This window comes from Adiantum capillus-veneris, chromosome 18 (genome assembly GCF_014529385.1).
Source record: "Adiantum capillus-veneris isolate H3 chromosome 18, ASM1452938v2, whole genome shotgun sequence".
NCBI lineage: Eukaryota > Viridiplantae > Streptophyta > Polypodiopsida > Polypodiales > Pteridaceae > Adiantum > Adiantum capillus-veneris.
The window spans coordinates 75,198,277-75,342,455 of record NC_140948.1 but is presented as its reverse complement, the minus strand read 5'-3'; the positions used below and the strand labels follow the sequence as shown (position 1 = coordinate 75,342,455).

The following is a 144,179-nucleotide window of genomic DNA, read 5'->3' as shown; positions in this document are numbered from 1 at the left end:
GGTCTTCTATAACACCTAACTCTAAGTTGCAACAAGAAAATATTGAGCGATCAAAAGTAGGGCATGAGCAAGGGCCAGAAACTCCTCAATCAGGATTGTAGTATGTGAAGAAGAACAAGTACTGTAGTTTGGAGTCCCTTAAAGAATTGGATAGAATGCATGAAGCAATTCAAGCTTGACTTGCTATTGCGCTATTGGAATGTAGAAAAGCTGGAAGTAATGTAGATTTGCACAAGTCACAAATGCATCAAAAAGGAAGGTGCGTAGCTCTTGGGTGTGGATAGTCTGAGATGGCAATTACAAGATGCAGAGGCTGAGGTACAAGAGGCAAAAAAAGGTCCGATGCACAAGATGTAGGGAAAATGAAGGTACTAAGGAGTAGAGTTGTTAGATTGACTCTCATCATCCATAGAAACACCAATAGAAGCTACACCAGTAGTAGCCATTCCACCATAGATCAAGGAAGCTAAATTCAGATGAGATAGGATGAAGATCTAGACTATCATGTAGCACAATTTGAAGCTACATGGGAAACAAATGGGGTATGATGCTCTTTATGGAGACATAATCAAGATGATGCAATTTGATATTTCTTTAATGAAATAGTATGTTTCTATTGAACCTTATGAAGATGTAGAACTTGATCATTAAATTGAAGGTTTTGCATATGAAGGCCACCATGATGCTTTGAGTGATGTCCTCCATGTCGTTGGAAATTTTGTTGTCATAGCTCCTCATGACAATGAGGACCTTGGTGGTTTCTTTTTCTTGACATGCACAACTGGGATTTAAGTTACAAAACCCTCATCATGACAATGAGGACCTTGGTGGTTTCTTTGTCTTGACATGCACAACTAGGATTTAAGTTACGAAACCCTTGTAAGAGATATATGGGGAACTGTTTGCCATGCCAGTTCATTTATTGTCAAGGGTATTTGGTATGAACAAGAACGAGTTCAAGCTATTGCAAAGTAACATGAAGCTAACTTGCAATCCCACCTTGTAAGAGCCATTAAGGTTCAATGGAAAATGTTCGACCTAGGAGAAGATTCTCAATTTCTTGAAAGGCATATGAGGCTATTTTTACTAGCACTCCTTATGATGTAAAACATTGATATATTTAATTTGAGCTGCTCTTTTATCTTTGTATGCAAATTTCCCTAACTTCATGTAGTGGTTCTCTTTGGCTTTTCTACATGCTTTGTTGTTTATAGTAGAACCAAAAGTGATCTCTCTTGAAGTTTCTTAGTGAAGTACGAGTGTCTATTAGTAAATATGTACTATGCAAAGTACTCGATACCATTTGATACAATAGTAAAAGGAATTAGGTACACATTGTAGCTCTAGTTTTATAGGGGCCTACCTGTCTACTAGGTAACAACCAAGACATGGGATATTCAACCACTTCTATAACAAACATTCTATGTCAAAACTAAAAAGAGCCATCTAAACAAGGATGAGACACAAACATGCAAGGACACAATCCATAATACTCTAGTCGCACATCATGGGTGGGACACCAACTATAATGGTAAGTGCATCTCATAGCTATCAAACTACTATAGGTATTTCTTCTAGCACTCTAGAAAATACAAAGTAGAGACCTAGTAGCAATAAACGGGAGGTAATTTGGTAGTACCCTAGTAGTCACCTACCGGCCACCACATTGCTACCTCACACACCCCACGCAAAAACTGAGTAGAAGCATCTACCATATATTGGTATCACGTAGGTACTAACATGGTAGTATATACATGGATGCTACCAAACCTGATTTTGGAGACTCCCAAGTACAAAAATTACACATGCACCTGCTACCAAAAAGAGTGTCCAAAAATTTGATTATGGTCTTTGCTTTCCACAAGAAAGCTCATTCCATTGCTATCAATAAACTGAGATTGGCATGAACTTAAAAACATATGGTAATTGTCAAAGAAAATCCAAACATAAACACAGAGAATAGTAGAATACTGAAACCTGATTGAATGTGAGCACGTAACACAAGTAAAATCTTTAATGTACAATTGTACAAGAGTGCAAAAATGGATCGTTCCTCCCATTTCGTTACAAAATTTGTACACTATAAGGGGGTACAGAAGTATGTCCTATCACAAAAAAACTCATTATATTATAGATTGGGTGTGTAGGTCACAAATAGTTAAATATTAACAAAGTTGTCTCAATTCCATATGGCTTGAAGCATGGCTAATCTCAGTACTTGACTTGCCATTTTCTCATAATTTCTCTACTTTCATAATGAACTCTTTTGGGAGATGACTTCAATATAGAAAATTGTTTTCCATTAGGAGAAACAAGCCATGATTCTAGCCAAGTTTGTGTCGCAAATTTCATATATGATCTCCTCTTGAGGGGATTCTGCATTCCATTTTCTTCAAGATACACGACATGCCAGGAGGATAGAATAGCAACTTTTACTTTGAGTCATCTACCACAGCTATGTTTTGAGCATTGAGCCACTTTCTGTCATTCCAATACATATGCAACTTCTTGTAGAGCACAAGGCTTTTCCCTAATCTTTTAAGTCAGTCTCTAGTGTGCAAGAGTCATGTGCAAGGATAACTTTGAACTACTTGTTGAGTCCCGATATCGAAAGCAGTTATTCAACAATTTTCTAGCCTTTGGAAAATGACAGCAAGTCCTACATACAGATAAACTTGACCAAGGCACCATTCCAAGGATGCTGGCATGTCCCATTTGTGGCTTGCAAAAAGCTTTTTGGTCACCTCCATAGCTTTCAGCTGGTTTTATTAAAAAGGCATTGGTTGATGAAACTTTGTATCTATAGATGTTACTAGTGCACCATTTATGTCCAGAATGAGTGTTGAAAGGGACTCAGAAGGGGAGTTCTTTGGGTTTTCCCATGGGTGTAGTTGATGTTTCTCGCTTAGAGGTGTCTCAACATCAACAACTACTTCGCTAGCCACCATGTCTTTGCCATCATCGGGGTCAGCGTCAGCTTCTATAATCTTGAGTTGGTCAGAATTTTCCTTGAACTCATAATTGTCTACATTATCCTCCAAACTCTTAGGGCTATCACTATCGGCATTACTAGGAAGGTATTCTAGATCCTCATCATTTGCACTATTGTTCTTACAATGATGGAAGCCTATGAAGTAGATGGAGGCTTCTTATTATCACTACCATTCTTGCTTGCATTTTTGTTTCCTTGGTCATCATCACCATTGTCCCTCTCCTCGTCTTATTTCCCACTTCCTTTTGCATCATTCTTATTGTCACTATCACAACTATCTGTATCATTATTTTCCTTGTCACCACCATTGTCCCTATCATCATCTTCTTTTCTAGTTTCTTCTGTTGGATTTTTCTTATCTACATCATACCCCAATACCACTAGTAACTTAATCTTCATTAATAGGCTACTTGCAATGAGTACATCAAAAGCAAATCCTGCCTTACCTGTTGCCTGTTGTATACTTGCCAACCCTCGCCTCTTCAAAACATACTAGCTACCAAGGATGACATATGAGTGAATCGTAGTCTTAGAATTGGATCCTAATCTTGGGTCAGTTGAATGTCAACTTTTACATCCACCACATCATCAACTCCCCACTTTCCTACCATCTCAATTGCTTGATCCAAATTAGGAATCTCGGTAGTAGGTTCTAAACATGCATACATAACAACAAGATAAACAATAATGAGAGTGCTAGTGCTACTACTACCATTTGTGGTATTTGGCACTATCACATGAGCTACAAGGGGGGCAACCATAGGTGTCATTGTGGAACTAACACAAGTATTTCTGGTGGAATGATAAGTGCAATTGCAATAGGTTCTACTATTGCAAGTCTTGGGGGTGGTGAAGATGTTGGTGGTGGAGAAGATGACATTGTAATGGGGCTATGAGGGGGTGTTATATTTGGTGAATAGATTGTTGTTGTGACCGGTGGTGGTGCACGATAGTGAAATGGCTAACTAAATTCTTGCACCATTGAAGATGTACCAATTAGATCATGGTGTACCTACGAGAGATCTTGGTTAAAAAACACTTTAGATTCCTCCTCTGGATTCATTTTCCTTGGTTCGTTTGTCCTACAAGCTAATCTCCTCCATTTATTAAAAGGACTCTAAATAAGGAGGGTTGAATGATTTTGTAGGATGACAAGCCCTACTCCTAGAAGATATACATGGTTGGATTGTCTAGATGGTGTTTTCTTTGGCATGCATTATATGGAAGCAATTGGTATACCTATGCCTACCAAAATACATGGCCTCAAGGTTGTTGAACTCACAAAATTGATAATATGTATCTAGTGAACATATCTAGACTAAATACTTGTTAAAAACCTTATTCCTATTGCCATGAGTTCAATGTAGAAAAACTAATAGCATGAAGTCGATGAATAAATAACATAATTGAGAGAGAGTGTGTGTGTGCGCGCACGCATGCGCGCTTATATAGAGTCTCTGAGTCTAAAGTTTGCTACAGATAGTAACCATCCAAAATAGAGGCTAAAATGCAATGTTAGGCATAAATGTGGCAATTCAATAAAAGACATCTAATGTGCATTGTGTGCCACACCAATTGGTGATGACACAATCTCCAACACTTCTATATGGTGTGAAGACTTGGTTGAAAGGATTTTCTTGGAAGGCATAAAACCTATTGATTTTGCAAATATTGACACTTTTTCTCTCAAAGATGTTGTTGTAACAAGTCACAATGACTTTCTCTACATTGAGAAACATTATTATGAGGAATTTAGTATTCATCTTGGTGGTTATTGCTATATTAACAACCCACTTACACTTCTATATTGTTGGACTAAGTGTAGGACCTTTTAGGAAAGTTGTTTGTAGATAAATTACTATTTCACAAACACACATCCGTGGAAATTACTATATGAATTAGTAGTCTGTCAATGCAAATAGTTAGAACAAGTTTTCTTTTTTCCTTCTAAAATACTACTAGATAATTTGCTATTCCATGACATCCATCAACAAAAGTTGCTAGTTGAATTTTTACTTGTTTGTTTGCGATTTGATAGATGAATTACTAATTTGTGGTTGCAAACTGCAAGATGAACTACTACTTTATATGCTTAGATGTATGAATTTTGCTATATGAATTTCTAGGTCATCAATGAAAATTGCTAAATGAGTTACTAGTACCTAGACACCTATATGTGCAATGAAACTACAAACTAAATGCAAACTTCTCTTGATACAACTAGTGGTGTCTTTATTATATCAAAGATTTTCATGACCAATTGGAAATTCGGTTCTCCATATGGTGACACTATTGCTCTATGAACCATGTATGAGTATTCTCATAGGTACTATTTCGAAGTCTTACTAGATGTGTGTATTTGAACTAATAAAGCTTTAGCAATTTTATACTTTGTCCTAGATGGCAAGATGTTGAAAGTTCCTTGTGGCGTATGGGACATTTTGTTCACTCTCTGCAAAGTTCATAACTATTGTGGTTATCAATAGCTGCTCATCCACAACCATAAGAGTGTAAGAAATCTTAGTAAGGGCTCCAAGTGTTTAACAATCACTCTGACTTGTTAGAAAATGCTTAAGTCTTGGAAGTATTGCTCATGTTAGGGATTATTATTGTACTAAGCCATATGCACTCATCACAACTTGCACTAGCTTGTGTCCTTGGCATTGATCACCTTCAAGGAAGTGTCACCTCTCAGACTCATAGATTGAACCCGTGTTCTTCACCCATTTTAATAAAAGAACTTACACCAATTCTTAGCTCTTGATTCTAAGAGCTCATAGTAATTGTGAAACTATAGAAGAACACACCGCTTTATACATTGCACTACCATTGTAACCAAATTATACGTACATTGGCCATCGATAGCAAAGTGCAATTTTAATATTTCCTTGTTGAAAGTAGAAAAGAACAATAAATTGAGAGATTACAATGGCCTTGACCATGCATCCCAAGACTAACTCGGCTCAACTATCTTTAAGTTTGTGCCAAACTGGTCATGCCACTCACAAGAAGATTTACACATTTTCTCATGTAGGAAAATGGTGTTTGTTTCATTGTTATTTCTACACTGCATAACATTGTGAGCTTTTTCTCAAGAGGCAGTGCATACCTAACTAGGTGCGGTTGGGGATAGGGGACCCTCGGTTTTCCCACCATGCCGACGGGGTGATACCCTGTTCTCAACCGCACATAGCCACTAGGTATGTCACAATAACTAATATCTAATTCTCCTAAATGATTTTCTCGTGTTAAACTGATCATTTAATATGGGGAAGTGACAGGGGAGAAAAAGCTAGAATATTCGTTAAGCTGGCAGACCAGCCACAGTAGGGATCCAAAGGAGGGAAAATAGGGATCCAAAGGGGGGCCATCTGCAAAAGATCAATGTGTAACAATGGGCTTTAAAGACCCTGAGGTTCAGCCCATTAAGACTTCCAAAATGCTAAGGTTCCAAATTCAAAGGTTGTGTCTAATGGTCAAAGCTTAGTTAAATTGGATGCTTAGTGTGTGTACCAAAAATGTCTTCACAATTCCTACAAAGGAGGGGGCGATCCTTGCAAGTAGGGGATGAGAGAGAAACTGCACACACTCAGAAGCCTCCTTTACACAAAGGGAATGAGGGACACATGCCAACTCCCTAGCCCAGATGCCCACAAGGTGTACTCAAATCCTATTGGATGGCCATGGAGGTGGACCAATGAGAATTAGGCTAGAGTAAATCTAGTTTAACTAATTTAAAAACACTTAATAAAATAACCAATAATAATTAAGTTCTTTAGAAGACTATTGGACAGTCTCCCAAGGGGTCCAATGAGCATTCAGCAGCCCAATGGCTTGCTTGATTCCTATTGGCCAGGAGACAGAAGGGTCCAATGAGAGTTTAGTTGCATTAATTAATTACCTAAAGCTCTCACAAAAGGGGAAATGAGGACACATGTCAGAAGGCTATCACTTATGCTCCTGAAATCCTATTGGCTAAGCTTGGAGAGGTCCAATGGGGTGTCAGCAAGAGGAAATAGCATGAGGGGTCGACCAAGAGAGAGAGAGAGAGGGGGCTGATTTTCTCAAGTGATTATTCCACACACAAGCTCATGTACAAAACAAGAAGACTCTCTCTCTCCTTCTCAAGATTTAATGGAAAGCTTATCACCTACTCCAAGCTTATGAGAAGGGAGGCCTACACCAACAACTCTTGGCTTTGTGATGCAAATCCAACCAAGATCCAAGCTTCAATGCATGCTCATCTCCTCTACCATGCTAATTACTAAGCTATGCTATACTAATATGAGTGATTATGTGAGGAGATGTACATCTTTCTCATAAGACTACTCCTTCTTCCTCTCAATCTACTCTCATACCCTGCTAGCTCTCACCATCTTCGAAGGTGTGTGAGGTCTTGGGTCTGAGACTGCGAGGGAATTGATGTTGTGTTTTATAAGTTTTTTTCTTAGTGCTTGAATCTTCCATATTCATTGCACTAGCTAGTATTGAAGGAACACAAAGAATTGTATTGTAAAATGTCTCTCTTGATGGGAGAAACCTATAATACAAAGCCTTTTAGAGGGGGGACCGGCTCCATGTAAATCCGGTCCTGAACTGTTGTCAATAGCTTAATTTCTCTCTCTTTTGAAGTATGGTTCATGCTATCTAACTAGGTGTTATGATTTTTGTTGCTCTCTCCACCCAAGCACTCTTGTTATGCTCATTAGGAACCTATTCTAATAAAATGCTCAGTTACTTCTACTACACACAAGTTACTAGGCCATTAAATGTTACATTGGTATCAAAGCACAAGTTTTCTCTTTTCTTGCTCAAGAAGGGAGGTCCACAAGCTAGCTATAAATAGTTGTTATTATTAATTGCAAATGAGTAAGTAGAATAGGGATTTTTCAGCCTCGCAACGAGCCTACCTTCGTGCAGATAACGCAGCATCACCGTCGAGAGCTATGGTCTTAATAGTGGAGTCCTATGGGGCTTGCCTACATCTTAACCACTATTGAGCTATTAGAATCTTGACAGGAGCTGGTGTTGTTTTGGTGTTGAACACCCCTCTCTTCTATTCCTTGCAATTAATGGTATTCGAGCCACAAGTACAGTAGCTTGAGTGCTTTTTCTAAAGGGGTAAAGAGGAGTAGAAACTAGGGCTTGAAGTGTCAAAGTACACCTAAAATTTGTTAGAATGGCTGACAATAGTAAAGAGAGTGAAATTAATGTTGATAACTTCTATTCTGCTAATGAGCAGGCTACTAATGATGCCCCTATGCCTGTTAACTACCTTGTTTCTAGGCTTCAACAAGCCTTGGGCAATCCATCCCTCCAAAGTGAATTGCAATGGTAGCTTCGTGCTCATGGGATTCTCCAAGCTCCCCACCATGATGAGAGTACCTAGGAAGCCTCCTAGTGAGACTCCCAAAAGAGGCATCTCTCCGATTCGGGAAGAAGAAGAGGATCCATACGAAGGGCTCAAAAATTTGCTTCTTGATGACGCATCTCCTTCTCAAAGGAGAACTCAAGATCCCTCACTGAAGGAAGAAGAAAGAATTGAGTCTCCTGCCACCTCGACGGAGATGGCTCCACGAAGACGGCGGGCTAAACACTCTCCATCACCTCCAAAACGGAGAAGAACATCGCACACTTCTCCACACCATAATTCAAAGACGAATGACAAAAAGCAAGAGAAGAAAAAGGCAAGAAAGAGGACACCCTCTTCTCCATCTTCTTCATACTCTTCCTCTTATGAAAGTGATGGTGTAGACAAGGAAGATCAAGGCAAGAAAGAGGTCACCCTCTTCTCAAATTCTTCATCTTCTGAAGAAAGCGATGGTGCAACTTAAGGCTCCAGAGGAGTACTATCATGAGGAACATCGGCCAGCTCAGCAAACAGATAGATGGGTTTAGGGTTTGGGCCACAACCAGAAACCCAGATGGGTTCCTCAACATCAATTCAGAATCAGGCGGTGGATTTTTTCAAAAAAAATTGGAGTCGTACCAAAATTCAAGAAAGGAGGGAAGGATGTAGAAGGCGAGTACAGTCTCAGCAGACAAGAATTGTCCCTTAGAAGGACGAAACAGTGGGTCAGTAACACCAGCAGTAATTACCACGGACAGTTACTGCAGTAATTGTCGGGAGCTATAAGTAGGACCCATTACATTGTGGTCGGGCTTCTTGCTTCTTAGATGCGGCATTTGGAGATGAGGGCCTCACGGAGTTCTATAAGTTGCCCCATGTAGCTATGCACTTTCAAAAGTCCGTCAGGAAATGGTGGTCTAGCATACGAGCCAACAATGTAGCTCCACAAACATGGAAAGCTTCAAGAAGCTTCCATTATGAAGTAGTTTTTGGCCACCAATGCCAAGGACAAAGTACTCACCGAATGGCGAAGCTTGAAGCTCTCTCCCTACAAATCCATTCACAAATATGTAGAAAAGTTTTGGGACCTACATCTCAAAGACACTGTCTTTAAAAAGATGGATTTTGGAGAGCAAAAGCAACAATTTTGTGCGGGCTTAACTAAAGAAATGGCACAGTATGTCAACTCCCAAAGGCCACGCACCATATACGCGGTTATACACCATACCATGGTGGCTTCTCGAAATAATTTCCAAACATGGGCTAAAAGAAATCTAGGCTTACAAAAAACAAGGGTTCGAATAAGCCTAAGGGGAAGGACAATGTCCAAAAGTCTCCTGAGGGAAATTCCAACAAAGCTAAGGAGAAGGGAGTTTACAAAGGGAAAAAAAACTCTCTCATGAAGAGCTTGAGTGTTATCGCAAGGATAACCATTGTTTCAAGTGTGGTGAGCAAGGGAATGCGTATCGTGCTTGTCCCCAAAAGAACACCCGTCACGCGCCTCCTAGAGCTACCTTGGTCGAAATCCAAGAGGAGGAAACTCACCACAAAGGATGTCCTGCTTTTATTCTCTTTGAACCTTGTTCTACTCACAATTTTATATCCATAGAGTTGGCCACCAAGCTAGGCATCCAAGCCTATGAGATGGGAGATGTCCTACCTGAAGATGGTGCTTTCAAGGGGCAAGAAGCTTCAGTCACTCCCTTAATCGGGAAATTGAGGCTCCATGTCCAAAGCTACGTAGACAAAGAGGACTTCTTTATCTCTCCTCTCAAGCACGAGGATGTAATCCTAGGGGCACCATGGTTTGATTGCATGGCTGCCAATGTTAAATTCCCTAAAAGGAGAATCTACTTTAGGTTCAGGGAAAAAGATATGTACATAGATGCTAAGGAAATGGGTCACACCATACCCATTGTATACACACAAGCTTTCAATAAGTCAATAAAGAGCTCTATTTCCGTGTACATGATTTTTGTTAAAGATTCTCAAAATGAACCTAATGCTTTAGAAAAAGAAAATATAAACAACCACAAGGAATTAGAGTTATCCAATTTTCTCAAAGGGTTTCAAGATGTCTGTATTAACGACATCCCTTGTGAACTACCTCCTAAACGAAGCAATGATGACCATGCAATTGAACTTCTTCCAGGAAGTTCACCGCCTAATGATTTTCTCAAGCTCAACAAGAGGAGATTATGTGGCAAGTTCATGAGTTATTTGAGAAGGGCATGGTTAGGCCTAGCTCATCTCAAGTTTTGCTCGCATGTGCTATTAGTGCAAAACAAAGACAGCACATGTTGTATGTGTGTCAACTATAGAGCACTAAATAGGATCATTATCAAGAATAGGTTTCCCATTCCACGGGTAGAAGACCTATTTGATAAGCTACAAGGGTCCACCTACTTCAGTAGGATTTACCTAAAAAGTGGCTATCATCAAATAAGGATAGTTGATCAAGACATTGTAAAGACCGCATTTTGCACTACGTTTGGTCTTTACGAATATATTGTCATGCCTTTTGGCTTGACCAATGCACGAGCCACATCCAACCGCTTGACGTAGAAGCTATTTAGCCCTCACCAAACCTTTACTGGAGTGTTCTTTGATGATATAATCATCTATTTTAATTCACTAGATGAACACAAGCAACACCTCCAGGTAATATTTCAAGTTCTAAGAGAGAATAAACTTTATGTTAATCAAAAGAAAAGTGAATTTTTCTTGCAAGAGATTCAATATTTAGGTCACATTATCTCTCAAGATGGCATCCAAATGGATCCATCAAAGTTAGAGGTAATAAAAGGATGGCCTAAACCAAGGAATCTTCATGAACTAAGAATCTTTATAGGTATGTGTGCATAGTATAGACGCTTCATAGAAAAGTTATCACAAATTGCAGGACCATTACATGACCTAACAAAGTAAAACGTTAGGTATACATGGTCTACCAAGGAGAACAATGCTTTCAAAAAGCTTAAAGAAAAGCTTATCTCTCAACCTGTGTTTACAGTACGGGATCTCTCAAAGCCATTTGAAGTCCAATGTGATGCTTGTGGTGATTGCCTTGGAGCTATTTTGCTCACTTCAAAGGGAAATACCTTCTTTGGTTGTTATAATACATTGTAGTTGGTACTAGTGCTTGGTTTTTAGATGTTTTGATCATCGTTATGTATCTCATGTCTATAGGCATTCTAGCACCAGACAGTGGAAGTTGTTGTCCAAACTCCTACTAGACCTGGCACATTCTTTGTAACGTATGTGGGTGGAGTAGGTGCTACTGAAATAGGTTGTACATATCTCTCCCTAGCATGTTCCATGCTATAGTAACACTCTTCCCTTGTATGGTTTGCCATTTTCTCTCAGTATGGTTTGTCCATTTTCTCTCAATTTTGCCCCACTTAGGCTCCTCAAATCAGACTTTACAAGAGGAATAACCCCTTGACCATTTCGTCAATACACTTTTCTTGATTCTAAGGTACCATTGGTTTTGCAATGGACTCAGTCATCTGTGAATCACTGTGCTGAGAGGATGTATCGTCCTCTTGACTCTTATAATATTTTTCTTTATATTCCTCACAGTTATCCACCAAATAAAGATCTTCTTTGATCAATTCGTTTAGTGTCAGACTCCTTATCATATGCAGATACTTCTAAAGACCCGCATGTCTCATTCCTTGGATAAAGATCATCATAAATCATGCTTGTGTAGGTAGTTCCACTCTTGGACAAAACTTGACATATCTCTTGAGTTGCAATGCTGCCTTGCGCACTGATTCACCCTCTTTCTGCTTGAACCTATGAATCTGTGAGACTGTATTGTGAGCTATTCCTTCCTACGGGAATTCTTCAATGAATTCTTCAAACACCTCGTCTAGAGTCTCAAAATTGCATCTTTCTATTAAGTCGAGCCATGTAGCCACGTCATCTTCCAAAATCATTCCAAATCCTGCAAACTATGTCACAAAATCCAAAACTTCCTATGCTCTAATTACTCTTCTTAACGTCGCTACGTGATCTCTCATATCTTAATTTTTGGAGTATTTCTTGTTTACCCATTTTTGGTTCTGGGATGGTCTAATCTGCCAATTGTCTACAAGGTTAACCATAGACTCTCCCAATCCTTCTCTCACTTCATTCCTTCTATTATGCTTAGGTTCTTCTTTGATTTCATCTTCTAGTCCACATCCTCGTGAGTGTCTCACAACTGGTGGGTCTTCATGGAACTCTCTCTCGATTCTTACTCTTTCTGCATAAGGTAACCCTGTTGTAGTTCGTCTAACGGTTGGTCCTTGAACTTCACTCAAATACAAATATGATGGGAATATTGGTGGTGCGCTTGGTCCTGGGTTGATTGGATAACCACCTCCATCATGATATATAGTCTTGGTATGACATCTTGATGTAGCCCTGACTGCAATGAATGCGGTGTATTTGGTCCCACATTGTTCATTGGTGGATAGATCGGCATTTCCACTCTCCTTGTCTGGTTTGGTTGATACTTGATTGTATGTTGGTCTTCTTCGAAGGGATTGGTCGTTCTATTGAAGAGTGGTCTATTAAGGAAATTTACTTAAAGAGGCATGTCTTCCATATCTACAGTCATTTCATCTCTCGCTCTAGGAGGAATCTTGGTGGCTCCCTCTTTGGAATTCTTGTAGGAATCCTCATATTTGGTGGAGGTTTTTGTGGTCCAAATATCCACCTATTTCTCATGTAGTATGTGGATTTGTACCTTTTACAACTTTGTATTCTCGTCCATACTTGTCAACACTATAGATTTCCATTGACAATCGACTCTGTATGTATAGAAATATAAGAGCTTGTAATTCATCAACTCTTCTAGGTATGGCTCTGAGCACCTATACAGGTTGACCTCACTGTCATCAATGTATCTATACATTCCTTCACTCTCATGTCATCCAAACTCTCTCAATAAAATTGGTCTTTATCAAACTGCAAGTTTGCAAGATCCATTATGGGTGGATTCTCCTCTATCGTTGGGATCTCGAAGCTTGTGTAAGCTGAGTTTGAATCTAAATTAGACATGATTTATGTGCTTACCAGCTCTAGCTTGATGTAAGAAGACTTATTCCAATGTGTTCAAGTGCTTTGGCTAGGAAAAAGTCAAAAATATGTCCAAAACCGTGATTGTTTCCTCACAATTCTCTCAAATTGTCACTTTTAGACATCCCTAACTTTTGGATGCATTTTGAGACCTTAAACTTACTTTTTTTTGAATGTTGACTAACAATGAATGACCCAAAGGTTCTTTGATTGTTGTTCAAGGGTCGCACTAAACCTTGTAGAGCTACTCTGGAGCTTTGTTTTGATTTTAAAAAAAATTTGAATCCGATACTGGGAGCTCAAGTTATGGCCAAAACAGTCTTCTATCACATCCAATCTTCCTGTAGGTCAATTTTGGTGATTTCAGAGTGTCATCATTGGACACGTTCTTTGGTCCACTTACAGGTGTCCAAATTTGGTTTTGGAATGATATTTGGGATTCTAGGGTCAAAAGGAAGTCCTTTGACTAGTCAAAGTTCCTGTCTAGCCTCAGTCTGTGCCTGGAGTCTTCATACGCGTATGATGTGTCCTGACTCAGAATTGCTCCAAACTTTAAACATAGACTCTCCTTGATGGTCTCTAACCACCCCAACTCTCAATTTGTGATTCTAACATTTTCAGACAGGTCTATCACTCCTTTTTCTGCTTGGTTGCTTGCAACTTCCCTAGGAGGTTAACTTAGCCAAAAGTGATCCAAATTGAATGAAACTTGGTCTCTAAGCCTATTTTGTGATGGCGAACACTTATATAAGCTCAGATGTAATTTTTGACCTCTAATTTGGCACTTGAGACATCATACGTGTATGATGTCGTTTGTGGAAAAATGAAGTCTTTTATCCCAAAGACTCTTTATCACTCAAGCAACTCCCAGCAACTTTCCAAATTTAATTTCAATAATTTTTGTGCAAGTTATGGTCAATACAAGCATGAATCTTACCCAGATTCTATCTTTTGGCACTTTTTAGCCCAATTATGCTCCAAATGCAATGAAATTTTGGCTAGGGACTTCTTTTATGCCTTAGGACACTAGGGTATACTCATATGTCTAATTTGACCTAGATTTGGCATAAAAGTGTTTATATGTGTATGATGTCTATGTGCTCATAATTAGCCCAAACTTGGTCTCTAAGCTTGTTTTGTGGTGCTACACACCACAGTATGCTCTGATGAAAGTTTTGGTCCCTAAAAGTTTCCTTTAGACATCATACGCGTATGATGTCTAACTGGTCAAATTGAAGTGAAACTCACTCCAAAGGTCTCCCATCTCACAAGAAACTCACAACAGCTTTCAAAATTTGATTCCAACACTTTTTGTGCTAGATATGATCAATACAAGCATTCACTTTGCCTAGATCCGTCTTTTGGCCTTTACAAGCCCAATGGAATTTTTCCTATTTTCTCTTAACTGCTCTAGATCACAAAGGTGCACTCAGATGTATCTTTTGACCTCAAATCTAGCCTCTAGGACATCATACACATATGATGTCTAGGTGGTCAGAATATGAAGTTTTGTTTCGACCCCAAGAGCTTCTTGATAGAGTATAGCAAGCACATGTGCCCACATCAAATTTTGGAAATAAAAATTGCACAAAATCACCTCTTTTTGCCAAGGAAATCCCTCGAAAGAGTAAAATCTCCTCAATTCTCAATCTATATGCCCAAATGAAATGAAATTTGGTGTATGTGCTCAACAAAACTTGCAGAAGATGGGTATAATGTCAAAAGTTTACTTTTACTGCTAGAATTACCCTTCAAACATCATATGCGTATGATGTCTGAATTACCCTTCAGACATTGAGGGCCGCTTTTCAAATTTTGGACCACCTCTCTCTTGGTATGTACTTGATGGCAAGGCTTCAAGGCATAGTGAAGAGCAGGAGAGACCTGATGCATGAAAATCACAAAAAACATATGTATTTATTTTGTACTTAGCTATGGTTTTGACACATTTGGATCTCAAAAATAAGGAGAGGTAGGAACAAACCCTGTGAAAATTAAAAAAAAAATCACTGGATGCTCATTCTACCTGACAGTCACTACCTAATGGTCACTACAGGTAAGAGTCAATAATGAAAGGGAGGAGAATCTTATACATTATGGAGTTGGAGTCAACAAAGTATTATCAAATTCAGGCATAATTCACTTTTGCACACAAGGCTTGCACATGGATTCAAGAGGGGACCACCTGGAAGACTTTTGGGGGGAAAAACAAGTGGGATACATATTTTTGTGGGATTTTTCTCCATTTTTTCCATTCCAAATTTTAAAAAGTTTTCAACAAAAAAATTATAGGCGTTGAGCTCTTTTGTGCTTATTTTATTTATAATTTTTTGAACAATCGTTTGGGAGATATGGCCAAAATGGTGGAGCCTATCTGTCCATGTGGGGAAGAAGTCATGATTATCCAACTCCACACACACAATTTCTTATAGGTTTCTCTCCATTATTGCTGGATTTTCTCTTATTTTATCAAGATTCTCTCAAATATTATAAGCAAGCTCTTGGATTCAAGCTATGGAAGGTGGCATGGAGACAAAGCTTGCCATGATGAAGGCGATTAGGAGGAAATTGGTCAATAAGAAGGGCACACGGAGCTCTCTCATTGGGGGAATGTCTCTAATTGAGGTTACTTTGTAACAACTCATCTTGCTCTTTTCTAATCACTCTCTAGGCCTATAAAAGGAGGCCTTCTCTTTTGTAAACACAGAGACCATCAAGCTCTAGCACTCACGCTCTCATATGTACATCCTTGTGTATGCACCTTTATTCACACATAGTTCTACCCCGGGGCGGTCACTTATCAAAACATTCCTATATCACGTGCGTTCAAGAGGTTATTAATAATACCTCAATATACATACTATATTTACACTACGTGCCTATTTAAAAAACCCCCACTCCCCTCTGTATGTATACATTTTGATCTTTTAATGATCCTCTCCGGTTAACTCACGTGATAGCATACACATTCTGAAAAGTGACCGCCCCGGGAGTTCTACTATGGAATAGTATTGGCTATGGTTATTCATTTTGGTTTCTTAATGGCCAAGAGGTTTGAATTACCATGCACACATCAGTTTGTGAGATGTTGATTATGTGCAATTCCCCTCGTGAATATTTGTATAGTATTTATGAAGCCTATATTAATGAATCTCTAATGATCTCTTCCTCTTCCTCTCCCTCTCTCTCCTTCTCTCACATCTTCCTTGTGTTATGGTGTTTATGAAGCCTATACTAATAATCTCTTCCTCTCCCACTCTCTCTCCTTCTCTCACATATTCCTTGTGTTATGTGTTGACCCCCTTACCATGCGTCCTAGCCAAATTCCAAGCTAGGTGCTGCCCCTATTGTGTATGTCCCATGATGGGGCCATCGTGCATAGTCTTGGTGTAGAGGCCATTGGGTCTGTTTTGCGCCTCCACCTCTCATTTTCTGCCCCCCACTGAGCAGGGCTTTTAAAATACCTTTAGTCAACAAAGAGTAGTGATGCATGCCATCAATCATGGACGAGTGGCTACAAGAGTTTTCAAATTGGAGACTGTAGAAGCACTCAAGGCCTTCATCGATGTGCTACTGCCAGGTTGTAGCATCATCGATATCCAAGAGGCAAGCTCCCCATCTTGCATTGCATGTGCTAATCGCAAATCAAGAGCATTAAGAGGGAGGGCTACAAAATGTCATCATTGCTCTCAACCAAATCATTCTGTCAATGAGTGCCGACAGAGGAGGTAAAGAAAGAACGGTGAGTTTTTCTTTTGAGAACCACATCAGCACTCTCACATCAGCCAGATTTTGTGTAGCACCAAGTGTTTTCTCTCCAACGGTCAGATAAGAGTCATCAACTAACTACCTCAACCACAAATTCCAAGCCACAAAGCCTAAAGCATTTTGTGGAAGCAGTGGGCCTACGCTCTCTCTAAGCCTAGAGAGTTCAAGTGAAGTAGGACCACACAAGCGTCGTTGCCACATGCAAATTAAGAAGCCAATTGAGGTAGACTCTTCTCGCCCAGTCAATTTTGAACTCATTATGGAGAATGATGTGGGCTTCAACAAGAGGTAGCTGCCTGTGATGAAGGTGTCACCTCGTCAATACTTAAGGTATGCAACTCTAGTCTTTGAAGCCTTGCCCTACACCCAAGATGGATAATAACAACAAGCCAAAAGTCTTTCCTTTCCATTTCTTGCGACACATGCATGTAAACATGTACATTGATAGGAAGATATTCTACCAACAAAAGATTGTTTTTCTATTCAGAGCAGAGATACTTGATGAAATCCTTAGATCCCCATGTCCCATCATCTTGCCCATTCTTGATTACTACCACTCTTTTGATGTAAGAATCTTTATTATATTTTAGCCTTGCGCTCTTCTAAGCTCGTGCTCAAGTTTTCCACCCATGTATAAACCTCACTAAGTCATTCCAAAAAAAAAAGTTTGTAATTGTCTGTTCATTGACTTACTACCTTGGCAAGTGTCTCTTTTCCCACAGTCAGTGGCAAGAAGAGAAAAGACATCACCACTAATTTTTTGGATAACTTTGACATTGCTTGTGTGGTTTCCAACAAGGATGACGACGCCTCACGGCTACAAATCCTTCCTCTACTGATGAAAGGAGAGGCCAAGCCTTGGTACAATGCTTTGCCCCAAGCTACCAAGGATGCATGGGAATTACTATGTGTTGCATTTGTAAAGAGGTTTGGTGGAGGCACAACCTCAGAAAAGTTATGGAAACTGCTGATAGAGTTAAAGTAGGGAGGTCTGCTAGAGTATGTCACTTTACGAATCCAAGTTTGTGGATTTGTGAGAGTGATGGGTTGCCTCACCGGAGGAAGGTGAAGGAGCATCTAATTTTTTGAAGAAGGACCATTTCATTGATGGCCTATGGTCGCCGCTTAAGGAGAAGGTGAAGGGGACATTCCCTGCAACGTATGAGTTGGTAGTGGAAGTAGTCCACCTTAAAGACAAGAAGTTGCACATGCAAGAAAAGAGTCAACAAGTCAGAGGAATCAAGCTCAGTACGACTAACCCGAGTAATTACAATAGTCACTCAGAGAACCCAAACACAAGAGGCATCAAAAGAGCAGCAAGACCTGTTGAGTCGCATCACTACTCAAATGGAGAATCTATCAATGCATTTGCAACAACAAGGGCATGCACACGACCGCAATATTACTGTCCACACCCAAGGAGGCATAATTTCAACAGAGGAGCTAGACAAAACCAGATTTCACCACCGAGAGCAAGACCACCACCACCACCGAGGGCACCACAACAAGCACCACTTGTAGAAATCCTACAACCACCCATTCAACCACATCCACCACCACCACCACAACCTCTCATTCCACCCTTACCCCTACCACCATTCGGAAACCAAGCAGTAAGTGTCGTTAGTTTTGAAGGTAAGGGAAAGGAGAAATTGGAGGAGGATAGTAAGGGAGTGGAGAAAGGTAAAACCAAGGTTAAAGGAGTAGATTCCATGGGGGTAAAGCACGCTAGGCATGGTGAATCTTTCCAAAAGAAAGAAAAGATGAAAGCTAAAGGAGAATCTAGCAAAAGGCCATCCAAGTCACGACATTAAATTGACATTCTAGATTTCTCTTTGGGTGAATGTTCTAAACCATATCATTTGGTTCAAGATGTTTCTGTGCAGGGCCCAAAAATCACATGGCCCCTAGCTTCAAGAGGAGGGCTAATGAGGACCGCTTTTCAAATTTTGGACCACCTCTCTCTTGGTATGTACTTGATGGCCAGGCTTCAAGGAATAGTGAAGAGGAGGAAGGACTTGATGCATGAAAATCACAAAAAAATCTATGTATTTATTTTGTACATAGCTATGGTTTTGACACATTTGGATCTCAAAAATAAGGAGAGGTAGGAACAAACCCTATGAGAATTAAAAAAATTCATGGATGTTGATTCTACCTAAAAGTCACTACTTGACGGTCACTACAGGTAAGAGTCAATAGTGAAAGGTAGGAGAATCTTATGCATTATGGAGTTAGAGTCAGCAAAATATCATCAAATTCAAGCATAATTCACTTTTGGACGCAAGGCTTGCACATGGAGTCAAGAGGGGAGCACCTGCAAGACTTTTGGAGGAAAAAAAGACAGACACATATTTTTGTGGGATTTTTCTCCATTTTTTCCATTCCAAATTTTAAAAGGTTTACAACAAAAAGGTTGTACGCATTGAGTTGATCTTTGTGCCCTTATTTTGTTTATAATTTTTTGAGCTACAATTTGGGAGAAATGGCCAAAATGTTGGAGCTGATCTGTCCACATGGGGAAAAAGTCATGATTATCCAACTCCACACACACAAGTTCTTATAGGTTTCTCTCCATTTTGCTAGATTTTTTCTTATTATATCAAGATTCTCTCAAATATTATAAGGAATATCTTGGAGTCAATCTATGGAAGGTGACATGGAGACAAAGCTCGCCATGATGAAGGCAATTAGGAGGAATTTCGTGAGTAAGCAGGGTAAACGGAGCCCTCTCATTAGGGGAATGTATCTAATTGAGGTTACTTTATAATAACTCCTCTTTCTCATAATATCTTTCTTAATCACTCACTTGGCCTATAAAAGGAGGCCTTCTCTTTTGTAAACAGAGAGACAATCAAGCTCTAGCACTCACACTCTCTTATGTACATCCTTGTATATGCACCTTTAAGCACACATAATTCTACTATGGTATAGTATTGGCTATGGTTATTTGTTTTGGTTTTGTAATGGCCAAGAGGTTTGGATGACCATGCACACATGAGTTTGTGAGATGTCAATTATGTGCAATTCCCCTCGTGAATGTTTGTATAGTATTTATGAAGCCTATATTAAGGAAACTCTAATGATCTCTTCCTCTCCCTCTCTCTCCTTCTAGCACATCTTCCCTGTCTTATGGTGTTTATGAAGCCTATACTAATGAAGCTCTATTATCTCTTCCTCTCCCTCTCTTTCCCCTTCTCTCAAATATCCTTGTGTTATGTGCCAACCCCCTTACCATGCGTCCTAGTGGCATTCCAAGCTAGGTGCGTGGTGTGCCTATTGTGTACCTCCCATGACGAAGCCATCGCGCATAGTCTTGGTGTAGAGGCCACTGGGTCTATTTTGTGCTTCCGCCTCTCAACATCATACACGTATGATGTCTTCTCATGAATTTTTGTCCAAAATTCATTCACAAGCATCCCCAAGTCTCCGACATTGGTTTTCAAGAACTTTTACCAATTTTCATGCAAAAATATGCTCAGAATCACAAGTTTTTCTTCTTTTTGTTTCTGACACTCCGTCTTTTGTCTTTTGGGTACCACGGGTGGGTCAAAACCCTAGTCTCAAGGTGAACTTAGGGAAAAACACCCCTTCTAAACACTCTAGTGTAGTCAAATTTATCAATTTTGGTCTCCACGTGCCTCTTGAGACATCATACACGTATGATGTCCAAGTTTGCAAAATTTCATTTTTTCTACACATAACTCTTGTATATACCTCTTATATGCACAACATCAATCAGTCATGAAAAATTCTCAACAGAAACTTGTTTATTTCATTTTAAACCCTCAAAAGCAACTCTTCAAGGATCTTGAATGCAAACAAGCACTTCAACAAATAAATCAGTGATGTGATGAATAGCTCTAGATAAGAATCAACATGTCCTACCTAAAACTACTCCTACACATATATGGGGTATTGCATTTATGAGTAGAAAAATGCTTCACTGCCACACACGGACTAGAAAATACTTCTATCACCTCACAAATCGCTTGGCCACCAACAATTGCTCTAATCTACAACTAATACTACAATCCTAACTAAATCTATCTAGTCACAGACCCTCGGCAAGACACATGCTTCCTGGCTATCCACACTTGATCTCGAAATATCCTCTTCCAGATTCACTAAAGAAAAATTTTCTCTTTAGTCAAAACTAAAGCAAGCAACCATCACACGATTGTTAGTATGATTACCTACTCAAGTCCTTGTGTCCCCGATAGCGGCGCCAATGTTGCGGGAGAAAATCACACTACCTATAAAGTGCATGCAACACTACCTAGATCAACATAATGTCAATTGAGGACACATATGACATGATAGGTGCACAGGGGAAATTTCTATAACTTGTCAAGCTGAGACCATCCCACACATACAACACTCTGGAAGGCCAACTAAACCAAAATGAGGAATCTCACTACTCTCAACTTCAGCACCCAACCCACATACACACAAACGAATGGAAACTCACCAAACCATACCAGAATCGTATGAAACTTGAGGAACACCATCCTCTCACTAGGATACACCTATCCCAAAGCCTCTGTAGTAAAAGAGAATGACTAGGTGAGAGGTATCTATGTGATTTTTTCTCGGAGTGGGTTCAACCAAGATTTACAGAGGCTTGCATGAAAATATTTGTTTATATAATAAAGAGTATGTATAGTGGTAAGAGAATTACGGTAACGATGAGTCAATGTACATAACATATTTAGATAAATAACAACCACCTAGATAAAACTACTTAAATAAATACCAAAATAAATCAAAAAAATCCCTAATTTAGGTCCTATATACAATGTAATATTTACACTGAAATGGACCATAATATATTTTTGTTTTTTCGTTTTTCTTTATTTTTTTGGCTCGACTGGCTTAATGGCTAGCTAGCTGAAGATTTTTAAAAGATATTGGGAAAGTCCCCTAACTCACACAAGCCTATGTACAGTGAAAGGGTGAGAATAGACACAGTGTTTGAGGGATTTTGATAGGGTGAGATAGCTCACTATGGAAATTTTGGATGGCCAAAAAATGGCTATCAATAAGTTGGGACCAAGATGGCAATAATGGAATCTTGCAAGAAACGTGGGGCCATGGGGGAAAGCCTTGTCGAAAGAAGGAAGGAGAGAGAAGAACTCCCCAATCCACTAGAGTTCTCCTTCAAACTCGACACAATCCACAATCAAACCATCATTTGCACACACCAAAGGCACGCGCTTGTTGGGACACCACAAACACACCCAATCATCCCACACTACTACACGATCTACTGCCTTCACCACACACACAACCTCTCTTTATCTCTCTTTGCACAACTAACCTCGGGGGGGCACACCTGCCAACACATGCCCAGCAACACATGCACACAAGCAGAGAAAAGAAGGGGGAAGGGGGAACAGACACAAATAGACACGGCAATGATGGATTCACTTCTCAACAAATGGCACCATATACAAGATGCTCAACAACGCACGCACACAAGCAGAGAAAAGAAGGGGGAACGAGAAACCAACAAAAATAAACACAGCAATGATGAATTCACTTCTCAAACAGATGACACCATATACAAGATGCTCAGCAACGCACGCACACAAGCAGAGAAAAGAAGGGGGAAGGAGGAATCTACACAAATAGACACGACAATGATGGCTTCACTTCTCAACAAATGAGAACATATACAAGATGCTCCAAGCTCGGACACGCCTTGACGAGCTCAACACAAAATTTGGAAGCTCTCTTAGCTCCACAACAACTCCATGCGGCTAAACAACCTCCAATATGCAAGAGCACTGTGGCCCCAATGGCCACCTCAGCAAAACACGATGGCTCCCCAAAATGGCAAAAGCAATGGTCCTCCAGCACAATCACAGGGCTCTTTACAAATTGAGGGAATAACCTCTTATAGAAGATGCCTAACCCAAAAAACAAAAAATTGGGCCTTATCTGGCTTGTGCAACTCAAGGGAGCCTCATGTAGCATCTTTCATACATTCCCTCCAAGTGGCACACTTAATTTAGGACCTTTTGCATGCCCGAGATAGCTCGTCGACTTTCTAATTTCACCTCTCTCTCTCTCTCTCTCTCTCTCTCTCTCTCTCTCTCTCTCTCTCTCTCTCTCTCTCTCTCTCTCTCTCTCTCTCTCTCTCTCTCTCTCTCTCTCTCTCTCTCTCTCTCTCTCTCTCTCTCTCTCTCTCTCTCTCTCTCTCTCTCTCTCTCTCTCTCTCTCTCTCTCTCTCTCTCTCTCTCTCTCCCCCCCCCCCCTACATGTGAAGGACCCTTATACTGGAGCACCCTGAGGGGAAACAACGGTGCCTTCATTGCTCGATCACTTTATCTTCAAAAAGCTTGGCCCCTCATGGGCATGGAAACCCGCCCTGCAGATCTGCCACATTATCCCATGTGCCAATTGTCATCGATAGCAATGGGCCACCAATGCCATCATGTCATCACCACCATTGACCGGCAAGACCGCCCAAGAGCGTCCATGCAGCGCTGGGTGCAAGCAACGGTGATGCACTGCCATAGCCAACAAAGGAGTAAGCTCTGTCTCTCCCTTCTTGGGCCTTATGGAGGGTAAGCGTTCCAAGCTATATACCATGGGCTTGTTGCCCCTCTCTTTGCATGTGGTACTACTCCACTGCCACATGGCAGTCCGTGATACACTAGCCTTCGAGGGCTCCCATAAGCCACCCAAAAACTTCCAAAAATTTATGAAAAATTTGTTTTTTTCTTCCTCCTAATCCAGTCGACTTCCACTTGATGCCTAGTGATCCAACCACCAAACCGGAAAATCCTCCTCAAAGCCTGCCTTCCAGATCAACTCTTGCAAACCTTGCTACCTTTATACTTTTCCAAGCACTCTAACCGTTGGTCCAACTACTGCAACCAATCATCTGGCATTACATCGTCGTAGACTCACACCCAACTTCAACATGCCATATCTCTGTGACCAAAATCTCGATGTACGAGCCATCACTTCCTGCCAACTCCATATGCTATCCTTTACTTCTGAAAACCTTTTCAAGCTTCAAAAAACACCCAATAACATGTTTCCCAATGTAGTCAAACCGACTTAGAATCGGCCCCTGATAAAACTTCAAACCCCTGTAACTTGGCATCTGGGACTCCAATTGATGAGCTATTTAGAGTAGTTCGCTCAGCCCTTCAAGCTCCACATTTACAAGCAAAAAAATATCCATGTGAACATCCTTACCTGCCATCTCATTTAGACCATTATGAAGCCCTTTTGGTCTGAAAAACCTCATCACACATACACGACTACTACCACCTGCCTACCCAGGATCTTTGTACTTTCTTTAGCCCTTTAGCTTGCACTTGCTAGCCCATCCATACCTGCTTGTGCCATCTCCTATGTTCGACACACATTGGTTGTACCAACACGTACGGCCACAAGCATTCAAGGTGCAAGCATACATGGTAGAATCTAGAGATTGGACTTCCCTAAGCATCCTCTGAAAATAGCACAGAGCTTCTTTGTCATACCCATGTTGGCCAAGTCCCGTAAACAAATTTTTCCAAGAGACAACATTTTTGACAAAAATCTCATCAAGAGTTTTTGTGCTTCTATAGGGGATCTACATTTTCCATACGTATTGACCAAAGTATTGCCAAACAAACATATTTCTCCAACAACCCTCGACAAGAAATCTCATCTCCAATAACGTTGACTAGAAATCTCATCATGATTGTAATGAAAAGCACAAGATCTTAAACTAAGAGCTCCTGGCAAGCAATCTCATCGTGAATTCTATTATCCATGTGAAGGTCTTGTGTAAGCCCACAAGTCATATAAGTGCAAACATAGGTGATTTCATGTAGACAAAGGGTATCCTTTGCACATCTGGTGAAAAATGTGCTTTTGTGATGGCACCACATTTGGCATACGGATTGACCAAAGCATTGCTAATCGTAGCATGTTTCTCCAACAGCCTTTGACTGGCAATCTCATCATGGATTCTCACCCTTGTGAAGGTCTTCTGTGAGGCCACATGATTTCAAGAAGCCAAACAAATTTGATGATGATCCATTTATGGAATCATCATTTAGATTACTTGTATGAGATAATGCATTATTCTTCCCTCATGCCATCAAAAGGCACTTGGGTCTTATCTAGCAAGCCTGAGTGCCTACATGCATTGAGCACACTATGAAAAGTGATTATTGTTGGGGAAGTTCTCGGGTGTGTCATCCAACAAGTATAGGGCTACATTGGCAAAGCCCTTACTGGGTATATCCTCCTATAAGGGCACTCCAAGTGATGTTTGTATGGTAAGAAACCCTCAGTTTGCAACTAGTTGAAACAATGTTGAGCTTCCTTGCAACAAGTGTGTCATCCAACAAAAATAGTATAGGGCTACATTGGCAAAGCCCTTACTGGGTATATCCTCCTATAAGGGCACTCCAAGTAATTTTTTTATTGTAAGAAACCCTCAGTTTGCAACTAGTTGAAACAATGTTGAGCTTCCTTGCAACAACGATGGCGGGCATATCTTGCAATTAACGCATTCCAAGAGATGCCATTTTTCATAGAGTGGTAATTAAGAATTTTTTTTGCTTTTGTAAGGGCACCACATTTGGCATACATATAAAGAAAATACATTCCAAGAATGACATCGTTTTCAACAAGCCTTAACTTCACTTTCATTATGAATTATCTCACCCATGTCAACATCTTAGGAAGGGTGAGGCTTTCAAGGTGCTTGCATGTATAGAGAGTTCTTTGATTTGCATCTACTTAAAAAGAACCCAAAGCTTCCTTTTCCACAACCATGTTGGGCATATCATGCAATCAACGCACTCCAGGAGACATCTCAGAAAGGATGCCCATCAAGAACTTACATGATTTTGTGAGAGCACCACATTCGATATACATATCAAGCATATATACTCTCATCCATGTCATTGTCATATGGAAGGGAATAGGCCTTCAAGGTGCAAGCTACATCTAGAGAGTTGCCTTCACATCCCTTGAACTACTAAAAAAATTGCTACTATGTGGACTCAGAACCAGTGATCCTTACATGATATTCCATCCATCACAAAGTCCAAGGAGCTACTTTTTGTACCCGAGAGTTGTTGACATTTTTGTAGTTGTCGACGAGGACGAGAGAGTTTCTACCCTTGATTTGCAGCAATGTGTTATGCATAAATCCACATGCATTCAAGGTACAAGCCTAGGTGAATGCATGTGGAGAAAGGACTTTCCTTTACATCTAGTAAAATCAGCCTAGGGCATCGTTGCCATAGCCATGTTGGGTATATTCCACACTGAACATATTCCAATTGATGGCATTCCAGAGAGGATGTCCATCCAAGAAATTTTTGTGCTTCCATGACTACACTACGCATTGACCAAAGCACTGCCAAGCATGACATCTTCCCGTAGAGGATGCCCACGAAGAAATTTTCATGCATTTGGTATACATACCAACCCAAGCGCTGGAAAGAACAAATATTTATTGGAGCCCAGCATTGATTGCGGGTGAAGAGAGAGGCCATCGCTTCACATTTAGGGCATATCATCCAACAGGTTCCTTAGCACATCCATGAGGGGCACATCCTGCAATCAACGCACTCCAAGAGATGAAACCTAAGAGAGGATGAAGGTGTAGCATCCAGCAAACCTTAGTGATTTAGCACACTAACAAAAGTGATTGCATTTAAAGAGGAGGTGCTTTTGTGTTGTATGCAACAAAAACAGGTCACAGCTTGTTGGGAATATCCTCCTCTTGTGAGAACCCCCCATTTTACATCTAGTTAAGCGCTTCCTTGCCACAACCATGGTGGGAATATCTAACAACCAACACGTTACAAGGGATCACATTTTGCACAAAAACCTCATCAGCAACTTTTTGTGATTTTGTAAGGGCACCACATTTTGCATACATACCAACAAAGCATAGCCAAGCACCTTCATGGTACAAGCATAGATGACTGCATCTAAGAGATACATTCCCTTCCCACTCGGGACATATTAGTGCTTCCTTGCACACCGCCATGTGGGCCATATCCGATAATCAACGCACTCCAAGAGACGACATCAGAGAGAATGCCGATAAAGTACTTTTTGTGCTTTTGTGAGGGCACCACATTTGGCATACATATTAACTAAAGCACAATGACATCTTTATCTAGTAGCACTCTCTTCGTGGATTTTTTACTCATGTCAACAGCTTGCATAATTCCATAGGATTTCAAGGTGCAAGCATAGGTGGTAGCATCTCGAATAGTGTGACATAAGAACATGTTTTGTAGCTCCAAAACCCCAAAAGATTGAAACATGCAAAACATCTTGGGGACGTGAAACTTGTTTCAAGTCACAGATTTTGTAGCTCTAGAAACATAGAATCCCAAAAAAATTCAAAGAAAGAGCCAAAATAGCTAAGACGTTGAGGTTTAAATTGTTGGGGTAAAGGCGGTGTGCCTCTTACCCCGATCGGACATGCCCGATGTGTCCGACTACCGATCACTTGTACACACCTTATTCTTTACTATATAGAAGAATAAAGGGCTCTCTTACACATTGTGGTGAGTTTCTCCACATGCATCCTCTCTCTCTCTCTCTCTCTCTCTCTCTCTCTCTCTCTCTCTCTCTCTCTCTCTCTCTCTCTCTCTCTCTCTCTCTCTCTCTCCCCCTCCCACACACACACGCCCAGCGCATTTACGCACTCTCAATTAGTATCAGAGTTGCAACTTGGTGATCATTGGGAGCACGTCAATGTCAAGAGCTTCGAGGTGGTAGCTTGCTCGCTCTAGATGGTGGAGAGATCAAGAAAGCTTAAAAGATTTGTGAGAACACAATGGAAGCTTGTGAGCTCAGCTGAGAGTGGTGTATGCTCTTGTGGAATCTTAGAAGACAATGTGGAAGATAGTGTGTAGGTGAAGGTGTTGCCCTAAAAACTGTGTGCGCAACAGCACTATTTTGCAGTAGAACTTTGAATGAGTAAAAGGTTGATTTTCAGCTTGATTCTTACAATCCTTACCGAAATTTGTCGTGGTCTATAGGTTTTTAGTTGAAACTTGTGCCAAAGTTTGCACTGATTTTGTTGTACGTTCGGCAGACAGCCTGCTGCAGATCGAGGGTGAGTGCATTTTTGTAACGAGCTTTGATTTTCGTGCTTTTTAAACAATGTGCAATTTTTCGAGCTTTTTAGAGTCGTTTTCTAGAGCAAATATACATGTTCTAAACAATGTCCAAAACCACCCGATAAGTTTATACACAAAAGAAAAAATGGATTATCAACACAATAAGTGTCACAAACCAAAAATAGGGTTTCCTCGCTATGTGACACTTAGATAAACTGCTGCATCATCAAACATAAAAATCATTACCATGCCAACATTGTGTGATCAAAAACCTGAGAGCGTACTCCTTCACTAAATAGAGGGAGGGGCAAAATGGGGTTGCTTATTTTTTATGTAGAAAGTAAAGGGTTGATAGAACAGGGATTGCAATACGGCATTGACTAAGTATGAAGGCAACATCCATCACGATCAGTGTAGGTTGTTGTATTACCATGTGCTCCTTAGGTTGCAGAACCAAGACATGCACATACACATAATACATGTGCTTACAAGCAATGAATGACTTTTGAGGTATCATCATTTTTTGGAAATTTGGACATGTACAGCTTGGCTCTTCTTTGATATGAACATCATAGCAGCTTTCAGTAAGTATACGAGACACAACATGGTTCTTTTGAATCATAGAGACTTCCTCTAAGAAGGTTCCCAGCCATCACTGCAGCTGCTTCTGTGCTTCTTTTGAAATACCGTGCCTCCACTTTCGTCGCCGACTACTTGAACCTCCTTCTCCACATAGAGAGGAAACCCTATTTTCCTTGCAGTTTGGTGTGCTAATACCAGCCACTTTAAAACCTGCCATTGTCAGACTAGCGAGATCTTCTCTTGAGACTTTTGTCCCCCTTGCAATGGTCCAGACCATAGGGGCTATTGGTACCTCCTTCACCTAATTTTTAATTGTCTTTGGGTGCTCCACATCATGATTACAAACCACCATGACTATTAAGAGTGTTACCACAATTTTTCTTACCCAGAACACCAAAACGCTTCCTGTTACAATGAATGGGCATTCTACGCAAGGCCCATTGTTCACATGGAACATCATGTTCCTCTACATAGATTGACTGCTCTGTGTTGCATGTCAAAGGTTCATTTTTAGGCATGTAGTCTTTTTCAATCTCTTCTTCTTCTTCACTATTTCTTGACTCCATGGTTTCAAATCTGATATGTCATGGACAACCACGAACTTTGCGTTGTTTTGACTCCAATACATATTCTGGACAATGAGAACTAATAGCTTTTCTTGTCTCTCTCTTCTTTCGTTGCACGGTTTCCTTGTCACCATGCAGTGTGGGCTCTTCATACATTGGGGTGCCTACGACAACTCCTTGCACCACCCTTGCAATGAGAGCTGGACTTGGAGTGTGATGTCTCTCGACTCTTGAGAGCATAGATCCAAGTGTGGGACCCGTACCTATATAACGACCTGTCAAGAATCCCAAACGCTTTGCACATTGTATATACGAGTTTAAGACATCGTTAACACATGCATCATATAATGAAATATTTCTTCTTCCCCCTTCAGCAGCCAACCAGCTAGTACATTTTTCTCTTCCATTGCCTTGTCCTGGGAATCTACTACCATGGAAAAAGGGAAACGTACAATGTTGTTACAGTTGCAAATATCCATATTAATGCGAATGACATAACATACCAAAAAAAAACATAAGACACATGAATCCATGCATACACGTTGTTTTGCACTAGCGGTATCATCTCCTCCAAAAAACCAAGTAAATCTCGATCAGTTGTGACTTCCTCACCTTCTCTCGTTAAAGACTCAAACAACATTTGTTGAGCTACCAACGTGTGTATTTTTTGTGGTCCACCTTTCTCCATTTTAAGAACTGTGCTAACCAAGTTCTGCACTTTTGCTATATTGGCCCTTGAGGTGCCTGGTTGAACACTATGCTCATGATTTACAATATGAAGTACCAGTTGAGTCATACTCTCATTCAAAGAGAAAACATAATAAATCATATCTTTACATACATCAATGCATGTCACGGTTTTTGGAAATAGTGACAATAAATTTTTTATTTACCTTCATCGGTAGGATATCCCTTGTTTATCTGCCTATCCAAATGACCATGAAAACAACTATCATTGAACTTCTTCTCATTCATGTGAAATGGACAAGAGAGACGATGACAGTGTAGATTCCCAAGGCAATAGCTTAGCCTCACTATACAAGCTATTGTCATGTTTGTTTGGGATGGTCGTGTCCAGAGATGACTATCGAGTTTTTGCTCCATCCCTTCCAATCTCTTCATTTTTCGAAAAGTTGCAGGAAACTCGAAACACAAACAGCCATTGTAGGTGGGGGGAAGTTCAGTCACCTGTAGAGGATTGCAGCACATCTTTAGCAGCTTCTTAAGTCGAGGTGCCCCTTCTATTTTGTATCCATTGAGCAATTGACATAGATGGCCTATCTTTTATTTATTCAGATTCACCATCAAGCTCCAATACTTCCACACAGGCTTCTCCATCTGCAGGTCTCATATCATCTAACTTTGTTGTTGTTTCCTTGTCGCAATTTATCTCCAAGCTCTCACTGTCAGATACATAAACACACTATGTGGTGTGCAACAATAGATATTTGGTTGACAAAGAACCATCAATCAGGTAGTGTTCGTTGCCTTCATGGTCACAATGCGGAGTCATAGAAAGCTCAAACGAACGTTCTTCTTCTTGAATAATTGCATGTAGTCCTTGAAAAACAAATGAAGGAGGTAACAAACTTTGAAGATAGTGAGAGCTAAGCAATACCTTACCATTGTGAAATGGAATATCAAGTTCGATAGTGTCACCAGCAATGTGCCAAGCGAGCAACACAGAGCTTGGAGCACTCATGAGAGCTAAGTAATACATTGTGGCTATGGAGCAGCAAACAGTTATTGAGCAACACAGAGCTATGGAGCAAAAGAGGAACAAAAATGAATGTTAGTCACATAATACCTTACTGTGGGAAGATCTCATAGAATAAAATGAGTAATCATGTTACAGGACTAAAAAGTAATGGACATTAATTGTGTAGCCGTCAACACAGAGAGAAAATGATTCACTAAATGTATTTCTCTTTTTTATTTGAGATTTTTTTGGAGCATATAATTTTTCATTAATTTTTAATTATTTAAGAGTGTGTACTTTCAAACACACACACAAACACGAAAAAAAATTCACGACAGCCGGATCACCTTTTAGATTTTGGTGTGAAACCCTATAAATTTCCACTAAAAAAAGGAGATTTCGGATGCTCTACTTTTTTATTGGTTTTTTAAAAGTTTTTCTTTTAATCTAGGAATAGATTTTTTGTTTTGAGATTAGTTGTAAAAAAGATTTTATTTTAACTTGGGCTTCTTATTATGGGGAAATTTTAAAAAACCCCTATAATTTGTGATAATTCCCAAAATACCCTTGTATCTATTTTTATTGGATATTTCAAGATTTGATAAGTTTTATTCCTTTTACACAATTGACAACCATTCTTGCGTTAATAAATAAGCAATTATGTCTGAAATTAATAAATCAATGCATCAAAATATACTCAAAATATGTTTGTAATGATAGACAATCCATCTTGGAAATTTATGAAGGGCATTTTGAGAATTTATGACAAAATATGAAGAGTACTTTAGAAATGTGAGGGTTTTTTGCTAGAGCATATTCACACATGGGTTTCACAAGTAGCTTCTAATTGTGCTAACTATGCAAGTAGCTTGCCCTTGATTTGCGCTACACATTCCCATGTCCAACATTGCAGGGTTGTTTACCAGATGTATAAGTTTCACTAAGGCCTATGTCACACTGGGGTGTCGGCCATCACTGATATGGCCTTACTTGGGCCCCGGGGGATTCACTCTATATACAAAACGGGACGCCACCTGCGAGCGGACAAATTTGATAAAACCCCTATATACGACTCATTTTAGGGAATATGACCCCCCTTTCTACGGTTATATAACAATCAATGAAGAAAACTATCATACCCCTATCGTACATATAAAATTTAGGTCTCACATTATCTAATTGAGTAAAACTAGTCAAAGAGTGTGTAGCATAGTGACTAGAAACGTACTAAGGAACAACTTTTGTTGATAACTAGATGTACCCTCAATGTGTTTTAGTTTGAATTTCAAACTATGTGCCCAATCAATCTGCACTCTGGCTACTCGTCCAATTCTAACCCATGCAAAGCTGGTGTAAATCAACCCTTGAACTGCTCCAAATCAGCCCTTATCTATGACCGGATTGATGCAAAATTTGATGTGTGTCCTGATAAAAACACTTTCCCAAAATTTATCCGAGTTCTATTTTACACCGGTGACCAATTATTACAAGTTATCAACTTGGGTCGGTTCCCCCCGCCCCCCCCCCCCCCCCCCCCCCCCCCCCCCCATAAATATGATACCCCCTCCCTTATTTTTAAGCTTGGGAGATAAATTATTTGGGGCCTTTCCCTAACTTATACGCTTATGCAACTTGTAAACAAACCCCTCCCCTACACTTACGTGGTGCGGTAATTTTTCCATGGTGAATCCCCCGGGACTTGGGCGGGCGCCTTAGAGGGTTGTCATGTCCCTGTCCTATGGACTCAGACAGTAGGCGTGAATAAATACTTGAGTATTATGAAAAATAATGGACCTAAATCTCAATAGCTTCTAAATTGTTTCAATTAAGAGATGGAAAAATTAACATGTCAAACACACAATAAATAATCATATTGAAAAATGTCATAGCGTAAAGGGCCAAATGTCAAGAGGCCCAACGCTATTAGTTTTGGGCGAGGCTTGGATGAGGGGAAGGGGTTTGGGCGTCTGACACGGGCCTAACTTTTGTTCTAAGTTTCACTAACAAAAGTTTCCAAGCTAAACTTTCGCATGTGTAACGTTTTCTTCCCAAGCTAAACTTTTACATGTGTAACAGTATCGAGCTTGCTACTCGTTTTCGCGCGCGCGGACAAGCTGCAAGCTCATGGGTGTTTCATAAGCATCTGTTTCATCAGATCCGTAGCTCAGTTCAGCATTTCAGACAACACCTCTCAGCGTTTCATCACAGCAAAGCACAGCTCAGCGCAGCGTTTCATCAGCTCAGCGAAGCGTTTCATCAACAGGTCCGCCATCCTTTTAAATAATCAGTTGGACGTGGTTGTTCGGTGATGCTCGGCATGATTGCTAGGTGATGTTGTGCTTTGTTTGTTTTGAAAGTTAGTCACAAAGTTACAAGCCACAACCTAGACATAGAAATGTTCAGATAATTAGACATAGGCTAATGTGTGTAAAGACAGACATCTCTCATTGAATCATATGCTCCATGAGTGGGAGAGTGAGCATTATATGTCTTAAAATGTTTACCTATTTCTCGAGCTTTATAGATTAAGGTGTTGCCGAGCATCGTACTTTGAGCTCTCACTTCATATACACTTTTGCATGCTTTCAATCCGTCGCTTCATTTTTGTCTTTGTATCCATGATTTTATGCATTGCCTCCAACACCTGATGGTTGGTTTCTACATTGTTAGGAAATAAGACGTAGCTAAATAGATAATTGAGTAGATTACTTAATGGAGAGAGACAGATTTACATACACGAGATTATAGAGTAGAGAGAGAGAGAGAGAGAGAGTACACACGATATACGTGGTTCACCCAATGTGGGCTACATCTACGGGAAAGCAACCACTCAATGGCTTTAGTACTTCAAAACAAGAAGTAGTTTACAAAGGGATTATACCCTTAATGGAGCTCCCGCCTTGCTTCACTCTCACCACCTCACACTCACCTTGTTGCATCAACTTCACACTATACAATGTGTGTAGAAATGGCCTCCTTTTATGGGCCAAAAGGGTTGCCCTCTCTTATGAGAGACAGCCATGTGTAGCCGCCCTTGTGCAAATAAGTCAAAATCGGACCCTCCCATCCGCCCATGTGTGGCCGCCCTTGAGAAGACAAGTCCGCTTTTGAATTCGGCCACCGGCTACCGGCCATTGACTTCCGACCACCGGCCACCGGCCATTGACTTCCGACCACCGGCCATCGGCCATTGACTACCGGCCACCGTCCAACCGACCGGTTGTTTTCCGACCACTTTCCGGTCGCCGTCCGGCCATAATATTCCGGCGAAAAGGAATATTCCGGCGAAAATTTTGTCCGTGAGTGATTTTGGATTCTTGTCCGTGAAAATTTTGGATTCCCGTGAGTGATTTTCCTTCACGCACGATGGCTTCTCCTCATAATGGGGGCCTTACAAATGTGCGCTTTTACCACAGAAAATTACAAGGGTAAATCAAGGCTCCATACTTAACAATCTCCCACTTGGAAACTGATCTCCAAACCAAACCTGTGACTGCTTTCCATTCTGGATTCTTATCATTGAATGCCGATTGAAGATGAGCAAAAGCTCAACTTCTTCTTGTTGACCACCTTTGTAAACATGTCTGCAGGATTTTCACTTGTATGCACCTTTCCTAGCTTTAAGTGTCCCTCTACCAAAAGAGTGCGTATGAAGTGATATCTCACCTCAATGTGCTTTGTCCTTGAATGAAAGGCTGAGTTCTTTGCAAGATGGATAGCGCTTTGGCTATCACTGTATAAGACACAATTGTTTTGTTTGAATCCAAGCTCTTCTAAGAATCTGTGAAGCCACAGAATTTCTTTGCTTGCCTCCGTCATTGCTACATATTCTGCTTCCGTGGTAGAAAGTGAAACCACTTTCTGCAGCTTTGAAGCCCAGCTTACTGTTGTGCCTCCAACCGTGAACACATAGCCAGTAGTGCTCCTTCGAGTATCTTTGTCACCTGCCATATCTGCATCAGCATAACCTTCTAGAAAAATATCAGTTCCTCCAAAATACAAAGCATTTGTTGTTGTCCCTTTTAGATACCTAAGTATCCACTTCACAGCTTGCCAATGCTCTTTACCTGGGTTGTCCATGAACCTACTCACAACTCCCACTGCATGTGCAATGTCTGGCCTTGTCCAGAGCATAGCATACATTAGAGAACCTACCGCTGCAGTATATGGAACTTTAGACATATAGGCTATCTCCTCTTGTGTCTTTGGACACATATCCTTCGTTAGTTTAAAATGACACGCCAAAGGTGTAGAAACTGGTTTTGCATTTTGCATTGCAAACCTTTCTAGTACCTTCTTGATGTAATCTTCTTGAGATAGATTTATTGTCTTCTTCGTCCTGTCCCTTGATATTTTCATACCAAGTATCCTCTTTGCAGCACCTAAATCTTTCATTGAAAAAGATTTGGACAGCTCCTCTTTTAGGTCTTTGATGTCCTGCATGTTAGCACTTGCAATCAACATGTCATCAACATACAACATTAGGATGATGAATTTCCCATCTCCCAAATTCTTCGTGTAGACGCAGTGATCCGAGTTGCATCTTGTGAATCCATGATCCAGCATCCATCGATCAAACTTCAAGTACCATTGTCTTGATGCTTGCTTTAAACCATACAAGCTCTTCTTTAATCTGCAAACCATTTTCTCCTTACCTTTTACTTCATACCCCTTTGGTTGAAGCATGTAGATTTCCTCCTCTAAGTCACCGTGAGGGAATGCCGTATTTACATCCATTTGCTTGAGATTTAGATCATGAGAAGCCACAAGGCTTAAGACAAGCCTAATTGAGTTCATTTTTACAACAGGAGAAAATATTTCATTGAAGTCAATACCTTTCTTTTGAGAAAAACCTTTTACCACAAGCCTAGACTTGTACCTTTTCTTCCCACCTTCTTCTTCCTTTAGCTTGTACACCCATTTGTTTTGAAGTGCCCGCTTACCTTTAGGCAACTCAACCAACTCCCATGTTTGGTTGTGATGTAGTGCGTCCATCTCCACTTGCATGCTCTTCGTCCATTCTTCTTTGGATTCATGTTGCATAGCTTCTTCATATGATTCCGGCTCTCCAGAATCTGAGAACAAGAGATGGTTGAAGGAAGGAACAAACCTTTCTGGATGTCTACTTGCTCTTGTAGATCTTCGGGGAATAGGTTGAGGCTCCTCATTTGGTTGACGTTGTTGCACATTGTCACCGTTTGCAGTCCTTGAGTCTTCACCGTCCTCAAGCTCCATGTACTCATCACCTGTTTCTTTTGTTTGTTTTCTTTCCAAGTAATCTTTGTACATATTTTGTTCGTTAAAAATTACATCCCTACTCCTTAAGATTTTACCATCTTCAGGATTCCATAGGCGATACCCAAAGTCTCCTTCTCCATAGCCAATGAAGAAACACTTTTTGGACTTTGCATCTAACTTTGATCTTAGGATTCTATCTATGTGCATGAAAGCCTCACACCCAAACACTTTGAGAAATGCATAATTCAACAGTTTACCTGTCCATGCCTCTTCTGGAACTCCCCCATCCAATTCTGTTGAGGGTGACCGATTGATTAAGTACACAGACGTACTTACAGCTTCTGCCCAAAGCTCAAGCGGTAGGCCTGCATGTAGCCGCATGCTTCGTGCTCGTTCCATGATTGTCCTGTTCATCCTTTCCGACATCCCATTTTGTTGAGGTGGCCTTGGGGTTGTCCTTTGCCTCCGAATGCCATTGCTAGCACAAAAGCTTTCAAAAGCTTGGCTGCAATATTCGCCTCCATTGTCAGATCTGAGGCATTTAACTTTGGTACCTGTTTCATTCTCCACAAAGGCTTTCCACCTTTGAAATATGAAAAATACATCGGATTTATTCTTCATGACATAAACCCATGTTTTTCTAGTCGCATCGTCTATGAATGTTACATAGTACAATGAGCCACCAAGTGATGGTGTACTTGCAGGACCCCAAACATCAGAATGAACCAACTCAAGTTTTTTTTTTTTTCTTTCATTTCCTGATTTTTGAAATTTTACCCTCTTTTGTTTACCATAAACACAATCTTCACAGAACTCTAAGTCCACTTCTTTCAAACCTGGTAGAAGCTTCTTTGTTTGAAGGATTTTTATTCCTTTGGCACTCATATGCCCAAGTCGGTAGTGCCACACCACACTATCAACTTCTGTAGTTGCTCCACAAGCTGAAGGTTGCATGCTAACAGTACACCAGTAAAGTGTACCGACTTTTTCACCCTTGGCAACCACCAAAGATCCCTTTGAGATCTTCCACCGTTTGTTTCCGAATGCAATGTTGTGACCTTCATCGTCCAATTGTCCTGTAGAGATCAAATTTTTGCGAAGAGAAGGAACATGCTTAACATCTTTAAGCTTCCATTCATTTCCGTTAGCAGTTTTGACAGAAACTGTACCTTTGCCGACAATCTCACAAGCTTCATCATCTCCCAAGTATACATACCCAAAATTACCTTTGGTGTAGTCTTGGAAATGTTGCTTGTGTGGTGTCGCATGGAATGAAGCCCCGGAATCTACTATCCAGGAATTAGACACATTGTCTAATGAGAGAATTAGAGCATCTTGCTCTACTTTACCTGCCACATTGGCCTCCGATGTTGGCTTGTTGTCTTGAGACTCTGTCTCCTTCTTCTTCTTGGACCAGCAATCCTTCTTGACGTGGCCCTTCTTGCCGCAGTTCCAACATTCAAGAATTGACTTTGTGCGTGACTTGCTCCGCCTTGAGCGATCACGACCCTTTTGGTTTTTGAACCTCTCCTTAGGCCTTCCTCTTGTTTCCACTGATAGTGCAGCACTTGATGAATCTCCTGTGCTTCTCGTTCGCATTTCCTCGCTTAAGAGAACCAGTTGTTAGGAAATAAGACGTAGCTAAATAGATAATTGAGTAGATTACTTAATGGAGAGAGACAGATTTACATACACGAGATTATAGAGTAGAGAGAGAGAGAGAGTACACACGATATACGTGGTTCACCCAATGTGGGCTACGTCCACGGGAAAGCAGTCACTCAATGGCTTTAGTACTTCAAAACAAGAAGTAGTTTACAAAGGGATTATACCCTTAATGGAGCTCCCTCCTTGCTTCACTCTCACCACCTCACACTCACCTTGTTGCATCAACTTCACACTATACAATGTGTGTAGAAATGGCCTCCTTTTATAGGCCAAAAGGGCTGCCCTCTCTTATGAGAGACAGCCATGTGTAGCCGCCCTTGTGCGAATAAGTCCAAATCGGACCGTCCAATCCACTCATGTGTGGCCGCCCTTGAGAAGACAAGTCCGCTTTTGAATTCAGCCACCGGCCATTGACTTCCGACCGCCGGCCATCGGCCATTGACTACCGGCCACCGGCCAACCGACCAGTTGTTTTCCGACCACTTTCCGGCCGCCGTCCGGCCATAATATTCCGGCAAAAAGGAATATTCTAGCGAAGAAACGTCTCGGGGGCCTCCGCCCCCGAGGCTTCTAAAGTTGCCCCTGATTCTTGTCCGTGAAAATTTTGGTTTCCGGTGAGTGATTTTCCTTCACGCACGATGGCTTCTCCTCATAATGGGGGCCTTACAAATGTGCGCTTTTACCACAGAAAATTACAAGGGTAAATCAAGGCTCCATACTTAACATACATGAGAAGTAAAAGGCATATCCATTTTCTCTTAATGTACTTTTATTGGCTTTGCAGCTTGGAATTCAATTTTGGTTGGTGGCTAGTTAAAAAACATGTGGATTTATCCACTCCTGGATAGGAACCAAAGAAGGCATATTGGGTTGCATAGCACACAAAGTCTTACATATACAAGTAATTTGCAATATGGTGATTTTTTAAGAGGTAAAGAGCATTAAATTATTAAGTGGGTAAGGTTAATTGTTTTACGCTACTTAACATTAGAACACTGGAGGGCATTTATTTTCCCAAACACAATGCTTTGGATGTGTTATTTATGTGTCTATATTGCAGATTCCCAGCCTGCATCTTTGTCCTTAATGTCATGCAAACTCATTTTTGCAAATATTGCAAATTTTTGTTGTCATCCACTTGATGCTTGTGAATCCTTGATGAGTAGGTCTTTCATATAGATCTAGTCATCTTTTACCTGTAGCTCATTTATAAGCTGCACATCCTTTGCATTTCCTACCTGATCTTGTAGATGCTTCAGTGTTTGCTCATGTTGATTGCTAGTCACCATGGTACCACTAACATGTATAGGTATTTGTAATTTCTCTTCCTCTTTCTTTAGTCTTGTTATTTCCTCTTCTTGTGTTGCACTTAAGGGAGCCAAAGTAGATGCCTATGATGCTAGATTTAGTAAAAAGAGTCTGTAGCATACTAGGGCCTTGGATGTCAGAGTTATTGAGAGAAAAATAACGGAGTTCTGCCTCAGAAACTTCTAACCCTGCATTTCAAAAATTCATGCAAAGAGCCTCAATCCGCGGGGGGGTGTGTGGATAGAGAGAGAGAGAGAGAGAGAGAGAGAGAGAGAGAGAGAGAGAGAAAGAGATGCACACAAAGAGATTCAATGGGGAGCTGCAAACGCTTTCGCTTGATGCGAACGATCCCCTTCACTATCGAGGACTGTTGCAAGCATGTGTGATGATGAACGGCTTGGCACAGTTTCCACCATACTCAAAGTCTGGAACAATGAACCAAATAATACTTTATATAATATAAAATTTTCATTGTGTTTTGATATAAAATTATTATCTGTAGAGTTTGAAAATTTTCTTTTTTGTGCATGTTGTACATGGTTGCTAGGTGATGCTCTGCTTTGATTGTTTTGAAGGTTGTAGGACTCCATGCATGATAGCATGTGCCACCTACATTGCGTGGCTAGTGATCTCGTGGTCTACCTCGAGGCCTCAACATGAGGTGGTGGACGTGTCCCCCTACCAAGAGTGATATGTGGTAGACACTCTCCCACTCTCTCTCCCATTATACTATGGCAGACACAAATCCAAAGAATAGCTTAACGTCCAAGTTTGCCAGCGGCCAAATGCATCATCTGAACATGGTGGAAATATCCACCTCAATAATGATACAATGGCATTCCACAGTGATGGCCGGTGGCCTCATGTTGATGTATATTGATATCGTGTTTTCATTGATGTTACAGTCCAAGATTATTCATGTTTCATGTTTTTTCTATCGTAGAGTGAGGTAGAGAGGGAGTGTTTTTACTAAGGTTGAACTTCATAATTATTATACAGGGAGGTAAAGAGGGAGTTTTTTTACTAAGGTTGAACTTCATAATTATTATAAGTTTTCTAAGTGGGTCCCAAGAAGGACATTAAGTTTTCCTCTTTTGATTTAGATATTGTATGAAATGTTGTACCCAATGTCACATGTCTATGCATTGATATTGTGTTTTAGGCTAAAGCTCAAGAGTTTACAAGGTTAAAAGAGGACATCAGGTTAAATTAACTCTCTTGATATCACACGGTCTTTGCAAGTAGTCGATTAGCTTTTTGCGCGTTTCCATCACCCAGTAGAAGGAAGGTATGTCTTCTAATTTTCCTGACTTTACTTTTAGGTCCTCTTGGATTTTGAGCTCTTCGATCATCCGCTTGCAAGCGGATGATCAAAGAGCTTTTATATCTACATTGAATTATATTTTTTATTTTGATAAAGATCTGAGTCTCGAATATTTTTAAAATACAATTTTTATATTGTATTTATTTGCACATTCAAAAATAGATTAGTTTTGTTGATAATTTTTAGTTATTGAGTCAAAATTACAAAAAAACATAGGGCTTGTTAAGCTCTCCAATCATCCGCTTGCAAGCGGATGATTAGAGAGCTCAAACACCTACTACGGTTTAAGTAGTAATAGGAAATTGTGATTTAAAGCGTACTATTATCTTGAGAAAGAGGTTATTTTTAATGGCTATTTTAAAATATTGCACCAAAATTACAAAAAATATAGGAGGGTTGAGCTCTCTGATCATCCTCTTGCAAGCGGATGATTACAGAGCTCAAACACCTACTACGGTTTAACTACTTATAGGAAATAGTGTCTTGAAATTGTGATTTGAAGTCTATTGTTATCTTGAGAAAGAGTTTAGTTTTGGTATAATTTTGTCCTTAATCTCCCATGGAGGCCTTTATAATAAAGGTGGATAAGTTTATTTTTAAAATTTTATGAAAAAACAAAGGAGACTGTCAATTTTTTTTTGTTTTTTATACTTAGAATAATTTTTTTCTTTTGATAAATATTTAAAGTTTTGAATATTTTATTACTTTGAGTGTAGTTATTGAGTCAAAATTATGAAACACATAGGGCTTGTTAAGCTCTCCAATCATCCGCTTGCAAGCGGATGATTAGAGTGCTCAAAAACCTACTACGGTTTAAGTAGTAATAGGAAATTGTGATTTAAACCGTAATGTTATCTTGAGAAAGAGGTTAGTTTTGATAACTATTTTAAAATATTGCATCAAAATTACAAAAAATATAGGATTTGTTGAGCTCTCTGATATCCACTTGCAAGCGGATGATTAGAGAGCTCAAACACCTACTACGGTTTAACTACTTATAGGAAATAGTGTCTTGAAATCATGATTTGAAGTCTAATTGCAATCTTTGACAATTTTCATATCTATCTGAAGTGCAAACATGAAGTTCTCACACTCCACGGTAGATCTTTGAAAAGGACTATGCCTCCTCCTATTCCTCTATGTAGGTTGGTGGCTCATGAAGCAGTTAGATTTGCCATCGATGATGCACAATGGTTGATACCTTCTTTTGACTCATCTGCTTATCTTGGAACTATGGGTCATTTTCTTGTTTCCATGGAGGGTGCTAGAGGAGAGATAATGCTAGTGACAATAAGCAACCTTGAAGAGTGGGGACATGTATGGTGTCAGAAGAATGATCAGTTTGAGAGAGCTCTTGGAAAAGAGTGGAATGACCTAAGGGGTAAGAAATTTATGGTTTGGGATGGTAACCACAGATTGAAGACATGGTGGAGACGTATCAAAGAAAGTATGTCATTTTCTTACATTTTCTAATTACTTTGTTGTGAATGATGCTTCTATATGAATCTTATAGTTGTTGTTTTAATATACAAAGTACTTCGATAATGCGAAATACCATGTGAGTGTGAGGTGTCAATTTATACAAGTACCAAAGGCAAAGGAGACAGAGCTTCTACTCGCCCTAGACACAACCAATGCGTAAGTGACTTAACATAGCTTTACTCCATGAGAAGGAAACGTTATGCCTAACTATTCACTTCACATAATTTATTATTGTAAATAGGATTTCTAGAGCTCATGTGACTCCAAACATTGCTCATGAGGTGTACATGTTTCAAAAGTTTGGTGTTGCCAACAAAGAATCTATTCTAGATAGATTGACACCCGAAATGAGGAAGTGGGCAGAAGTTGAGATGAGTGTAGAGGCCCGATATTATCATGGTGTTCCTCCTTGGTATAACTCTCCTTGTGAATTGATTTCACAACTTGTTTGGAAGGTGACTACTCTCTTTTTCTTCCTTCCATTTATAGTTTTGTGTTTTGCTTGGTGGTTACATAATTAATTTATGATGTAAGGACGAATTTCAAGCATTCCTCTCTAAAGAAAAGGCAAAGATTGAAGCATTTGGTTTAGATGAGGCGGAGAGGAAGAAACGTTTAGATAAAGCTACTAGAGTGGAGGAGGAGCGGCTCAAAGATAGACGCTACAAGTATCTATGCATTGCAAATCCCCATAATGGAGAGGATTTCTTCAAATTGTTGATTGGCATAAAGTGGGAGGATACAAGCATGTGTAAAATTACAAGAGACAAGTTGTACTGCCTTACAAGTTCTAAAGTCTCTCTTGAAAGGTATTTTGGATGCATTTATTTGTCTATATTTGATTTTGTTCAATGTTTTCTTTAAGTTTAAGTTTGTATGTATTGTAGGAAATAAATATTGTTGCAACTCATGAGTCTGATAAAGTCCAAAGACCCCTTATGTCCTCAATTTCAAGATTATAAGGCATTTCGGACTTACATGAAGAAAGAAACATATTGGGCTATGCACTCTGAGGCCTCTCTTTTATAATTCAAAAGATACAAGTTGAAGGGCCACAATTACCGGATTCATTTGATGAATTCTTCAAGATAAGCTTGATGAATCATGTTGTGCAGGTAAACATAAAGTGAAATATAAGATAGAACTTATGAATATGTTTACATGTAGAGTAATTGTGAGGTAATTACATGCAGGCTTTCGCATATTATGGATGGGGTGAAGTCTTCGGATGTTGCAAAGAAGATGCCTGAGCTTGTGTTTTCAACGAAACGGCTAGTGTATAGGTTTGACTCTAAGATTACTTCTCTATTGATGGTGATTATTGCATTGTGATATGCATGCATAAGAAGTACTTCATTCTATACCTTAAACTCCTCATAGAAGGATGGTTTGTATATTTTGTGTCATGGAATTACCAAAATAAAGTAGAATATAAAAAAAATGGTGGCTTGATTTTCTTTAATATTGCTTTTCCTTAAATGCTAAAAAATTTGTGGTTACTTAATTCTTTTCTTCTCTCGATACTTCTAGTTTCCTTTGTTCTTTGATAATTGTTGCAGGTGGATTTTGCATTGTGTTGAAGGGATGATTGGGTGAGATTTCAGAATTGACAAGAGAGTGGGTTGATGTCAATGATGAGAGCACTATGTATTCTCCCTCCTTGCTTAAGAAAAATATGACACCATGGAAAGCACGATTATGTCCTTGGTGGCTAGATTATCCGATTGGTGTAATCCCAAAGCAAGAGAAGGATCTTCATGAAAGTAAGTTCTTAAAACCATGTGAAAGATTAATTTATGAATGTATGTGTGTACTTTAAAGCCATGCATATGATGATAGAAACAATGATGCTTGTAGGATCTAAGCAAGAGGCCCATAGTAATAAAGAATTGAACGCACTTACTACACCCTCTTCTATGGAGCATCAAGTAAGCAAAGGAAGTGACGAGATTGAAGCTAGTAAGAATCCCACAAAAGCTGCCCAAGGTACACAATCCAATGTGAAGACTACTCAAACAACCACAAGAGCTACTTCTTCTCCTTTTGTTGGCATTTTGGACAAGAAAGGTAAAGGGCTTATGGAACCTCCTAGCACCTTGGTCCTATCCCTTGGGGTAAGTAAAATTTTATTATTTTAAAGGGTAACAACAAAGTAACTTGTCTTATTAACATTTTGATTTTTTAGAGGGCATGACTATTCCCAAGTGGAATACTTTCTCGTCGGGTTTGGTAAGGGGTTGCATGGATCTTGCTTGCGAGTATTTGGTCGACGAGGGCTTCTTGGTCACCATGTGCTTAGGTGAGCACATAGGGGAGTTCCTTGTGGATGCATCAAGAGTGGGGCTTGTGCTTCATCGTACTTGGACGCTTGTGTGTGATTCCAAGGCATATCGACATCCTGTCACTAGAGAGGCGGTAAGATCATTGATGTTTTAGTATATCTTGTTTTTATTTATTTTGTGGTAAGCTTCTTAATTTGATGATATTAATGTGTCTTTGGCATCATGTTGGTCAAGTGCCGAGCTACGACGACAGAGAGATTGGGGAGAAGATTTCGGAGAGGTTGTTTCCAGCATACCGTAGCTATGTATTAGATGATTGTGTTTTTCCCACAAAAGTTGATGGTGAAATTTTTAGAGGTGGTGCGGAGAGAAGTAGCGTATTTTTTTGGTAAGTCACTTATCATTTATGATGTTGATTTGAATGGTCCTTGTATTAATTAAGTTTGACACATTGTTTCCACCACTTGCAAGAGTAATGGTGTTTATTTCTATGTTGATGACATGGTCAGGTGGTTGCTGGCAACATTCACAGAGCATTGCGACTATGTCTTGGATGTGTTTGCAGGGTGTGGTGGTTTGGGGAAGGTGAGTGCAGAAGACCTAAGACATTGCATGTGTTTAGAGCTAGATGATGTACTCTATGAGCAGTGTCTTTCTCCCATAGTGTGTGGACCTGTGCCAAGCTAAGAGGGAGGAGATTGTTGTGAGAAGATCCATACATTTGATTTTGTTACTACTATGATTTACACATTATGTACTTCGTTTACATTTTTTGGGGTGGTAACAATGTGTGACTACATGATTGATGTCGCTATGTTTGGAATGTCTCTATGTTTGGCATGTCTCTATGTTGGTTTGAGAAAGATTTAAGATCACCTTGTGAGACTACCTGTCATACTTTCAATTCCTTTTTAAAGAGCATACTTTTTCTCTAGGTGGTAACAATGTGTGACTACATGATTGATGTCGCTATGTTTGGAATGTCTCTATGTTTGGCATGTCTCTATGTTGGTTTGAGAAAGATTTAAGATCACCTTGTGAGACTACCTGTCATACTTTCAATTCCTTTTTAAAGAGCATACTTTTTCTCTAGGTGGTAGCTAACAAAGGTTCTATTTGAAGGATTTTTTGTTAGTCTTTTCATTGTTTTGAACGTCCTTAATCTCTTGTAGAGGCCTTTTTTATAAAGGTGGAGAGATACTTTTTGGAATTCTTAGGCTAAAATAAAGGAAACTCTTGCAAAAAAAAATTCTTCTACTTGAAAAAATTGGTTTGGGATTCATATTATTTACTTTTGGCCTATAGTTTGTGTGCAAGTTTTGTCTTCGACAAGCTCATTTAGGCCATGTTGCACTGCAAAAGAACGTTCTATGTATGTATGTTTGCTCATACATGCATGCACACTCCTAATATGTGTGTGCTTATGGAAACAGATGTGAGTGCACTGTGTACATGTGCACATAAATATGCACATTGCACACACACACACACATATATATACATACATACATACATACATATATTATATATATATATATATATATTTAATTTATATTTATATTTATTATATGTATATTTATTTTTATGAAACCTATTTTGCTTTTTTCTTGCCCAAAAACAAAAAAAAAAAATCAGAACCTCGAAAGCATCACGAAATTTCTTTGCCATACCCATGTTGGTCATATCACGTAATCAACTCCTTCCAAGAGATGATATTTTAGACAAAAATATCATCAAGAGTTTTTTGTGCTTTTGTAAGGGCTCCACATTTGGCATACATATCGACCAAAGCATTGCCATGTTTCTCCAACAAAAGGCTGACAAGCAATCTCATTGTGAGTTCTCTCACCCATGTGAAGGTCTCGCATAAGGTCACAGACCACATGTCTTCAAGATGCAAACATAGGTGATTGCATTTGGAGAAAGGTCTTCGCTTCGCATCTGGTCAAAATAGCCCTTAACTTCCTTGCCACAACCATGTTGGGCATATCCTACAATCCACACAATCCAAGAGACAATCTTGGAAAGGATGCCCATCAAGAACTTTTTGTGCTTTCGGGAGAGTCCCACATTTGACATACATATTTGATCAAAGCAATGCCGAGCACAATATAGGTCAGTCCCGGACTAGCAATCCCATCATGAATTCTCTGTACATTGTTGTTGCCCTACTACTAGGTTGAGAGGTGCCTCAATTGAAGAAGTTGCTCTCTGCAACAGGTTGAGAGAGAGCTGATTAGCAGCATTGTGAGTATGAGGACCATCGTGAATCGTGAGCAGTTAGCAGTTGTGTGTGTGCTTTCATGTTGTCTTTCTCATGTAGTTCACCATCATGATGAGGAAAGGTGATGCAGACTGAGGCTAGACAAGGCGGAGGGAGATTACACAGGGTGGAGGTAGCCGCAGGATAATAGAGCTGGAGGATGATGGCATAGAACCATTGAAAAGCGTATGAGCTATATTAAATGATGATAAATAAAACAAGTGATCCTGCCATTTGAAAAACTTCGCCACGTGGAGTAATGAGAAGGGAGAATTTTGAATGAGAACAAAGAGCTACCGAAATAAAAAGTCTTGACTTTAAGACTCATTGGAGGTCTTTTAGGATGGGTCCTACGAAGTTAGAAAAATCTCCTCTTCTTCTTTCCAAGATGCCTCACGAATTTTAAGAAACGATGCCTCTAGACGGCGTGGGAAAATTCCCTAGAGTAGGCGTGTCAAATTGAGAACACGCGTGACGGCGTGACGGAACCAAAGAGGGCCTGATGGAAAACGTGCTTTAAAAGAGAAATCACGCACCACCCATCTTATCAACGGAGATTTCAAAGTTCTCACGCGCAAATTCAACCTTCTGCTTCTGCTTCTGCTTCTGCTTCTGCTTCTCTTCTGCGCATTCCAATTTCCGGATGTAATTGTAGGAGCACAGAGCACAATCAATGCATGTCAACAACATTAACTGCAGCTTTATTATTGCTCAATGCTGCTCCGGTCGCACGCAGCCTCATTTGGGCTCTTCATAACGCCTTCTAATCCATTTCCAGCTCTGATATGTATAGAAGTTGAGATCAAAGACAACCCCATGTACGTACTTTGTTCAAAAGCAAGCATAAGTGCATTGTGTATTTTTTACTGTAATTATGTGGAATCCTGTTGGTGATCTTTCCCCTTGAGAATCCTGTTGATGATGCTCCCTCTCGATATGATATGCTCCTTTAGGATCCTTATGTTTTTGAGCATCAGCTATACGTACGAGTGTCAAGTGTGGGGACACGAATTCTGTGCATGGGAGGCATCGGGCAATCCTTAGGGGGCTAGCAGTTCAAGGGGTATTTGTGGACCACAAGGGGGAGGGACGTCTCAAGCGGCACAGCTTTGAGAATGCGCATACGCACTGCTCATTTGCAAAGACCCTAATTACACTTTTTGTTTCAGACCAAGAGAATGCCATGACCTCATGCCCGTGACGTGCTTTCGTGCTATGACCGTACATACGTGACACACACTCACATACACTTGACATGCTACACACATACATACACACAATGTGCAATATATATGAACTTGACGTGCTACTCACATACTTGCATGCATACGTACTTGACATGCTGCACACATCCATACACGTACTTGACGTGCTACACACTTACATGCTTGCATGCATACTTGACATGCTACATGCATACATGCATGCTCATATGTGCTTTAGAATATGGGGCCTTACTTGCTTATGATTTACAGGTGCACTTATCACTGTGTCTCACAGCAATAAACTTCATCAACACCAAAAAGCTTTAGAGCCAATTTTTGTGAAGGGATTATACATCCATTGATGTTTTCCACAATGACTACACCACCACACACTCCCAACATCAAGAACTTATGGGATGATGACCAAGCTTTTCTAGAGGCTTTCATGGCGGGCTCAGAGAAGGACAATTTCTTGCGGTTGGATACAAACCAATATGGCTCTAGTGCAGCCAGCCACCTCAAAGACGTTAATGAAGAAAATGGTGGCCTGCAACAAAGGCTTCAATCCGTAGCAGAATCCGGCAGTCCGTCCACATCTTGGACATACGCCATTTTTTGGCAGCTTGCATACTCAGAAAATGGTAGTCAAGTGCTTGTCTGGGGGGACGGATATTACAACCAGAGCTTGGATGCAAGTAGCCCGACAAGGCAATCTGGTCCAGTGAGTGAAGCTGACCAACAACTGAGAAGGAGGATTCTTAAAGAGCTGCACTCTCTAGTGGGAGGTGAAGACATGGGTATGTGCGGGGGGCTTGAGGGCAGTCCCTTTGATGTAGATGTAACAGATACCGAATGGTTTTACCTAGTATCTATGATGAATTCATTCCCCATCGGAGTCGGAACACCGGGGGTTGCATACGGAATCTCTCAATATGTATGGCTTACAGGGCCAAAGCCTATGCAGCATGGTTCTTGCCCGAGAGCTGAGCTTGCGCAGAGGTTCGGTATACACACACTACTCTGCATTCCTACACCGAATGGTGTTCTAGAGCTGGGATCTACGCGGATGGTTCAGGAAAACCTCTCTTCCTTGCATCAAGCAAAGAGGGTGTTCCAAGAATGCTTGTGGGATGGTACCTTACTGTCACGCTCTGATGCCATGTTTGATGGGTTTCCTTCTTCAAAAGTGCTTGCAAGCCTGTCTGCTTCGCCGGCTGAACTCATGTTTCCAAGCAAATCAATGTCGTGTCCAATAGATTACCACAACTTTCCATCCACTTTTCCTCCACAAAGCAGTGCTCTTGGAAAGAAATATAATGAGGGGTATTCTTCCACTTTGACCCTGCAAACAGGGTTACTCTCTAGTATTGAGAGCTCTAACTGTACTGGACTACCAAAGGGATTAAGTGAGGCCCACCACAGCCACAATACTTCACCGGTTTACTCATTGATGCAGTCCATTGAACCACAGTTTCATTATGGCAAGGAAAATGCTCAAGTTCAATACTCTTCGATGGGCGGTCGACATGATCATGTTTCTCACCCATCTACAAGGTTTTCTGAAACAAGCAATGTCACTCGAGAGGATGTTTCAAATGCAAATTCATGGTCTACAAAGGGCAATGCATGCAATAGTGTAAAAATTGAGAACTGTTGTGCTGCAGAGATTTGTGGTGAAGACATAGCTGAGCATAGTGAGATTGCTGAGGAGATAAGACCAAGGAAGAGAGGAAGGAAGCCTGCAAATGGCAGACTGGAGCCTTTGAATCATGTAGAGGCGGAGCGTATGAGGCGAGAGAGGCTGAACCAGCGGTATTATGCACTAAGGGCTGTGGTACCAAATGTGTCGAAGATGGACAAAGCATCCTTGCTAGCAGATGCTGCCACTTACATTGAGGATTTGAAGAGCAAGGTGAGGGACCTTGAGCTGGAGAGAGAAGGCCTACTTGCTCAAATAGAAGCAAGTAAGAGCAATATTAATGGCACTGACCATGGGCAGACAAATTCATATGCAAAGTTCTCTTCTTCTAATTGGCAAACAGCTAGAGCAGGAGATGACGTTAAGCTCTCTTGGAAAAATGAGCTTGAACAGCAAGTAATTGGCGGTAAGGCAAGCAGAGGTGATTGTCCCACATGCCAATTGGTAGTGAAGGTGAAGTTCTTGCCTAACAAGGAGGGTCTCATAGATGTATATGGTTCCTTAGCATGCCATCCTGTTGCTAAGGTCATGATGAAGCTACAACAACTTCAACTTCATATTCATCATGCAAATATCTCCACCATCGGGGGCGTAGTTCATCAAGCCATACTTGTACGCAACTTGAGCAATAAAACTTTCTCTCAGGACCAACTTGAAAGTTCCATCTCTAGAGTACAAGCTGGTTGCATATGCTCTTATAGTTCTCTATAACCTCGGGGACATCACCTACGTGCATAAAAGGTCCCTTTGTAACCCCCATATACGGGGCCATTCTTCATGTAATGCACCTTACCTCCCTTGTATAAACCTCCGGGCCCCTACCTTACATTCACATGCTACCATACAGGAACCCTTGGTGAATTCCTTTGCTCATGACTCATGTCTAATTGATTGCCATGGAACCACATTACCTCACTTTTGTCTTTTAATTTTCTTTAAACCCAAACTTCTTGGGATCTCCTTTCCTGAATGATTATTGTATGGTGTTTGTGGTGTTCTCACCATCTAGTCAATACCAATGTGATGAAATTCACTCTATATTGACATCACAATGCTTGGCATATCAAAAATCAAGGCTATGTGATGCCTTTGAATAATGGACAAAACCAAGCAATTCTTCGTCCCGTAGGATTCAGCTTGAATTCAAGACCATTGCTTGAATTCAAGGGAAATAGACTATTTGTCCATTTCCCTTGTTCCATTAATTCAAACAAGGGAAATGGACAAATAGTCTATGTGTAGTTAATTTTGTGCATCAATAGCGCTTCTGATCAGATGACAAACAAGAATGATATTGCTTCCTGGAAAATATAATCAGCCTCAGCAAACCTGATGAATGATATTGCTTCCTGGAAAATACAATCGGCCTCAGCAAACCCGATGAATGAAGAATTTTGTAGTTTGTGTAAGATGGAGACATTACTCTCCTTTTTACAAGCATCCTTCAGTTCCTCTTTCACAAATTACTCTAAATGGTTATGAGTCGTCGTAAATTCTTACACCGTCTTACGTCTCTAGATATCAGGATGGGTGCTGTGTTTACACTTGGCCAAACATGGCTGGGGTGCCAATTCTGATGTCATGGCATCCATTCTGATATCGGCAGACGATGGCCGATGGCCCTATACCTTTCTGTCATCTCCATGGTATTATTGCTTGACCTGGTCATAAAATCAGAAGTCACTTGAGCAAAAAAAAAAGGATAACTAGAGATAGCATGACATGGAGAAATTCTAATATACTACTAAAATGCACGGCCAATGAGAATCTGACAGAAGTTGCTTTAGCATCCTAGGGCAGCATGCTGGCCTTACCGAAACATGTCAAAGGAGAACCTTTGTCAAGGCAGTGAGGTGGAGGAAGTCCTCCAGGCCCTATAAGTCACCGGCTCAAACTATCATGGGGGTACCAAGAAAGAGAAGCCTTCTTTGGGGGGGCCTCCTGATCCCTCAAAGAGAAAACGCGATGATTCCTCTTGTTGTTTATGAGTCTCCATTGGAGGCAACCATTCTTTGAACGTCTTCTTGGGCCAAGGAGGAGCCAAAGAAGAATTAGGTTTCTTGGACATTGGTTTAGTAGCTTCACCTTTAGGGGTAGGGTTTTTAGTGGGACACTACATGGCCTTGTATTGCATATTGTAAGCAAGCATTAGAGCGAGGTCACCCAAGATGAGTGGAGGGAGTGGGAAGAAGCAATAATCTAATTGAGGAAACTCCAAAAAATGTGGCTGGAATGTAGTAGCCCTGCTGCTACAGTTCTAATAGTACCTTCAAAAGTTCTAATAGTACCTTCAAAAGAGAGGGTATTAAGCTATTTTCTTGAAAACGGTTCCCTCTCCTTGCTTGTAAGACATTTCTCTCCAATGAGACAACTTGATGCCTACGAAATACTCTCCATGGTAATTTCATCCCCATGACTCTCTATAGAGTGCGACCTACATGCCTCGTTCCCCCCATTCCCCCTACTCCCACTGGGTGCGACCCAGCTCTTAGGCAAGTGGTTGTAGCTGTTGGAATGTAATGATCGATTAGAATCACCTAGATTTAGATCTAGTTAGATTAAGCTACCTTAGTCACCTACCCTAAATCGGCGAGATCTACTTCCAGATCATAGTCACCTAAGAGTAGTACCAAATCACACTTCATCTCGCATGTTGTATATAAACACATTGTACTCTGTCATTTTCATTCAGGAGTGAATTTAGTCTTGGCCCTGTTCTATTCCAGTATTTGTTTCAATCTTTATCATTTCTGCCTTAACTCTTTTAGTTATCTTTTTGTTAGTGTTAAAGTTATGTAGATTAGTTTCCACATGATATCAGAGCTCCACTAATCTTCATTAGCCTTCACTCTAGAGGTGCGTTGCATATATTTGATCGAATAATTTTAAAAATCATCTATTTTTTAAAAAAATTGTTTTCTCGAATTATACGTGAATAAATGAATAAAGCATTATTAATCAGTTGATAAGTTGCATATATAACGCAGCAAAATAAAGCCGATTAATTACTTATTGATTGATATTTTCTCTCAGCCACTTACAAACTCTCTCAATAGCCATTATAGAAATACTCTCTCTCTCTCTCTCTCTCTCTCTCTCTCTCTCTCTCTCTCTCTCTCTCTCTCTCTCTCTCTCTCTCTCTCTCTCTCTCTCTCTCTCGCTTGCAGTCACATATCCTCTCTCTAGTTACACGTAGGTGATTAATTACACTTTTAAATTGTAAAAATATATTTTTTAAAATGTTTTCAAGCTATGTGTACTTGTATGCCTCTTTGCTGCCTCTAGTGTATCCTACTTGCATATGGGGAGTGTAGAGTAGACAGACACTACTTGCAAGGCTTGATTTACCATCTAGTGTATCCTACTCCAGAGGTAGTTTTAGCGGTTGGGTTGTTTTGATTTGATATAGTCTCTTACTCCCACAATAAATTAGAAAAAAATTAGATGTCATACCTTCTCTTTGACTCACTAATCCTACTTTAGGCCGTGTTGTTTTAAGAGATCATAGATAGCATGTACGTTGTTTGATTCACCCACAATGTTTTCTACTTTGTGTTTTTTAAGGTTAACATAGATCCAACATACTGTGAGCTATCAAATTACATGCTTCTCTCTGTGTTTTGATCCTTGATATAGCTTTGTTTTTTACAAAGAGAGAAGCGGCGTTGCTACTTGTGGTGACTTGCTTTCAATGTAATCTTTCATGGTCTTCGGATCCACGTTTACTCCATTGCTCTTACAATGGGGCTAAAACCCACTGCGCTCAATCTTGGTAGTGATTAAGGTACTTACAACGGGAAAGATTACATGCAATGACATTGTTTTATTACTTATGTTGCTTGGTTCAAGGTAGTAGTGACTTGCTTTCAATGTAATTTTTCCTAGCATTTAGATCCATGGACATTACTCCCTTACTCTTAGAATGGGGCTAAAAACCTCTGTGTTCAATCTTGGTAGAGACTTAGGTACTTACGACGAGTAAGATTACATCCGCTATCATTGTTTTATTGTTTTTGTTTAGGGTAACTGCTTGACCATGTTATATTTGCTTGATCACATTTTAATTTGCTTGATTCCATTGTTGTATGGTCAGAGTGTCTCACATTAGCAAGTAAATTGTAAGTTGTTATCATGTTAATGAGAAATATTTTGTAGTCATCTATCACTGACTTTTTCTTAGATTTTTGACTTTGTGAATGACACACATTTGATGTAGGTACTCCATAATCATGGCTAGAAAGGTCACAAAATCAAAGCATCGATTTATAAAGGATTTCATATGCATGAAGCTTCATTCTCCTTGAGAGGATAATCTCCATTGCTCACGTGAAGCTTTCAAGGGATTCAAGCCCTTTCTTGATGCTTTATGTCAAGATACATACAATGCTTTGGTTCAGAGACATGGAAAAGTATGTGTGGCCATGTGGATTTTGGGACAAGTAGTGACGGTTGTTGAAGCTCTTAATCTAGTGGTGAGGACTTGATTAGGACTTATGGATTGTATAAAGCTGGTTGAAACTCTTTACAGCAACAAGAAGAAGAAGGACACACATCCACACACTGATGATGAGCTTTGTGCTAGTGGAGAGACGCAAGCACTAGTGATGTGAGCATCCGCTACTCTTATCGCCTCAAGATACAAATAGCAGTGTGCCTCATGTGCTCCATATTTTGCGACATGCTTTCGTCGAGTTCTTGGCAACTACGACAATGCTAGCAAGGGTAGATCTAGCATCATGATGAAAGTCAAAATACTTAAAGGCGGATTTAAAGATGGCACCTATGTAGCAAAGACGTTCAAAGGACAAGCTACTGATGTTGTTGAACTTATGGCCTTTTGTGAAGCAATATTGTGTTTGTTACACAGATAGACATCATTTCACCAGTAGAGAGTGTCCCTCACCCTTCACGCCCACCGGTTTTGGTATTTTGTTTTTGAATGGAGGCACTCTGGACCGATGGCTAGAGAGATTGAGCAAGGAAGGAAAGAACCTCTAGTACAACAAGGGCATTATAGATGTCGAGGGCAGTAGTGATGAAATCCAAGCGAACATATGGAGCATTGTCCATGGATCACTTACTTGTTTTTCAGCAAGGCTTTCATGGCAGTGTTCACAGAAAATCTATAAAACTATTATAATGCACATGTTATGTTTTGGTGTTTACCTATTAAAATTTTCTTTTCAGTTTAGAAAAATTGCAAATGTTTTCATAATCTAATTATATTTTTTAAAAAATGCAAAGTTTTGGGAAAAAACCTGGAAGTCCAATAATCTATTTTTTTCTGTTTGTTTAGAAAAATGTTCTTTGTGAACACTATTTCATGGGTCTATGGTCACGGGTGAAAGTGGTCATGCGTTGCCTTTGCTGCAATTGATAATGGAGCATCAATCAAACACACTTTGCAAAAGACATACACGATACGTTTGGCACGTTGAAGGTTAAAATGATTTCTATGCTTGAAGGCAATGATATCATAGGCAAACCAATTACGTTCACAACTACCACTAGAGACAACAACCGATAACACTCGAGTGGCTACATGATGGAGTTTCACTTTTTCTCGCCCATGTTCTTTCCACCACACTCAATCTCAGTGCTTCTTGATTGCTTCAATTCTCCATCGATCTTTGAAGCTACCTTCTCTATTAGCATAATCAACACATTCATGGAAAGCCTCTCTACACTCGTTGCGCAAAGCAATTGTTTGTTGCAAGCCTTTTTGAAGTCTCCCATGACCTCTTTGTTAGAGCTTTGACGATGTAGTTGAAATTTGGGGTCCAAAACAAATGCCGCCCTATGTAAATGTATGCATTTGGGCCCAACATTTTTCTACAAGCCTTGCTACTCGTGCCTTTTCTCTAGCAGTAAATTGGTTTTAAAAAATTGTATGTCTAATAGATTCAGGCATCGACTAGTACACCTTGCCACTTACAAATTTATCATTGTTGATAATTTTTAGGAGCTCTACATAACACCTTCTAATACCACATACCTTCTCTATATTACATCGAAAAACCAAAAATTGGAGAAGAGATACACATCTTTGGGTAACGGCTTGACAACTCTCCTCATTTTCAACGAGAGTCTCTATCAATGCCTCTTGAACAACGTGTAGACCATCCAAAACATAGTACGCCATTGCAAAACAGGTTTCACAGAAGAGATTGGAGAGCTTTGTTAGGTGACTTGGCCCAAAATAAGGCGTAAATGAATTGCTCCCTTATAAACGTCACCACATGGTTGGCATCTAGCAAAAACTACTCTACAAATGAAATTTTTCAATAACTTGCAAGAGCAAGTTCAATGGATAGGTCACACATGATACCCACATGAGCCCAATATACTTCTTTTGAATGGCCAAGCCGACAGCCTGTAGTTGGAGGCGTTGTTGGTCATACTTGCTACTATCACATTTTAGGGGGGCCCTTATGCGATGAATAGCACGCTTATACACTTTTGTTTTTAAAAAAAATAACTATCTTCTCTTTTAGAGAGGTCTCGTTCTCCCTTAAAAACATTGAGCCCTTAGGAAAATCATCATTATGTTGACCAATGGTATTTTCTAGCAGATCGTCCACCCATCCAACGCTATGGTAAAGCCAAACATTGGCACAAAAGCAAGCATTGTTCGATTGAGTATCTCCTCCATGGCACCCTTAACTTTTTGTATGCATCTTTTTATAGTCGGGTAAGAAAAACCTGTTTTCGCAATGGACATCAAGGCATCCCTAAGAATGGATTTCTAATGATGTTGAATGAAATTTCACATGCCATAAAAGCCTTCATCCACTTTAGGTGTGAAATGTGTAAAGGTCTTGCTTTTGGAAAGCTACTTCCATAGTTTGCATGGTGGTGAGCTAACTCCCTACACTTTAACTCACTTGTGTTGATCTTGTGACACTTGACATAGGGTCCTGATAACACTTGGCATTCGCACTTATGTTGTTACCTTCAATGTCCTCACATACTTCAATCAAATCTTGGTTAGAGGATCCAACTGAATCTGACCCAGCCAAGCGTTTTTTAGGAATATGTCCTTTCTCTTTGCATTGCTTTGCATAGGCTACAAAGTGAACCTAAATATCAGCAGGGGCATTGTAGAGCAATCAGATACATTTGCGCCAACTATAAGCAAGCCCTATTGTATGCTCAAATTACAAATAGAGCTTACTTGGAGGTAAGAGTATCATCTCATAACAACCAAGGGCTTGTTTGTTGTGTTGCTCTTGTCCACTTGGGAAAAAAAATAAAACTTCAGCACAACCAAGAGAACTCCTCACACCAAATCAATCTTAGAACTAACAGTAAGTGCTCAAACAACCAAGAGACCAATTATTACATTGTTGTCCAAAAAACCATTTCCAAGGGGTTGACTAAATTTCTACCATAATTCACAAAAGTAAACCCTATTTTCATAAACTCATCCCTAATACCATAAACCTATATGATGTGTTAACCTCTAAACTTAACACATAACCCTATTGCTTAAATTATTAGTAGGCAAGGGATTGTCCATGCCATGATAGTAATGCCTATGGTTATCCAAATGAAATCAATTATTTTTAGATATCAAAAAAAGATGAAGCTAAAAATTTCTTTAAATCTCACCTATTTTCTATTGTATTTCTTCAAAATCCAACAGTAGATTATTCTATATTCAAGCGACATTTAAGTAGCCAATTTAGGATTTCTTTCTTTTATCAACTTATGATTTTTTAAAGTAAATCTCTATACCTTTCACCGCTTGGATTAACCTTGCACTTCAAAGAAAGTGAGAGCGGTTAAGCCAAATAAAATCGATAGTATTTATACTTATTTAAATTGATCAATAAGTTTATTGATCATTAAACTAATCGATTGATAACATATCAATCAGTAAGTTTATCGATCAATAAACTTTGATATAAAAGAACAAATATGAGATTTTGAAAAACAATTATGTGTCACTGTATAATACATTTGAATGATATAGTTGAACGTATTATATGACCATTATTTACATTTAAAACATTTATGAATAATGTATCATGCGACCTAGCTCTAGATCCTCTACTTGCTTTGTAGCCCATTAAGCTAAAATATCCATTACAAGGAGTCCAAAATCTTAAAATGGTTGACATAGCTTCTTCATTTGCTTCCACTACTTCTTACAAGCCTTGCTACAAATTACCAAAACTAAAGTTGCAGATGGATCTCTATTTAAGGCAACTTCATCTTTGCAATATTATCCCAAGCTCAGACCCTATGCCTAATCCACCCAAGACCAAGCACCTTGAGGCAAAGTTGAGGCATACAAAGTCTAGAAAGTTTGATATATACGTGCTCAAGTGGAGCTCATGCAACACTTCCATGAGAAGCAAGTCACGGCAAATGGTAAGAAATCTTACCAATGCTCAATAAGCACACTGACCTCATTGATCAAATCCACCCTAATCAAGAGACTTTTCAACACCAACATGAAAAAGAGTGAAGCCACTTCCAAGTTCCTTGACTATTGACAAGCTCTTCTTGATGAGGTCCCGATCTCTGGATTGGACATCCTCGAGTAGTTGCAGTCTATGCTTCTACTTACTGCTTTACCCCACTTCTTGGAGAGCATTCATCACTACTCAAGTCACTGTGGAGAACTTGAAACTCCAATGTTTAGCGGCTAAGATTAAACAAGAGGAGACTTTACGCGAGCAAGCTCCGGCTCTCAGAAGCCTATAGCACTTGCTAATATTATATAAGACTCCTAAATACCACAAAATTCCCAAGAAGTCTTAATCTCTGTCAAAGCAGCTTCAACATAAGGGCCCAAAGAAGAACCAAAATTTTGCAACAAGTGTCATCGTTATGGTCATTTGGAGAAAACATTGCAAAAGCAAGCAAAGAAGTCATCAACATTTGCAACCTCTTCTCCTTGCTCCAGCCAGGTATTACCCTCAAGGGGAGAACCAAACACCCTATTTTGGTAGCTCCTATCATCATGCGGTCATTGAGTGCTCAAGATCGCTCCACAAAGATTAAAAATTACTCAGATGATACCTATCATGCTCCTTGTTAAATTATACGCAACTACTATAAGTCCCACATCATTAGATTCTTGGCTACTTGATATTGGAGCCACTCATCGTATGACTCATCACTATGAGTGGCTCACAAATGCCTCTCTTGAAGATGGAAGCGTACATCTTGCAAAATCTTTGTTTTACCTAAAGTGAAACCCCCCCGCCCCTAAACGAGATCCATTGGTGAGCTTATAGATGCAGGTATCAACCTTGCATTCACCAAAATAGGATGCAAGCTACTCACTCAAGACCCATCCGATCACCTATGACCCTCCATATTGCAAAGAAAGGTCGTCTCTATCCTCTTGATATCTCTATCTCTAAAGCACATGCACTAGCATAATATATATACACCCATGTACAAGCCACGGCCATTACTTGGCACTATCACTTAGGGAATGAATCCAATCACATGACACAAAAATTTAAAAATTGCAAGCTTGTCATAGGTCTTCTTTCTGAGCTCTCTCTTCTCACTTTCTACAAAGCTTGTGCCTTAGCCAAAGCTCATCAACAACCATTTCCTCGTAGTCACACATGAGCCACCCTCGCCCTAGAACTCATTTACTCTGGTCTTTTTGGCCCCTTTCCCACAACTCTCTCTGGTTGCAAATATTTTCTCACTTTCATAGATTATTATTCCCACTACATATACATCTACTTCCTAGCACAAAAATCATATACACTCACCATGCTCAAGAAATACAAGCAAGAAGTGGAAAATCAGCATGAGTTTTGAATTCAAAAGTTGTGCAATGACAACGAGGGAGAGTACACCAATTTCTATGTCAAGGAGTGGGAATTCGCCATGAGTTCTCAATCACCGATCATCCATGGTAGTAGAATGGCATCGTCAAAAGAAAGATCCGCACACTTATGGATGTTGCACGTGCAATGCTACAACATGCACACCTCGCTCCACCCATTGGGACGAAGGAGTTGTTGTTGCCTGCTACATACAAAAATTGGCTCTTCACCACTTCCAACCTGGCTACCTTTCCTTACACACTATAGTTTGGCCATCCTCCAGATGTTTCACATCTGCGCATTTTTTGCTCTCGTTCTTGTGCACTTGATACATGAAGCTCCTCAAAGCTTGAGCCACATGCCATCAAAAGTATTATTGTCAAATATGGTGATTTCTCTAGTGTCAAAGGGTATCACCTCAATTTCTACACAGTTATTTAGTGCCTTTTTATGAGGGGGATATTCTACACGACCATCATTCACGGTCTCGCCCACACCCATGGACCTTGATCTAGAGCCACCTCGCACTATTGACTATGATCCTGGCAATGATCCCACATCACTTGTTGCCTTTATCATTTCCCTTCTATCTGCTACTCGTGGAAGCATACTCCCTACTTGAATGCCTCGTGCATTGCCCACATCACACTTCACTGTTATTTCCTCGGATGCACCAAAACTAACTCTAGCTCCCTCTACTATCCTTCTCATTGACTCCATGAGTCTTTAAATGCCTCAACTCAATCTCTCATGTAGAGCCAACTGCCCCCTCTTGCCAATTTGTTTAAATCGAGGTGATGTGGAAAATTTCCCTTCAATTAAGGCTCAATCGCATAAATCGGTTAGCATGGAAATTACACCCCATCAATCAACCAAGACTCACATTTCACCAATATCAAACAACAGAATCGTGCTTGCATCACCTCTTATACGTAAATCTTGCTCTACCAGTACATACACACCATGTCCCCTACTCTCAAAAGTAAACATCGTACCCGATCTCTATAGAAAATTTATAATGCCACGTGCTTTGCCACTATTCTTGATGAAGATTAGGTTGAGGACCAGCTCCCCAAACCCCTCAAAAGAGAACTTTGTATCCCTCTTCACACAGCATTGCCAAGCTCCCCTAGCCCTCTTTTGAAAGCAAGCTATTTAGGAAGAGCTAGACATACTCCAAGATGTTGAAACTTGGGATATTGTCCCTCCTACATACCACCACAAAATTATTAGTTGCAAGTGGTGTTGTGCAAGAAATATCAGACACATGGTTTAATTGAGCCTTACAAAGCACACCTTGTCGCTTGTGGTTTCACTCAACACTGCGGCATCGACTACTTCCTTGCTAGTACTTAGTATGGCCACCTTTCATGTATTTATTATTGATGCCACGTTTAACTTGTTCCTGTATCATATTGATATGAAAACTACTTATTTTCATACCTACTTATTTGAGATCATTTATATGCATCAGCTACCCTCGTATGCTGACCTTGCTTATCCTCACATATATGTATGCAAACAAAAGCGCTTAATACATGGTCTCAAGTAATTTTCTCGCCAATGATATGTTTGTATGCATGATTATCTACATGGTAATGGATGGCAGCACTTATTTGTGGACTACAAATATACATCTGGTAGGCTAGTCACATCCTCGATATTCTAGGCTTGTTTGTTAATGATATCCCTCTTATAGCCACTAATGAGAGCACATAATATTACTTACCACCCAAATGCTCAGCCGGGAATGTCCCATCTCTGATAAAGAACCCATGATATATTTTCTTGGTATTGAAGTTATAAGAGATTCACATGGATTATCTATAAAGCTTCGCCAACAAAAATACACCTCAGAGATTCTTGCAAAACACAATTGTTAGCTGCTCGACTAGCATCAAAAGAAAATCATTCTTATTTTTTTCCCCACTGATTGTATCACAACCTCATGTATTAATGAGAAATCCCATAAACCAAAGTTGTTGTATTATTATTGATCATCAAAGAGTGTAAAGGGGTCGAGGGCTTCCAAAGTTGTAATTAAATGCAGTTCCTAAGCCTTATTATTGAGCCCAATTAGTCAGGAATCCATTTTCTAAACCTTGGCTACGGTATAATAGCCAATTTTTGTAACTTTGGACCTAAGTTTTTGAATAATGAAAGTGAGCATACGGTGCACTACAATACTGTGAGTTCCCTATTTTTTTGAGTGTTCGTGTCTCCCTTGTGTGGTGTTGCATTGTGATTCTGAGCATACCATCGTGTTCACAGGTGAAAGGTCTTCCTTTTTATGTAAATTTTATGTGATGAAGTTGTGTTTTTAGGTGTGCTAGTCTACGAGCTATTTTCATTCCCTACTCACATTACGTGCATCTAAACTAATTTTAACTATAGTATAGATAGAGCACGTCCTAAGGAAGCTATAGAGTGCTTGAAGGTTGAAACCGACCTACCCAAAATAGGCTTTTTATCTTAGGCATGATTTTTTTCGAGTGTCAGAAATGACTTTTGAGCATATGGGGATGTTGAGGATACTCTGCATATTCTAGGTAGTAAGTTTCATTGCTTTTGGATCATTGTAGCTATACAAATCCACACATAACCCCTCCAAGTGAGCAACCTCGACAAGATGCAAGTGCTTATAATGTAGAAAATTTAGAAGAACAGACAAAAAACCTCCAAAGACGTCTATTAAAGGACAAGCTAAAAAGGCAAGTGATGCACTCCTGACAAAAGATACGGATTTTCATTAAATATATAATATCTGACCAACCCAAATGATTTTCTCATATTAAACCAATCATTTAATGTGGGATAATAAACAGGAACAAGGGTTAGAATATAGACATGTGCTTACGGATCTATCTCAACACGCGGTCAAAGGTAAAGGGGCCCAAATGAGAGTGGTATGTCAAAGAGCAAGGTTAACTAATGGAGCATAAAAGACCTTAGGGTTAGCTTCATTAAATACCTCCAATGGTTAGTGTTAAAAGTCCTTTGACCTTAAGCAAGCTAGGGCTGAGCTTAAGGTGGGAACCCGACATAAACTTGTCTTTGACCTTAAGCAAGCTAGGGTTGTGCTTGAGGTGGGAACCCGACCTAAACTTGCCTTTAACCTTAGGCAAGCTAGGGAGCTTCAGGTGGGAACTCCACCTAAGGGGCGTGTCATGCTTGATGACTAAGGTGCTTGAGGTACTTGTCATACTTAATGAGGAAGTTTCTTGAGAAACTTCCTATGCAAGGGGGGTAAGATGCTTGAGTCAAAAAGAGACCCTACACACTTAATGACAAAGTTGCTTGAGAATCTTCCTATGCATGGGAGGTAAGATGCTTGAGTCAAAAAGAGACCCTACACACTTAGTGAGGAAGTTTCTTGAGAAGCTTCCTATGCATGGGTGGTAAGATGCTTGAGTCAAAAAGAGACCCTACACACTTAATGAGGAAGTTTCTTGAGAAGCTTCCTATGCATGGGGGGTAAGATGCTTGAGTCAAAAAGAGATCCTACACACTTAATGAGGAAGTTTCTTGAGAAGCTTCCTATGCATGGGGGGTAAGATGCTTGAGTCAAAAAGAGACGCTACACACTTAATGAGGAAGTTGCTTGAGAAGCTTCCTATGCATAAAAGTCCCAAAGTTAGGGGAATCTTTGGCCTAACCTCTGCTCACCCAAGGGGCACCACTTTTCTAAAAGGGCACATGGGACACATGTCAGACTCTCACTAAGCTTAACCACATGGTGTGCTTGAATGCTATTGGTTGGGCTAAAGAGGGTTCCAATGAGCTTCTACTTCCATCCAACAAATATCTAGATATTTTCAAGCTCTCTCTCTCTCCAAGGGGTAAGGATGACACTTGTCAAAAGACTACCCATGTACTTGATTGCATGCTGTATGTGATTGGCTAGGGGAAGAGGGGTCCAATGAGCTTGCAGCATGTAGAAAAGTCACCACACACTCATTTGCAAGGGCATTCTCACTTGGTGAAGGTTGAGGAACACCACCTCCTTCTCCAAGCTTGTGAGAAGTGAGAGCCTACATCAACACTCTTGGCTATGGAATGCAAATCCAACCAAGAGCCATGCGTCAATGCTTAAGCTTGCCATCTTCTCCATCTCCATTACTATGCTATTATGTATGCTAGCAAGAAAATTAATGATAAGTGAGGAACTATTTCTTTCTCCTATGTAATGTTTCTTCTTCCTCTTCCCTACCCTCATTCCCCGCTAGCTCTCTCCACCATTGAAGGTGTTTGAGGCCGAGAGTGAGGCTTGGGATAGTTAATGCTTTCTACAAGTTTATGTTATGCTTGTGATGCATGAAGCTTTCCATCTTCGTTGCATCACGTAGGTCACAAGGAACACAAAGATTGTATTGTACCAAGTCTCTCTTGATGGGAGCAACTATAATACAAATGCCTATTCGAGGGGGGACTGGCTCCATATGAATCCGGTCCTCAACTATTGTCATGTTCTCTAAACTCTCTCTCTTGCAAAAGTATTGTTCATGCCAAGCTAACTAAGTACCATGTTTATGTTGCTATCATCAATTAAGTTCACCCACTATGCTCACAAAGTAATCTCTCATAGGTGCCTCACCTAATTTCCTAATTCTGCTACGCTCAAAGTTCATAGGCCATTTCCATTACATTGGTATCAGAGATTTGGTTTCTCTTTTCTTGCTTAAGAAGAGAGGTCCTTAAGTAGCCTATTGATGGTTGTTTTTGTTAATTATATTAGGGTAAGTGGGTCTGGGATCTATTATCGGTTTTGTTGAGCCCATTATGTGGGATATGGTACACACCTCAGGAGCTTTGGTCTTAATAATGGAGTCTATTTAGACTTGCCTACAGCTTTACCATTATTGAGCCATAAGAAGTCCAAAAGGAGCTATCCCTCGGCAACTTCGCTATGTTAGACTCACTCCACTACTCTCTATAATTAACCAATTCGAGCCGTGGGTGTAGATACTTAAGTGCCTATTTTCAAAGGCTAAGAGGAGTAGCAACTAAAGGTTTTGAATTGCCAAAGCATACACTAAGTAAACATATAAGTTTAATTAACATGGCTGACAATAACCAAGAGAGTAGAATGAACATTGATAACTTTGATTTTGCACATGAAGGTGCCAATGATGATGCCACCATGTTTGTTAATTATCTTGTCACTAGGTTGCAACAAGCTATGGGCAACCCCCCTTTGCAAGCCGAAGCTACTCAACAACTTCGTGCTTATGGGATTTCCTTTCCTCTCCAAGAGGAGAAAGAGCTTACGAGGCCTCTTGAAGAGACCCCCAAAAGAAGACTCTCTCCCATACGAGAGGAGGAATCCAAATATCAAGAAATAAATGAATCCTTAAATTCCTCCAAAGATGTGGCTCCACGGAGAAGGCGGTCTAAAAGATTGCCAACTCCTCCCAAGAGGAAACGGTTAACCCATAGTCCTTCTCCTCGTCACTCCAAAAGGGAAGAGAGGAAACCAAAGAAGAAAAGTTCAAGAAAGAGGTCACCCTCTTCTCCTTCTTCTTCACCTTCCTCCTCTATCGATTAAAGCTATGACTATTCTCCTAGAGAATATAAGAGGGGAGGACATTGCAAATCTTACCCTGCATGGCGAAGGTCACAAAAGCTCAAGAAGTTCAAAGAGGGACGAAAGAGTATCTCTTTTCTCACCTATGCTGGCACCTTTGCTGCTACCGACAAAGTATTGGTCTTCATCCAATAATTTGATGCGGCCTTTGGAGACGAGGGCTTCACGGAGTCTTGCAAGCTATGCTATGTAGCTATGCACTTCCAAAAATCAGCTCGTCAATGGTGGGTTAACCTTCGTGGCAATGGCGAAGCCCCAAAGACATGGAAAACTCTACGAGTTTCCATCCATCATGAACCAATTCCCTACAAGCGATGCAAAGGACAAAGTGCTCACCGAATGGCGGAGTTTAAGGTTCTCTCTCATGAGTCTATCCACAAATATGTGGACAAGTTTTGGGATTTACATCTCAAGGCTATTGTCTTTTAAAAGATAGAATTTGCTTAGTAAAAACAAAAATTATGTGCGGGATTACCTGAAGAGATAGCCGAGTGTGTCAACTCTCAACGGCTTTACTCTATTAGCGAAGTAATTCACCATACCATGGTTGCTTCACGCATCAATTTCAAACAAGGGGTTAGACGGAATGTCAAACCCATGGAAAATGAAGACAAAAGTGATGCAAAGGGAAAAATTAATGCTAAAAAATTTTCCCACGGCCATTCCAACAACAACAACAACAATCGGTCCAAGGAGAAAGGAGTTTAAAAAGGTAAAAATAAATTTTCTCCTAAAGAGCTTGAAACTTATCGCAAGGATCACAAATGTTTTAAGTGTGGACAAGGACATGGCTATCATTCTTGCCCCAAAAGAAATTCTCGCAATGAGACTCCTAGAGCTTCCACTATCAAAGCTCCAAAAGAGGATACTTATTGCAAAGGATCGCCTCTCTCCTATGCTTGGGGAAAGGTAAGGGAGCATGATGCCTTCATCTTATTTGACCCTGGTTCTACTCTCAACTTCATATCAGTGGAGTTGGCCACCAAGTTGGGCATTCAAGCTTTTGAGATGGGAGAGGCTGTAACTGCTGATGCCGCTTTCAAGGGACAGCAAGCCTCCGTTACTCCCTTGATTGGAAAGTTGAGGCTTCATGTCCAAAGCTATGTCAACAAAGAAGACTTCTTTATCTCTCCTCTCCAACATGAGGATGCTATCCTAGGGATACCCTGGTTCAACCGCATGGCTGCCAGCATGAAGAACCCTAAAAGGAGAATCTACTTCACCTATAGGGAAAAGAATATGTATATAGATGCTAATGAGTCTGGTCATACTATAACACTTGTAAATCCTCTCCCCCTTGATAAATCAATGAAAATCTCAGTTTTTGCGTACATGATTTTTGTCAAAAGGTCCTAATGTTTCTTCAAAGGTGAATGGTACGAATCAAGAAGAGTTAGACTTGACTAACTTTCTAAAAGGATTCCAAGATGAGTTCATCAATGATATCCCTATGGACTTACCTCCAAAACTAGGGGATGATGACCATCGAATTGAGCTCCTATCAAGAAGCTCACCGCTTAACAAACCTCCCTATCGAGTTTCACAAGCTCAACAAGAGGAGATCATGAGGCAAGTACGAGAATTGGTAGACAAAGGAATGGTGAGGCCTAGTTCCTCTCCCTTTTGCTCTTCAGTCCTTTTAGTGCAAAAGAAAGATGGTACATACCACAAGTGTGTGGACTATCGCGCACTAAACCATATCACTATCAAAAACAGATTTCACGTACCTCGGGTAGAAGATCTTTTTGATAAGCTACAAGGCTCTACCTACTTCAGTAGGATTGACCTTAAAAGTGGCTACCATCAAATAAGGATAGTGAATGAAAATATCCTAAAGACCGCGTTTCGTACAACGTTTGGTCTTTATGAATATCTAGTCATGCCTTTTGGCTTAACTAATGCACCAGCTACATTCACTCAATTAATGGAGAAACATTTTAGACCCTACCGCAAATTCACTGGAGTGTTCTTTGATAATATCATCATCTACTCCAATTCCTTGGAGGAACACAAGCAACATCTCCAAGTGATTTTTCAAGCATTAAGGGAGAATAAGCTTTTTCTCAATCAAAAGAAAAGCAAATTTTTCCTTCAAGAGATTCAATACTTAGGTCATATTATCTCTCGAGATGGTATCCGTATGGATCCATCAAAGTTGGAGGTAATAAAAGCATGGCCTAATCCAAGGAATCTACATGAGCTAAGAAGCTTTATTGGTATGTGTGCATACTATAGACGCTTCATAGAAAAATTCTCTCAAATAGCACGACCATTACATGACTTAACAAATAAAAACGTTAAGTATTCATGGACTGCTAAGGAGCAAAGTGCTTTTGACAAGCTCAAAGAAAAGCTTATCTCCCAACCAGTCCTTATGCTTCTGGATCTCTCAAAGCCATTTGAGGTCCAATGTGATGCTTGTGGTGATTGCCTTGGAGCATTCTTGCTTCAAGAAGGGCATGCCATAGCATATGAGAGCCGAAGGCTCAACACGGATGAATGGTTATTAGGCATTTATGAGAAAGAGTTGTTAGTTGTTCTACATGCCCTATACACATGGAAGCACTATATATTGGGACTCCATTCATTTTACGAACAGACCGTCAAAGTCTCAAGTACTTCATGACACAAACAAATCTTTCTGACAAACAAATGAGGTGGGCAAATTTTCTTTCACAATTTGATTTCCACATTGCTCACATTGCTGGTAAGCACAATCAAGTGGCTGATGCACTTTCACGACGACCAAAAGTTAATGTTGTGTCAATAGCAACTCACAATGATCTATCTTCTATGATAGATGAGTATGCTACTGACCTTGACTTTAAAGACATAATGTCAGCCCTTTCTTTGGGGAAGAAAGAGGAACCATTCACCTTGCAGGATGTTTATCTTCTCCATGGCAATAGGCTATGTGTTACCCACTCCCTTCGTGAGAAAGTCATGTATGAATCCCATGCTCCTCCCTATGCGGGGCATAGAGGCATTCAACCTACTCTTGACGAGTAGAGACGTACTTTATTGGCCCACCATGAAAGTGGACATACAAGAGTATGTTTCAAAATGTGTGGTATGCCAAAAGACCAAGTATGATAGAGGGAAGATGCCATTTTCAATTCCTAATTCACCATGGGAGAGTATGTCCATGGATATTATCTTTGGATTACCAAAATCTATCCATGGGAATACGAGAATATGGACAATAGTCGACAGGTTTAGCAAGCAAGCACACTTTATCCCTGTCAAGAAGACTGTTAAGGCACACCAAATGGCTACTCTCTTCATATCACAGATTTTCAAACACCATGGATTACCAACATCCATCGTGTCAAATAGAGATCCTAGAATGACCAGTAATTTTTGGAAAGGTCTCTTCAAAAATCTAGGTACAAGATTGAATTTCTCTTCGGCCTATGTAAGGACATGGTCCTATGGGCAAGGCCACCGGTACGGCCGGACAGTGTGTACGCTAGGGGGAGGCTATAAGATAGCACGGTTGGGTGGAGACTAGCACACGCATTACCACCACCCTTTCACTGGTATTCGATCTATTTTTGGGAGGAGGCTAAAAGCGGCTTGCACGTGCGTGCGACGCCCTGCTTCTCCCCCACGTTCCGCAGACAGCGACGTCTTCGCTGTGTAGCAAAAGGAAGACAAGTGCAATTTTTTTTGCGAGCAACACGTGGACAAACAACGATAGTCGATCCCATCTACGCACTCCACAGCAGGCGACCAAGGCAAACTCGACTGGCAACTCAACGACACCGAGGCTCCGAAGGCTTTCATTGGCGCCATCGGCTGCGCGCATAGGAAGGTCCGCTAACCCTTGCATGAAGGAGGGCTAAACCCACCCCATGAGGGTAAGAGGCCAACACTTTACCATCAAGCTATTTGGCCTTTGTTGTGTATAACAAGGAAAGATAGTCTACTTGTGTTGAAAGGAAAACTAGAAGGAAAGGGAAAGCTTCAAACTTCAAGGAAGTAGCTTTACCCTTCCTTTTCGCTTCTTGGAGGAAGGCAAGTTTTCCTCCAAAAATTCTTTTTTCCTCAAGGAGGTAGCTTCAAAGTGAAGAAAAGCCTTCACAAAAACAACGAGTTTTTGTGAAGAATCATCAAAGGTGTTCTTACAAGGAACGACAAGTGAAGCGCTCAACTTCTTGCAAGGCGAGGTTCACATGCAACGCAAATCGCGGAGCATAATAAACACAAAGACTTCAATTTCTCAAGGTACAAGTTGTCATTTCTTTTTCTCTCTTTGCATTAGTGTGTGTTTACCATAGCCAGTGAGGATATCCCACCTACACACACATTTGATTTTGAGCGCGTAGATCAAAATCAGGGCACCACGGGTGCTGCTGACACTAATATGCATGATGATGATGATCTAGGAGATCATGGGCTTGTAGATATGGCTTCTTTCAAGACTTTGGAACATCACCAAAGCGTACTTGAAAGAAACCTCTCTGCACTCAATGCAAATGTTACCAATCTTACAGAGTTACTTGTGAAATTTATGAATTCACAGACAACTCAAGGAGCCACAAGTGGCACGGTTCAAGGGAACCAAGCTCGTACGACTCAAGGAGTCCAAGAGACAAGTCCTGCAGAAGATGCAGAAGGTAGCAATGCATTACTTAAGAATATCATCATTCCTGAGTTTCACGGGGAAGAGCGTGATCGCAACAAGGATGCGGTCAATACGTTCTTACACAAATGGAGTGATATTCATAGATTGAGACACACCCCGGATATAAATACGGTTGTGGAAACATGTCTATCTCTTAAAGGCAAGGCATGGCATTTCCAATAGATGCTCGTCCTCCATCTTGGGCTGCGTTTCAAGCTTCTTTCTCCAAAGAGTTTTTGGACTCCAATGAAGAAGATAAGGATTGGTTAGCATGGGATGCATGCCGCATGTCTGACCTCTCTCTCACACAGTACCTTTCAAAGTCATCGAGAAATCATATTAAAACTAGAAGGTCTAGATGAATTTCAAAATATACGGGGTTTTAATAGGGGTCTTGACAAAGACTATCGTCTTCATGTTAAGACCCAACATCCAAAAACTTTGGAAGAAGCCATTAGTCATGCACAAAGATACGATGATGACCAAGAGAGGAAAGGAAAAGTTCCCTACTCTAAGAATACTTTTGCTAAGAGTAATGTGGCTAAGAGCCAATGGTGAGGTAGATCTCCCACACGTTCCAAGAGGAATAAGAGACAATCTACCTCTCCATGCCCACAAGAGGCTAAGAAGCCTAAGCAATCACGAGATACTCCGCATGGGTCTCTCAGCATTGCTGATTTTGAGCGTGCAAAGAAACACAATTTGTGTTTTAGATGTCCTTCAGACCAACATAACAAGAAAGATTGTCCTCTTTTGCAAGGCAAAGAAAAGGCCATGCACACGGTGCAACACCTCACATTAGATTCATCTCCTAAATATTGTGTTGTAGAGGTTCTTCATATGGAAGAAAAGCACAAGTGTTGTGTGCCTGCTTCAATGTGGCAGCCCACCTTTGGCCCCCATAATTTGATTTGCATGCATGGCACTATTAACGGACAACGTGTCCGTATTTTAGTGGATGATGGTGCAACTCATAACTTCTTGAACTATAAGCTAGTCAAGAAATTGAAGCTTACACAGACTCCCTGCTCTCACAAGTATGTGGTGGAGCAGATGTCTGGGAATGATAAAGAAGTATGGGACACGGTAGTTCAAGGGGTTGAGCTTATTGTTCAAGATCATATGATGACCCTTGACTTCCAAGTTATGAACATGGATCGTGCTGATGCAGTTTTAGGATGGGAGTGGCTGCATGGTTTAGGAAACACATCGCACACTAGTTATGAACACAACTCCTTATCCTTTATGGCCAATGGTAAGCATGTGCTTTTGCTTGGTGAGAAAAATATACCATCTGCACCTCTTATATGTACAGCCGAGCTTTCTATTTTGCAGAAAGCAAATTTAATAGATGAAGTCTTTATGTGTTACTGCTTGTCTCCAAGTCTTGTGAATTCTCAGGAGCAAAGTGCGGTGAATTCTAGTAATGGTATGCAAAGTGCAATGGATTCTAGTAATGGTATGCAAAGTGCAATGAACTCTAGTAATGGTATGCAAAGTCAATGAATTCTACTGATAAACAAAGTGTTAACAAATCTAACAAGCAAAGTGCTCTCAATTTTAATTCTATAGAGCAACGTGCAACTGTTGTAAAACAAACATTACAAGAATTACAAGATTCTCCATCCCAGCATAACTCTAGTTTACTTTCTCCTTTTGCACGGCAAAAGCTGACTCACTTACTCACGGATTATAGTGATGTGTTCTCAAGTGATTTACCACTGGGTTTACCCCCTACACGTGATGTGCAGCATGGCATAGATGTCTTGCCAGGCACTAAACCGGTGATTAAACCACCTTATCGTATGAGTGCTAAAGAAGCCAAGGAGGTTGAGAGTCAGTTGGCTGACTACCTCGCTCGTGGTTTCATTAGACCTAGCACTTCGCCTTGGGCATCACCAATTCTATTGGTAAAAAAGAAAGATGTTAATTACTATGTGCATGTGCGTAGATCATCGCGGAGTAAATGCGATAACTATCAAGAACAAGTATCTCTGCCTCGAGTGGATGAGTTATTTGATTAACTCCACAGGTCAAGATACTATACAAAGATAGATCTTCGTTCAAGATACCAACAGGCACGTATCCTACTAAAAGATATCTCCAAAACTGCCTTTAGAACACGGTTCGGGCATTTTGAATTTTTGGTTATGCCTTTTGGTCTAACCAATGCTCCAGCTACATTTATGACACTCATGGATAGTGTCTTACGTCCCTATCTTGGAAAATTTGTTGTGGTTTTCCTTGATGATATTCTCATTTACAGTAAGACTGAAGATGAACACATAGAACACTTACGATTACTGTTTGAATAGCTACGAGCTCACGCACTGTATAAAGCAAGTGCGATTTCTTTAAAACAGAGATACATTACCTCGGTCATGTGATCTCTTATTCTGGCATCAAGATGGACACTGACAAGGTCGCTGTCATTCTTCAATGGCCACATCCCAACACGGTTGAGGAGCTTCAAATATTTTTAGGCATGGCTGGATTTTATCGATAGTATATCCGTGACTATGCCAAAATCATTGTTCCTATGACGGATCAACTTAAAGCAAAAGGTAAGACCTTTTCTCGGGAAGAAGCACAAAAACACAATTTCGAACAACTCAAGGTAGCTATGGCCACTGCTCCCATCCTAGCAATCGTCGACCCACTTAAGCCATTTGTGGTAGAGACTGATGCTAGTGATAAAGCCATTGGTGAGGTACTTCTCCAGGAGGGAAGACCTATAGCCTTTGAAAGTAAAAAGTTAGATAGAGCTCAACAGAATTATTCTGTCTATGAGAGAGAGCTCTATGCCATAATTCACGCTTTACGAAAGTGGCGACACTATTTATATGGTGTCGAGTTTGAAGTAGTTTTTGACCATGAGAGTATCAAATGGGTTACTACTCAAACAGACTTGAAGGGCCGTAAAGCTAGATGGGCAAAAATTCTTCAAGATTATGATTGTAAGCTACGATATCGCAAGGGGCGATATAATGTAGTAGCGGATGCACTAAGTCAATTGCCTCATATTAATTCACTTGCTTTCACGGAACTAAAGAGTGGATTTTTGGAGTCATTACGTGGCAAGTGTGCACAAGATCACTCATATGCTAAAATGTGGAGTGCAATTTTAAAAAGGGATCCCTCACACTCACATGTCTCTGCACAGCCAGATCAACATGTCTCTGCACGCGCAGATAGAAACTCCAACACACAGAGCTCCACCCCTACTCAGGAAGAGCTTAAGCGATGGAAGAATTTTCCCATTGATGATGGCTACTTACTCCACAAAGGTAGATTATGTGTGCCAAAGGACTGAGACACTAGGCGCCAAAGCTTATTTGAGTATCACGATAGTCCAAGTGCTGGTCATCCAGGTATCCGTAAGACGTATGCCTTAGTTCGACAGCAATTTTATTGGTTGGGCTTACATCATGATGTTCAAGAGTACGTACTAAACTGCCAACAATGCCAAGTTAATAAGGCAGAGCGCCTCAAGGTAGGTGGCCTTTTACATCCTTTAGAGATTCCACAAGGTAAGTGGGAGAGTATCTCTATGGATTTTGTAGTAGGACTACCTACTACAAATCGTGGCCATGATGCCATTTGGGTAATTGTAGACCGTCTCACAAAGATGGGTCGATTCATTCCCACTAAGACTACGGTTAAGACACCAGAATTAGCACGGCTATTTGTAGAGCATATATATAGACTTTATGGTCTTCCAGCTAGTATCATTAGTGACAGAGATCGAAAGTTTGATAATCACTTCTAGAGAGCTGTGTTCCAAAATTTGGAAACTAACTTAATCTAAGTACGGCTGATCATCCAGAAACGGATGGTCAAACAGAAAGAGTTAATCAAGTGCTAGAGGATATGCTACAAGCATGTGTTAGCAAGAAGAAAATCAATTGGGAAGACTACTTACCTATATTGGAATTTGCTTATAATAGTTCAAAGCATGTGACTACAGGGTTTAGTCCATTTATGCTTTTGTATGGATTTCAACCTAGATCACCCGTTACGGTGGGGTTGGCTAAGGAGAAGATACAACAAGTGAAGGATTTTCTCCAAGACCATTTTGACATGCTTCGAGTTGCTCAACAGAATATTAAGCAAGCTCAAGATCGATACAAGAAGTACGAAGATGAGCATCGACGTCTTGCTACTTTCGAAGAAGGAGACAAGGTTTTCCTCAAAGTTCCAGAGCATTCAGAAAGTCTGAAGAAGGGAAATGTTGCTAAACTTTCACCACGCTATTGTGGACCATTTACCATTCTCAAACGTATAGGTCAAGTGGCCTATAAGTTAGCTCTTCCAGAGCACTCACGAGTTCATCTTGCTTTCCATGTTAGCCGTTTACGAAAACAGCTAGCACAGAATGATAATGTCATTGACACAAGTGTGCTGGTTGACCTTATCAAACCACCAAGCATTCCTCATGAGCCCAAAAAGATTTTGGATTCTCATGAGCTTCGTACCAGACATCATGTCAGACGACAGGTGTTGGTAAAATGGCTAGATAGACCTGAATAAGGTTCTACATGGGAGAATGTCTCCGCACTTACGAAACATTTTCCTACATTTTTTTTCGAGGACGAAAACGATTCTCCAAGGGGGGGGGGTAATGTAAGGACATGGGTCATATGGGCAAGGCCACCGGCACGAGCGGACAGTGTGTATGCTAGGGGGAGGCTATAAGATAGCACAGTTGGGTGGAGACTAGCACACACATTACCACCGCCCTTTCAGCCTATCACCCACAAACGGATGGCCAAAGTGAGATAGCCAATCTTACAATTCTTGATCTACTAAAGACCTATGTTACAGAAGTAGATCAACGCTCACAATGGGAAAAGTACTTACCTCTTGTAGAGTATGCGTATAATAATACTATCCATACTTCTATGGGAAAATCACCTTTTGAAATCATAGAGGGAAGACCTAAAAGTCCCTTGCTACTTAAAGTACATGGGAAGATCTTCTTTGCCGATGAGTATAGCCGTGACATGCAAGCATCTTTTCAAAAGATTAAGGAGGCTATATCCATCTCCCAACTAAGGAAAAAAGTTGCTACTGACAAGCACAGAAGGGCCTTAACGTTCAAAGAAAATGATTGGGTCTTACTTAAGTTTCTCAAGGCTAGATTGAGGCAAACGACGGGCAAAACTCCTATGGGCCATCAAAAGTATTATGCTAAACTAGCAAAAAGATACCATGGTCCTTTTCAAATTTTGAAGCCAATCAATGAGGTGGCTTATCAACTCAAGGTACCTAACCATTGGCTCATACACAATGCTTTTCATGTGAGCCTACTCAAGCCCTACAAAGGAGAGCCTCCAAATGAACCAATTATTGAAGACCCTCCCGAAATCAAAGATCAAGAAGAGGTACTACAACCCGAAGCTATACTTCGGCATGAAGACAAGGTACTATGACATGGTAAGATTATCCGACCGTATCTTATTAAGTTCAAAAATTATCCTTTTGAAGATGCTAGATGGATGCAAGGAATCCACCTTAAGGATAGTATGAACCTTGTCAACGCTTACAATGCTACATTAGAGTAAGCAAAGGTACATGTTTCTTTTAATGGTCAATGTTTTGTCTTATAAGACTAATTCTCTCTTTATAGTGCACAAATTTCAGTAATATGCATACTAAGAATCATGTTTGGGATAACAACGTCTCTCAAACACCATGTAGAATTTGTCACTCTACTTGGGAAGATGAAATGGACTAAAGAGCAGACATGCTTGTGGCAGCTATATCTCCCAAGCACCAAATGGATTAGTCATCCATCTTGGAATGATGTCGTAGGTTAAAAGGGGATCCTCTACCCGCTAAGACAAATTGACTAATGACTATGACTTTATCTCTTTTATCTCATAGTCAAGGACGACTATGATTTCAAGAGAGAGGTAATGTCATTAAATATCTAATATCTAACCAACCCAAATGATTTTCTCATATTAAACTGATCATTTAATGTGGTATAATAAACAGGAACAAGGGTTAGAATATAAACATGTGCTTACAAATCTATCTCAACACGGGGCCAATGGTAAAGGGACCCAAATGAGAGATGGTTTGTCAAAGAGCAAGGTTAACTAATGGAGCTTAAAAGACCTTAGGGTTAGCTTCATTAAAGACCTCCAATGGTTAGTGTTAAAGGTCCTTTGACCTTAAGCAAGCTAGGGTTGAGCATGAGGTGGAAACACGACCTAAACTTGTCTTTGACCTTAAGCAAGCTAGGGTTGTGCTTGAGGTGCGAACCCGACCTACACTTGCCTTTGACCTTAGGCAAGCTAGGGTTGGGAACTCAACCTAAGGTGCTTGTCATGCTTGATGACTAAGGTACTTGAGGTGTTTGTCATACTTAATGAGGAAGTTGCTTGAGAAGCTTCCTATGCATAGGGGGTAAGATGCTTGAGTCAAAAAGAGACCCTACACACATAATGAGGAAGTTGCTTGAGAATCTTCCTATGCATGGGGGGTAAGATACTTGAGTCAAAAAGAGATCCTACACACTTAATGAGAAAGTTGCTTGAGAAGCTTCCTATGCATGGGGTTAAGATGCTTGAGTCAAAAAGAGACCCTACACACTTAATGAGGAAGTTGCTTGAGAAGCTTCCTATCCATAAAAGTCCCAAAGTTAGGGGAATCTTTGACCTAACCTTCCACTCACCCAAGAGGCACCGCTTTTCTAAAAGGGCACACGGGACACATGTCAGACTCTCACTAAGCTTAACCACATGGTGTGCTTGAATGCTACTGGTTGGGATAAAGAGGGGTCCAATGAGCTTCTACTTCCATTCAACAAATATCTAGATATTTTCAAGCTCTCTCTCTCTAAGGGGTAAGGATGACACTTGTCAAAAGACTACCCATGTACTTGACTGCATGCTGCATGTGATTGGCTAGGGAGAGCGGGGTCCAATGAGCTTGCAACATGTAGAAAAGTCACCACTCGCCCAAAGCAAGGAAGGGGGGTGCTAGGGGGATATACTCCACACACGCACACTCATTTGCAAGGTAATTCTCACTTGGTGAAAGTTGAGGAACACCACCTCCTTCTCCAAGCTTGTGAGAAGTGAGAGCCTACATCAACACTCTTGGCTATGGAATGCAATATCCAACCAAGAGCCATGCTTCAATGCTTAAGCTTGACATCTTCTCCATCTCCATGTTAGGAAATAAGACGTAGCTAAATAGATAATTAAGTAGATTGCTTAATGGAGAGAGACAGATTTACATACACGAGATTATAGAGTAGAGAGAGAGAGAGGGAGTACACACGATATACGTGGTTCACCCAATGTGGGCTGCATCCACGGGAAATCAGCCACTCAATGGCTTTAGTACTTCAAAACAAGAAGTAGTTTACAAAGGGATTATACCCTTAATGGAGCTCCCGCCTTGCTTCACTCTCACCACCTCACACTCAACTTGTTGCATCAACTTCACACTATGAAATGTGTGTAGAAATGGCCTCCTTTTATAGGCCAAAAGGGCTGACCTCTCTTATGAGAGACAGCCATGTGTAGCCGCCCTTGTGCGAATAAGTCCAAATCGGACCCTCCAATCCGTCCATGTGTGGCCGCCCTTGAGAAGACAAGTCCGCTTTTGAATTCGGCCACCGGACACCGGCCATTGACTTCCGACCACCGGCCACCGGCCATTGACTTCCGACCACCATCCATCGGCCATTGACTACCGGCCACCGGCCAACTGACCGGTTGTTTTCCGACCACTTTCCGACCGCCGTCCGGCCATAATATTCCGGCGAAAATGAATATTCCGGCGAGAAAAAAAGTCTCGCAGGCCTCCGCCCCCGAGGCCTCTAAAGTTGCCCCTGATTCTTGTCCGTGAAAATTTTGGTTTCCAGTGAGTGATTTTCCTTCACACACGATGGATTCTCCTCATAATGGGGGCCTTACAAATGTGCGCTTTTACCACAGAAAATTACAAGGGTAAATTAGGCTCCATACTTAACACTCCATTACTATGCTATTATGTATGCTAGCAAGAAGAGTAATGATAAGTGAGGAGCTATTTCATTCTCCTATGGAATGTTTCTTCTTCCTCTTCCCTACCCTCATTCCCCGCTAGCTCTCTCCACCTTTGAAGGTGTTTGAGGCCTTGGGAGTGAGGCTTGGGATAGTTAATTCTTTCTGCAAGTTTATGTTATGGTTGTGATGCATGAAGCTTTCCATCTTCATTGCATCACATAGGTCACAAGGAACACAAAGATTGTATTGTACCAAGTCTCTCTTGATGGGAGAAACTATAATACAAATGCCTATTGGAGGGGGACCGGCTCCATATGAATCCGGACCTCAACTATTGTCATGTTCTCTAAACTCTCTCTCTTGCAGAAGTATTGTTCATGCCAAGTGAACTAAGTACCATGTTTATGTTGCTACCATCAATTAAGTTCACCCGCTATGCTCACAAAGTAATCTCTCAAAAGTGCTTCACCTAATTTCCTAATTCCCTACTCTCAAAGTTCATAAGCCATTTCCATTACACGGATACACCATCCAATCCACATGAAGAGGGAACTTCCGGAAAGTTAAAAATTATGGAAGACGTTGACGAACGAGTATGGCCAATATGCTCATGGAGTTGTGGACAGAATGAAAGAGAATATTTATGCTCGCCATCAACAGCTTCATAACCGATATCAGCGTCTAGAGTACTCAAATGAGAAGCTTAAGCTGGCAAATTCCTTTGATGAAGCATATAAAGAAGACATGGATATCACAAACAAAAATTTGGACAAGCTGACTGCTACATCCGGAGCGGAATTACAAACCCTAAAGAGAAAGAGCCAGCTACAAGAGCAAGAGCTTCAAGAGGTAACCACTGCGTTACAAGACTCCACGTCATTTGTTCAACGGCTGCAAGTATAGCTAAATATTGTAAACACTCAGCTGGCTCAGTCAAAATCTCGCTGCTAAGAACAGAATCAACTAGTCAACGAGCTCAGAGATAACCCCACCATGGCTACACTATAAAGCATGAATGAAACCTACAAAGTACTCGAACAGAAAGGCAGAGACTTTGAAATGTAAATAAAGTTGGAGCAGATGCAACGCCGCAAACTCTTTATTGGGTTCATACAGCGGGAAGAGAGATACCAAAATGAAATTGCTCAGCTAAAGGAAGAAATTAGCAAAGCTCAAGAGGCTCCTGAGTATCAAGCATCCACATCAAGGGAAGAGCAACCAAACACAACAATGGGAGATACAGATGCCTTGCAATTATGAACTTTGAAGAAGCCAACACTCAAGAAAACAATCTCCCAGAGCTTGTGATTACCCAAGAAGAAGTCGGACCCTCCGCTCCATCCAAAAGCTTAACTACAAATAAAGAGGCCGCTCTAAAGAAACAAGTGGAAGAGAAACAAGAGCGGATAGGAAAGAAGCCATACAATGGGAGGAGACGATCCTGTATTCCATCAATGTCAATCTTCTAACACCAGCAAATATTAATGAAGAATGGCATCAGCGTGCTCTTCCCTTCCCACTCATCAAGTTACAAATCAAAGAAAGGTTGTTCAAGGATATCGCAACCAACCCTACAATGGTACTTCCCAAGTGGCGAGAGATCTAGCTAAACCAACATCTTAGGTATCTCATCCTGTACACCAATGCACCGCCAAGTATAAAATAGGATCATGCACAGTGTCCAGTTCCAAGAGTCAGAAGCTGACAGTAGCACACTATCATCCAGCAGAAGTGGCCAACATAGCTAAATTATCCAAGGTTTCCACCACCACTGAATGGAACACCCATTGAAGATTACATGATGGAAAACCTCTCATCTACTATCCAGATCTTCCGCAAGATACCAGACTTGGCTTGCATTATGCTGGTCAAGATCTCAAAGATGTTGCTTACATGTCTCCAAACCTTTCGTTGTGCTAAGTAGACAAATGCAGCCTCGATGTCCTTCATCGAAGGCAATAAGGGGTTATGCTATGATTTGTCAGGGCAAATTTTGTAGGAAGGGCTCCATGGTTTTTATGCCAGGGTGATGTTTTTACCCTCTTACTACATGAAAACCTTTGAAGAGGTGTTCTATACGGGCTTTTTAACATTCATAAGCAAGATCTTCGGTCCGGTCATCACAAACCTGCGAGCTAGATTTGTAAGCTATTCAGCTGTTGAGCAAAAGAACAAAATTGCCATACAGTTCATGTCTACAGAAGGCAAAGAACTTTGACTCTAGTATCAAAAAAGCCCGACCACTACTTAGCACCCTAAGTAGATGTGTCACGGACAACACAGTGAAGGAGGGGGGAAATGTTAGCTACTTGGCTAATATGAGCATATAAAGGGCATCATTCTTATTTTTATCCCCTTTGATTGTATCACAACCTCATGTATTAATGAAAAATCCCGTAAAAGTCCAGAGCTGTTGTATTATTATTGATCGTCAAAGAGTGTAAAGGGGCCAAGGACTTCCAAATTTGTAACTAAATACAATTCCTAAGCCTTATTATTGAGCCCAATTAGGCAGAAATCCATTTCTTAAACCTTGGTGGAATTGGAGCTGATCTCTTGAGACAGTTAATTCCAGTGTTGGAAGATTTCAGCTACTAGTGTGGAAAGATTTTAGACAGCAGACTGTACAGGAATCAGAGACTAGACTGAAATGTGGATATTAAAATAAGAATCAGACTTATGCACTGGAAATAAAGTTCAGATTCAGATTCAGAAGACTGGATGAGAAGTAAGTATAACTGAAATATATGCCATGATTGGGATTACAGATCAAGATTACAGTGAATATGATTACAGAGAGAAAGTACAGCCGACAATACTGCCAATGATGCTCAAGTACAATTATAGCCAAAGCGCTAACCCAAGTGATAACAATTGCCAACCCGATAACAATGTAATGGGCCCTATTTATACACTTCGGGTTTACTGTAGTAATGACTATAGTAATTACTAAGTAATTTGCTGCCCATCTTCTAAGAAGACATTCCCACATAGTGACTATCCAGCCGTCTACATCCTTCCCTTCTTTCTTGAATTTTGGCAAGATTCCAAAATTTCTGCCCTGTCTAATTGTGATGTGAGACTGGAAAATCCATTGTCTGGTTCTGATGTTGGGATGTAAGCTTGACCACTGAGAGAATGGCCATTCAAAGATTACGAGTAGGAGTTCAAGAAGGACCAGGGATTGCGAGAGGCAGCGGAAAAGGCCAAGGTGGAGCTCTCACCAGGCCAAGGTAGAGCTGTCATCTCCCCCTGCCTGCTGAGAAGAAAAGTCACCACCATTGAATTCTGAGATGGAACTACCCAGTATCCTTCCATTGGACCGTCTTCGGTTTGCCTTCGCTCTTTGACCAGGACGGTGCTTGAGAAGTCCCAGCACCAGCATTCTCCTTCTGAATCAGTCGGTAAATGGCCTCCTGCTCAAGCTGATCCCGCCAGTCGGTGGTCATCTCTACTTCATAAGGCGTGAGAGAATGGTAGGTTTTGGTGTCAGGATCATAGAGTGTACACCTGCCCTTACTCAGTCTGGTTCTGGCCACTGGTTCTGGCCAGCTTATGACAATGCAAAGATGTATGGATCCATCCTTCTGGAAGAGGCTGATTAGTTTTGACTCGAGCTTCAAAAAGAATCTCAGCCATCTCCCTGTACTGTGGTGCTAGATCCGGCTTTGCTGCAATGTCTTTTTCTGGTAATTTGGAAGATTCGACCGTAAGTTGTAGCAACTGATTAGTAATCCTGGTCATTCCTCTGACTTGAATCTTCCACTGGCCCATACACAGCTGGATCCTATGCAGCTCCTCTTTCATTGCCTGAATTTCATTGATTTGGAGAGCATCATTGAGCAACGTCTACCAAGTCTTCCATTCCACAGTTGACCGCTCATACCAATCATGAAGCTCATCAGTAATCTTGAAGTATGTGAGACGATCAACTGGTTCTTGATGTTGAGGATACAGCGCTGGAAAGAATCTTGGCAGCTCGATTTCTCTTGCTGGAACAGCATATAAAAGAAGTGGAGAATCGGACACAAATTCTAAGAAATTGAGGACAGTTTGGTTCTCCTGCTGCATCATCTTTCTGGTGATTCTCACTAGCTGGAACAGTGTTCGGAGAGAAGTTGCATGTGCTCCTACTGACATTCGCGTTTGAGGTCCTCTGCTAGTGGCTGTCTGGTCCTCAAGAATGGCTTTGACTCTCTGATCCAAAACACGTCTGGCAGTTTGCATTTGTACCAAAACTTCCTTGAGTTGTACCCTAACATCCTTCATACAGCGGTAAGTTGGTTTGTTACCCAGCAGAAGTTCCAGTTCCAGAGCTATGGAACGACAATCTGCAGTAGACTGCCTTTGCCAGTGCGGGTTTGCCACTCTCTCATCAGCATTGAGTATCCATTCAGGAACTCGTTCCAACAGCTGGACTGTACTGGGATGCGCAGGTAGTCGACAAGCTTCTTTATCATGGAAAGCTGCTGATTTCCAATGTTCTACCATTTCCCTGGATCCCACATATAGTCTTTGAAATCTTTCCAAGTCAATCCAGAGATCATCATCCTCCAGATATTCTCTGGTGATGGAGGCCTGTTGATGTCTCAGTTGCCTATTCAGGGTAATGAGCTGCAATGAATGTTGATGATTAGCAACTGGTCCCTCATCCTGTACTTTCATTTTTCCTTTAGCATCTCTGTTGAGACGGGACTGATCAGTTGGGGCTGATTCCCAGTGTTACTGGGCTGCTGTTCTTCAGTCTGCTGATTACTCGACTGGTGCTCTTTGTCCTGTCCTTCCTGCTGGCCCTTATTCTGGTCTGGTTGGTCTGGCTGTGAATGGCCTCCTTCATTTGGCCCTGTCCCACCAGTACCAGGTCCTGAAGGTGGAGATGGTGGTGAAGCATCATCATCATCCTTTGTATGCCCAGCTTCTTGATCATCCTCCTCCTGATCAGCTTCATCTTCTTCGTCTTCTTCATCCTCATCCGGAGAAGTCTGCTACTCAATATAATCCATTATAGCTTGGTTCATCAAAGAATTATTGTACTCACTCACCTTGTCCTGCAAATCGCTCTGCATACTTTCCATCAAAGACTTTAAATTCTCTAAATTGAAAACAGCATTGCCTGATGGGTTTAAAATTTTAGACAAGCTATTGTAGATATATCTTTCAGTCAAAGAAGCCTTCAGAGTTGTATGGTGCAGTAGTAGTTTTCTGAATTCCGCCGGCTTCATCCTGAGCATTGTTTCAGCTCGCTCGACAGCTCTCAGTGCTTCATTCCTTTGACTCTTGATGATCATGATTTCAGATTCAGCCTTAGCTATCTTTTTGTTTAACAACTCATTAGTCCTTTCCGATTGAGCTTCCAGTACCCTGTGTTGTATGTTCTGCTCTTCTTGTGCTTTCTGGAGCATTTCAATCTGATGTTGTGCTTCTGCCAAGTCAGCTTTGAGCTTTTTGACTTCTTCTTCTGATCCAGCAGCCTCCATCAGTTGTCCCATACAACTGACAATGGTATTCCAAGAAGACTGTATAAGGACTGAACATCTGTCTTTGACTGTGGTTGGATCAGAATCAATAGGCTCATATATTGCCACTGGAGCCACGTAGGGTAAAGTTGCATAATCAGCTTTGCTGAGCAGAATATGCCCTTTCAATTTCTGAGTCTGCATTTGCTGCAACTTATCCTGTTTTACCAGTTGCAAAGGGTTTCCAGTGATTGTAGGAACTCCACCAGGCAAAGTCGAGAACGCTGGACCTTTCCCTTTGTCCAGTTGACTCTTGCCTTTGTCCCCTGACTAGTCTGTTATCTTCTCAACAGTGACTGGCTTGACATGATCTTTCCCAGACCCAGTAGCAACTGTACTTTTTACAACTGATTGGTCAGCCACAGTCTTCTGAGCAGATTGCTGCTCAGTCTGACTCACTTCAGCTTTCTCAGTGCTTACTGCCTTGACCCGGATTTCTATCTGTTTCAAAAACTCACTGCTTTTAGTCAGTGTAATTTTTGGCTTCTTTGAACTGCCAGCTTCATCTGCAGTTGCTTTCCTTTTTAGGTCGGTGGAAATGGTTTGACTGTCTATTTCCTCGTCGTCTGAGGACAGTTCAATTTTCTTTGGTTCAGAAATTGGCTTCTCACTCCAAGCCTTTTGTACCTGCTCATTAGCATCTGCAGCAGTAGCCCAATACAAGAATTGCCAAACATACCTGGCCTTGAAAACAGTTTGAGATTTTAGCTTGGCAGTCTGCTGGAGTACATTATGCGGGAGAATTTGACAAAGGTTGATATGAACTTGTGGATCCAGAATCTTGGCCAATAGCATAGCAAACAATTTTTCGGATACAAACGTTGGGTTGTTCTTAAGGCTTACTGCTTCAGCTACAAACCTATAAGCAGCGGAGGCTTCCAGTCCTGCTACTGGAACTCCTTTATCACTTGCCTTGCGCTTCCTTCTAGCCGTTTCATCCTCCTTCAGAGCGATACTTATTTGCTGCGTAGTTGCCACAGACGGTTTGGGCTCATTGGGCATCCGGAATGCAAATGCTATGGCTTCTGGTGTTACTGACACCTTCCTACTATTACCATGGCACTGCCACTTTCAGCATCAAAGGAATCAAGAACTTGCTTGATGATATCTGAATCAAAAGCAATCCTTGTAGCTTGCAACACAACTCGAAGATCCCATAGTTGTAGCAGAGTCATTGCTTGATCAGTAAATACATAACGCTGGATTTTACTGTATGGGAGAATGGGAAGGCTTGCCTTTGCCTCAGCAACTATAGCTTGGGTTTCCTCAAGAGACTCCTGCATCTTCTCTGAGCGTTTCTTCTTACCCATCCACTGTGAGGTCGATGACGATGAATCAGGCGAAGGAGAAGATGACTTACTTGTCGTGTCGAAGCCGTTTCCTGGTGTTGCTGGCAAGACTATCTGACAGTCAACTGTTTCGTCAGAGGTCTAAGTTTGCAGCTGTAGTGAAGAAACCTCGGAGCTCGGCGATGGCGAATGGTTGACAGGAGGGAAGCGTTGCGCAGGATATTTATGAGGAAAAATGCTAACTCTCCTGACTGTTATACGTGTTCGCACCATAAAAGCTCCACCACTCGCCGCTCCTAGACTTGTGTGTGTTGTTGCTGTCGTGGCAAACATGCATTGGACAAGACTGTGACCCATCCTTGTAATAATTACCACTGGCGTGCCATTTGACCGTTTGCCACTTAAAAATTGGAAAGTGTGTCCATACTGGTACTGAACTGATTTCCAGTCTAGCTCGACCATACTGGTACCGATTCTAAGGTCAGCCAGATCTGGTCCTTTTGGTACTGGTTCTGAAGCTGGAACTGGTTGCACATGAAAAAGTCCAAAAATGTCTGATTCCGGTATCTCTTGATCAGCAACCTCCAGTTCCTTAGTACCTTGTTCTAGCCCAGTTTCTCTGGTCTCTGAATAATAAAGCTTGATCTTTGCTCCATTATATACTCCTGGCAACATCAGTCCAGATAAATCTTTCAGTCTGGCTGTGCCATTGGAGAAGACCCAATCTACCTCAAAAGGTCCTGCCCAGGCAATCTTCAAGTTCGGCTTCTTTGGACCCAGTCTATACTGATATAGAAGCACTAAGTCTCCTTTCTGGAATTCTCGAACTTTAGTTCGGCAATCATGCCAGTGCTTCCTTCGTTGTTGAACAATTTCTTGTTCCAATATAGCCCTTTGCCTGAGTTCATCTAATTGCATCAGTTCATCCAGCCTCTTCTTAAGATTATGGTTGAAGTCTAATCCATACTTCACAGCCATTCTCAGACCGGGATTACAAACTCCATAGGAACCACAGCTTCAGTACCATACACCATTCTGAATGGTGTCATTCCAGTAGTTACTTTATAAGCTGTCCTATAAGCCCATAGAGCAATCTGAAGTTTCAAATCCCACTGGTCTGGTTTCTTTTGCACCACCTTAGTGAGAATAGTCTTTATTGTCTTATTGCTACTTTCAGCCTGTCCATTGCATCTGGGATAGTAAGGAGTAGGTTTCCGATGCTTGACTGAAAGCATATCCAATAGGATTTCCATAGTGTCATTGATAAAATGTGTTCCTTGATCGGTCACAATCTCTACTGGACATCCATATCGGCAGACAATATTCTCAAACAGAAACCTTGCAGTTGACTTGGTTGTGTTGTCGGGAAGACCCTTAGCTTCAACCCACTTGGTAACATAACAAGTAGCCACACTATGTACTTGTTCTTCCTGGGAGTTACCTTCTTAAAAGGTCCCATAAAATCCAGTCCCCATTTCATGAATACTCCCAGTGGTTGTATTGGCATTAAGGGAGTCATATCTGCAGCTGTTGGTCGGCCCATTCTTTGGCATATGTCACAAGTTTTACAAAAAATTCTGACATCAGCAATCAGTGTTTGCCACCACAGACCAGCTTGTAGAATCTTTTTGTACGTTACTTCATTGGAAAAGTGTCCACCAGACTCACCATTATGCGCTTCTGAAATCACTTGCATTCTTCCTTCCATAGGGACACATCGTCGAAGTATACCATCCACACCCAGTAATCCTCCTATGATAGTAAATTTCAGGCTTTTTATGATCATAGCTTTCTTCTGATTCTGCTTCCAATCCTCTGGAAAGGCACCTTGGGAAGGAATTGATAAATATCATACTATTCAGGATCCACTGATTCTTCTGCCTCTAACTGAAATAAATCAGCATCCACTTGCTCATCTCTCAAGGGTGATTCTGAATATCCTTTCGTACTTCTTGAAAGAAAGTCAGCTCCACAGTGGTTTCGGCCAGGCTTATGGAAAATTTTGAATTCAAATTCCATGAGAAACATCATCCATCTTATCAGCCTGCCTTGAATAATGACTTTGTTAATCAGAAACAGAAGAGCTTGATGGTCCACATAAAAATGAAATAACTTTCCCAACAGGTAATGCCTGAACTTCGTGGCGCTAAAAACCATTCCGAGAGCTTCTCTCTCAGTAGTCGTATAGCCTTGTTCAGCCTAACTGAATCTGTGACTAGCAAAATAAACCGGATAGTCTGTTCTGCCATCTGGCTGAGCTAATATTGCCCCCATTGCCAATCCTGAAGCATCCACGTGTACGTGAAAAATAATATCCCAATTCGGCTGCCTAAGGACTGGTTTACTGGTAATGGCTTTTTTCAAATTCTGGAAACTTTCCTCAGACTCAGCAGTCAAGTTGAACTTACTGGTCTTCTTTGTAAGCTCATATAGTGGTACTGCTTGAGAAGCAAACTTGTGTACAAATCTTCTATAGAAATTCACATAACCCAAGAAAGAACTCAACTTTGAAGCAGTTCTGGGTGCTTTAGCTTGCTGAACACACTGTATTTTGTCATTGGCCATCTCTATTCCATTGCGGGAAACCACATGTCCCAGTAGTTGTCCCTTCCATACTAGAAAAACATATTTGAATGGATTCAAACAAATCCTCTTCTCCTAACAACGTTTAAAAACCATCTCTAGGAATAGAAGGTGTTGGTCCTCATCTGAATAGATAGTGAAGTCATCCATGAAAATGGCGAGGAACCGATGAAGAAATTCATTAAACATCTCCATCATACACCGCTGAAAAGTAGCTGGTGCATTGCACAAGCCAAAAGGCATCACCAGATACATGAAAGCTCCCCACTCAGTGATGAAAGTGGTTTTAGCTCTATCTTCAGGAGCGATCTGTAACTAGTTATAGCCGCTATAAACATCCATGAAGCTATACATCTCATATCCTGCGATCTCATCAAGCAACATATCAGTAAAAGGTAAGGGAAATGGATCCTTAATAGTCTTGGCATTTAGTTTCCTATAGTCAACACAAACTCTTAATTTCCCATTCTTTTTGGGAACGATGACTATGGGAAATAGCCAATCACTGCTTGCCACTTCCGTAATGAACCCAGCCTTGCGAAGATTATCAATCTCCTCCTTGACCTTCTTTGCATAGTTGGGGTTCATCCGGTATCTTTGCAATCTTACTGGCCTAGCATCCGGTTTCAGTGGTATTCGCTGCTGACAGACTTCAGGATCTACTCCCTTCAAATCTGTATGTTCCCAGGCAAACACATCTTTATAGTTCTGGAACATTTTCCGTGCCTTTTCCTTCATTGCCGGGTTGAGGTGCTTGTTAACCTTGATCATTCTAGGATTTTCCACTGATCCCAGGTTCCACTCTTCTACTTCCTGGTCATCTGGAAGCAACCAGTTTGGTCTGCCTCCTTTTTGTTTGGTCGATTCTTCAGCGTAGTCCCAGGATGGTCCATTCATTTCTGAATCATTATTCTGATCCAGTGGGTATTCTTCAAAACATACTGGTTCTTTTACTATACCAGTATCAGCTGGTTCCTCCATCCTCGCGGTTAGCTGAACTGTTCTTTCCCCTGCATTGACTTCGGTAAACTGATGAGGAAATTGTCTCTTCTGCTTGTCAGCCTGCTCTTTGTTCAACAAGACTGCATTCAAGTCGATTTCTGCCAAAGGGAATATGTTCATAGCCGCTAGCATTCGCTCGATTTTCTTGGCTCTGTACTTCTGACACAACTCCTTCGGCCTCAGTTCCTTTTTCCAGCTCCTGGTATTGTTGGTCTGGATTTGGATTCTGCCACTGGCCCCTTCTATGGTCAAAGTTTGGTTTGCATAGTCATGAACAGCATGTGTTGTTCTTAACCATGGATGCCCTAGTAGCATTCCATATGCTCCCTGCACATCTAGGACTAGGAAACTGGTTTTGAATTTCTCCCTCCCAACTCTTATCTGCATGTTTTCAATCATGCCCATCGCCTGTACGACTCTATGATCTGTCATTCTTACTTTGAATGGTGCTGGCTTCATATTAGTGATATCCATTCTTTGCTGAAGATGGGCTCCCATTATGTTGACTCCTGCCCCTCCATCCATAATAACGCTTGAGAGAGGTTCCCACTGCTTCCTGACCTTGTAGTCTACGTGAATAAGTGGAACTTCAGCATCCCGTACAGCCGTCAGGTCCACTGTTCTGGCCTTTGCTTCAGTCTTCCTGCGCTGTCTGATAAAGTTGGTTACCTCAGGTAAGGTCTTTCTTATATCCTCCAGCTCTACAGTCAGCTTCTGGATTCTATCACAAATTTTCACATGAATTTCTTCTCTCTCTTGGTCAGACTGATTGTCAGAACTTGAAGAACTGGTATCTTCACACTGCCATTCTTCTTTTGCAGTGCTTCTACTCTTTCCATCTACTCCCATTTCATCAGCTAGTCCATGTACCACAGCAAGCATGGTCTCTGTCATGGCCGGTACTGAATGATCTTTATCAGTCGATTGGGCTGGTATCATCTGAATGACTCTAGCTTTGGAACTTTATGGCTGCTCTGGCAGCTTCTTAACTAAATCTTTCATGATTTTAGCTCCTAGTTCTCGCTGCTCTTGCCACTCATCTACCACCTTTTCTTTACCTTTAGCCTTCCAAACTTCCCTTTGTTAAGCCCACTTGCTGCTGTTAGGATTAACTGGTCCTTCTGAAATGTATGGGATTTCTTCAATGACTACTCCCTTGCTCCTGGTAACCACCCTGACTGGGACTAGCTCTGGTGCCTTAGCCTCAGTAGTAGTTGTTACAGGTGCATCTGGACATTGGGTTGCAAAATGACCATACTTCCCAAAAGTATAGCAATTCATGCTCCTGTTCTGGAAGTTACCTCTTCCTCTTCCTCTGCCCATTCCTGGTTGGTATCTGCCACGTCCTTGACCAGTACCCATGGTACCCGGTCTCTCCTCTTGAGCTACTTTGACTGGTTCTACCTTCACTGGTTCAGTGTAGGCAACCACTGACAGATCCTTTCCTTTCTTAAAATGGTGAATTCTGATGCCACAATTATTCCATAGGTGACCAAAGGCCTTGCAGTAGGTATGTTGTGGACATTCATTGGAGATATGGTCCTTGGATTTGCATCTTGAACACCAAGTCTCCATTTTTCGGACTGGCTGTCTTGTGTGGCTAATTTCTGCAATCTGCCTCGCCATCTCTTCAATTTTCTTGGTCCATGATCCCTTCTTTGATTTCTCCTTTGTTCGTTCATTGGAGCTGCTCTTTGAGCTACTGGACATTTCACTAGAATCAGAAGTTCCAGTAGCAGAGCTACTGCTACTGGTCCTTCGCTTCTTGTGGCTCTTCTCCTTCTTAGCCTATTGTTCCAGCTTTAATGCCCTTTGGACCAGATCATTGAATTTTTTTGTAGGGGCTGGTACTTCTTGTTCCCTAAGCTTCTTGCTTCTGAACCCATTCAGGAACCATGCCCTCGATCTCTTCTCAGACGGCGGTTCTTGCAACTGCCTAGTTAGCTCTTTTATCTTTTCCACATAGCTACGGAGTGACAAATTCCTCTGTTTGATCTTATCTAATTCACAGAGAATATCTTCGTCCCCTCTATTGTCAGAATATTCCAACCTGAAGGCCTTAAGAGATTTGTTATATGATCTCAGGTGGCATGCGGGGTAATGGTAATACCATTTCCTCGCTGCCTCCTTCAAGGTTTGTGGAAAATATTCCCCCCAATCATCTTCATCAATGTTTTTTAGTTCAGCATACTGCTCGAAAGCTTGTATGTGAACATCTAGATCATCCTTTTTCCCCCCTTTGAATATTGGAAAGGAAATCTTCAAAGAAGCTTTGTAATCATTTCGATTACTACTAATCCCACCACTTCTCTTCTTGGCTTCAGAATGACGCTTGGGAGCCTTCTTGCAATTGTCAGTGTCAGCATCCCAATCAATCTCTGTCTTTGTCTCAGTATCAGTGTCTTCTCTGTTTTGTCTGCTAGAAGTACGGTGACTTCCCTTACTACCCTTGGTATGCTCATCTCTCTGGCGAGACTGAGAACTCTTGGAACTCTTTGCCTTCCGTGCCTCCCGTTCTGCCCGTCGGCGTCGAGAATGACTAGAGTGCTGTGAGTCCTGCGCCTCATCAGCCTGACTATGCTCCTCCTGAGCCTCAGTGTCAGTCATTTTCTCTTGCTTGGGGTCAGACTCTCTTCCTGACTCCTCAGGAATGGGGTCCACACGAATGGTAGATTTCCGGCCACGATTGGACTTTGGTGCCATTTCTGAAAACTTCAAACTGGGAGAAGAGTCTTTCAGTCAACGAGCTTCAGCTCGAGCCACCGTGATCGCCAAAATTGAATTGGAGCTGATCTCTTGAGACAGCTAATTCCAGTGTTGGAAGATTTCAGCTACTAGTGTGGGAAGATTTCAGACAACAGACTAGACAGGAATCAGAGACTAGACTGAAATGTGGATACTGAAATAAGAATCAGACTTATGTACTGGAAATAAGGTTCAGATTCAGATTCAAATTCAGAAGACTGGATGAGAAGTAAGTATAACTGAAATATATGCCATGATTGGGATTACAGATCAAAATTACATCGAATATGATTACAGAGAGAAAGTACAGCTGACAATACTGCCAATGATGCTCAAGTACAATTATAGCCAAAGCGCTAACCCAAGTGATAACAATTGCCAACCCGATAACAATGTAATGGGCCCTATTTATACACTTCGGGTTTACTGTAGTAATTACTATAGTAATTACTAAGTAATTCGTTGCCCATCTTCTAAGAAGACATTCCCACAAAGTGACTATCCAGCCGTCTACACTTGGCTAAAGTATAAAAGCCAATTTTTGTAACTTTAGACATAAGTTTTTGGATAATGAAAGTGAGTGTACGCTCTAGTTAGATTCACCTACTTTAGTCACCTACCCTAGATTAGTGGGATCTATTTCTCCTAGATCATAGTCCCCCAAAAGTAGTCCCAAATCACACCTACTTTGAACCTCTCGTGTTGTATATAAACACATTGTACTCTATTAGGATTGAATTCACTCTTGATGTGTTCTATTCTAGAATTTGTCTCAATCTTTATCATTTTTTCCTTACTCATGTGAGCCCCATGCAAACGCATGTATATAAACACATTGTACGCTATTAGGGTTGAATTCACTCTTGATGTGTTCTATTCCAATATTTGTCTCAATATTTATCATTTTTGTCTTACCCATGAAGCTCTTTACAAAGGTTGAGCTTCATGAGAACGTCAGGATGCGAATGCTAGTTGATCTCTTGGTGGGGTCTAACTCCAAGGACATGGCCAAGCAAATTGACAATCGCCTTGATGAAGGGATGATTCTAGATGGGAAGATTCAAGAGCTCCACACAACCACGAGAAGAGAGGGCTTAATATCCAAGGAGAAATTATGAGACCAACAAAAGAGGCACACATGGGATTTTTTAATATCCTTTGCCTACTAGGACTTCTATGCCTGCCAACTTGAGAAGAAAGATGTATTGGGAATACTTGGGTGGTGCACACTTCTACACTTAGAGCCTAGTTTGACCTTGCCATATCTTGATGGCTTTAATGGGATCATGGCAAGTTTTGAAGAAGTAGCCAATGATGGCTTGAGCTTCTTTTTCTTGTTTCTTTATGAGTGATACAGATAAGATCTCCAACAAGGTAGGTGTCATAGCCGAAGCTTGAAGACAGAGGTCTTGACACTAGGTGGAGGAGGGAGATGGCTGCTCTCTTTGCTTCCAAAGAAGGTTGTATTCATTGACAAGGTTTTGCCGAACGAAGTCAAGTACGAGGGAAAAGGATGCTTGGTTTTTCTATGCACAGGAGAGAGGAGTTGAGAGAATCCAAAAATATCAGAAGGACAACCTTTATGGATAAAGAGTTGAGAGCCCCTTGAGAGCTAGCACTCTTCGATATTTTTAGATAGTGTGAGGAAAGACAAGAAGAGTGAAAGAAAAGCAGCAAAGAGGCTAGCAGAGAACGAAAGTACAAGAGAGACAAGTTAAAAAGAGGGAGATGTAAGCACGGCCACTGTTAAGTTTGAGTCTCATCATTATTACTATTTTTATTGAGTCATGGGTCGGAGTCATGGGCCGGGCTTGTCGATTCTGCATGTGTAGTCATGGGTGGTCGCCAATGATAGGTGCACATCAGATTTTGTAGAGAGAGAGAGAGAGAGAGAGAGAGATAAAATGTTGGACTATCGGTCGAGTGTGGGCGTCCATATGTGGACGCGAAGACCTACATAAGTGGTCTGTAACCAAGTTTTTGGTCATTCTCGAGAATGTATATGTATGGTGATTGCTCTTGCTCTCCTTCTCTCTTGCGTTATATCTTGTTGTGTGAGTGTGTGTGTGTGTGTGTGTGTGTGCGTGCGTGCGTGTGTGTGTGTGTGTGTGTATGTGTGTGAGCAAGTGCGAGCGATGGTACAACGGCAACGAGGTGGACATTCTCTAATGTATGGTGATTGCTTTTTCTCTCCTCCTCTCTTGCGTTATCTCTTGTTGTGTGTAAGTGTGAGGGAGTGTGTGTGTGTGTGTGTGTGTGTGTGTGTGTGAGTGAGCAAGTACGGGACGACGATACAATGACAACGAGGTGGTTGAGCAACAGCAACAAGCTCCCTCTTCACTACGCCACAAGTTTCTTGCATTGACAGCTACGTAGAGGTGAGTGTCACCCGATTGTATCTATGAGTTTACATGCATCCAGGTTGTGTGTTTGCAACCTCATTGGCTCACACACAATGCACAACAACTCCTCTCTCTCTCTCTCTCTCTCTCTCTCTCTCTCTCTCTCTCTCTCTCTCTCTCTCTCTCTCTCTCTCTCTCTGGTGTTGATGTCTGCAAAGAATTTCCAAAACTCCCTCCCCCACGATTGCGTGAGATTATGCTTCACCTTTCTCATTTGGCTTTAGCAACAGCCATGGATCTCTCTCTCTCTCTCTCTCTCTCTCTCTCTCTCTCTCTCTCTCTCTCTCTCTCTCTCTCTCTCACACACACACACACACACACACACACACACACACACATTCTAGATGCCTCACACACGACCACCTATGTGTGTGCCTGTGTAAACAACCTATTATTTCACAGTAATTGTAGGGAGGAAGAGCTTTATCAAGTAGTTAGGGATAGGGGGTAGGGCAAGATGGTGGGGCCAAGGCAGGTGATGGTGGATGATTAGGCTTGATGTGGGCGTGTAGCAAAATGTAAGAGAATCTTTCAAACTAATTCTTTTTCTTAAAATTGTTGCCAATAGGAGACCCCTAGTAGCAATATGATCAAAAAGCTCATATGAGTCCTATAATTGCATGATGTTTGTTCAATTTTTACCATTTGGATCTATATAGATTTAGTTACAAGTAATCTTTTTACCATTTGGATCTATATAGACTTAGTTACAAGTAATCTTTTTTCCTTCAAAAAAAGGAGCAAAAAAAATCATGTCTCTTTTCTCCCTAATAAATGTTTTTCTAATTTCAAAGCCAAGTTCTTTTTCGAATGGAGGTGCGGAAATATAATGTAACATTTTAGGCAGGCTATATATTTAGCCTAGTGACCATCAAAACAGTCAGTTTGGCTGTTCAATAGTCATTAAAGATAACCGTTACATTTGAAATTGTTTCAAATTTTCAAGATTTTCTTTGTTCTTTTTATTCTTTTTTTTTTTTTGTGGGGGGGGGGGGGGGGGGGGGGGGGCATGGTAGTAAATATTCTAGTTTCTCCATTTAGATTCCAACTCCCCTGATTTGATATCTTGACAATTCTATTTGTAGGGGGGGGGGGGAAAGCTATTTCATTCAATGTTGGACACAAAATTCATGCTTGAAGAATATGCTTTGGTAGTTTTGATAATATACTGATGACCACCTATCAAATAGAAGACGTAAAAGCTAAAAATGAGAACGAGTTATTAAGACCATACCAAAAAGATTGAGTTATTACCAACAAGTGTCATGATTGTGCACCCAAAGAAACTCGTTCTCCAAGTAGAGTCATCTCTAGCAAAAAAAAACAAAGAAGACACTTCTAATCTAAAATTTCTCCAATATTTAGACTTCTAATTCACAAGAAGCTTTAGAAATTCTCTCATGTAGGAAAGCAGTGTCTTTTTTAGTGTTTTTCATACAATGCATAGCATCATGAGCTTCTGCTCGAGAGGCGCCGCATACCTAGCTAGGTACAATTGGGGACAAGGGACCGCCGGCCCCCCCAACGGGCCGGCGGTCCCCTGCCCCCAATCGTACCTAGCTAGGTATGCGGTGCCTCCCTCATAGAAGCTCATGATGTTGAGGTAAGTCGCAATGTGGGAATTATTGTGAGAATTTGTCCAAAACTTCTTGTGATTGGAAGAGCAAGAATTTGGCAATGATCATGAAAGTATTAAGTGCCAATGTCTTCTATGCAAAGCATGTACTTCTATGTATGGAGCTTCTAGTGTCCCAACATTTTTCCTCTGGAAAAGAACGTGTGTTTTGATATAGGCCATAGGCTTGTCCATTAAGGTTGATAATCAAGAAAATAAATCATCAATAGACTTTAAGCATGGACAGGCACTCTGTAGCATACGTCAAGTGCTCTAATAGAGCAAATTTATGAAAATCCTTGGCCGAAGACTTGGCTCTAATTGTTTTCTGAAGAGCCATACCTTAAAACACCATCATTTTAAGCTTCTACATGAATTTTGATCATAAGCACTTCAAGAAACTATGATGCCAATTTCTCAGGTTACTTACACTAAATTAAGTCATTTTTAAGGCTTTTTGTAGGTAACTCTCTAATAGCCACAAGGGAGTCTTAGAGCACTAAGAGATTTAGTGATATTTGGAGGTTCAAATTTTTCTTATATAGTCAGACAGTCACTTGAAAGTTTAAGCTGAGAGGATGGACGATTGTTAGTCCCATTTTACAGTAGTTGCACTCTTTAAAGTGAGTTCTTGTCGGTGCTCCACAAAGTAAGATAATGCTCAAGGGGAGTTGGCCTAGTGGTTAAGGCAAGGGGTTCTAAGCATGCCCACTATGGTTCAACCCCTGCGACACGTGGGTGTGGGTGTGTGGGCACCATCCCTTAAAACTAGCTGATGCGAAGCATCAGAACGCTATAAAAAAAAAAAGATAATGCTCACAAAATATATAGGATATTACCAATTACTAGGATTAAGGAGGCCGTCTCCTTAACTCCACTAATATTAAAGTAGAAAAGCATGACCAGTAAGGAACAAAAAAATTTAAATCCCAGTAATAACACTAGTAAGCAGTGGGACTCAGCTCTTACCTTCCCCAGCCACTAATCAATGAGAGGAGCCATATATTTTTGAAGCAGGATCTATGGGAAGCTAAACTGCATACAAAATTAGGCAGGAGCAACCCCTGCACAATGGACGCAGCATAATTACTCCAAAGCTGATGAAAAATGCCTTCACTTCTCCCAAATCAGGTGGTCTAGTATCATGGGCATACAGGGTTTTTGTGTTTTTCCGTTTTTAATATAAAATTACAAATGTCAAAGCACTCTCATGCTAACTCACTGTATATATCTTCTGTAGGAAAGTCATGCTGTGTGGGTGGCTTCAATGCCTCTTAGACTACCCGTTTTCATCTGAGAATCTATCAAACTTACAGATGTCACAGCATCTCAACCAACTTGTATGTATCATGTGTATTATAGTGGTTGTAGCCAAGTCACTTTAATGGGCTATGGCTCTGACAAAAATGAGAGCCAACCAAGTTGACTAACTTACCATTGCAGCTCTGCAAACCTTGGATGGCTTGGATCCCTCAAAATACAAAATTGAAGACTCTGTATAGATGTCTTTGTACATGACTTTCTACCTCCCAAAATATGGCAAAAGATAATGTACTGTTACGTGTCACCCATTTAAACGGATCAAAAAGGTCTAGTCTGCAAACATTTACATACAAGTTAGTTGGAGCTGAAGACAGAAAACAGAGTTTAAACATGGATGAAAATTGAAAAAGCAGAGAGAGAGAGAGAGAGAGAGAGAGAGAGAGAGAGAGAGAGAAGAAGAAGAAGAAAGAGAGAGAACCTGTTGCAGTATCAATTCTGTTAAGGCCCAATGAGATGCATGGCTCGTCTTGACTTCTTTCTGTATTCGGCATAGCTGATGTTTGTGAAAAGCCGGAGTGTATGTCAGGTTCTCTGTCTATGTTAGTTCTACTGAAGTTCAATGAAGAATGTGTCATGTGTGGAGGGGCAACAAGGCTCATCAACCCCTGCTCCTTCAAATAGCTCTCTAGAGGATGCGTCGCGTTTTGCAGCAACCTGACCATACTAACTCTGAATGCACTCCTGTTCGCCTCCTCATCCCTTTCTGGTTGAGTGTTGAGGTCTATGTGTGCTTTGGGATCATCAATAAAACTTCTTCCTCTAGGTAGGTATGACATTGGTAAAGCAAGATTGGGAAAAAACCTACTTCCATTATTCATATTTGGCAAACTGGGTGTTCTGGGCAAAGCATTTGAGAAGCCAACTACTAAGTTTCCCTGGCGTGTGACACTATCAGAAAATGTAAAACCATCGCTCGGCCATTTCCCACTGCCATTTACATCCCCACCATCTTCTTTGATCCATGGCCGCTTCTTTCGGGCAGCATGCTCTGCCTCCCTCTCTGACTGTCTTTTTTTGCGGCGCATCATCAGAGTCTTGAACCTCCTTTTCACGGTCATGCAAACATTGCAATTGCATGTTGGTTTGTGCTTTGGTCCTTTTCCACTGGGAGGTTGTATGCACACAATGCAAGTGCAGCCCGGCCTGTGCCGAGGATGTTTTGTTGTAGCCGCCACAGGTGACGATGATGATGCCACATTGTTCTCTCCTGCAGTGGCTGCATTTGCTAATGCTTCCAGTCCTGACAAGGATGGCTCATTTCCCTTAAATTGCTCGGGTCTGTCCGGCTTTGAAACTTCTGCATATCCACACCGATCATCACTTTAGCAGGACTTTTATCTCACTCTTTGAAAGGGATATCAGTCGCACATTAAAAAATCTCAAAGGCACGGACCTTTTAGCCACATTCAATGCCAATCAAATAAATAAAGTCAGAATGAGTCCATCTTACTAGTGCCATAACTAATAAGTTTACCTTTCAAGTTCTGCACTAAGAACTCAATCTCCTCACTCTCCACCTCTTGTGGTGCATTACAAAAGTTCCTGGCAGACCACCGAGTTCAAATGAGATTCAACAAAGTTCAATTATGAAGTCTTACACAATTTCACAACAAGTAATGCTAGTGAGGACTGAGAAGTTTGTTTGAGATTATTTATGCGTGTATGTATGCATGTGTCTATATGTATGTATGGGCACATGGTAATGAATGAATGCATCCATATAAAAACGTATAGATGCACATGCATATGTATGTAAGTGAGCTCACATCACTAGGATACATTCGTATCTATGTCTCACTAGGATACACATGTATGTATGTCTGCATGCATATATATGTATGTAGACAGATATCTCAAGTTATGTATGCGTGTATGTGTCCATGTGTGTGTGTTTAAGAATGAACCTTGATAAAAGAGCTTACATCACTAGAATTACCTTTCAGCATCCCAAACATTATCGCTGCACACCCATCTGGTTGGTAAAAAAACATCAGAAGGCACCTTACGCCAACTGCCACATTCATCACACTGTGCCCATTGATCTTCGCCAGGCCTGCAGACCAAGTGAGATAAAAAGAACCACAAGTTGATATTGATTATATTCAAATGACGGGAGAAGACAGTATCACAGCACACAAGGAGTGTAAAGTATGAAATCGGTAGAAATTGAACTGACCCGCATTCTTTTGCAGTGAAAATAGTCCGCTTTCCAAGCACTGGGGGTTCCTGATTAAAGGTTAGGTTAGAAAACAAGATTGCAGCATATAGAGATCCTTATATTCCTAATTGTCAAAGAAGTGTTACTGTTAGGCTCAATACTGCTGAGTTACAATAAATTTAAGCCCAGCACAGCTTCACTATGATAAAATTGCACAATTTGCATTGTGCCAATTCTTCTAGCAATAGAAGGCACACTATGCCTTGTTGTCTTCTCCGACATAGGTTGGGGACTAGCTTCTTCTTCAGCAGTCACTTAACAGCTCCACAGTCGTGTCCTCTATGCGATCATAGGTGGTGAGCGCTGTTTTATAGCTGTGCCTGTTGGCCTAGCTGAGGGAGTTTTCTCCTTTCTATGTGTGTTTGCCCTCTATTGCCAGCTTGTGTACTACTAGCATTGCCTCTTTTGTGTCCAGTCATGGACACTTGTAAGCCGGTATTTGTGGGCAACCATTATATCTGTTTTATATATTTATGAAATCTGAATGTTGTAGGTCTTCATATACTGTATGATTGGTGCATAAATGATGTAGGTACTCCAAGCTCACTAAACTAGAGAATCGATCGCCTGTGTCACAAGCCTTTGCGTATGAACCTACCAATTAAAAAAGATTCCATATGTTGTCTTTCCGATTGAAGGTTACATATTTGAACATGTGTTCTTGTGTTTTTGGAACCATGATTGATTAGACATACTTCTATCCCTAAGTGGGGAAGTATGAATGGCTATTGACATACTTGAAAAGTATGACTATATCCTCTTACCTTATTGGAAGAGAGAGATAGATGGATACAAGGGTATGGAATGGATGGAATCTACCTTCAGCACACACACACAATAAAGCATGCATGATGACTTGCTTCTAGTTGCCACGGAGTTTCAAAACGTTTCGTTTGAAACGAGTTTCGGAAGTTTCGAAACGGTTTCGTCCGAAAAAGAAACGCCAAAACAGAAGTTTCGTGCAAACTAAAGAAATGTACATAAGTTTTAAGTGGTATAAGCTAAGATCTATGTTTTAATGCATGCCATGGACCCGCGGTCCGGGCCGAGCGTGCTTAGCCGCCTGAAGGAAACCTTTAATAGAGCCACTCGCTCCGAACATAGAGCCAATGATGTAAATGAGGGGGGTGGGGAAGTAAATTCTCCATTCATGACCAACATAGACCCTATGCCCTTAGAGAATGTGCACGTGAATACTTCATTCACTGCACCTCCTGACTCTTCAGAGTTATTATCCTCCGAGGTCATATTACCCGATGGTAGAAGCCTTGCCGAAGTGCAAGAGGTTGAGCGATATATCATCGCGGCTAGGGAAAAGGAAGTCGAGAGCCTACGCAAGGCGAAGCAACGAAGAGAGTTAAAAGCGAAAGCTCCTATGTCAATATCCTTGCTAGGAGAGCAATCGAGTGCTCTTGAATTAGCGACCACTAAGGGTCAACCCCTAGAAAGCAACATTGCATCTAGCTCAAAGGACACCCCTAGCACCTCAATCCTAGATAGAGCGTTCTTAAATGAGAACTGGGAGTACGAACTACAAACGGAAACTCTAACCGACCTATACATAGGTCACACCTCTCCCGTGGACTGGTTAGATGTCCTACAATCCACAATGGGTGCTACTAGTGCGGAGGATCAACAACAAAGAGTTTGTGAGGTCATCCATAAGGTCATTGAGCTAGAGAAACAGAACAAGGGGATCAACATGCCTTCAACGGGTCTCATAAGATTCTTGGATACAGGAAAGGCTAAACAACCGACCTTATTGCAAATGGAGACTCCCTCGGTAAGTCCGATGGATCCCCCATATGTTGTTTCGCCAGGGGTCTCGATGCAATCTGAGCCCACAAGTGATAGATTTACCTTTCCAAGTCTAGCTCATCTTTCCCTTGATGACACCACGGCTGCCATGGCATGCCGAGAAACACGCTATGGACCTCATTCGTTAGTAAAGCACCGCTACATGGTAGCTCAATGCCTGCAACTATACCTACAAGTGTGTACCAATCATATACACCCATGGGTCCTCGTACTCATGTAGTCCCTACCGCTCCCATTGTTTCAACAACCTATGCTCCACAACCACAACACCCAAGTTCTTATTTCCATGGGACTATACCGGCTAGCATTAACATGTCACATCCGACGTCTGCTATGCCTAGGGCCACACATATGAACTTTGGGCCACCACATGGCACAACATCGTACCCAACGTGGAACCCAAGGGCTTCCTATGCGCCAAGCCCAATGCCAATACCTACTCCACATGTAGTCTTTGGAGCGCCTTCACCCACGGTGCCTGCTCACTTAGGTGACTTGGCAACATTTGCTCAAGCTATTGGTCGATCTATTGCTGAGAATATGCGTAACATGCCTGATAGAGAGCCTAGAAGTAAGGAAGTACAAATAGCCAAGCTCACACAAAAATTTAGTGGAGACGGGGATGTGAGAAAGCATATCGAAGTGTTTGAACAAATATACGATTCTCTAGGAGAACACAATGACCTGCATAAGAGTAATGCTTTAAGCCTAACCTTAAGTGGAAATGCATGGGATTGGTATAGAACCCTAAGGGTGGAAGAAAAAATGATTTACCCTACTCTTAGGAGACTATTTTTGAAAGAATACATACGAGAGGGAGTGCTTTGGGGTGTAGCCTCTCAACTACAGAAAGCCCAACGAGAGGAAGGAGAGTCAGTGAGAGACTTTATTAGTCGCTTGAAACATTTGAATTCTCGTGGTAATCCAAATGAGCGCTTCAACAATAACCAATTGCTTGATAGATTTATTCGGGGGTTACGACATGAGGATATCTACAATGGCCTAGTCATTAGAGGTATCACTACTTGGGAAGCAGTCACCACCAATGCGATCCAATTGGAGGATAATTTAATGATTCAAGGAGAAAGAGTGTCTGTTGAGCCTAAATCTATTAGCTCGCAAGCATCAGGGCAACGGCCAATGACCCTAAAGCCTATTGCTAAGGAGCCAAAGATATCTGAGATGACTTTAGCAGATCTCACCAAGGCTATTCAAGAGAGTCTTACAGACAATCGTGCTCCGCAAAACAATCGTATATATCCAAGAAGGAAGCAACAATGGTGCTCAGTATGCTATGGACCGCATAGTACCAGTGAATGCCCTACTTTTAGAGTAAAATTCAATAGGGAATTGCAATGCCTGTGGAAGGTATGGTCATCAAGCTAAGGATTGCATAGTATTTAAGCGCGCGATGGCCAATAGACCAACCTTAGCATGGACAGACACACCTCGAGTGCCTGCATTGATGTCAGCCCCACCTCTTGAACAAATAGCACAACACATGGTCCCTAGGGCCCAAAATGTTGTTCAAACAACACCCTTACCACCTCAAGTGTGAGGACCGCAACCACCACATCCGAGAATCACTTCTGTGAATCAAGTGGGTTGTGAGTCATCTATTGCTTGTTGCAAGGCTGTGAGGAATATATAGATCCTAATATTGCCTATGGGATGGATGTGCTTGAAGAAAGTCCACAATACTACATGGAGGACTATTGGGGACAAATCAAACATGTCTATCAAGTAGCTGCTCTTGCGGCAGGAGACCAAATATCAATTACATTGCTATGAGACCACCTCTTCAATGCTATGAGTGTGGAGGTCCACATCATGTAGCCGAGTGTCCTATTAGGCTACAAAAGAACGCCACACTAATACAAACCAATCAAGCGAGCACGTCTACAATGCCGATACTCATGTGCAATCGATGTGGCATAGATCATTTGATTGCCCAATGTCCAAATAATCCAAATGCACCGAAGATCACGCCATTAAACTTGATTGAAGTTACCGAGGAGCCATCACAAAGTACACCTGTGGTACCAGTAAACGTACTCACACGATCGATGCTCCAAAAACAAAATTATATTCTTGAGGAAAGAGACACGGCATCAATTGCCCAATCTCAGAAAAATAAGAAAACACGAAGGAAGAGATTGCAAAAAGCAACGAAGTCAGAGCCTAGTTCAAAGACCAACATAGGGACTGGTGACGACCCCGTATATATGAACGACGCTGAAGAGGATTCGGATTCAGGTGAAACCATGGAGACCAAACCAACCACTAAGATAGAAACCAACAAGGAAGATCTTCATGAGCCACAATGGCCAGGATCCAAGAAGAAGATAGAAACTTATCCAAACCCTACAGAGGAGATCAAGCAAGTCAAGCAATTAAGGAGTTTGGTAGAACGTACCCAAAGAGATCTAGAACCAGCACCTAGGCAGCTCCAGATTACAGACACTGTGTTCCCTACGCAACAACAACCTCACCAAGTCCATAGACCCTTAGCAATACCTAATGTCATCCAAGATGAAAGTGACTTAAAGTCATGGGAAAGTGGGCGTACTCACTTCTTGATGGAAAGAATGTTTACAGAGGGACTACCTGATCCTATCGAAGTAATGGAGTCCAAAGGTACCGTTAAACATTGCCAAATTGATGGATTTCATGTCTTCAGAAGTTAGAACCACCATCATGTCCAAACTATATAAAGACCCTGAGCTAGTCTCAGCTCTTCGAGCCTTCCTCAATGGAGAACTAAAGTTTGGGCTACCACAATTTGCACAGATGGATGGAGCTGGGGAGATGCCAATAGAGGAGAAACACTTAGATCCACAACTCAACCTAGATGAGAACCTTGTTATAGAAATACATGTTAACAAGTTGGGACAATACTTTGAGGGTGATGAATCCAATGCGACCATACCAATCACTACTTAGGGATTAACTGTGAAGGGAATCCTTGATGGTGGTGTTGGAGTTAGCATTGTGACTAAAAATTGCCGGGAAATTGTGGGAAGACCTCACCTTGCGACCACGACCATAGTAGTGAAGATGGCCAATGGGTCTATTGTTAAACCTATTGGGATGCTAGAAGATCTCAAGATCAAGGTCTTTGGACATAAAATAAGAGTTACCTTCATTGTTATGGATTTCTCAAAGCACACTATGGCATCGGAGATGATCTTAAGACGTCCTTTCATGAGGGAAGCAAAAATGGTGCATGACTGGTCTAAAAACCATGTCTACTTGCAATTCCAAGATTCTGTCATTCGAGTGGATCTTGTAACTGGTCGAGCACATCCCCTAGGAAATAGGTTTATAATTGATCATAGATCTGACACCACAGTTCACTCGGCCCCATTGCAGTACTGTTACACGTGTAAAGCGGACATTGATGTTGAGGAAGATTCTTCTTATATGGATGTACTACCTGGGATGACTGAGTCGGACAATGTGGATTGGGTCCACCTAGCAGCAACCATAGACACTTGGGGAAATAGGGAGACGACCTAGGTAACACCTGAGGGGGATGAAATGCCCGTACCCTCAAATATGCTACAAGCAATGTATATAGCTTCTGACAAGACTCATCTTAATATAACAAAGAAAACATACAAGTGGGTCCCTAAAGCTTCTTTAGCGACCATAGCTAGTACTAAAAAACAGAAGCCTTGTAAGAAACGTCCCACTCGCTCCAAAAAATATAAAGAAACGTTGCGTTGGATTCCTAAAACTATTGGAAGCCCAAGGCAGTAATAAAGGAAATGATCAAATATAGATACCAAAATGTAGATTGCGTTCTTACTTGTCACCTCACCCATATGAGCCCAATCCCGTAGCTCCAAAACGAATCGACAATCGCGGAAAGAAAAAAATCACAGAATGCTACACACCCACTCCAAAGCTAGTTTGGGTACCAAAGAAAGAACGATTTGTTCCACCTAGCTCAGGAAGAGGGGAGTCCCATGAAGCTTCTAGCTCCTCATGTAATGCATCCATAGAGGTAAAACCTTCTCCACAACCTCCATCTACAATAGTGGACCTCCATAAAGCTACAAAGAAATCCACACCTCCCAGTGTTTAAGAATCACCTGATGAACCACTTCAAGTTCGATCCTGGGAGAGTACCTTACCACCCTTGCAACTCGACGAGACACCTAAGGTAATAGAAAACTACTGGCAAAAATCCTCACCTATTACCAACTAGAACAATTGGTTTCAAAGGGTGACGAGCACATTTCAAACGGTATGATCTACCCAAGGAAGGGGAGAGTGTTTGCTGACAGGCATCGTTCACTCACTCCCCTCTCAACCTTCCTCCATGACCTCTGAATCTCCCAATCTTAGGGAATGTATATATAAAGCCTTATACTCACAAAAAAAATAATAATAAAGAGCAAGAGCAATTAGCAAACGAGTATGCACAATAAAAGTCAAAACATTGACCCAGACTTACACATTCACATCCGGTACACTGAAACAGAAACCTATGTCATCAAACACCTTTGATCCTCATCACTCGAGTGATGAAGGGTAGGTAGGATTAGTACGATAGGAGTGTTTCTGTTTTAGAGTTAAGTAATTAACAAAGTTCTTTTTTCCCACTAATGTGCCTCCTAGAGGTATTCTTTGTGTTTCCTCGTGTGTACAGGAACGTGTTGCTGTTGTTAGGATTGGGACCTTCATGGAATCTTTCTCTCATCCACTTTTCAAATCAAGCGCGATCATCAACACAAACAGGTGTTTCTTGTCCATTAGCATTGCCCCTTATCTTTTTGCATCCATGTTTGTCTGCTTTAATTGTGATTGGTAGCATAATATTCAACACATTTGCTTAGTATCAAATATTAAATTCAATGTAATTTTTTGTCATAAGCACTTGTCTAGGTTTAAAAATCAAGCAGTCCGACTAAGCTAGTTTGACCAAGCTAGGCGTTAGAGATCTTCTCTTAATACCATGGGGAATGCCTTTCTAATTATCAATGGTTACTTAGATTCTTAATCCGATTTAGGCAGCATTGTGTGAAATGTACTAGGGCTTTCTAGTGGGCTTAGTCCCTATTGACCTTTAGCTTAAGTATTATAAAGGGAGTTTACTAGTGTGATGAGCATGGGGAGGGTAATAGTGTTATATGAACGCCCAAAGTTACAAAATTAAAATGCTGAAAACGAACAAAACAAAAAATCAAAGTGCCACAATGTAAAATCTTAAGCTGGAAGAGAAACCTCGGCTTGATTTGGTACTACACTCACATGTATCACCTATGGTACTAGAGCCCTAGAGGTTCCCAATGTGGACGCTTTTCGTTGAAAAGCAAAAAACCCAAGGCATACAAAATAAGCACACACATCAAAATTGAAACAATGTGAAAAGACTTTGGGGGGTCAAAGAAAAGGTAATCAGTCAAGCGATGATTTCATGAGAAATTCCTTTTATCGTAGCTTAACTACAAGGTCTTCTAGGTATAGCCTCTAGTCAACCCTCGGACATGAAATACTTGGCTCTCCCGATTAAACAACTTAATTGACCAGAGAAAATTGAGAAGCTTGCCCATGGTATTAATAGTCGATCTTTAGTGCCTTTCGACCGTTAAATTAGCGACCCCAGACTTGTTTAATTTTTTACCTTTACAAATGTTTATGCGTTTGATTATATTACAATTTAATGTTTATTGTTGACAAATGATTTAAATTTTTGTTACCAATCAATTTGTCTGCCTAAAACTGCATATGATTTTTAATTGTATATGAGAATGCAATTACTGTGCCAATGTTGTTTGATTTTGCAGTGACTTAAGAAGGCTAAGGACATTCATCTCAAATGCTCTTCCACCTCAACGAACGAGCTTCAACTCAATAGCTTCCGAGGACGGAATCTACATCAGGAAGGAGGGCATGTTAACCCTCATGCACATTCCTATCACCTACGACGGACGCTGTATTATTTATTTGGTAGAGTCAGGTATCGGGCTTGTCGATCCAATAGAAAAAGGGTAAGAGTGATCGCCGATGAGAGACGCACTCTAACTGGAACATTCAAGGGATTAGTTGGCTAAGCATGGGTGCCCAAGTGTGAATGGGGACGAGCTCATATAAAAGTCAACTAAACCTAAAATTCACTCATTCTCTCATTTGTGCAATTGAAGTTGCTCTTGCTCCATCTCCATCTTCTTCTTCTTCACCTCTTTGTGTGTGTGTACGCGTGAGAGAGAGAGTGTGCGATCGAGCATTGCGACGGCGGCACGACGGCGGCAAAGTGGTTGAGCGCGGCGCGGCGGCGGCTCCTTCTTCTTCGCGGCGAGGAATCCTCCACGACAGCAAGCGTAGAGCGGTGAGTGACACACCATCGCTATCTTTGAGCTTACTAGTTTAGGCTTGTTGTGCGCTTGGAGCCATTTGTGGCTCGCACACAGTTTATCGGCAAGTTCCTTGCATTGACACGTGCGACATACGCGCACAAGACAGTAAAATCCGCTCCAAGTAAGTAGTGTTGCCACTGAGTAAGAGCATGGATAACTGCCAAAAGCTCTTTCTCATAAATCTGTGCTGTCAGTTCCGGCCTTGAGAACAATCGACTCTCGTAAGCAATGACATGGCCTTCTTGCATTAAGACCACACCCAGACTACGACCACAAGCATCACAATATACTTCAAATGACTTCTGCAAGTCTGGCAAAGTCAAAATTGGTCCTGTAGTCAATTCTTCTTTCAAAGTCTGAAAGGCAATCACCTTTGTGGGTCCCCACGAAAAAGGTACTCCTTTCTGTGTCAAGATATGCAAAGGGAAAGCAACCTCTACAAAGTTTCTAATGAACCGCCTGTAGTACGAACACAAGCCCAAGAAGCTTCTGACTTCATGGACATTTTTTCAAACCGGGCCAATCACAAATAGTCTCTATCTTGGCCAGGTCCATCTGCACTCCTCCTGCCGAGACAATGTGTATCTCTGGTAGGAAAAATTCACTTTTCTTCGCAGTAATCACCAACTTGTGATCTCGTAATGCCTGAAAGACTTGAAGCAGATGTTCTCTATGTTCTGCCTCACCCTTGGAGAAAACAATGATATCGTCAAAGAAAGTGCCACCAAATAGTTTGTACTCTCGAAAAATCGTGTCCATTATCCGGTTAAATATTGCACGAGCATTGGTTAAGCCAGAAGGCATCACCAAAAACTCAAATAATCGAAAAGTTGTCCGAAAGGCCGTCTTGTAGACGTCTCCCGACGCGACTCGGATCTGATGATATCCGCTCTTCAAATCGATCCTGCTAAAGCACGAGGATCCCTGTAATCTGTCAAGTATATCATTGATCCTAGGAATCGGAAATCTATTCTTGATGGTGATTTGTTGAGAGATCTATAATCGATGCACATTCTCCAAGATCCCGTCTTTCTTCAAAACCAACAACACTGGAGAGCAATACGGTAAAGTACTTGGTTGGACAAGACCCTTTTCCAAGAGGTCTTTCACTTGGTTCATAATTTCTTCGTTCTGGGCTCGGCTCACACTGTAAGGTGGCCGGCTCGGTGGTGTGCTTCCAAGTATCAGATCAATGGTATGATCCTCAGGACGAGCGGATGGTAACTCGCCTGGCAAGCCCTCTGAGAAGCAATCGACATGAGTGTGGAGAAAATCTTGGCGTTCTTTATCAAGTTCAGACATATTTGTCCTATTCTCATCATTCATCTCTCTCAAGAAGATCGAGTAAACAAACAGACTAGATTTCATTAATTTTGAAATGGCCGAAGCCGATACAATAGGGACAAACTCGCCCTTAAGTTTTACATCAAGTACAATGGTTCTGCCCTTCTCTGTGGTCAAAGGCGCTTTTCTCTCCCAATAATCGACCACGGCGTTGTTCTTGTGGTACCAAGGAATTCCCAAGAGGACATCACAACCTTCCAAAGGCATTATGTAGAAGTCCTCATGCCCCAAATACCCCTGACAATGCAACCGAAGTTTGCCAATGACAGGTGTAATGTCTACGTCCCTGTCGGGTGCCGCTAGAACTGCCTCTACTAGTGGTCCCATCCGATCAGGAGTGATCTCAAGACGCGTCGCCAATTCAAGTGAAATGAAGTTTGCCTTGGCTCCTGCATCAAAGAAAATCAGGGCTTCTTGATCTTTCACGTTGCCCCAAGCTCGGCAAAGTTCTGTACTCTCATCAATCGTGCTAGGGTAAGTACCCATGCAATCTGGAACAGGTCTTGCTTTCATCTTGCCTTTTCGTCCACTGTCCCTAGCTGCTCTCAACTCTCTGGCCTGTCATCATCCTTGTCGTTATGTTCTTTCGGTGTCTTTTTAGGGCACTTCGCGGGGATATGCCCAGTTTCCCCGCATCCGAAGCACTTCCCCTCTTTGATGTAAAGAGCTCTCTGTGAAAGAGAAAGCTTGGGTCGTGCATCCTTTTCTTTCTTTTCTGGGTTACTCTTCTTCTTTCTACTTTCATTGTTCGAAGTCTGTTCATTCCTTTGTGTCATGATTTCATCTGTGGGGACGGTCAAACTGCCAGAGTGAATGGCAAAACCCCGTTTCGCATGACTCATCGATTTCTGAATGGAATCTGACTTTTGTTCTAAGCAGTGATCTCGGATCTCTGTAGAAAGACCCAAGGTAAACCGCTCAATCTGCTCTTTGAACGAGATCTTCTTAAATGAAGAGGCGCGTAGAAAAGAGCTCCAGAATCTCTCGCAATATACGTCCAAAGTATCCTTCTTGGTCATCCGAAGATGGTTCCAAGCAATCCGTATGTTGTGTTCATACTCTCAAATCAACCAAGAAGAAATAAAAATCTTTTTAAATTTCAGCCATTTAATTGGCGCTTTCCTGTTCAATAGAAGCGTGGACCACCAAGTTTGAGCACTCCCTCTAAAATAGGAAGTGGCCCTCCGAATCTTGGAGTGCTCTGAGTAACGTCCTCCAGAGAAGGCTATGTCAAACTATTGTATGAAGGCCAAAGCCTTCGAAGCATCTCGAAAACCAAAAAAAGTGTTAAATTTAACTGACTGTCCACCTTCTTTGAACTCTCGGACTCTCCGAATCTTGGAGTGCTCAGAGTAACGTCCTCCAGAGAAGGCTATGTCAAACTATTGTATGAAGGCCAAAGCCTTCGAAGCATCTCGAAAACCAAAAAAAGTGTTAAATTTAACTGACTGTCCACCTTCTTTGAACTCTCGGACTTTCTTGCTTTTATCTTCCAGAAAGTCATACTGGTTGGCTTTGTAAAAAAAATTCTTCTTTGAATAGAATCTGCGATTGTCGGAGTCTGAACTATCTGAAGACGAGTCCTGTAAAGAACTGTCTGAAACTGGGCGAGATTTAGACTTCTTTGCCTTTTTCTTGCCCTTATGCTTTTTACTTCGCTTTTTGCCTTCCTGTCTTCTTCGCTCGAATCGGAAGAGCTAGAAGAACTCTCAGAAGAAGAAGAGGAAGGAGAACTAGGTAATCCTTCAAACCACACACCCTTCTTCTGCTTTTTAGCCGAGGCAAAAGTAGACTGACGACCCAAATAACCCGAGAAGTCAGTTCCTTTCTTCTGCTTTTTGTCATGCGTTTCTGCTTTGTCCTGCGCGTCAAAAAGCTGAGAAATCCGTGCATCAACCACCTCTTCTAATTCCTCTCAGTAAACATCCTTGGGGTAGGAGGTTTCTTGAGTATTGGTTTGGGGGGTGGTTCAGTGGTCTGCTGCCACTGTGCATACACCTAGTCGAAGGAGGTTTGAGTCATAAATTTTGCAAATTTCGGATCCTTCGCAAAATTAGCATCATCTTTCCGGCGTCGTCAATCAGTCGTCGACGCTCCATCTCTTCAAGCTCCGCTAGAGTAGGCGGAGGCGGGCCATACTCCTCGCGTGAATCTTCTTCGTGCTCTCCTCTCTCCTCCCGCATCTCCGGATGCAAAGGGAGTCGACTGATCTTTGTCTGAAGCCATAAGTGCCGCGTAAAAAGGATCGGATTTCCCGGCAGAAGAGAAATCGGCCACACTCTAATACCATTGTAACAGAATTGGACACTCCAAGTCGAGAATCTACCGCGACACCACAAGAATTTACTTCAAACAGTTCACAGTTCACATTTGATTCGACACTGGCCCCTAGCGGAGTTCCATGCCTAGAGATATTGGCCCTAAAGACTGGCGCCCCTTTTGGTATTTCTTTTTGTATTAATCTACAACTCAAAGTACAAGCGAGTAGCCGGGACTCACTCTCAGACTCTGCGTCCAGATGCTCTGAGAAGTGAGAGCCCAAACCACCAATATAAAGGTTTACAAGGGATGCTAAAAGCAGAGCCCCAAAAGCTTTACAAATCAAAAGCTTTAAAAATATAAAAGCAGAAGAGTTTCTCTCTCTTTCTCTCTCTCAATTTGCGTAGCCAGCAAAAAGCAAAAGCTACCGCAAATCATGCTTTTTTTTTTCTGCTGCCGCAATTTCCGCCGCGATTTCTGGGCGTCCGTACAGTCTGCCACGTGTCAACCCTACCAACAGCCAACCACGTCAACATTTCTGTAAAGGGGGAGTTCTGGCCAGAGGGTGTGTGTGTATACTGGGCAGCCACGTTACCAAGTTGTGACAGCATGGCTGGTAATATCAGCTTACAGTCAAGGTTTCAATGTACTCAAGGCCAGTTCGGGGTGCCACAGGGCAATTTTGGTATGACTGGTTTTTCCAATCAACAGGCAAGTATGGCACCACAAAGCCAAAATGCTAATGGCCCAAGGAGCACGGATGATCCCAACCACTGTACCCATGTTGCAGACACTTCCCTATGATAATTTGACAGTGCTTGACAAGCCAAAACCATACAAAGAAGGTGGTGTAGCTACGAAATTTGACACTTTCAGTGATTTTGAAGACAAGACGAAGCCTCTTACCTTCCTCCAACAGTTTGATATTGCCTATGCAAGGGGAAACTTTACAAAGGCTTTGAAGGTTCAAAACGCTGCCACTTTCTTAAAAGGAAATACGCATTCATGGTGGACAACTTTTTTGATGCAAGGACAAACACCTACCACATGGATTTACTTCAAACACATGTTTGCATCTGCATGGCTATCAAATGAGTTTGAAGTTGATGTTATGACAGATTGGCACCCGGCTAGCTACAAAAACTTAGAAGAGTACAATCGAAAGTTTTGTAAAGCGCTGCTTCCAGTAACTTCCTACAAATTTGTGTCATTGACAGAGTAGATAGAAAAGTACTATATATACCGTCATAAGTTTAAATTAGTTTGAACTTACAAATTATAAGAGGGGATAAAACACTCACAAAACTACAAAAGCAAGACACAAAAAAAAACCTAATTCACTTTATTTCCTACTAAACATAACTAGATAAAACAAGCCACTATTCACTTAAAAATGTTTTCAAGAAAGACAAGCAAAATAAGTTGCAACAGCTTACTTGACTAAAACTTAAAACAAGTACTCAACTTTAAAATAACAAGGATAAGACATCCCAAAGAATTAATCTTAGAAATCAAACTCCACACAACAACTCCTAAAGGAACAAATTTACAAGCCCTAAAGTAAGCTAAATATTAGAAACAAATACTACTACAAACCTACAAAGAAGAGGCTTAAAATAATCAAAGAAGAACAAAGATTCAAACTTGACAATATGTGACCTCAACTTCACTCCCTAAACGACTCGGGAATTATTGTACAAAGAACAGGGTGGCCACCCTTATTCAACTAATGGAGGTTGCCAACATTGGTCATGCCTTGTTGAAAGGAGACGACAGTGGATTCCAGGGCAACGTGAAGGGGGGTAAATCAAATAAAAGTTCAATGAAGAAGCCCTTTGCAAAAGGGGCTCCGGAAGCTTCCCAAGAGTCATGAAAAGCAAAGAAAGCTAAGGACTCAGCCAAGATGTCTGGAGGACATGCCAAGAAACAGAAGAAGCCTTTTGTGCGTCCGTCTTTTGAGGAAAAGAAGGCTTTAATGGCTAAGAGTAAATGCTTTATTTGCAAGCAGCCTAGTCATTTTGTTGTGGATTGTCCAAAGAAGAAGAGGCCAGCTGACTCAGATGACAAAGAGAACAAGAACGAAAAGAAGTCCAAAACCCATGGCAATCTTAGTGCCAGATATGGTGGGGGATAGACCAAACTTTGATGCTAGTGAGTTATGCAAAGCATGGGGTAAAGTCAAAGATCAAACAGCACTTATTTTCTTTGATACACGTGCAAAGGCAAACTTTATCTCACTAGAGTTGGCCATCAAGTTGGGTATCAAAGCTGAAGAGATTGGGTACACAATTGTGGTAGGTTTGGCATGTCCTGGTCATTTAGAGTGTGTAGCTCCCAACATTGGAAAGCTGCTTCTGTATATTCAGTCATATGTGGACACAGAAGACCAGGTTGCAACCTACAAACAGACCTCCCTGCAGGGTTAGTGCGGCCTAGCAGAAAGAATTATGAGCCAAGTAGAGGAGCTGTTAAAAAAAGGGCTAATTCAACCTAGTTCTTCACCCTTTTGCTCCCCAGTGCTTCTAGTGCAGAAGAAAGATGGCTCTTGGCGCATGTGTATCGATTACCATGCGTTGAATAAAAATGCCATCAAGAACAAGTTTCCTATTCCAAGGATTGATGACATTCTAGACCGTTTAGGGAGTGCAGCAATTTTCAACACAATAGATCTTATGAGTGGATTCCATCAGATTCGTGTAAGGCAAGAGGATGTACACAAGACTCCGTTCAGAATGACATTTGGTCTATATGAGTTTCAAGTGATACCATTTGGTCTTACAAATGCTCCAGCTATGTTCAATAGGCTGATGGATAGGATCTTCCGTCCACATCAAAAGTTTGTTATCACGTTCTTTGATGACATGATGGTCTATTCAAAGAATGAAGAGGAGCATAAGCGTCATTTGACCATTCTGTTCGAAGAGTTACACAGTCATAGGTTGCTCATCAATCCAAAGAAAAGTGAATTCTTGGAAGAGCTCCACTTTCTAGGGCACGTAGTGTCAAAGGATGGTGTCCGAATGGATCCTGCCAAGGCTGAGCAATCAAGACATGGCCAGCTTTGAAGATTGTGCATGATGTCCCGTAGCTTCTTGCGGTTGTGTTTCTAATACTAAAGATTCATTCGTAATTTTGCCAACATTGCTTCGCCCCTACATGCTTTGCAAAAGAAAGAGGTCACTTTCAAATAGACTCGAAAAGAGATTTCAGCTTTTAATCTCTCGAAGGAAAAGATGACTTTCGGATCCATATAATTGTTTTACAATATCTCAAAAATCATTTGTGGTCAAGTGTGACGCCTATGGCAATAGTATTGGTGCAGTGTTAATGCAAGATGGTCGGGTAATAGCCTATGAAAGCAGGCACCTTCCAAGTGAAGTGGTAGAGGGGCTAGCGATGGATGTAGCAGACCACACGAGCAGAGAGAGAGAGTACGAGCGCTGTTGCAGAGAGAGGGAGAGAGAGCGTACGATTTCAATTGTGTTTCTTGGGCACACAACTAAAAGCCCTATGTTTTATTATTATGTAAGGGTACAAACTTATGACCATTTAAATGGCCTTTGGGTGTGAACACACCCAAGTATAAAAGAATGAATAAATGAGTAAGAGAGGCTATAAGAGGGCCTTTAGACCCAACAACCTCCCACTTAAAGGCCCGATGTGGTACCTTTAAGTAAATCCCACTAAGTGTAAGCAATGCCGATGTTGTGTCTTAGCAAGACACTTAGTGAGAACATCTGCAGGGTTATCCTGTGTCTTGACCTTTGTCAGTGTGACAAGGCCATCATCCAATACCTGTCGTATAAAATGGTACCGCACATCAATGTGTTTGGTACGAGCATGGAACATGGCATTCTTAGCTAGGCATACAGCACTCTGACTATCACAACCAAGCACTGAAGCATATGCAAGAAGACCAAAGTCTCTGACCAACCTGCCAAGCCAAATAGCTTCCTTAGAAGCCTCTGTGGCTGAAATATATTCAGCCTCTGTAGTGCTCAGTGCCACAATCTTCTGTAACCTTGAACACCATGAAATAGCACCTCCAGCAAGTGTGAATACATATCCACTAGTAGACTTTCTAGTGTCAAGATCACCTGCCATGTCCGAATCACAGAATCCCCGCAATGATAGTGTACCCTTGCCATAACATATACATGTGTCCAGTGTACCTTTTAAGTACCTGAATATGCTCTTCACTGCCTCCCAATGTGGTTTGCCAGGATTAGACATGAACCTGCTAACAACTCCCACTACATAAGCAATGTATGGTCGTGTAGCAACCATGGCATACATCAATGAACCACAAGCTGAAGCATAAGGAATGCATTTCATAGCATGAGCAGCTATATCATCTTTTGGGCAATCAAACTTGCTAAGCTTTGTGTGCGTAGGTAAGGGCACACCAAGAGGCTTAGCATCAGCCATATTAAATCTCTCAAGTACTTTCTTGATGTACTTGTCTTGAGAGAGGAATAAAAGACGCTTCTTTCTATCCCTCCTAATACGCATACCCAAAATATGTTCAGCTGCACCCAAATCTTTCATCGAGAAAGCTGAATTCAGCTCCTTTTTCAAAGCATTCAAAGTCTCCTTATGCTTGCCAGCAATCAACATGTCATCCACATATAGGACTAGCACAATAAGACTACCATCAGGAGCCTTTTTAGTGTAAAGACAGTGATCTGCTTGACTGCGTTTGAAACCATGATTGAGCATAAAAGTATAAAACTTTTTATACCACTGTCTAGGAGCTTGTTTCAGCCCATACAAGCTGCGTTTTAGTTTGCATACCAAATGCTCTTTCCTTGGAATGACAAAGCCCTCAGGCTGCAGCATATACAGCTCCTCATCCAAGTCACCATGTAAGAAAGCAGTGATCACATCCATTTGATCAAGCTCCAAATCCAAGATAGCACATAGAGCAAACAACACACGGAGAGTAGACATCTTCACTACAGGTGAGAAGATTTCCTGGAAGTCAATGCCTTCCTTCTGTGCATAACCCTTGGCAACTAAACGCGCTTTGTATTTGGGTTTGTCATCAACACATTTGATCTTATAAACCCACTTGTTAGGAATAGCTTTCCTACGTTTGGGCAAATGCACAAGCTCCCATGTATTATTTGCATACAGTGATTGCATCTCAGATTTCATAGCAAGCTCCCACTTACTTTTGTCGTCACAAGATTGGGCCTCTTTGTATGTAAGAGGCTCTCCCTCATCAGTCAACAAAACACAATCCAAAGATGGCTGAAACCTCTTTGGTTGACGTCTCTGACGTGTAGATCTCCTCACCCAATGATCTACATTTGCCGGTAAAGGGTCTACATCCTCAGGAATGATTCTGTTATCATTTAGCAGCTGATTTTCAGCATTTATACCCTGCTGTAAATCATTTTCAGCCTGCTGGTCATTGTGTTCTACCCCATTTTGTGCATCTATTTGTTGTCCATTCTCTTCTGGCTGTTGCACAAATGGTTGCTACTCATTTTCAGCATCAATAGGCACCATATTTTCAGCCAAGGAAGGCTTTATGTGTCATAAAATCTAATATCTAACCAACCCAAATGATTTTCTCATATTAAATTGATCACTTAATGTGGGAGAATAAACGGGAACAAGTGTTAAGATATATATATGTGCTTATAGATCTATCTCAACACGGGGCCAATGGTAAAGGGGCCCAAATGAGAGATGGTCTATCAAAGAGCAAGGCTAACCAATGGAGCATAAGACCTTAGGGTTAGCTTCATTGAAGACCTCCAATAATGTGTGTAAAAGCCCTTTGACCTTAAGTAAGCTAGGGCTGAGCTTGAGGCGGGAACCCGGCCCAAGCTCGAGGTGCTTGTCATGCTCGAGGTGCTTGTCGTGCTTGAGGTGCTTGTCATGCTTGAGGTGCTTGATTAAGGTGCTTGAGGTGCTTGATCTGCTACATGCTTGAGGTGCTTGACTTGCTACTTGATTAAGGTGCTCGAGGTGCTTTGACATGCTTGCCTGAGATGCTTGTGGGAATACACCCTTGTCCAAGTGCTTAGTCATGCTTGATGACTAAGGTGCTTGAGCACCAAAAGTCAAAAGATCCCTACAAGAGGGGGGGCGAGCCCTTTTCCTAGGGGCTAGAGAGAGAACACACACTCACACACAAGGAAGGCCCAAGCTTGAAGAGGCAGCAAGGACACATGTCAGGCCCCTACCTATGTTACCTTCATGAGATGCCTGAAGCCTATTGGTTGGCCACCCAAGGGGTCCAATAGTAATTTAGGAGATTTAATTAATTGATTTAGCATTTATCTCGCTCTCTCTCTCAAAAGGGAAAGGGGGACACTTGTCTCAAGGCTACCCCTACTCCTTGTAATGCCTCCTGCTTATGATTGGCTAGGCCTGGAGGGGTCCAATGAGCTTCAAGCATGAGCTACAAGGAGGGGTCGACCCAAGCTAGCTAGGGGGTTGCTCTAGGGGGTTGCTCAGGGGGTATACTCACCCACACACACTCACAAACACTCTCATTGTGTGCTATCCAAAGTGCAAGAGCTCCCTCTCCTTCTCCAAGCAAGTAGAGGTTGAGAGCCTACACCAACACTCTTGGCTATGGAGTGCAAATCCAACCAAGAGCCATGCTTCAATGCTTAAGCTTGCCATCTACTTCTTCTTCATTACTATGCTATTATGTATGCTAGCAACAAGAGTATGATAAGTGAGGAACTAACTCTTTCTCCTACGAAATGTTTCTTCTTCCTCTTCCCTACCCTCATTCCCTGCTAGCTCTCTCCACCTTCGAAGGTGTTTGAGGTCTTGGGACTGAGGCCTGGGATAGTTAAAGCTTTCTTCAAGTTTATGTTATGTTTGTGATGCATGAAGCTTTCCATCTTCATTGCATCACCTAGGTCACAAGGAACACAGACTGTATTGTAACAAGTCTCTCTTTATGGGAGAAATCATAATACAAATGCCTATTGGAGGGGGGACCGGCTCCACATAAATCCGGTCCTCAACTGTTGTCATGTTCTCTAAATTCTCTCTCTTGCAAAAGTATTGTTCATGCCAAGTTAACTAATTGCTATGATTACGTTGCTATCTTCAATTATGTTCACCCGTTATGCTCACAAAGTTATTTCTCAAAAGTACTCTCATTAATTTCCGCTACTCTCAAGTTAAATAGGCCAATTCCATTACATTATGGCTGGCTGGTCATTATAAAATTTGACCCTCTTTTTATCATGGTCTACATGTGTAGCATTTTGGAGCAATTTAGCCTCATTAAATACTACATCTCGGCTCCGTACAACCTTCTTGTAATCAGCTAGCCATACTCTGTAACCCATCTCACCCTCATCTCCATAACCCATGAAGATGCCTCTGATGGATTTCATGTCTAGCTTAGTCCTCTAATCTACAGGCACATGTACAAATGCCTCGCAGCCAAAAACACGCAAATGGTCATATGAAGCAGGTTTGCCAGACCAAACCTCTCTTTGGGGATGCCATTGTCCAAAGCACGATTTGGAGAACGGTTGCATACATGAACTGCAGTTTTCAAAGCCTCTCCCCAAAATTCTTGCGGAAGATTAGCTGTGGACAACATGCAACGTATCCTCTCACAAATTGTGCGGTTATATCTCTCAGCCACGCCATTAGATGATGGATTATAAGGGGCTGTTAACTCCCTTTTAATACCATGCATCTCATAAAAATCATTAAATTCACGTGATACATACTCTCCCCCATTATCTGTTCTTATGGCCTTTAACTTGAGACCCTTTTGTGTGGTCACAAAAGCATAAAATCTTTTACAAAAACATCACTCTTGTTTTTAAGTACATACACCCAAGTCTTTCTATTGAAATCATCAATGAAAGATACAAAATAACGTGCACCACCATGTGAGCTTACAGGCATAGTGCAAATATCTGAATGTACTAAATCAAGAGCATGCAACTTTTTAGAGACACCAGATGAATAAGAGAACTTCACTTATTTACCATAGATACAATCTTTACAAAATTCAAGGCAAGGACCTTTTACATCAAATCTCCCAAGAGAGGAGAGAACCTGTAGTCCTTTCTCACTCATATGGCCAAGTCTCTTATGCCAAAGTTCCATTGGAGAATGAACTTCAGCCATAGCAACAAACTTGCCAGGTAAGGCCTTGCAATGCAAATAGTATAAAGTTCCCCTTTTACCGCCCTTCACAATCAACATAGAACCCTTTTGTATTTTCCAAGAGCCACCACCAAAAGTAGTGAAGTAGCCCTTTACATCCAACTGCCCAACTGATAGTAGACTCTTCTTAATGCCAGGCACATACCTAACATCATGCAAAACAAGTTCTTGGCCATTTTCCAAAGCCAAGTGAATGGTGCCAACACCCTCAATGTCACATGCATAGTTGTTACCCAAGTAAACTTTACCCAGGTTACCTGCAGTGTATGTGGCAAAAGACTCCAAAGGAGGAGTTACATGAAATGAGGCACCACTGTCTACTATCCAACACTGGGACAACCCATCATGTGTTGAAAGCAAAGCGTCAATAAGATCTGGCTTCATGATATACATATCACTTGCCATAGCTACAACATCATCAAAGACACTCGAAGCTACGACAAGTGCTTCGTCCACATCAACAATTTCCTCTATGACCACACTAGAGGCCACATTGGCCTTGCCAACATCCTTGGAAGAAGAGGAGGTGTCATCATCACCTTTAGCATCTTTTGCATCCTTCTTCTTCTTACCTTGCTCTACTGCTTCTTCCTCTCAAGCTCTTGCTTGTAAAATCTGCAATCAGGCTTTTTATGCCCTTTGCGTCCACATTGATAGCAAGTTATATCTTGAGATTTTCCCTTGCTCTTACTTCTACTCTTGCCCCTGTTAGCTACATTGTTCCTTTTCTCTGACCTGCCCCTTACATGATAAGCTGTGCCACTGCCTTCACCACCACTGGCTTTCCTCCTAATCTCCTCATTGAGAATGGAGCCTCTTACACCATCATAGGTTAAAGCAACATTGTTTGACAATGACACAACAAGCGCTTCCCAACTGTTAGGCAAAGTCATCAAAAGAAAGATAGCTTTCAACTTGTCATCAAATGGTTGCAGCCATGAATCCTGAAGTTGACTCAAAACACCTGCAAACGCATTCAAATGCTCAGATGCAGGCTTTGCCTCATCCAATTCCATGTTTACAAGTTTTCGCATGAGATGAACTTGATTCACACGAGTTTTATTCTCATACGAACTAGCCAACTTCTACCAAATAGCATGTGCAGTGTCAAGACGCTTAATATCAGTAAGCACATCATTTGACACGGCCATTTTGATATAAACAATAGTCTTTTTGTTCAGCTTTGCCCAATCTGCATTTGACAAGTTTTCAGGTTTTGCTACGAGCAATGCATCTTCACAATCTTTAAGGAATAGAATGCCTTGCATTCTTTCCTTCCACAAATCAAAGCCAGTGCCATCAAATCTTTTGATTTCCATCAAAGACTTTGACTCACTGCTACTTGTAGATGCATTGGAAGCCATTTCGATGCAAAATAGACCAAAAATTCACTGCTATAATTTATAACAGCAGGCTGCAAGTTGCAATTTTAGCCTCTTACAGGCTCAGAGAACACTATAGAAGTGCAAGGAAACACAACACTGGGTTACAAACACTTTATCCAAAGTGTACAACAGTAAAAGAGATAAATTTCAGTAGTAAATACTGAAATTTCAGCAGACACATGAAGCATACATCTTGTGCATGAATGCTCCCACTTCAGCAGGAAAACCAAAGTGCATTTGCAACAACCTCAAACCTGCAACTGAGGTAAAAGCTGCTGCAAAATGTATTTTCAGCAATACATAGACTCAATGGGAAGCATCCACAAGTAAATACATGTGTTTATTGTCACATAAACCTCCTGTATATGTGAGAGAGGTCTCAAACTCTGCTCAATTGTACCACAAATTGCAATACATGACACAAAATGTCCAAAATTGCATCACATTCGCAAAAGCCCCAAAAGTTACTACACAATTTGCTGAAATTTCTGAAAAATCAGCAAAAGCCCTCAATTTCTCAACTCGAATCCCCGAGAATTTCTCTTGTAATTACACCTGTAGGCGTAGACTTGAATAATCTTGCACTAATGTGCAAAACCCCCAAGTTTAAAGTGACAATTTACTGAAATTTCAGCAAATAGGGCAAAATCCCCAATTCTCCGGGTGGATTGGTGTTGCCCAAAGTGTCCCAAATGTACCTGTAACACTTGTGCTTGCTGTAATTAACAGAAAAAACCTGTTTTTGAAGAGAAACAGCCCGAAATGACCTGTTTTCAGCATATAAGCACTTGTTGGCTGAGGTATTGTCTTCCCTGAGTTCGGGGAGGAGAGAGAAAACACCTGCGCTTGCTGTTTTTAGAGAGAGAAAACTGCGCAGGAGAGAGAAAATGAAGATGTCTCGCGAGGGAATGCGCGCGGAAGTAGGGAACTTGGCTCTAATACCAGTGTGAAGTGGTAGAGGGGCTAGCGATGGATGTAGCAGACCACACGAGCGGAGAGAGAGAGAGTGCGAGCGCTGTTGCAGAGAGAGGGAGAGAGAGCGTACGATTTCAATTGTGTTTCTTGGGCACACAACTAAAAGCCCTATGTTTTATTATTATGTAAGGGTACAAACTTATGACCATTTAAATGACCTTTGGGTGTGAACACACCCAAGTATAAAAGAATGAATAAATGAGTAAGAGAGGCTATAAGAGGGCCTTTAGACCCAACACCAAAGGCTTGAAAAGACTTTGCAAGTCTATGAGAAAGAGTTATTGGTTGTGATTCATGCGCTTTCAAGTTGGTCACACTACCTGCTAGGTGTTGATTTTGCTGTCCAAACAAATCATCAGACCTTGCAATACTTTTTTGACACAATCAAAGTTATCTAAAAAGCATATGCGATGGGCAAACATTCTGGCCATGTTCCACTTTCAGATTGTGCATGTGGAAGGCAAAAAGAATGTTGTAGTTGATGCATTGTCAAGAAAGCCACAAATTTCAGTTGTGTCAATTCCTTCTCATCATGAGCTTGATGATATGAAGGAACAATATGCTACTGATGAAGATTTTGCAATCTGTCCATGTTTCACTTTCAAATTGTGGATGTGGAAGGCAAAAAAAATGTTGTGGCTGATGCATTGTCAAAAAAGCCACAAATTTCAGCTGTGTCAATTCCTTATCATCATGAGCTTGATTATGAAGGAACAGTATGCTACTGATGAAGATTTTGCAAGAATCTTTGAACAATTGTTAAATGGAAAACACCATGAACGCTATCTCCTCTGGGATGGTTTCATGATGATGCATGGAAGACTCTGTCACTAGGTCATTGCGACATAAGGTTATGGTAGAAAGTCGTGTCCCACCATATACAGGGTATAGATGCGACAACGAGAGCAATTGAGACATTCTTTTATTGGCCTATTTTGAGTAGAGTTGTGGACACCTTTGTGCGAGCATGCGTAATTTGCCAAAAGGTCAAGTTTGACAGGCAAAAGGCGCCAGGGTTATTACAACCACTGCCTATTCCAGATAAGCCATGGGAAGGTATTGCTATGGATTTTATCTTTGATCTTCCGAGAACGCCAGCAGGGAAATGATGGTATATGGACCATCATTTGCAAGTTTAGCAAACAAGCCCAATTTATTCTTGACAGGAAGAAGATAAAATCAGATGGCACGATTGTTCATGAACAATATGTTTAAGCAACATGGTATGCCACAATCAATTGTTAGTGATCGTGATCCTCGGCTGACCAGTTTGTTTTAGAGAGGTTTGTTTGAAAACATGGGCACAACGCTTAAGTTTTCATCTTCATTTTATCCACAAATTGATGAACCGTCAGAAGAGGCTAATTCCACTGTCTTAGATCTGCTTAAATGCAACGTGTCAAACAATAAGGGCAAGTGGGAACAGTATTTACCCATGCTTGAGTATGCATACAACAATATGGCGCATTCGTCGATAGGCAAGGCACCTTTTGAAATTATTGAAGGTGGCAAAAAGGTTCCTCCCATTTTGCACACAAAGGATAAGATTTTTGTATGAGATCCATATGTAAAGAATATGGATAAAATGTATAAGAAAATTAAGCTTGCGTTGGAGAAGACTCGAGCAAAGCAAAAAAGAATTGTTGATCGCCACCGACAGACATAAACTCTTGTTTTCACTTGGTGATTCGGTTCATTTGCGATTTGAAAAGACAAGATTAAAGAAGATGAAGAGCAAGAAAAGGTTATTTCCCAAGCTCAACATGCGTTACTATGGGCCATTTCAAGTACTTGACAAGATCAACGATGTCGCATATAGGCTAAAATTGCCTGACAATTGGAAGATTCATAATGAGTTTCATGTGAGTCTTCTAAGACCTTTTATGGATGATGTGTCGCAAGATATGCAAGATGAAGATGAACCTGAAGTTGAGGAACTTGAAGAGATCTTGGTACCTAAGCAAATTTTGGCACATAAAGAAAGAAAAGTTACGGGGAAAGTTGCAAGACATTATTTGGTGAAGTTCAAAAACTATCCACCTATGGATGCAAAGTGGATGGAAGAAAGTGAACTGTTAGAGTCACCAAATGTATTGCAGCTTTACCTTGAAGTTTTTGGTTTACAACCCACGTATTCATCGACTCGGCGTGCTCAAAAGAGGGGTGATGCTATTGCTAGCACTTCACATGTGTCACAATTGTGACTATGTTGCAGTATTACATCTACTCCTAGTTGCAGATACGGAAAGTGCCATGCCAAGGAGAACCCCTACGCTTGGATGGTCACAACTCTTCACTCTAGAGACATGCCTCTTCGCCAAAAGCCACACTCCTTCGACGACTGGTCACACCCCTCGCTCTACGGTTGCGACTCTTGGTGAGGTCTTTCACTGGGAGTGCCTCTTCGTTGGTGCCCCTTCGCGTAACACGGGAGTGAACCCGCAGGCGGTCACCCCCTCCCCAAGGTTCGCACCCCTTCATCTCCCCATGCGCTGGCGACTCTTCGCTGAAGCGCTGACTCAATTCAACGCTAGCTGCCCCTTAGAAAACGTTGCCATGAGGATTAGTGGTGCTAATCCTATAATTAAGACTTAAAAACTTCATACTTAAGATTAAACTGAGACTCAAGAGACTAAATGTGTATTTGATTGATTAAATGATTGCTTGAAACTGAGTACAATAGGCTCCTTATATAGGAGACGAAGAGACTTAAATGAAAAGACATGTCTCATGGTGAACAGACGCGACTTTAGACGTAAAGACATCCTTTCGGCGAAGAGCTGCAACCATTGGACGAAGAGTCGCAACTGTAGAGCGAAGGGGTGTGACCAGTTGTCGAAGGAGTGTGGCTTTTGGCGAAGAGACGTGTCTCTAGAGCAAAGAGTCGTGACCATCCAAGCGTAGGGGTTCTCCTTGGCATGGCACTTTGCGTATCTGCAACTAGGAGTAGATGTAATACTGCAACATAGTCACAATCGTGACATTCCCTCCCATTTAAAATGAGAGCCTCGATTAAAAAAAGGACTTTTGATGTTGATAGAATTCTAGAAAAGCATTGAATCTCCGAAAATCTTTAGTCTTTGAGTTATCTGGAACCTTTGTCTTCAACCTTTGCTTCTTGCGAAACCTTTTTGCTTTGATTGCTAAATCCCATGTCATTGCATTATTCAAAGACTTTTTAGAGAAATCTTGCATAATTAGGCTAACTGAACAAGGGATTGATCTTCAAAATACTTCATGTGATGTAAGACTTTTGGCTTAAGATCTTCGAATAACTGCAAAATATTTGGCGAAGAGGAAATCTTTTCAAGGCATTCTTCAGAGAGGGTAACTTCATCTTTACCAATCATTGGAGAGGATTTTGGCTTGAGATTATAATCATCTTCCAATAATGAATCCCAAAATTCTTCAAGATCGTCTTCAGCAGCTGTCACTTCATGACTTTCAATTGGCATATCATCATCCAGCAAAGAATCAAAGAAAGCATAATCATCTTCAGACTTAGAATCTGCAACTATGTCCTTATCTTTGTATGGTAATGAAGTATCACTTGGAAAAACTTCTTGCTCGTAATCACCTTTGTCTTCATCAATTGGTTTAGGAGAAGTTAATGTATTCAAAAATTCATCAATAATAATGTCTGCTACATCGGAGATCATATTCTCTTCATAATACACTCTATCATGTCGTTTGACTTGTACGCCGTGAGGCTTGAATCACTCATTCCACATGATAAAGCCCGTGTAAAGTCAGTTCACGTCCCATCTTTGAATAAATTGATAATATGTCTTTGAAAGCTAATAGCAGGATCATATTGGAATAACCAATGCTGACCAAGAATCACGTCGTAGTAAGATAAAGGCATGACTTCGAAATCTAGTTGATCTGTATAATTTTAAATCTCGAACTGCAACTGTCGAATTGTCTCATCACAAGTTAAAACTGATTTATTTGCTAACTCCACATTGTATAAGTGAGATGTCTTCTGAGGTGGCAAGCCAAGCTGTCGAACTATCTGAGTGCTGACGAAATTATTAGAGCATCCATTGTCCACCAAAACATTGATGGAGCGACCATTGAGGGATCCAAGAACGGCTCAGAACTTGCTATGAGAGAGGCTCCAAAACTGAAGAATTGCACTGAGTATGCTTCATAAGAATAGTCGTATCCGCTGAGACATGAATTTTTTTTACCACAGATAGCCCTTTATCTTAAGCAGAAGCTGATTGTTCAGAATTCGATAATGTTTCCGCGTTGGAATTTCTTTTCAAATTAGATGGATTTGGTCTCTTTGGACATTGATATCATCTATGGTCACCACCGCAAATTGTACATAAACCATCCTTCTTTGAAGTCGAAGATGCATTTGACGAAGAGCCTTGCTGAGTATTGGAACGCTGATCTTGAGAAAAATCACGTCCTTTACCACGATCAAGTGGAGCATTTGAAGAAGATCTGCTTTGAGATTGTTGATCTTGAGAATAGAACCTTGAAGTTGAATAAGGTGTTGTTGCTTGCTGTCTGAACTGAGACTGTTGCTGTTGACTTTGGCTATAGCTTTCTCGGTGATCGCGTTGTGAAAAGTTCTATTTGAAGATCTGTCACCAGGGAAAAAATTATGTGTAGGGCACCAATTATCGCCAAGTCGCTTCAGGGTTGGTTCAAGCCCGTCAATGAAACTGTGTAGTTTATAGAGGGGCTGAGATTCTCTATCTCCAGAGTCAATCTTTGAAACTCTGTGATGTACGCGGTCAAGGAACCTGTCAGGCGGCGAAGAGAGGACCGGGCATGAAAATCCGCATTGGCAGTTCAAACGCCTTGTGAATACCACACCGGAATTTATCCCAAGAAGGTACGTGTTTACCATCAATAACCCGTCGTTGCCACCAAAGAAATGTTGTATCCTTGAGCAGAGAACTAACAAGTGCTACTTTTTTGCTTTCTACTAAATCTGTGTTGAACAAGTAGATCTCCGTTTTGAATAGCCATTGGTCCAGCATGCGTTTGTCACGGCGACCATTCTACGGTTCCGGCAGTTTAACATCAAGTTTCTTCTTTTGTGCAGCATTAAAATTTTATAAAGTAATTGAAGTTCACGATTCTCTACCTCATCTGTTGGATCAAGGTCGTTTTGTTTATCCGCTGAAGCTTGGAAGAAGGTGTGGAAGAAGCTGCATTAGTCATGCGAGAAGTTATAGGACGACTCCGAGAAGTGTTCTGCGTATGCATCTGATCCAAGCGAGTGTGAAGTGATGCGAGGCTTGTGGAAAGTGTAGCCATCTGTTCCATGATAAGAGTAAGGGCGACATCAGATTGACCTTCTCCATCCTGAGGAGTTGTTGCTAAATTGGCTTTATCTGACAGAAAAATAATTCTAAATGAATTATTGGATTTATAAGTGAGAGGGTTTTCTCGCTTGGAACACCGGGACAAATAAATCTAAATGAATTATTGGAATTTTAAATGAGAAGGACTTTCTCACTGGAGACATCCGAGTACAAAATATTCCTAATGACGAGAGCACCGTGAAAGGGAATATCTGTAAGGCCACCAAGAACGAATACTTCTGTTGCATCACATCGGATAGGTGACAGGGAGCATCGGGAAGAAGTATCCGACCATCCAGGAATGGACATCTCTGATGCGTCATACGATGGGTGACATAGAGCATCGCGAAGGAGATTGTACCGTAAGTTTGGTAGGAAAGAACTAGGTGATGGGTATTCCTGATCCGTCACAAGGTGGGTGACGGGTGCATTGGAAAGGGGATATCCATAATCAAGAGGAAATTCCGAACTGTGTTAGAATTGTGCACAAGGAAAAGCAAGCACTTGAATGAAGATGGGTTTAGAGGAAACTTTGAGGAAAAACGGATGCTTTCTAAGAAAGAGGGTTGCTTTTTGGGAAAGCAGATGCTTTCCCACGAGGAAGTCTATGTCTGCATTGCAACTGTGCACGTGATTGCATCCAGGGACGCCTGGGAAGTGCTCTGAAAGCATTGTTTTTAACTTATAAGGTTTTATTGAGTTTTTGGGCAAATTCATACTATTTTTAAAACACATCGACCACCCACTTAATAATTGGGCAGCAATCTGATAAATAAGGCAACAGATCAGCCAGTGTTTTCTCTCTCTCTCTCTCTCTCTCTCTCTCTCTCTCTCTCTCTCTCTCTCTCTCTCTCTCTCTCTCTCTCTCTCTCTCTCTCTCTCTCTCAGAACAGGCCGCGATCTCTACGCGGACAGCTAGTGCTCTGCTATCTTTGCCGTGGCCAAGGAGCTATAAAAGCATCACACGCCCTCTCCCAAAGGAAAGACTAGTTTTTGCAAGGAGAAGATGCTGCTTGCAAATTTCAGCCACAAAGAAGACGTTATCGGTGATGCCTATGGCTGCCCCAAGTGTATCAAAAATAGCCAGGACCCAGTGCGCGAGTTCCCTCGCGAAGAAGTGCCTACGGAGCGTGTTCCATCGCGACAAGCTGCTGTTTTTCTCTGTTTCAGCCCATAAACGTCGTAGACGGGACTGGTTTACGAAAGGGAACCCAAGAACACACCTCGTTTGTGTGTAGGATTGGAAGAGAGGATTTTCTTGGTAGAGATCTCTACTGGGGAATTGCTTTTCAAGAACCGAGTTGCGTTTCGAGCGTAGAGACTTTGAAGGTAACGATTTTCATGTTATGATCTCTGAGTATTTGTTTGCAGGTGTAATTCCTCTTAGTGAGGGAGTAGGAGCAAAGGAAGGCATGAGCCTCTGTAGGAGAAACCGCTCTGAGGAACTAGAGCTAGATCAGCCCAAGGGTTTCGTACCCGAATTTGGGACGTAGATCCACAGATCAGAGAGTGGTAAACTCTGGAGTTGGGGATCCGGAAGTTGAGATTCCCAAGGAAGGACTTCACGTCCGGGAAAATAGAGTTGTTTTGCGGGAAGAGGACTCTCAAAAACAGAGTCGGAAAAGAGTTGCAGGGATGCCTTGCCCTGAGTCTGGAAGGTGAGTTCTAGAGGCGAGAACCTTGATTCTCGAGGATTTGGAATAAGGAACAGAAGTTTCTTGGAATAGGGTTTTGCCCTAGGAATAGAAAGCTGGGGCTTCCGGAACCATCCAGTCTTATTCTAGAACGAACGTGGTAATACGTTCAATTCAAGTGCTTGTATAGACTTCTCCTCGGTAATAAAGATACTATTACGGGGGAGAACCACCCTTTTGGTCCCCAATACTATGCCGATCTTCTCGCTTATCTCTCTCTATATCTATTTCTCTCTATATCCTCTGGCTTCAGTATTAAGTGATAAATTCTATTTATCCGAGTATATTCTATATTGTTATGCGCTCCCGATTCTAAATGAAATATTGGAATTTTAAGTGAGGGGTTTTTCTCACTGGAGACATCCGAGTGCAGATATTTCTAGTGCGTCATTCAGAGTAATGACGGGAGCACTGTGAAAGAAAATATCTATAAGGCCACCAAGAACGGGTATTCCTAAGCGTCACATGGTGGGTGACAGGGGCATCGAAAAGGAAATATTCCATAATCGGGAGGAAATTCCGAACTGTGTTTGATTTGTGCACAAGGATGAGCAAGCACTTGAATGAAGTTGGGTTCAGAGGAAACTTTGAGGAAAAACGGTTGCTTTCTGAGAAAGCAGGTCGCTTTTCTGCTTTCCCGCGATGAAGTCTATGTCTCCATTGCATTTGTGTATGTGATTGCATCCAGGGATGCCTGGGAAGTGTGGCGCAAGCTCTGTTTTCAGTTTATAAGGTTTTATTCAGTTTTGGGCAAGTTCACTAGCGCCTCCACTCTCCATTTGTGGTGGGATACAAATGGGAGACAGCCCACAGAACAGTCACGAGATCTGAGCATGGGAGTAGAGGTTCAGGAGGAGTAGCGGTGTTGTTTAGGGAGGAGCTACAGCCACTACTACATATTGTACGGAGAGATGATCAGGCTAGATACATGTGGGTGAGGCTGAGACACAGGTCGATTTCTATATATTGCTATATGTTACTTCCCCCCCAGTACGTCAATATATGCTGTATCCAGAGGGCAGTCGCCTTTCTCAATTCTAGATGATGATATATGGGAGTTTTCTAGGGATGGTGATATCATCCTCCTAGGAGACTTCAATGCTCGAACGGGCAACTGTCAGACAGTCTTCTACGACACTTCAGATGAGATGCTTAGAGAGTTGGATGCGGGTGAGCTGGGGTTTGACAGATGTTCACATGACAGAGAGCAGACTGAGTATGGGAGATACCTCACGGAGATGACGACTACACATGGGCTAGCCATACTTAATGGCTTACAGCGGTTTCCTGGAGCAGCAGGCTTCACATGCTTTCCACACAGACATGGGGCCAGTACAGTGGACTATGTTATGACACAGCCGAGCTTTATTCCTTGTATTCAGGATTTCACAGTGGGAGCCAGACCAGTGGGCGTAGCAGTGGATCATGCTCTCTTGACACTGTCCGTATCTTTTCAGTTTAGTACAGCCCAGAAATCAGGAGGCAGGTCACACACCCGTTATACATTTACACCAGAGACTGACTCGGTTTATACAGAGGCGATCTGGGATCGTCTATGCACAGTTGCTCCAGGCCTCTCAGTAGAGGAGTGCACTACTTTACTGACTGAGACACTACATGATGCAGCATCAGAGGCATACCCACACACTCAACCGGATCGGAGGCGACATTCTGGGAGCATGCCCCAGAATAGTTGGTATGATGAGGAGTGCAGAGAGATGAGAGCCCAGCTTCAAAGGGATCTTCATTTAGGAGTCATCACCTACAGACAGTCGCGGATTGCTTTCCGGCGCCTTGTGCGAAAGAAGAAACGAGCTTACCTGGCCCAGATGGAGCGAGACTTGTATCAGTTGTTCTTGAGTAGAGACTCAGGCGAGGCATGGCGACTCTATGAGCACTCCCCTCCCCCAGTGATTACTTCTCCTGATGTGTGGGGCCAGTATGCGACATCGTTATATACGGTTCCTGGGCAGGATCCCCTTCCAGATCCTACAGAGCCATGTCCACCTACGAGCACCTTCTTTACCACTGAGATGGTAAAGAGAGCCATTGACAGGATGAGGACCAGGAGGGCTTACGATCATGACGGTCTAGTAGCAGAGCACTTTATACATGCTAGGGATATGTTGATGGAGGTTCTTGCAGTGTTGTTCAATCGTGCCATGTGTGAGGGATTACCTGAGACTTGGAGGTTGTCTACTATTGTGCCTATATTCAAGGCAGGTGATCCTACAGAGCCTGGAAATTACCGCACTATTATGGTTGGACACACACTGGCACGATTGTATGCATCCATTATTGAGCAGAAGTTGAGTAACTGGGCAGAGGGTGAGGGTGTACGGGCAAAGGGACAGGCAGGTTTCAGGAGGGGTTTCTCCACTCTTGACCATATTCTGACACTCAGAGCTATCATTGAGGAGGGCAGGTCACATGGGAGACGGATTTATTGTAGCTTTGTGGATTTCCGCAAAGCATTTGACATGGTACCGAGAGCTCGACTGATGCGCAGACTGCAGGAGATGGGGGTGCCCACAGTCTTGATTTGGGGGATTATGGCTTTATACAGATCAGTGATGGGACATGTACGCACCCCAGAGGGGATATCTGACTTAGTTCACTCCACTATCGGGGTGAAACAGGGTTGCCCATTGTCTCCTACTCTATTTGGTATGTATGTTGATGAGGTGTCTGATTACATTGACAGAGAGGGTGATAGAGGTGCCCAGCTAGCAAGGACGTGGATCCCATTGTTGTTATATGCTGATGATATTGTCTTGATCTCTGACTCACCAGAGGGTATGCAACGACAGTTGGATGCATTACACAGTTTTGCAGAGGATAGTGGATTGTCTGTAAACCTTGGTAAAACCAAGGTCATGGTGTTTAACACCACACCGCAGTGGATCAGGAGATCGGCACCGACCTTCACGTATGGTCAAGAGATTGTGGAGTATACAGATGCATACACTTACCTTGGGATAGTCTTCACTGGGCCGAGGTTTTCTTTGGGGAGAGCAGCAGAGACTAGACTGACCAGAGCTTATGCGGCCTTGGGAGGCTTGGAGAGGATGTGTTCGCAGGTTCAGTTCCAGGAACCTCGGACAAAGTTATGGCTCTTTGATACTTTAGTAGCCTCAGCTATGATGTATGGGGTACATGTTTGGGGACCTTCTGTAGGCCAGGATGGTTGGAGACGTATGGAGAGGCCCTTGGTATCTATGATCTCCCGATTGATTAGAGCCAAGGCCTCCGTACCTCACGCGATCATTCGAGCAGAGCTAGCTGCCCCCCCCATGGAGATTGAGGCGCTTACCAGATCAGTGTCCTTTGTGCACAGCCTATGGGATACTACTAGAGACAGATATGCTAGACTGGCCCTTGAGTCTTCCAGACAGTTAGCTCTACAGGGGGACACTTCATGCTGGTATGCACAGATGACTTCATGGTTTCAGACGCATGGCTTCACCATGGACAGGTTGCCCCCTTTCCAGTATTCTCTTCAGGCACCCTCGCTGTCTCTTACACGGGTGGAGATCACTAGACTCATTCGTCAGGACCTGATCCAGCTCGACACCAGGAGGACATGGATAGAGCCGCCTCAGGAGTTGAGCACGAAGATGGCTTTCTATAGAGAGCATCTTCTCCACCTCACAAGAGATGGGTTTGTGATTCGACCCAGCTACATGGACACACATATGTCTCATGGTTTGCGTTGTGCCATTGGTCAGATACGCACATCCTCACATCAGCTCGAGATTGAGATTGGTAGATTCAGAGGGATACCAGCAGACAGCAGGATATGCCGATTATGCCAGAGAGAGCCAGAGACAGAGTTGCACTACATATGTCATTGCACAGTGTTCTATGAGATACGGGGGCGTTTCCACTGCTTATTCAGAGAGGGTTTTGGTCCTCTATCTAGGGTCATGAGTTATGAGGATCAGAGATGTCTTGGACTATATCTACTTGAGTTACACAGGTATAGAGACACTTTACTGGGGAGAGCTAGAGAGAGGCAGTCCCAGAGACACATTACAGATTTCTTTTCACTAGATATGGGACAGCCAGAGGAGCAGCCACCACTGCAGAGCTCGTCCCACACTCATTCGACCACTACTGGCACTCTCATCGACCGAGCATTGGAGCTACAGAGATACAGACGACCGCGACTGAGGAGAGGAGCTACACAGCATCGACGGAGACTACAACAGAAGATTCGAGCCATACTCTCTCGACATCCAGAGTGCAGATGAGGATGGATCCTCACCATTTCTTCCATCTTTGTTTCACACACTGTTACATCCAGTTTACCGGGTACCTATTGTATCAGCTGCTACACCCACGTAGTTTTAGATTGTAGTAGTAGTAGTAGTATTTTGTTCCACTTCTAGTTCTTTTCTAGTTCTTTTGTACCCAGACATGGTATTAGATTCACTATTTTGTAACTGATTGGTCTCATAGGTCATTTTGGCCTTTTGAAGACGTTAATATAACATTTCATTTCATTTTCTCTCTCTATTTAGCAGATGCAAAAGCGATCTCTGCTTTTCAGCCCTAGGCGCTCCCACCTTGCCATATTCTTGCTGGGAGAACCCACTTCTCTTCCGGCCGGCTTCCAGAAGCAATAAAATCAGACTCTCTCTCACTCTCGGGGGCAGAAAAAGGCCAGCGCTAGCAAGAAGGGGAGGCTGCTGCAGATTTCAGCCACGAAGATGCCGCCGCCGGTGATGTTCATGGCTGCCCCGAGTGTACCAGATGTCGCCAAGACCTAGAGTGCAAGTTCCATCACAAAGAAGTGCCTACGGAAAAAGTTTCCACCGCGGCAAGTTGCTGTTTTTCTCTATTTTCAGCCCATAAAAGTCGTAGACAAGGCTGATTTACGAGAAGGAACGGCATGTTGTATTCTCTCGCCAGGTTTATAAAAGTACTCTAATGCGCATGGAAAGTCACCTATTACATGGAGATTTTGTCTGTGAAACCTTCAACTGTCGTTATGCTACCGAAATTGGGCTAGAGTACCAAATTTTCAGCCCCATAAAAGTGAGACAGCTCATAGAAGATTACAAGTTTTTCTCCCAAATAAAAAAAATACCGAAAGGGGCGCTTGTCTTTGGGGCCTACAAGGTGTCGTTGTCTACTTGGGAGCGCTCTAGCTACCAAATCATGAATTGTTTTGAAGTGGTGAATTCATTTACAAGTTTATTTGTGAAGTTCCCTTGTGTCATACAGTACAAGGAAAGTTAATTGATTTATTTATACACGCGTGAAAGCTAAAGTTTACTGCCCTCTAGTGAGGCTACAGGCCTGTTTCATTTGACTACTCAAACCATGCACTAGCACAAAGAACACTAGTCACTGAACAAAGCTAAATTTTACCGCCCCCTAGTGAGGCTACAGGCCTGTTTCATTTGACTACTCAAACCATGCGCTAGCACAAAGAACACTAGTCACTGAACAATCACAATCACAATCACACTCACACACAAATCTTGATCATTAAGACTTATTTGGCAATCACATCTAAATCTCTTAGGTTCTCTTAAGTTCTTAGCGGATGTCTTGATCAACTAAATCTCATCAATCATACCAAATGCTTATTCCATTTTTTCCCTTCTGCATGACTCGTACTTCCATTGTCAACTATCTCAAAATAAGTGCAGCTGTCAAATTTCTGCAGCTTGTTTATCTTCAGCATACATAGACACTTCAACTTCCAAGAGTTGATAAGTATCAAGGTTTCAGCAATATGTGAACCAAGGGAAAGCCGTGTTTCAGATGGTTGATAGCAACGCTGGTTGCAATAGCATAATCACGAACGGCTCCAATCTTTACTAAAATAGCATTATTTCACAAATTTTGAACAATCACATAATAATAAGCTATTTGCATTTCATGTACCTCGTATTCTTCAAACTCGAAACCTTCAATTGTGATGATGCTTGGAATGACATTTGGAGGGGAGCGCAGTAGATCTTGGGCTTCTTCCCATGAAATTCGGAACTCAGAAGCTTCATCCATGTCTGTAAATGGCCGCTTGACCTTTGCGCCCACAGGCCTGGACTTCTTCCTGTCACTTGCTAGCATGGAGTGAAAAAATGACCCCTCTTTAGCTTTGTATCCCCCCTTATCTGATTTATACCATCCATAGCCCGTATCAGACAAACTGAAATGTCCTTGCATGCCATTAACTTGCATCTCTGTACTCTTAGCTGATTGTGACAATAGGCCTGTCAGGCTAGCGATGGTTGGAAAGTTATCCATATTTGGATTACCTGGCATCATGTTTGAAGGCCCTGCAGTAGAAGGGCCAGCTATTGATGGTTGAGCCTCCTGCATACAAAAATGTAGACAATGGCATGCTTGCTTTATTGTAAGCAATAAATTTTGTTTTGCCAATGACTGACATAGAGTTGACCTGTGAGCTTAGAGAACTTGGAGCTCTCCGATAACCCATAACAAGCTTGCCTTCAGGGTCCAACCTGCTAAAGGTTACTGCATAGATAGTAATGAGAAAACGGTTTTGGGTGCTGTACGTTTCATAGTAGCTCTCAAAGCATGTAGAAGTGATCAAGGCCTATTTTCTTTACCTGTGTCCCCAGCTTGCAGCTGCATTGACTGTATGCAGGGGGTAACACCTTCTAAAACATACATTCGACTGTTATTATTTGGCCAAAATCGAAACTGGAACACCCAATCTTTTCCAGAAACATCTTGTATCTTTAGAGGCAGCCCTTCTGGCTGTGAAATGGGTGGAAAATAAGCCTGTTGAAAGAAGGCTGTTAGATGCGGATAGTTTGCATCTGAGATAGGCAGAGCAAGTGCCAAAACAACTGTGCAGAAACAAGGTAAGTTCATACTTGCAGAAAAAACGGGCATTAAGTATATAGAGGATGCCCAAAATGCTGAAGAAGCCAAAAGATACAAAAAAAACAACTGAAACAACGCAGGTTCCTATGCACATTGCCTGAAACGGAGCAGTAAATAAACAATGGAAGCGCCTGATCTGCTGAAGGAGCACTAATCTGACAATAACTGGTCAACAAAAAGATGATTAAAGGTCACCAACAAAGCAGAAAGAAAAGGATCTTACTTCAGCACATGCTTTTGGCAGAACGAGCCTGCCTATCCTGCCGGCATCACTTGCACTCAACATCTTCTCAAAAAGGGGAGTGATGGTAGAGTTTGAGCTAATGACAGTTAAAGACAACAGATTTGACGACACCTTGATGAATGCTTACTTGTACAAAGACCCACCCCAGAGTCATACATGATTAGGTAGAGTGCGCAATAAAGGATACTCTCCAGCAGTGATTTGTTGCAGCTCTTGATCTGTTATGCGCGGCCAATAACGGGGCAATAATTGATTTCTGCCCCTACCCTCAACAGGTGGCCTTGCAACTCGTATCGGTGCCGGTGCAGGTTCTTTAGGTGTGTCAAGCCGACTCAATGATGGTCCTTGGGATGTTTTTGAGGCTTCAAGGAAATTCTGTTGTTGCATTAGGGTCTGTTTCGGGAGAAGCTGCCTTGGTTTTGCTCTTATTGGGTTCATCCCAGGAAACTTTAATGAGTTCCTTTCCGCTTCACTATAAGGATCAAATTGGCTTCCGAACATACCTGGCAGATTCAAAAGGGACAGACTACTGCAATCTGCTTCAGCGCCTTTTGGTTGGTACAAGCCCAAGGACATAGTCAGGCATGCACTAGACAGTGGCTTTTTTTCATCCGCAAAATGCATCTCTTTGTCATATGAAGTATAACAAGATTGAGTTAGGCCATTGCCAATTTCAAGGATGGGCTTTGAATGCCGGCTCATGAATGCATCATTGATTGTGCTTGATAGCTGATGGACATTGCCATCATTTGTGCTCTCCTCTACAGCAGATGCAGGGACATAGTCATCCATGTAATTCGATGTTTCCTTTTGTACATCTGAGTACAAACTCAGGTTTTGAATACCCTTGCTGTCAGCGTCAGCCACACCGTCGAGGAGGTTAAGGTTGGCCTTATTTGAGTCAGTTCCTGAATCCCTTTCCCCAACGCTGTTCCCTGTGCACACCAATAATTAATCAATTTGGAGAGTAAGATTGCTTCATTCTTGACCATTTCCTGGCACAATGGAGTTTGAAGAACTCACCTCTTGAATCCATGAGTATCTACCTTGTGACGTTTCAACTTTCTGCTAAGGAAATCTGAGTCCAATCAGTGTAAGCTTTAATATAACACAACCTTTCAGGTCCTTCGAGGAGCCTGTTGCACAGCAGTCGAACAAAACGTAACAATCTACATAAGGTGGTTAACTTTTTGCAAAGATTATACTAATTCACATATCTAGCTTTTGAAAGATTGGCAGCTTAATCTTTTCAGCTCAACTTGATGCCCAAACTAAATGCAGCAAAAAGGGATACACATAAGCCATTTTGGAGGTAGGCATAGTCTTTCTAACCAGGACAACAAAGCCAAATGTGAAGGGTTGCAACGAAATAGCCCCTTTCATTTTCCAAACATTATCTGGATTTTATGCATAGCCTGCACATGTCCAATTTCCTTACACTTCTTTGAAGAATTGTGCAATACATATTAATATCAGCCAGTGTGACATGAAACGTTTCGTGGTTTCGGTCGTTTCGGGGTTTCGAGGTTTTGAAACGTTTCGTTTCACGGCGTCAAAAACATGAAACAAGTTTCATAAACGACATTAAATTATATATTAATAAAATATGATAAATATGTATACAATGTAGCACACATGACTCTAGACTTTAATGTCCACGAGAGAGAGAGAGAGAGAGAGAGAGAAGTGCTCACTGCTTAGAAGTGACTTCAAACGAGCACGATCAAAGAGATGTTCAGTATTGATGAAAGTTAAAACACAGCCACCAATTTCATGAATCATAACTGATGCATCATTGATTCATTTAGCAAAGTACTTCTATTGAACAAAGTTCAAACTTAATTCAATGTCACAAACCATAAGTTTTAGGGACCACAATCATCTGTTACCTGGAGCTAGACCTCAAAAAAATGAAAAAAAAGCCCCAATTTTAAACGTTTCATAAAAAATGTATGTCCGTTTCATGCGTTTCGGCAAAACGTTTCATAGGTTTCGGGATTTCGGGGTTTCATCTGCATGAAACGTGTTTTTATGTCACACTGATATCAGCTTCAAAAGGCTTATAGTACTGATACAAAAGCAATAAGTGGTGGGGCTAAGTTTATACGAGCTGCTATGAGTACGCTTGATTCACTGTCTTCAGGGAAAAGGGCAAGCATGGCAAATTTAACCAAAATTTTTCTAAACTTACCCTTAAGGTGATGAAAGGGACAATTGCCCCTAACTCAATTATACGCTTGTGATGCAAGGATCTAGCCACAAAACTTTGTAGCGAAGCCTGTACTCATTAACCTAAATAAAAAGAGCGATTCCCTACCTCAAACCTGCCAAAACCTACACAAAATACCAAGCCTCAGAATAGTTTCAGGTCTCCAATAAGGGAGAATGCATTCACTTAAAAGCTGTAGTTTTGAATCTTTTCATTCCATATCTGAGAGGACTAGTTCCTGCTCACAAAAAAAAGGGCAAAACCAGTCGAAGGAAACTTAACTTTATGACATTTAACCTACAAGAGCAAACATTGTTGAAAATTCGCTCTCTTCACCAATGTAACACCATAATTGCCCATCGTTTTTCTTTTCTGTTGCAAAGAACTTAAGAGCAAGCCCAGAACGATCATCATCGACACAAACTCTACAATTTCCGCCATGCTACTACAAAATTTATTCACGTCCTCGCCATCCTGATGAGCACAACTCACTTGAAAAAGGGAGGAGGAGAAGTTTTGCATGCTGGTGTGTTGAAGAATGAGAGATGCAGAGGCCAGCCCAGAAAATTCAGCACATCTGCTGGGACAAAACATAAAAAATAGCAGCAACGAGTATCAGCAAGGCGAGCAATTTCTGTCATCTTGAGAAAGAATGTTGTTATGCAGCTCCATGAAGGGAGAGCCCCTCGAGGACAAAGCCAACTCAAAAGTAAAAATAGCTGAGAATTGTTGTTGATGAGGAGATAAAGAGCTTGTATGCATGGGTACAATGATCTGCTGTGTTTTTTCTGATACTCTATCCCTCTCTCCCTCTCTCTCTCTCTAAATAAAACCACACACACACACACACACACACACACACACGCTTACTGCATGAACCTCCAACGCAATCGCAGATGCAGAGACGCACAAGCTTGCAACAGCTGCGCCTTAGATCCCTCCCGCTTTGATCACTTTCACGTGTGGATTGTCACGGCAGCATTGGCGTGAAGGGCAGAGCCGGAGGGTCTGTGTGCGAGCGTGGTGCATCCATGCACGTGTGTGTGTGTGTACGCGCGCGTGTGTTTTGGGGGGGAGGCACTGCCTCGAAATTGGAGGGAATGTTGAACGCAGAGGAATGTCCGCAACTCCACACTGCGCAGAGAGAGAGAGAGAGAGAGAGAGAGAGAGAGAGAGAGAGTGTGTGTACGTACGATCAGAGCGGAAGAGCTTTGTGTGCGCGCGCGATCAGAGTTTCATGACAATGAAGTGCGGATTTTGATCGCACGCCACTGCGCCAGAGTGCGTGTGTTTCGGTAGAGCGGGCTTTATGCAGAGGGGCTGTGTGTGTGAGTGTGTCTGCGCACGCAGCTAGCCTAAAGGCAGAAGAGCATGGATCCATCATCCAAACTCCATCTGAACGTGCTTTTCCCCCTCGAAATGCTGATCTGTCATTCACTCGATTGCTTATGTGGCATTCTCTTCATAAGAGCGCCTCCCCATAAATCCACGGACTAAGGGGTGGGTTCAAACTTCAGACGCCTCTGCATCTTCCTCGTTGAGGATAACTCACCTCGCACACTCCTTCTTCTACTCTAAAAAGCAAGTGAAAATACTTTTCTCCCCCCCCCCCCCATTCTTATGGTGAGCCCGAAAGTTCTTGATGATTTGTCTTCCAATGGGTGAGCGGCACTTGTGCGCAAATTCCTCAAGCTTGTATTGTTGTCGACTAATCTGAACCCAGCCCAAGTCATACGGGGATGGAGGAACGGGATCAACAGTTGAGTGTGTGAGAGTTGTCCTATGTGCTTGTTATAAATTCAGGTCTCTCCCTCTCTTTGCCTCTCCCTCCTCGAAAACTAGAGTGCTTCAGCTACATGTAAAACAATAGGAGTGGAGGTAGAGTAGGAGAAGGTACACACTTTAAGTTGACATGACTAACATATGTTTAGAAATAGAAAGCATGAGGGAGAGGCTTTCCATAGGTAGTCTCATGGAGGAAGTGAGAGAGAGCTTTGTTATTTGCATCTAAAATGTGTCATTGTGTAGAAGTGGAGTTAGATGGAGAGGGTGAGAGTGACTGGAAAAGGACTTTGACATCTGGCCCAATTTTAGGACATCAACAGCACAAGATGGAAAGAAGCAACAATTGGCTACCGAGTTTCACCTCAATCGAACTGAAAGACTACTAATCAATAGAGTCGTTGAAGGTTGGACAATGTTTTTATGCCTATTTGTGAGGTTGAATCTGAGTTGGAATCCTCGCAGTGGCCCGAGAACAGAAACTTATCTAAACCACGAACTAAAGAAATCTACTACAACCTAACGCTCAAAACAGTTTGGTTTTTCCCCCTCAATAAACAGTGGTGTAAGCAATGGCCAGAATCTAAGTGGGAGACCATAGCAAGTAACCTATGGTTGTGACTTCTCTCACTCATTCACAAAATATTGTGTAAGGCCACAAGTCCTCTTCCAAACATAGGTGATTGCATTTGGCGAGAGGCCTTCCCTTCCAAATTCCCTTCGCATATGGTGAAAACAACACGAAGCTTCCCTGCCATAGCCATGTTGTGCATACCTTGCAATCAATGTGCTCAAAGAGAGGACGTTTCGGACACAAAGCTCATCGAGAACTTTATCACATGTTCCAAGAGAGGACAGTTTGGACACAAAGCTCATCAATAATTTTTCATGCTCTCGTGAAAGCACCACATTTGGCATACATATCAACCAAAGCATCGCCAAGTACAATATCTTTCTTGAACAACCCCTCACCCATGTCAACATCTTGCATAAGGCTACATGCTTTCAAGTCACGAGCATAGGTGGTTGCATTTGGAGAGAGGCGTTCCGTTCACGTCCGAGGAAAACTACATAGTTTTTCCTTGCCATAGCCATGTTGGGAATATATTGCAACCAACCAGTTCCAAGGTGATGACATTCTCAACAGGAAGCCCATCAAGAACATTGAGTGCTTTCATGAGGGTGCCACATTTGGCATACACATTCACCAATATGCGTCTTCCTAAAGTACCCACTATTCTCTAGCTCAATTATTTCCCATTGAGTTGGTATGAATGCTTCTTATGAGCCCGTGCCTTTAGTCCTCTCACAAAAGAAAGACTCGTTTCTTTAGACTCCTCATCATGCTCTTTATGTCTAACTTGTGGAGTGAGCGAGAGAGAGAGAGAGAGAGAGAGAGAGAGAGAGAGAGATAGAGAGAGAGAGAGAGAGAGAGAGAGAACTATTGTTGATTGCTAGTGATGGTTGCCGCAAAAGCCTAAAATTGCTAGGAAGATTGCCTTATTTATTGGGTTAATTGTTTAAGCTCATAAATCAAAAAATTAGCACATGCCAAGTGGAGCCATGAGAGAGCGAGAATTTGAATGGAGCCTTATAGACAACGAAGAAATCAAGAATTAGTGTACCTTAAGTCTCAAGAGTTTCTCAGCATGAACGCTCTCTCTCTCTCTCTCTCTCTCTCTCTCTCTCTCTCTCTCTCTCTCTCTCTCTCTCTATGTGTGTGTGTGTGTGTGCGCGCACACACACACACATACATGTGTGTGTGGAGGGCTTAGACCCTTTTGTATTACATATGCAAATTTCAAGGGTTGGAGCCATCACAAGAAAAGTGGGAATTGGCATTGAAGAAACCCTTGAAATATAACAATAACAACATACCAAAGGGTTCGAACCACTAGTGTATGATTACCAAACATGGGTGATACATCAAATGCTAGGGACAAAGGAGCAAAGGATGACTGTAGAAGAAAGCTAAAGCAAAACAAGCACCCAAAATTGTGTTGAGGAGGGCAAAGAGTCTAAACTATCAAACCCTAGATCTCGAAGGCCAAAAAGAGGCATCACCACCGCAAATCCATTGTGCATGGAAACTCTAGGAGAGAGACAACCTCAAGCCATTCCTGGAAGCAAATCAACACAGCTATAATGCTCTTCAACTAGCAACACATTGGCATGAAGGGATGCAAATCCAAAGATGAGGCTATGATACCACCCACACTCCTAGACCACTCCACTACCAACCCTATAATTACCCACCAAATAAGGCAAAAAAAACAACAAGAAAAAGCAAATAGAACGTGAAAACATGCATGCACACACACAACCGATGCACAATCAAGCACAGAAGACACACATTTCAAGGATAAACTAGCCTTTGTGTGCTTCTCTTTGATGCTCAGATTCATACAATCAAAAGCTTTGGGATAAGCTATTGCCCAATTCTGCATTTAGATATTACATCTTGATCGATCACATTGAGAGATGCACATTAAGACTACGTTTCCACTCTAGGATTGCTACACAATTCTCAACATGATGAACTTATTTCTCGTACTCGGATTGGCTATTAAGTGATGACAAAGGATTTTACTTTGAGAAGGGGCCTTGACTACAAGTAATGTCATTAAATATTTAATATCTAACCAACCCAAATGATTTTCTCATATTAAATTGATCATTTAATCTGGGATAATAAACGGGAACAAGGGTTAGAATATAGACATGTGCTTACGGATCTATCTCAACATGGGGCCAATGGTAAAGGGGCCCAAATGAGAGACGGTATATCAAAGAGCAAGGTTAACTAATGAAGCTTAAAAGATCTTAGGGTTAGCTTCATTAAAGACCTCCAATGGTTAGTGTTAAAAGTCCTTTTGACCTTAAGCAAGCTAGGGTTGTGCTTGAGGTGGGAACCTGACCTAAACTTAGGCAAGCTAGGGTTGTGCTTGAGGTGGGAACCTGACCTAAACTTAGGCAAGCTAGGGTTGTGCTTGAGGTGGGAACCTTAAGCAAGCTAGGGTTGTGCTTGGGGTGGGGAACTCCACCTAAGGTGCTTGTCATGCTTGATGACTAAGGTCCTTGAGGTGCTTGTCACATTTAATGAGGAAGTTGCTTGAGAAGCTTCCTATGCATGGGGGGTAAAATGCTTGAGTCAAAAAGAGAACCTACTCACTTAATGAGGAAGTTGCTTGCGAAACTTCCTATGCATAAAAATCTCAAAGTTAGGGGAATTCTAAAAGAGCACATGGGACACATGTCAGACTCTCACTAAGCTTAACCACATGGTGTGCTTGAATGCTATTGGTCGGGCTAAAGAGGGGTCCAATGCGCTTCTACCTCCACCTTACAAATATCTAGATATTTTCAAGTTCTCTCTCTAAGGGGTAAGGAGGACACTTGTCAAAAGACTACCCATGTACTTGACTGCATGGGACAGGGGGAGAGGGGTCCAATGAGCCTGCAGCATGTGGAAAAGTCTCCACTCGCCCAAAGCAAGGAGGGGGGGGTGTGCTAGGGGGATATACACCATTCACTTGGTGAAAGTTGAGGAACACCACCTCCTTCTCCAAGCTTGTGAGAGTGAAAGCCTACACCAACACTCTTGGCTATGGAATGCAAATCCAACCAAGATTCATGCTTCAATGCTTAATCTTGCCATCTTCTCCATCTCCGTTACTATGCTATTATGTACGCTAGCAAGAAGAGTAATGATAAGTGAGGAACTACTTCTTTCTCCTATGGAATGTTTCTTCTTCCTCTTCCCTATCCTCATTCCCCACTGGCTCTCTCCACCTTCGAAGGTGTTTGAGGCCTTGGGACTGAGGCTTGGGATAGTTAATGCTTTCTTTAAGTTTATGCTTTGCTTGTGATGTATGAAGCTTTCCATCTTCATTGCATCACGTAGGTCACAAGGAACACAAAGATTGTATTGTACCAAGTCTCTCTTGATGGGAGAAATTATAATACAAATGCCTATTGGAGGGGGGACCGGCTCCATATGAATCCGGTCCTCAACTATTCTCATGTTCTCTAAACTCTCTCTCTCTCTCTCTCTCTCTCTCTCTCTCTCTCTCTCTCTCTTGCAAAAGTATTGTTCATGCCAAGTTAACTAAGTACCATGTTTATGTTGCTACCATCAAATAAGTTCACCCGCTATGCTCACAAAGAATCTCTCAAAAGTGCTTCACCTAATTTCCTAATTCCGCTACTCTCAAAGTTCATAGGCAATTTTCATTACAAGTAAGAAATTCGACAATTCGAGAAATATCACGACAAGTTAAGAATTACCAATTAGGTAACCACATGGCAAAAGACCTAGTCCTAGTCACCTTGGTTCTATATTAAGGACTACACCTTAGTTGCAATCAACTTTAATTTTATCCTTTGCAATTTACCTAGAGCTTGCTCACACTTTTTTTTAGCAAATACGAGAGAGAGAGAGAGAGAGAGAGAGAGAGAGAGAGAGGGAGGGAGGGAGGGAGGAAGAGATGTCGGGCTCTAGCTCTGGCTCTAGCTCTAGGCCTCCTTAGGGTTTACGCTCTGTGTCTAGCCAAGCCCATTGGGGTGAGGTGCATATACGCCTCCTCGGGGGCCTACTCTGTAGTCGGGAAGGCAACATTAACCGATCACGACTCCTCGTTGCGACCATGGCACGACTTCCTTCTCCATTCGACACCTAATCATGTCCTCATTTGATTTTTTTGCATAATGGCTCTCCCCGTAGTGTTATGCCTTAATCCTTGTGAAGCTTCACTATCTCCTATGGTGGCTGATAACAATGTCTTGTCCGTGGACGAGCTTATTGACTGTCTTATTGAAGCGCTAACCTCTGACCCTTTAGTCAAAGGAGCACACAAAGTCACCATTCCTGCTATAATTGTAGTGTTGCAAGTATCTGCTTCAAATCTTGTGCTATTGTGCTATATTTTACTGGCAAGCTCCCTTCTTTAAATGAAATTGTTGGCTTCTTAGACCAAGGCTTCAAGAAAGCTGTGGTAGATAAAGTATTCTACAATGGTTCAGGGCTATATGAAGTTTTGTTTTTTACTGCTGAAGATCAAAGGGCATTTCAAAATGCTTCTATCATCATTCTCTACGGGCAATTGTCCACGTTTTCCCATGGCAACCTGTCAAACAAATCAAAGAAGAGCTGCTATCTAACTGCCATGTCTAAGTTGATTTCATTGATTTACCTGCTTTTTTATGGCCATGCATCAAAGATCTAGCTGCATCACTTGGTAAAGTTTTGTTCTCTCCTACCATTAACTGCCCTAACAGAAATCGAGCCTGTGCAATGTGGGATACTGACAAATCCATGCCTGAGACCATGGATATAGAGCTAGAATCTATTGGTAGGTTAGTTATCTATCTCAAGTGGGGCAACCTCTCAGGCTCTTGCTACCACTGTGGACACCTGGGTCACTTTTTTAGAAACTGCCC

At 41.6% G+C, this 144,179-nt stretch overlaps 2 protein-coding genes, 1 long non-coding RNA gene and 1 pseudogene across 10 annotated transcripts; 2 read left to right on the top strand and 2 right to left on the bottom strand.

The window, feature by feature from the left end:
• The first annotated feature begins 41,786 nt into the window (after positions 1–41,786).
• LOC147435892 (uncharacterized) lies at positions 41,787–45,118 on the top strand (annotated as a pseudogene).
• A 2,128-nt stretch (positions 45,119–47,246) lies between these two features.
• Positions 47,247–50,513, top strand: LOC147435891 (transcription factor MYC2-like). The gene is made up of 2 exons (XM_086488813.1): positions 47,247–47,512; positions 48,170–50,513. Exon 2 carries the CDS (start codon positions 48,261–48,263, stop codon positions 50,307–50,309), a length of 2,049 nt encoding a protein of 682 aa, XP_086344939.1. The 5' UTR covers positions 47,247–47,512; positions 48,170–48,260; the 3' UTR covers positions 50,310–50,513.
• Positions 50,514–50,780: 267 nt separating this feature from the next.
• Positions 50,781–96,339, bottom strand: LOC147435890 (uncharacterized). The gene is made up of 4 exons (XR_015185020.1): positions 96,329–96,339; positions 95,737–95,883; positions 94,387–94,462; positions 50,781–51,259 (listed from the first exon to the last, which is right to left on the bottom strand). It is a non-coding gene; the product is annotated as an uncharacterized LOC147435890 (long non-coding RNA).
• On the bottom strand, positions 95,913–138,378 carry LOC147435889 (B3 domain-containing protein Os07g0679700-like). 8 transcript variants are annotated; one of them, XM_086488809.1, is made up of 14 exons: positions 137,829–138,378; positions 137,451–137,538; positions 136,941–137,083; positions 135,773–135,885; positions 134,937–135,684; positions 134,729–134,825; positions 134,226–134,400; positions 134,054–134,130; positions 133,537–133,968; positions 98,267–98,316; positions 98,027–98,143; positions 97,565–97,632; positions 96,509–97,387; positions 95,913–96,363 (listed from the first exon to the last, which is right to left on the bottom strand). In XM_086488809.1, exons 4-14 carry the CDS (start codon positions 135,783–135,785, stop codon positions 96,359–96,361), a joined length of 2,661 nt encoding a protein of 886 aa, XP_086344935.1. In that variant the 5' UTR covers positions 135,786–135,885; positions 136,941–137,083; positions 137,451–137,538; positions 137,829–138,378; the 3' UTR covers positions 95,913–96,358. The 8 variants fall into 8 exon arrangements, with proteins under 8 accessions (XP_086344935.1, XP_086344934.1, XP_086344937.1 ...); XM_086488808.1 differs by having other exon boundaries at positions 137,451–137,535; XM_086488811.1 differs by having other exon boundaries at positions 137,451–137,535; positions 138,152–138,378.
• Between the last annotated feature and the right edge of the window lie 5,801 nt (positions 138,379–144,179).

Coding starts and splice junctions, on each gene's coding strand:
- LOC147435891 (XM_086488813.1), top strand. CDS start 48,261: ATGTTTTCCACAATGACTACACCACCACACACTCCCAACATCAAGAAC.
- LOC147435889 (XM_086488809.1), bottom strand. Junction 134,401..134,728: donor TGCCAAAAGCATGTGCTGAA/GTAAGATCCTTT, acceptor TTCTTTCAACAG/GCTTATTTTCCACCCATTTC. Junction 133,969..134,053: donor CAAGTTCTCTAAGCTCACAG/GTCAACTCTATG, acceptor TTTTGTATGCAG/GAGGCTCAACCATCAATAGC.